This window comes from Spermophilus citellus (genome assembly GCF_964194105.1).
Source record: "Spermophilus citellus genome assembly, chromosome: 2".
In the NCBI taxonomy this organism is placed as follows: domain Eukaryota; kingdom Metazoa; phylum Chordata; class Mammalia; order Rodentia; family Sciuridae; genus Spermophilus; species Spermophilus citellus.
This window is the reverse complement of record NC_138183.1, coordinates 200112244-200256422: the sequence shown is the minus strand read 5'-3', so window position 1 is coordinate 200256422 and position 144179 is coordinate 200112244. Positions and strand designations below refer to the sequence as shown.

General features: G+C 37.6%; 4 protein-coding genes and 1 pseudogene across 5 annotated transcripts; 3 read left to right on the top strand and 2 right to left on the bottom strand.

Annotated features, from left to right (window-relative positions):
• The first annotated feature begins 22448 nt into the window (after nt 1–22448).
• On the top strand, nt 22449–23384 carry LOC308636917 (olfactory receptor 2D3-like; annotated as a pseudogene). The gene has a single exon. The product of its transcript is annotated as an olfactory receptor 2D3-like (transcript).
• A 19802-nt stretch (nt 23385–43186) lies between these two features.
• On the top strand, nt 43187–44122 carry LOC308636939 (olfactory receptor 2D3-like; the record flags this gene model as incomplete). Its single annotated transcript, XM_081272802.1, has 1 exon — nt 43187–44122. Exon 1 carries the CDS (start codon nt 43199–43201, stop codon nt 44120–44122), a length of 924 nt encoding a protein of 307 aa, XP_081128928.1. The 5' UTR covers nt 43187–43198.
• Nucleotides 44123–57068: 12946 nt separating this feature from the next.
• Nucleotides 57069–58019, bottom strand: LOC308636871 (olfactory receptor 2AG1-like; the record flags this gene model as incomplete). The annotated part of the gene is made up of 1 exon (XM_081272695.1): nt 57069–58019. One exon carries the CDS (start codon nt 58017–58019, stop codon nt 57069–57071), a length of 951 nt encoding a protein of 316 aa, XP_081128821.1.
• An 8619-nt stretch (nt 58020–66638) lies between these two features.
• Nucleotides 66639–114326, top strand: LOC308641752 (olfactory receptor 2AG2-like; the record flags this gene model as incomplete). Its single annotated transcript, XM_081280362.1, has 2 exons — nt 66639–66759; nt 113494–114326. 2 exons carry the CDS (start codon nt 66639–66641, stop codon nt 114324–114326), a joined length of 954 nt encoding a protein of 317 aa, XP_081136488.1.
• On the bottom strand, nt 73175–74098 carry LOC308636906 (olfactory receptor 2D3-like; the record flags this gene model as incomplete). The annotated part of the gene is made up of 1 exon (XM_081272775.1): nt 73175–74098. One exon carries the CDS (start codon nt 74096–74098, stop codon nt 73175–73177), a length of 924 nt encoding a protein of 307 aa, XP_081128901.1.
• Nucleotides 114327–144179: the final 29853 nt, after the last annotated feature.

Below are 144179 nucleotides of genomic sequence, written 5' to 3'. Positions count from 1 at the left end.
GCAGTTTTACAAGCTTTTGTGATGTTCAAAGATTCTGTATTTAATTTATTTTCTGATAGTCAATATATAGTTAATGCTATTATATCCCTTGAAGATGCTGGTAGGATTTCCCCTTCCTCTACTGTTTTCTCTTTGTTTTCCACTATACAAAGTCTAATCTGGGACAGAAAAGATCCATTCTTTATAGGACATATTAGGGCACATACAGGATTGCCTGGAGCCCTTAGTTTGGGCAATGATTTAGCAGATAAAACTACACATGACGTACATATTTTCTCTACACTAGAAGAAGCTGCAAATTTTCATAAAAGGTTTCATGTTAATAATAATACTTTACAAAAGCATTTTAAAATAACTAAGGAACAAGCCAGGCATATAATAAAACAATGTCAAAATTGTGTGACCTTTTTACCACAAGTTAATCTTGGAGTCAATCCTAGAGGACTGATACCTAACCATATTTGGCAGATGGACGTCACACACTTGCCAGAATTTGGAAAATTAAAATATTTACATGTTACAGTTGATACTTCTTCTGGATTTTTGATGGGCTCCCTTCATGCCGGAGAAAAAACTAAAGATGTTATAGCTCATTGTTTACAAAATTTTGCCACTGTGGGTGTTCCTAAACAGTTAAAAACTGATAACGGTCCTGGTTATACTTCTACCTCTTTTAAACAATTTTGCTCATCATTTGGTATTACTCATATAACAGGAATCCCATACAATCCACAGGGACAAGGCATAGTTGAAAGAGCTCATCAAACTATTAAAACGTACCTATTAAAGCAAAAAGAGGGAATTGGAAAGGGGTATATATCCCCCAAAGATAAACTTAAAATAACCCTTTTTACTCTAAACTTTCTAAATTTGGATTCATCAGGACTTAGTGCTGCAGAAAGACATATGTATCCGAAAAATGTACATAAGCCTAAGGTACTTTGGAAAGATATTCTAACAGGACAATGGAAAGGTCCTGATCCAGTTATTGTCTGGAGTCGGGGCTCTGTCTGTGCTTTTCCACAGGGAGAACAGCAGCCGATTTGGATTCCAGAGAGATTAACTAAAGCAATTTCTACAGAAAAAGAAGATGATTTGACTCAAATCCATAACAGCTGATATCCAGAGCTCCAGCTTGGCTATTCTTACATCTGCGACAGTGATTAACCAAGGTGTTTTTTTTTTTCAATATCTATTTTATTATTGCATTTTTCCCACATCATAAAGTTCTATTTTATTTTTGAGCTCATACAAACCTAGGTTAATGTTTTTCTGACCAGTTTTATTTTTTGACTGTGGAGTTTTTAAACATTGCAATGGAGATTTCACCTAGGTAAAACTACAAGGCCTTTATTGTCATATGTGTTGTATGTTATGTGTGCACTGTTTTGTGTTGTATGTCTGTATGTGTGTATGTCCATATTTCATATATGAGGAGTGCTCATGAAAAAATGGATCTGAATTTTTTTTTTATTCACGTGATTTAAATGATTTAATTTAATTTAGGTAAACAGCTGTTAAGGATTGTTTTTGAAGGTAGTTAACAGATCTGTTTGTTTACTAATTTAAATTAGGTAAACAGCTGTTAATGATTGTTTTTAAAGGTGGTTAACAGATCTGTTTGTTTACTAATTTAAATTAGGTAAACAGCTGTTAAGGATTGTTTTTAAAGGAGGTTAACAGATCTGTTTGTTTACTTTTACCTTTCCTTTTCATTATATTTAATAATTCTGTTCAGGATAATGTCTCTTTAGCATCATTGCCAGAATTCCCATCTCCATCCCAGTGCCGGTGAAGACTAAGATAAAACCAAACTACAGCTTCTATGATAGCCATCACAGTAAACTGTATAAAGTGATGCATCAATGAATATAACTCAACAAGTAATGCTCAATCAAGGACTTGATTTACTTTGGGAGGAAATGGACATATTGATAGACTCCTCCGATTTGAACTGCCTGCTTCAGAACTTGCCTGGACTATATATCAGTTGCATGCATTGTGAAATATTGTCTGGTGCAGCGAATTGTGGTACTGCTGGCATATCTTTGCTGATGGTGTCACCAGTGATGCAATTTTTCCATAGGAGCCGTCAATTGGCTTGGTGTCATGGCATTTCTGTATCCTCCTCGTTCTACTAGTGATGGTCTAAAATTTGGGGGGCAACAGAGGTGAGGCAAAGAACCTCACCCCCCACTGGCACCAAGGCTAAATTTGGGGGCCAACAGATGTGAGGCAAGAACCTCACCCCTCCACTGGTGCATAGGCCTATCCACAAGCATGGCTGAATGCTGGACCAGTAGTCAGTGACGGGTTGATCTGATTGCAGTGGTATCAACCTAAGTCAGGAAGCTGACGCCTAAAGGTCAATTCTCCCATGACGGGTAAGAACCATATGTTGAATTGGATAACCTACCAGGCACGGTCCTTAAGCCACATTGCTTGTTGTTTAATTAATCAGAAGGGGGGAGATGCTGAGGGCCATTGCCAAGTAGGAATGACACATCAAAATTTCCTTGCTAGCGTACCCCATGTTAAATGGATTTCGCTGTTGACATCGCATGTAAGGTGACCTTGCTCAAGGACCAAGGCGGATCCGGGTTTAGAGCTGATCAGGTTTGAGGAAGTATCCCGGTCCTTGGATTTAGGGTGTTCCCGGTTTAAGACAATAGGGGTTTTAGGGAAGTTGGAGGTTGAAGATTATTGCTGCCTGGATTAGGGTGTTCCTGCTGCTTGTTCCCGTTGAGTTCTCATGAGATTCAAATGGGATATTGGAAAAAAGCCTCGTGGAGTAGGTGAATTGGGCGGCAGCAGAACTGGGATTTCCCCAGAACGTGTGTAGAGGCTGGTGTGAGTTCGGGAATAAAGAATTGTTGTTTGAATCTACAAAGCTGTGGTGGCTCGTGATCTTGTGCCCAGCCAAGACATTGGCACTATCCCATCTACTGAAATTCATTTCTCTCCTTGTTTTTTTCCAATTCTTATCACAATCTCTTATATGTAGTTTTTTATAACAATGAGGGTCTCTTTCCATTTCCATGCAATTCCCCTTTTCTCTCCCTTTCCCTCCTACCTCGTGTCTCTGTTTAATGTCAATCTTTTCTTCCTGCTCTTCCTCCCTGCTCTATTCTTAGTTGCTCTCATTATATCAAAGAAGACATTTGGTATTTGTTTTTTAGGGATTGGCTAGCTTCACTAAGCATAATATGTTCTAGTGCCATCCATTTCCCTGCAAATTCCATAATTTTGTCATTTTTTAGTGCTGGGTAATACTCCATGGTGTATAAATGCCACATTTTTTAATCCATTCATCCATTGAAGGGCATCTGGGTTGGTTCCACAGTCTAGCTATTGTGAATTGTGCTGCTGTGAACATCGATGTGGCAGTATCCCTGTAGTACGCTCTTTTAAGGTCTTCAGGGAATAGTCTGAGAAGGGCAATAGCAGGGTCAAATGGTGGTTCCATTCCCAGCTTTCCCAGGAATCTCCAAACTGCTTTCCAAATTGGCCACACCAATTTGCAGTCCCACCAGCAATGTACAAGAGTACCCTTTTCCCCACATCCTCGCCAGCACTTGTTGTTGTTTGACTTCATAATGGCTGCCAATCTTACTGGTGTGAGATGGTATCTTAGGGTAGTTTTGATTTGCATTTCTCTGACTGCTAGAGATGGTGAGCATTTTTTCATGTGCTGTTGATTGATTGTATGTCCTCCTCTGAGAAGTGTCTGTTCAGGTCCTTGGCCCATTTGTTGATTGGGTTATTTGTTGTCTTATTGTCTAATTTTTTTGTGTTCTTTGTATACTCTGGATATTAGCGCTCTATCTGAAGTGTGAGGAGTAAAAATTTGTTCCCATGATGTAGGCTCCCTATTTACTTCTCTTATTGTTTCTCTTGCTGTGAAAAAACTTTTTAGTTTAAGTAAGTCCCATTTGTTGATTCTTGCTATTAACTCTTGTGCTATGGGTGTCCTATTAAGGAATTTGGAGCCCGACCCCACAATATGTAGATCGGAACCAACTTTTTCTTCTATCAGATGCAGAGTCTCTGATTTGACATCAAGGTCCTTGATCCATTTTGAGTTAACTTTTGTACATGGTGAGAGGAGGGGATTCAGTTTCATTTTGTTGCATATGGATTTCCAGTTTTCCCAACACCATTTGTTGAAGATGCTATCCTTCCTCCATTGCATGCTTTTAGCCCCTTTATCAAATATAAGATAGTTGTAACTTTGTGGATTAGTCTCTATATCCTCTATTCTGTACCATTGGTCCACCCGCCTGTTTTGGTACCAGTACCATGCTGTTTTGTTATTATTGCTCTGTAATATACTTTGAAATCTGGTATTGCTATACCCCCTGATTCACATTTCTTGCTTAGAATACAAAGGCACATCAAAAAAATTGTGCACCATGATCAAGTAGGATTCATCCCTTGGATGCAAGGATGGTTCAATATACGGAAATCAATAAATGTTATTCACCATATTAATAGACTTAAAGATAAGAACCATATGATCATCTTGATAGATGCGGAAAAAGCATTCGACAAAGTACAGCATCCCTTTATGTTCAAAACTCTCAAAAAATAGGGATAACAGGAACATACCTCAACATTGTAAAAGCAATCTATGCTAAGCCTCAGGCTAGCATCATTCTGAATGGAGAAAAATTGAAGGCATTCCCTCTAAAATCTGGAACAAGACAGGGATGCCCTCTCTCACCACTTCTATTCAATATAGTTCTCGAAACACTGGCCAGAGCAATTAGACAAATGAAAGAAATTAAAGGCATAAAAATAGGAAAAGAAGAACTTAAATTATCACTATTTGCAGATGATATGATTCTATACCTAGCAGACCCAAAAGGGTCTACAAAAAAACTACTAGAACTAATAAACAAATTCAGCAAAGTGGCAGGATATAAAATCAACACGCACAAATCAAAGGCATTTCTGTATATCAGCGACAAAACTTCTGAAACGGAAATAAGGAAAAACACTCCATTCACAATATCCTCAAAAAAAAAAATACTTTGGAATCAACCTAACAAAAGAGGTGAAAGATTTATACAATGAAAACTACAGAACCCTAAAAAGAGAAGTAGAAGAAGATCTTAGAAGATGGAAAAATATACCCTGTTCATGGATAGGCAGAACTAACATCATCAAAATGGCGATATTACCAAAAGTTCTATATAGGTTCAATGCAATGCCAATCAAAATCCAAATGGCATTGCTTGAAGAAATAGATAAAGCAATAATGAAATTCATATGGATTTTAAATTTTTTGACAAGGAAGATGGCAACCCCAGAAAGTCACACTAAAAAAACCTTATTGTAGTACCCAATATCAGATGAGACTTGGGCTTATAATTTTAATTTAAAAATGCTCCAGGGATCTCTTATTGTAAAAAGGTTAAGAAAGTTCACTGCACTGGTTGCTCCAGGGAATTCCCTGAGTGTAACAGCCCTCAGGACCTCAGGTTTGAAGACTTCCTTCAGGAAGATCGTCCAGGTTGGTTCCTTATGATTTGGGATTGTTTCCTATATTGAAATAGTACTCCTTGCCTTGGGACAGGGTAAGATGATGTCCCAACCTCAGCATATTTGGGAAACTGCAGTGAAGGTTGCCTATTAGGAGAAGAATTAGCAGGCTGCAGAATTTGCACCTTTCCTCATTTGCCAATCCTCTGCATCACTGCACTCACTTTCTGGGCTTACACCTGCCAGTGCTCCAGGTGAGAGTGGGTAGGATGATGGGTGGGGGTGGGGGGAGTTCATCCTTTTAAGCCATATGATTCTTGATTCTCTCCATGAAGAAGCAGGCTTTCTTTTCACTCTCCTTTCTTCCCTTCCTAGCTGGCTTCTGTAGATAATAGGTGTTCCTCATGAATCCTGTTCTGCAACTCCTGTGGGGATGGTTAAGGTCTTGCAGGGACAGAGCAAGCGCTGTGGACACCCACTGCCTCTCCTTTGTCACTAAACGTTAATCTGGAGGTTCTCCTCTGCCTCTGGCTGTTTCAGAGCACCCCCTTCAGGGCTTCTTTCTTCATTCTCTTTAGCCACTTGAGTTTGGGCATTGGGAACTGATAGGACCAGGCTAGAATCTGAGCCTTTACTCTTTACACAAGCAGGGACTTGTTGAGTTCAGACATCCCGAGATGTCCACAGCAGGCTGAGTGATGTTTTGAGCAGTATGTGAAAGCAGGCAGCCACCTTCCCTTCTCATAAAAGAAGTGAACTCACCCTCCTCCATGGAGACATGGCTGGTGTTGAGTTCCTAAGCTTGTTAAACTGGTGATGAATTCTGGTGGTTCCTAAGTCAAGATCTTTTTTTTTTTATTGGTTGTTCAAAACATTACATAGTTCTTGATATATCATATTTCACACTTTGATTCAAGTGGGTTATGAACTCCCATTTTTACCCCGTATACAGATTGCAGAATCACATCAATTACACTTCCACTGATTTACATATTGACATACTCATGTCTGTTGTATTCTGCTGCCTTTCCTATTCTCTACTATCCCCCCTCCCCTCCCCTCCCCTCCCCTCTTCTCTCTCTACCCCCTCTACTGTAATTCATTTCTCCCCCTTGTATTATTTTTCCCTTTCCCCTCACTTCCTATTGTATGTAATTTTGTATAACCCTGAGGTTCTCCTTCCATTTCCAAGCAATTTCCCTTCTCTCTCCCTTTCCCTCCCACCTCTCATCCCTGTTTAATGTTAGTCATCTTCTCATGCTCTTCTTCCCTACTCTGTTCTTAGTTACTCTCCTTATATCAAAGAAGACATTTGGCATTTGTTTTTTAGGGATTGGCTAACTTCACTTAGCATAATCTGCTCTAATGCCATCCATTTCCCTCCAAATTCTATGATTTTGTCATTTTTTAATGCAGAGTAATACTCCATTGTGTATAAATGCCACATTTTTTTTATCCATTCGTCTATTGAAGGGCATCTAGGTTGCTTCCATAGTCTTGCTATTGTGAATTGTGCTGCTACGAACATCGATGTAGCAGTGTCCCTTTAGCATGCTCTTTTTAGGTCTTTAGTGAATAGACCCAGAAGGGGAATAGCTGGGTCAAATGGTGGTTCCATTCCCAGCTTTCCAAGAAATACCCATACTGCTTTCCAAATTGGCTGCACCAATTTGCAGTCCCACCAACAATGTAAATGTGTACCCTTTTCCCCTCATCCTCTCCAGCACTTGTTGTTGTTTGCCTTCATAATGGCTGCCAATCTTACTGGAGTGAGATGGTATCTTAGGGTGGTTTTGATTTGCATTTCTCTGACTGCTAGAGATGGTGAGCATTTTTTCATGTACTTGTTGATTGATTGTATGTCCTCCTCTGAGAAGTGTCTGTTTAGGTCCTTGGCCCATTTGTTGATTGGGTTATTTGTTATCTTGTTGTCTAATTGTTTGAGTTCTTTATATACTCTGGATATTAGGACTCTATCTGAAGTGTGAGGAGTAAAGATTTGTTCCCATGATGTAGGCTCCCTATTTACTCTCTTATTGTTTATTTTGCTGAGAAAAACTTTTTAGTTTGAGTAAGTCCCATTTGTTGATTCTAGATATTAACTCTTGTGCTATGGGTGTCCTATTGAGGAATTTGGAGCCTGACCCCACAGTATGTAGGTCGTAGCCAACATTTTCTTCTATCAGATGCCTTGTCTCTGATTTGATATCAAGCTCCTTCATCCATTTTGAGTTAACTTTTGTGCATGGCGAGAGAAAGGGATTCAGTTTCATTCTGTTGCATATGGATTTCCAGTTTTCCCAACACCATTTGTTGAAGATGCTATCCTTCCTCCATTGCATGCTTTTAGCCCCTTTATCAAATATAAGAAAGTTGTAGTTTTGTGGGTTGTTTTCTGTTTCCTCTATTCTGTACCATTGGTCCACCCGCCTGTTTTGGTACCAATACCATGCTGTTTTTGTTACTATTGCTCTGTAGTATAGTTTGAAGTCTGGTATCGCTATACCACCTGATTCACACTTCCTGCTTAGCATTGTTTTTGCTATTCTGGGTCTTTTATTTTTCCATATGAATTTCATGATTGCTTTCTCTATTTCTACAAGAAATGCCATTGGGATTTTGATTGGCATTGCATTAAACCTATATAGAACTTTTGGTAATATCGCATTTTGATGATGTTAGTTCTGCCTATGCATGAACAGGGTATATTTTTCCATCTTCTAAGATCTTCTTCAATTTCTCTCTTTAGGGTTCTGTAGTATTCATTGTATAAGTCTTTTACCTCTTTTGTTAGGTTGATTCCCAAGTATTTTATTATTTTTGAGGATATTGTGAATGGAGTGGTTGTCCTCATTTCCATTTCAGAGGATTTGTCGCTGATATACAGGAATGCCTTTGATTTATGCGTGTTGATTTTATATCCTGCCACTTTGCTGAATTCATTTATTAGCTCTAATAGTTTCTTTGTAGACCCTTTTGGGTCTGCTAGGTATAGAATCATATCATCTGCAAATAGTGATAATTTAAGTTCTTCTTTTCCTATTTTTATGCCTTTAATTTCTTTCATCTGTCTAATTGCTCTGGCCAGTGTTTCGAGAACTATGTTGAACAGAAGTGGTGAGAGAGGGCATCCCTGTCTTGTTCCAGATTTTAGAGGGAATGCCTTCAATTTTTCTCCATTCAGAATGATGCTAGCCTGAGGCTTAGTGTAGATTGCTTTTACAATGTTGAGGTATGTTCCTGTTATCCCTATTTTTTCGAGAGTTTTGAACATAAAGGGATGCTGTACTTTGTCGAATGCTTTTTCCGCACCTATCGAGATGATCATATGTTTCTTATTTTTAAGTCTATTGATGTGGTGAATAACATTTATTGATTTCCGTATATTGAACCAGCCTTGCATCCCAGGGATGAATCCTACTTGATCATGGTGTACAATTTTTTTGATATGATTTTGTATCTGATTTGCCAGAATTTTATTGAGAATTTTTTCATCTAGGTTCATTAGAGATATAGGTCTATAGTTTTCTTTCTTTGAAGTGTCTTTGTCTGGTTCCTTTCTCTTGTAGCTTTTAAAATTCTCTCCTTATTCTGTATGTTCGGCATCTTCATTATAATGTGTCTAGGTGTGGAGCTCTTATGATTTTGCACATTCGGCGTCCTGTAGGCTTCTAGGATTTGCGATTCTGTCTCGTTCTTCAAGTCTGGGAAGTTTTCTCGAATTATTTCATTGAATAGATTGCTCATTCCTTTTGTTTGGACCCCTATACCTTCCTGTATCCCAATGACTCTTAAGTTTGGTCTCTTTATGTTATCCCATATTTCTTGGATGTTCTGCTCATGGTTTCTTAACAGTCTTGCTGAGCTGTCTATGTTCTTTTCAAGTTGAAATAGTTTGTCTTCATTGTCTGATGTTTTATCTTCTAAGTGTTCTACTCTGCTGGTAGTATTCTCAATTGAGTTTTTAAGTTGGTTTATTGCTTCCTGCATTTCTAGGATTTCTGTATGTTTGTTTTTTATAACTTCTATCTCCCTGTATAGTTGATCTTTTGCTTCCTGGATTTGTTTACGTAATTCATTGTTGAAGAGATCTTTCATTGTTTGATTTTGCTGTCTAATGTCTTCCTTGAGACTCCAGATTATCTGAAGCATGTATCTCCTGAATTCTTTATCTGACATTCCATCTGCTGCAGATATTACCTCTTCTAACGTTGAGTTGACCTGCATTGCTTGTGGTCCTTTCTTTCCTTGTCTCTTCATACCGTTCGCGTTTCTTTCTGCTTACTGAAACTGTTGTGTTATTGAATTTTCCCCCTATATATTTGTATTACTCTTGTATAGTTGCAAAGTCTCCCGCACAGGCGCGGGCAGGGGCTCTGCTCCTCCTCCAATTGGGGCAATGTGCCTACCACATCGGCAGGCTGCTGGGCCTGTTCTGCTGGTTGGTAGCAGGTGCGCCTACCTTGCAGGCGCAGGCGGCGGGTCTGCCCCTCTGTGGGCTGCTAGGCCTGTCCTGTCGGTGGTCGCAGTTCCGCCTCCTTTGCAGTCGCGGGCAGCGACTCTGCCCCTCTGAAGGCCACTGGTCCTTTTCTGCCGGTGGGTCACAGGTCCACCTACCTTGCAGGCGCGGCAGGCGGCTCTGCCCCTCTGCGGGTTGCTGGGCCTGTTCTGTCACTGGTCACAGTTCTGCCTACCTTGCAGGCACGGGAGGCGGCAGCTCTGCCCCTCTGCAGGCCGCTGGGCCTGTTCTGCTGGTGGGTCACAGGTCCGCCTACCTTGCAGGCACGGGAGGCGGCTCTGCCCTTCTGCAGGCCACTGGGACTCTTCTGTTGGTGGGTCGCAGGTCCGCCTACCTTGCAGGCAAGTGGGGTGGCTCTGCCCCTCTGTGGTTTCCTGGGCCTATTCTGCCGGTGGGTCGCAGGTCCACCTACCTTGCAGGTGTGGTTGGCAGCTCTGCCCCTCCGTGGGCCACTAGGCCTGTTCTGTTGATGGTCACAGTTCTGCCTACCTTGCTGGTGCGGGGGGAGGGGGCAGCTCTGCCCCTCAGCAGGCCGCTGGGCCTGCTCTGCTGGTGGGTCACAGATCCGCCTACCTTGCAGGCACCGGGGGAGGGCGCAGCTCTGCCCCTTAGCAGGCCGCTGGGCCTGATCTGCTGGTGGGTCGCAGGTCCGCCTACCTTGCAGGCGCGTGGGGTGGCTCTGTCCCTCCATGGGTTGCTGGGCCTACTCTGCTGGTGGGTCACAGGTCCACCTACTTTGCAGGCGTTGTTGACAGCTCTGCCCCTCCGTGGGCCACTAGGCCTGTTCTGTTGATGGTCACAGTTCCGCCTACCTTGCTGGCGCGGGGGGAGGGGGTAGCTCTGCCCCTCAGCAGGCCACTGGGCCTGGTCTGCTGGTGGGTCACAGGTCTGTCTGCCTTGCAGGCGTGGGTGGAGGGCATGGCTCTGCCCCTCAGCAGGACGCTGGGCCTAATCTGCTGGTGGGTCGCAGGTCCGCCTACCTTGCAGGCGCGTGGGGCGGCTCTGTCCCTCCGCAGGTTGCTGGGCCTACTCTGCTGGTGGGTCGCAGGTCCGCCTACTTTGCAGGCGTTGTTGGCAGCTCTGTCCCTCCGCAGGCCACTGAGCCTGTTCTGTTGGTGGTCACAGTTCCGCCTACCTTGCTGGCGCGGGGGGAGGGGGTAGCTCTGCCCCTCAGCAGGCCACTGGGCTGCTGGTGGGTCACAGGTCTGCCTACCTTGCAGGCGCAGGTGGAGGGCACGGCTCTTCCCCTCAGCAGGACGCTGGGCCTGATCTGCTGGTGGGCCGCAGGTCCGCCTACCTTTCAGGCGCGTGGGGCTACTCTGCCCCTCCGCGGGTTGCTGGGTCTATTCTGCTGGTGGGTCGCAGGTCTGCCTACTTTACAGGCGTGGTTGGCAGCTCTGCCCCTCCGCAGGCCACTGTGCCTGTTCTGTTGGTGGTCCTAGTTCCGCCTACCTTGCTGGCGCGGGGGGAGGGGGAAGCTCTGCCCCTCAGCAGGCCACTGGGCCTGGTCTGCTTGTGGGTCGCAGGTCTGTCTGCCTTGCAGGCGTGTGGGATGGCTCTGCCACTCCCCAGGTTGCTGGGCCTGACCTGCCGGTGGGTCGCAGGTCCGCCTACCATACAGGTGCGGGTGGAGGGCGCGGCTCTGCCCCTCAGCAGGCTGCTGGGCCTGATCTGCTGGTGGGTCGCAGGTCCGCCTACCTTGAAGGTGCGTGGGGCTACTCTGCCACTCCCAGGTTGCTGGGCCTGACCTGCCGGTGGGTTGCAGGTCCACCTACCTTGCAGGCACGGGGGGAGGGTGCACACCTATTTGCATTTAGACAGTTATGTGAAATGGAGGACGTAATGCTTGGGATGAAAGTTGGGGGGAAGGGGAAGGTAGGTGCTCTTGAAAAGAAAGAAGGACAGGGAGATAGATAGCATAGAGGAGAATGGAAAGAGCAGTAAACTTTGGAAGGGGAGAGAGAGAGGGAAAAGGGAGAGAAAAAAATAAAATGAAATAGGAAATAAAATTAGGTCTTAGAGATCCATTTTCTTCTCTTCCCGTAGGCAAAGCTGTGCCCTCCGGGCTGAGTTTTGCCCTCAATGTGTCAACAGCAATCCCTGTAAGGCGGTTCCTGGGAGTCTCTCAATCCTGTTGGTCCAGAGCCGTTTCACTTCTATGGCCCCTCCTCCCCTTCCTCCTGCCAGTCAGCCAGGTCCTGCTCACTGGAGGCAGTTCCCCAAGGATTTGGTTACACTTTCAGCCCCACCGAGTGCTCTATTTCCCTAACTACTGAGCACTCTCTCTGTCATTCATCTAAGCCCCAGTGCTGTGGAGCTGTGGTCTGGGAGTCAATTGTTTAATTTTTCCGGACCCCTTTGGTGGGCACACCTTCGGAATCTGGCAGCTAAGACCATTGGTGTCGCTGCTGGTGGTAATAGGAGTTTGGGGGTCAAGGATTCCCTCTACTTCCCTCAGCCCCTACTGTCACAACCACTCTGCTGGCAGTAGGAGGAGTTGGGGGTCTGGAGTGTCCTCTGTTTCCCTCCGCCCCTACTGTCACACCCTCTCAGTTCGCGGCTGGGGGAGTTGGGGGTGGGGAGTCTTCTCTGCTTCCCTCTGCCCCTACAGTCACGCCCACATCACTGGCAGTAGGGGGAGTTGGGGGTCGAGAGTCCTTTGGCCCTTACGGTCACGCCCACAGAGAGATTTTGAAGTTTCCCAGTTGTTTGTATCTGATGTGGGTGGGAGTCACACACCTGCTAAAGTAGATTCTGCTGGGAAGGAATCTCCTTGGCCGAACTTTGGTGACTTTCCCTCTCTGCTATGGTGGGCCCCTGGCTCCTTGCCAGAGTGTCCAAAGGGAGGGGTGGAACTGGCTTGTCTCTGGTCTGACACAATCTCTGGTTTTAGCTCCCAGTTCGCTATTTCGTAAAGGGTTGGTTAGATTCCCTTCACGCTGTCTCAGGGGGGGAGCCGTTTGCCGGGTGGGCGGGGCTATTAGTAGAGCCGGGAGGGCACGGGCTGTCTGCCAGCCAGGCGGGGACCCCTTTTGCTGAGCCAGGCCACCGGGGAGCGTCTGTAGAGCTGGGCAGCTTGCAGAAGCGACTGGTGGCTGCGGGATTGGACCTCTGCACCCGCCGGGGGGCCACCTGTAGAGCCGGGCAGCTGCGGCCGCGTGGCTAAGAGCCTGGCAGGCGGGGTGGCCGTTTGCAGAGTGAGAGCAGGGCCTCCCAGGAGAGCCGGGACAGCGGGATGGCGGGTGCCGTCTGCGGGTTCGGGCGGGCCGCGCTGCTCTGGGCCACCGGCCGCTTGCAGAAGCGGCTGGTGGCTGCGGGACTGGACCTCTGCGCCCGTGTGGCCGGCCAAGATCCACTTGTTTGGGACAAACTGACACTTCTAATAAACCTACCAATTCCCGGCAGGTCCCCTCTCAACGGAATTTTGCTAGAAGTTCCTCAGTAGGTAGACTGCAGCTGTTCCAATGGGTCTTTCTGATCCCGTTGATGTGGAGACATTGGAATCGCTGCTTCCTCGCCGGCGGCCATGTTGGATCTCCCTAAGTCAAGATCTTGCCATCCTGAAGTCAGAGCTCAAGGTTTCAGTGGCCCACACCCCCATCCCTTCTCTCTCATACTTCCCTTGAAGGAGTAAATGTGTTAGCTCTAGGGTGTCATCATGAGCCTATTTATTCATTCATTCACTCATCCAACCCGGTATGTGTGAAGTAATATTGAAATACTGATCATAGAGATAAATAATATATATTGTTTCTTGAAGGAACAACTCAGTCTGGAAATATATTAACAAAGAATTAGAAGAAAATGTTACAATGACAAGTATGTGGAAATCTTTTTTCTGGATATTGTGAAGATAAAGGTCAACTCTGGCTTGCCCAGTGAGTAAAGAACATTAAAAAGTGGTTCATTTTAAGATGCCTGTAGGTAATTAATGGGGAGTTAAAGTCAAAGAAACTAGAATAATTTTGTGAAAAAATTTTCAAGTTTAGGAGAACTATGGAATTGTTATTTATTTATTTTTAAAAAATTTTTTTGCTAAATCCCAGATTTAAAGCTGTGGGAAGAGGTGAAACATGTGCTGTATATTTTTAATATATGTCCTCATTTTTTATATACATCGACTCTCCAGGGTTTTAGTTATACTTGGGTAAATTATTGTGAGAAGAAATGTGAATGCAGTACAGGAAGATATTTAGAGAAACCATGTTCATGAAACTTTTATTACAATATATTGTTATGTTTTCTTTTTTGTTATTACTTTTTATTGTCTGTCTCTTCCTTTGCCTAGTTTATAAATTAAACTTTATCATAAGATTGTACATATATAGGAAAAAACAGTAAACATAGAATTCAGTGTTATCCACAGTTTCAGGCATTCACTAATATTTCTGGAAGGTATCCCTCAAAGTAAGGGAGGACAACTGCAATGGAATACTATTTGTCCTTAAGAAAGAAGGAAATTATGTTGTTTGCAAAACATATATAAACTTAAATGTGCCATAAACAAGGCACAGAAGATAAATTCCAAAAGACCTCACTTACATGTGATAAGCAGAGAAAACAAAAAATTAAATATTAGAAAAGGCAACTAGTGTTTGTGTTGGTATAGAGCAAATGAAAAGGGGCTTGATTTCACTTTTCCTCTGCTCTGCCACTAATTGTTATTTCAACTATCGGGTTTTGAAAAAAGAGGCAAAGACTCTTAGTAGAGTCTTGGATAAATTATTGTAAGAAGAAATGTGAGTACAGTACAGGAAGCTATTTAGAGATACCCTGTTCATGTAACTTTCATTATAATATATTGTAATAAAAGAATCTACTCATAGTAGAATTAAGAGTCTGGGGGCCCAAGATGGAGAAATCTTGGATCCATTTCAGTGGTAGAACAGTGAGAAACTTAATTTTATCACTGTCATGCTTAGTTTTATTATCTATAGAAAATGGACAAATATTACTACCAAAGGGAAAGATCATACTGAAGATTAAATGAGATAACACCAACTTAATTAATCTTAATGCTAGGCCTCTTAATTAACTTTAAAAAAGGATGTTTAAAAGAATGTTTAAAATGTTCCAGTATGGAAAGTCAGAGATAAGAAAGAAGGAAGAAATGTTAGGGAAGAAGTAGGCAGGGTCTGGAATTCCAAGAATTTGTTGCAAGGTATTATTTGTTTTCTGGTTACTAAACAATGTATTTTTGTTACAGAATATTTGAATAGTATAGAAACAAAAATAGATGAAAAGGAAAACCCACTCTAGCACCATCACTCAGAAAAATACAAACATGCACATCCTAGGGAGACAAATATTAAAACGAGAATTATATTGTGTAATATATTTTGTGAATTTTTTTCTTGTAGTACTTAGGATTGACCCCTGGGATGCTCTACCACTGAACTATATCCACAGCTCTTTTTTAGTTTTTATTTTGAGACAGGGTCTCACTAAGTTTCCAAGCTGGCCTCAAATAAATTTGCAATTCTCCTGCCTCAGCCTCTAGAGTAGGTGGGATTATAGGAATGCATCAATGTGCATATTTCACTTTTTTTCTAGTGTTTGTATAGCATCCATCATTTGAACATTCTGTGTTCATGTAAGGATACACTAGTACCTTCATATCCATAGGGGAGATGTTCCAAGACCCCTAGTGGATGTCTGAATCTGCAGACATTACCACACCTTATATATATCTGTCACCTGCAAATTTAATGTATATTTTATCTTAACTAAGCACTTAGCCTGCTCTGTAGCCATAACTTGCAGTTATACATTTAACAGCAAAACTAGCAACAATTTTTTTCTTCATAATTTTACAGACCAATTCATTAGTACCATAGATCTTATCAACCTTAGCATATGATTTTTTCCCTTCCTTATTTAGTTGGTAACTTTTGCCTTTCATTTAAAAGAAGCATTTTCCATCTTTTCTTTGGCCTATACAAATCACCAATATCATGATTCTTGCATTTGGAGGGGCATTATTAAATAAAATAAAGATTCCTTGGACACAAGGACTGTGATCCCTCCTTATCTATATGATAACTTAACTGGCTGTCAAGCAACTAATGGGTTGGTAGCACATACAGTAGGGATACACTGGACATCCTGGGTGAAAACACAGGGTGACAGCATGAACTATCACTCATAAAAAATGTACAATTTCAAACTTATGCATTGCTTTTTAAAAAATTTTCCACTTAATATTTTTCATCTAATATTTGCAATTGAGTACATTTGACAACAACTAACTGACACCACAGAAAACAAATCACAGAAAAGGGGAGGGGGCTACTATTCTACTATTTTTGTCTTTTTTAAAACATTTATTATATAGTTGATATTTAATAATTATCCTCAATGATTCACTTTGTACACATTATTTTAGACAAAAATTTTGGTATTTATGTATAGTAAAATAATATTATATTTAAACTTAGATATTTTTCATTTTAATTAATTTTAATTTAAGAGAAAAGTATTCAGTTTAATTTTCTTTTAAAAAATTTTCCTGAGATTGAAATTTATTATAATTTTCAATTCATAAAGTTTAATTTTCTTTTAAAAAATTTTCCTGAGATTGAAATTTATTATAATTTTTCAATTCATAATTATACTCTTTCTTTTATAGTATTTATCTTTTAGTTTCTTTTTAATTTATTGCTTTCTATAGTAAAGGTATTAACCATTGATCTGCTTTGTTTTTATATTTATTTTTCAGTATTATTGTTTACTTTCAAATTTTATTTTGGAAATGTGTATAGATTTAAAATATTTTTTGCAAATAAATGTTTCAATGGTTTTGTTTTATACTTTCTTTGTCCCTTGGTTGTCAAATATAGCAGAGTCTTCTATCTCATGAATCAATGTAAAATCACCTTATTGTCAAATGTTTAATGTTGCTTACATATGTGTGTCTGTATGAAATGCACAAACACATCCTGATTTCTTCTCGAATGTTTTCTCAATGATAAATTATGTGGACAAACATCATTTGTTTGTCAACTACTAAGCAATTGTCCTAGTATAAATTACAGAATTAGGTGCACTTTTCTGGAAGTGATAACTTTAGCATATGCTGTACTGATTCTGATTTCTACTCAGATTCATGATTTGTCGTCTATTTTTCCAGTACTCTAACATTGGTGTCATTGCTACTACTTAGATTTTCTGTACTCTATTAAAATTCATGTTTTATTTTAAATGATTTGTATTTTATTTTTTACTTAAAAACGTAGGTTAAATTGTAAAGTAAATGACACATATAAGCATAAAAACAACAAAGAGGAAGCCTCTCCTCAGCCATTAGTCCTATTCCCATTAGAATCCCACTTCCCAAGGGCCATCACTATTAACAGACTATTTTTCTGTGGATTGACTATCCATGCATACAAACTGTTCTGCTACGGCATGATAATAGTTTTCCTAAGAGTCTTCATGTATGGTTATTTTTATATTTTTAATTTTTTACATCTGGGGAAGATTAGGTTCCAATTTCAGATTTATATACAATGTTAATTTCTCTTGCAGAGTTTCAATAATAAAGGAGTTTTTAAATAGTTTTCAGTCATTTTGTTATTTATTTTTGTGGTACTGGGAATTGAACCCAGGGCCTCATGTGTGCTAGGCAAGCACTCTATCACTCAGCTTCATCCTTAGACACTGGTAGATTTTGTTATTATAAAGTCTAACAAAATAAATTATCAATTGATAAAAATTGATTGATAGTTTGGAATTTTATCAATAGATATTTGAAATTTTGTTGTGCAATCATCTATGAATTTACATGTTTGAAATCTTTCATAATAAAAAATCAGTTTTTAAAAATAGAGAGAATAACCTTATTAAATCAAACCTATGCTTGTTTTGGCCCTTCATTAAATATACCTGTATGTCTTTCAATCTCCCATACCACATTTGACCTTGAATTTGGATTTTGCTGGAAATAAAGTTGTAATCACAAAGGATGAGCAAAGAACAGAGCATGCAATGGGTAGAAATAATTAATGAGAATCATAATCTTCCTCAATCAAATACAGTAGTCATATGTTACAGCTTTGTCCTTTATAACTCTTGCAATAATAATAGGATGGAGATCATGATCTCATTTTACAGAGAGAGCTATATTATTGTGAGTTAGCCATATGTGTTGTCCTCATTTCTTCAAATTCTTTATGTTTTATTGAATGGTTACATAAAATCATTAGGTAGGTGCAATTTACATCACCTTTTTATAGCTAAGCAAAGCTAGGCACAGAAAACCTAAGTCATTTGCTGTTGGTCACACATCAACTAAACAAGCCAGGATTCAAACCCAGAAGCACAGCTTTAGAACCTAGTGCTAATCTGTTAGCTATGCTGCCTCCATATAACTGAGAGCCTTCCATGATAGTGAGAGATGCTGTAGAAATGGATACAGATTGAAAATGCATGCACGTATGCAAACACACTTCATCTAAAAAACACTAAGATGTACATCACAAAGGAAATCTGATGGCTGTTTTTCACTTAACCATCTATCATAGCTATCTTGCTGTATCATCAAACTTGGAAGCTATATCATTTTTAAATTTTACCTAAAAGGCAAAATATGATGTCTTATTTTTTCAATCTGCATTTTTTTCACATTTATTTTTCAGTTTTACCTATCTTTTGTGAATGTGGATTTATATTCTTCACATTATACTCTAATGGATTTTATACCTTTTTTAAAGAGAGAGAGAGAGAGAGAGAGAGAGAGAGAGAGAGAGAGAGAGAGAGAGAGAGCATTTTTTAATATTTATTTTTTAGTTATTGGCGGACACAACATCTTTGTTTGTATGTGGTGCTGAGGATCAAACCTAGGCCGCACACATGCCAGGCCAGCGCGCTACCGCTTGAGCCACATCCCCAGCCCAATTTCATACCTTTTATTACTGATTATAAGAGGTCTTCATATACTAAGAATCATAAAATAATTAGGAGGAATTTTTGTAAATATTTTCATAGATACATTTTGATTATATTTTTATTTTATTCATAATGCCAACCACTACACAGAAATCTGATATTTTTATTTGCCAAGGTCATTAGCATTTTCTTTTATTCTGTCTATATTTACTTGTTTATTTTACAGCAGTGGGGATTGAACCCAGGGCTTCATGCATGCTAGACAAGTGCTCTAACACTGAACTTCCTCCCTCAGCCTTTTTAAAATTTATTTTGAGACAGGGTCTCACCAAGTTATCTAGATTGGCCTTGAACTTAAGATTCTCCTGTCTGAGCCTCTGAGTAGTTGGGATTGTTTATGTGCACCAATGAGCCTGTCTAATTTTTAAAAATCTTTGATACATATTACGGAAAGCTTTACAATCCAAAGATTGGATAGATGGATGGATGACAGAATATACAGGCTATTTAATTTCACATGAAACCTTAATGATATATTGTTTGGATGTGAGATGTCCCCCAAAAGCTCACATGTGAGACAATGAAAGAAGGTTCAGAGGAGAAATGATTGGTTGTGAGAGTCTTAACCCAATCAGTGAATTAATTCCCTGATAGGTATTAACTGAGTGGTAGCTGAAGTGGTAGGGTGTGGCTGGAGAAGGTGAGAATTGGGGAGTGGTTTTGGAGCATATATATTTGAGTCTGGCAAGTGGAGACTTCTCTCTCTGCTTCTGATCATGATGTGAGCTGTTGCCCTCTGCCACACTCTTCCATCATGATGTTCAGCCTCACCTCCAGTCCTGAGGAATGGAGCCAGCCTTCTATCGACTAAGACTTCCTCCTCTACAATTGTGCTGGTCGGGTTTTTGAGTCACAGCAAGGAAAATAAATGCCTTAAATATTAAATTATTACTGCTTCCACAGAGACCTATATACATACTTTTCTAAAATGATTAAGCAATTCTTCCATAATTTTGTTAAGTAACTCAGTGATGTAAGATGGTATTTTCTCATACATTTCTATTTATACTAAGGTCTGTTGCAGTTTTAAAATGTACTTAGGTTTTATGCCTACTCAGTGTACACCATATAAAATAAAGGGAAATTGATAATATATTTTATATCTTCCAGGATATGTTTTCTGTGCTCCTTCATTTTAATAATTGTATTATTATTATTTTTTTAATTTTTATTTTTATTACTTTTCTTTTTGTTTTGTTTTTGGTACCAGTGATTGAACCCAGGGGCACTGAACCACTAAGCCAGATCTACAGCCCCTTTTTAGTTTTTATTTTGAGACAGTCTTAGGACCTGCTTAGGGCCTTGCTAGGTTGTTGAGACTGACTTTGAACTTGGGATCCTCCTGCCTCAGCCTCCCGGGATGCAAGAGTGTGCCACCACCCCTGGCCTACTGTATTTTATTTTATTTTTGTGGTGCTGGGATTGAAACCAGGACCTTGTGCACGAGAGGAGGATATACCTACTAACTGAAGTATATCCCAGCCCTTTATTTTACTTTTAATTAACATAATAAAATGACACATTTATGGGGTTCACTGTGATATTTTGTTAGACATAAGGGTAATAAGTTTATCTATCACCTCGAACATTTATCATTTCCTTATTTTGGGAACATTCAAACTCCATTCTTCTGGCTCTTTTGAAATATACATTAAACCATCATTAATGAGAATCACCCTACTGTGCTATAGAGCTCTAGAGCTTTATCTTCCTGTATAACTGTATTTTTTTGCCTGTTTACCAATTGTTGTCTATGCCTTTCTCTCCTCGCCCCTGATGACCATTACTCTACTCTCTACTTCAATGAGATCAACCTCTATAGCTTCTATAAGTGAATGATTTGTCTTTCTGCTCCTGGCTTATTTCTCTTAAAATGAAGTTATCCAGTTGCATTCATCTTGTGGCAAATGTTAATATTTCATTTGTTTATGACTGAAAAACATTCCAATGAATGTATGTACCACATTTTCCTTAATCATTTAATGGTTGAGGGAAATATTGTTTTTTTTTTTTTTTCTCATCTTGGCTATTGTGAATAGTACTGTTATAAGCATGTCATTTTTCCTATTGCAAAACATTTTCCCCCAATTTTACTTGATTATTTTGGTACATAAAACACAGGAATGTTTAATTATTAACCTTATATCATATAATATTTCTTCAGTGATTAAAGGCTTGATTCAAGTTTTTTTAAGTTTTTATGTACACCATCAAATTATCGGCAGATATTGGCTTTTTTTGGGGGGGGGGGTACTAGGCACTTGACAACTGAGCCACATCCCCAGCCCTATTTTGTATTTTATTTAGAGACAGGGTCTCACTGAATTTTTTAGCATGTTGCTGTTGCTGAGGCTGAAACAGCAGTCCTCCTGCCTCAGCCTCTGGAGCTGTTGGGATTACAGGCATGCACCACCATACCTGGGTGTTTTCCTTTTTCTTTTCTTTTTTTTAAATTCCTTGAATTCTTTCAATTGTCCTTTGAGGAAGGCCCCCAAAGTGTTGGAAAGAACTTTTAAAATATGCTGTTATCTTTCCAGGTACTTATATTGCTACCATTCATTTTAGATAATTAATTTAACATGGAAATATTTAATTTAAAATGGAAAATCTTGTGGGTTTATATTCAAGGAGTGGATGTGAAGGAGAATTTGGCCTTCCCTACAACCTGTTTTTGAAAAGGAAAGACTGGTGAGTGGCAATGAAATCCCTCTGCTTTTGCTTGTCTAAATATGACATTATTGCTTCTTCATTTCTGAAGGATTGGTATGGTAGGCCTAGTATTCTTGGCCTGCAATTGTTTGCTAGTTTTTGTTTTTTCTTTCAGTACTCTGAGTATATCACCCTATTATCTCATAGCCTGCAAGTTGTCTGCAGAGAAACTTCTCTAAGTTGAATGGGGATTCCTTTATATGTGTGACTTGAATTTTTTCTCTTGCTTTAAGGATTCTGTTTGACTTCTGACAACTTGTTTATAATAAATTTTGGAAAGGATCTTTTTGTATCAAGTCCATCTTGTATGAACTTTGTGGGTCTGGATGTTCATATCATTCCTAAGACTTGTGAAGTTTTCACTGATTATTTTATTAAATATGCTTTTTAATGCCTTTTCCATCTCCTCTTCTGTACTGTTTCCATCTGAAAGCATTTATTTGCTTAATGGTATGACATAGGTTTAATGATTTAAGAGATGGAAATATTTCTTCCCTGATTCAATAATATACATTGTATACCTGAATTACATGACCATACTATAACCCATAAAGATATAAAAATTTAAAAATTTAAATGGTAAATAAATAAAAGATTCAAGAGGAGAAAAATAGAAATGATTTTCATTTGTTAAAGCTGAAAAAAGAAACCTCAGTCTTTGGCATATGGAAACTAAGTATAAGAAGAGGAATCAAGAACCAAATTTGATGCTGATTAAAAAATATCTAAGTTATGCAGGTTTTCTGAAATAACTAATGCACTTCTTATCTTGATGCTATTCTATAAACAGGGACAGACACTCATGGGAGAGGAGAACCAAACCTCTGTGACAGAGTTTATCCTCCTGGGCCTCTCACAGGACCCACACATCCAAGTTCTGCTCTTCCTCCTTTTCCTTGTCATCTACCTGCTGACCTTGCTGGGGAACCTGCTGATGGTGGTGCTCATTCACATGGACTCCAGACTCCACACTCCCATGTACTTCTTCCTTAGAAACCTGTCCTTTGCTGATCTCTGTTTCTCTACTACCACTGTGCCCCAGGTGCTTGTCCATTTCCTGGTGAGGAGGAAAACCATTTCCTTTGCTGGGTGCTCAATGCAGATCATTGTTCTGCTTCTGACTGGGTGTACAGAGTGTGCTCTTCTGGCGGTGATGTCCTATGATCGGTATGTGGCTGTGTGCAAGCCCCTGCACTACTCCACCATCATGACCCACTGGGCATGCGTCAGGCTGGCTGTGGGGTCCTGGGCCAGTGGAGCATTTGTGTCCCTGGTGGACACCACATTCACCTTGCGTCTTCCCTACTGAGGAAACAATATCATTAACCACTTTTTCTGTGAGCCTCCTGCCCTCCTGAAGCTGGCCTCAGCAGACACTTACAGCACAGAAATGGCCATCTTTGCCATGGGCGTGGTGATCCTCCTGGCTCCTGTCTCCCTCATCCTGGTCTCCTACTGGAACATTATCTGCACTGTGATCCAGATGCATTCTGGAGAGGGGAGGCTCAAGGTCTTCTCTACCTGTGGCTCCCATCTCATGGTGGTGGGTCTCTTCTATGGCTCAGCAATATTTGCCTACATGAGGCCAAACTCCAAGCTAATGAATGAGAGGGATAAAATGATCTCTGTGTTCTATACAGTGGTGACTCCAATGTTGAACCCCATTATTTATAGCCTGAGAAACAAGGATGTCAAAGGGGCTCTCTGGAGAGTAACTGAAAAATAATGTTTTTGGAGATGGAGCTCTTGGATTATGATGACCAGCTCAGTGACTTGAAGAGAAGAGATTTACCTTGAAAAGTTTTCTGCTTTCTTCCCATTCTTTCACTTTTTTCTTCTCTTTTCCAATTTCTTCTCAGATCAATTCAATACATTTCAAAGTAAAATACCTTGGTAGACAGAAAAGAAGTTAAACTAAATCACAGGAAATGAACAAAAGTAAAAGAGAAAAGAAGAAAACAGGGAGGTAGGGAAGGGCAAAGAAGAAAAGAAAGAAGGAAGAAAATAATTACTCTCTTTTAGGTCATATAAGCAAATTGGGAAATTAAAACAAGCAGGCACATAAATGTATGTCAAAAAACAAAGACAACAAATCATCACTAATAAGAGTATGTTTCTGGCAATGGAGTAATTTCCTTCATTCTTGCATGATTTTTAACCTGGCTTATATATTCTAGGCACATTGATGGAACTTATGATATAGACACAAAAATTGTATTATATTCTATTTGGCCTTCAATCCTAAGTTTAACAATTTCTAAAAATGAAAAGAGTATATTTAGGGAATAATGAGTGGTAGGATTTTTTTTAATAGTATGTGTAAGGAAAATGCATATAAGGCTGAAAATAAAACAAAAAGTCTAGTTCAATAAATACCTTGAATTTCATACTAAAGAAACTGCCCATCAGGTAATCATAAAAAAAGCTGAAGATTGGAGGATTTAGGAGAACAGAAATAGAAAATTAGAATAAAGTAAGAAAAGGAGGTCTGTCTATCTTATATGTTGGTAGGACTGTTGAACTTAATAGTGTAGCTCGGAGTTTGGATGCAAGACTAAGTTGATTCCTGAGTTGCTTGTTAAAAATAGTATTTCTCAGTATAGAATGAGGAGGAGAAGTTGACCTGAGGAATTTCCATTTAAATCAATTCTCAGGTAATTCTTAGTAATAAAAACAGTGCCCTTTAGAGCAATAAGATGCCTTTGAACACAAAGGAGATGTGCAATTATGAGCTTAAGTCTGAATCCTCTATTAGACTGTGAACATCATGGCAGTAAAGCCTGTGACTGTTTTATTGATGTCTGTGTTACCACTGCAGTAAGTGCCTAGTCACTGCTGTTGCTCCAGAAATAAACTTCTCTATTTCTAGAGTAACTAATAAAGCTGGCATTTAAAATGAAAAATGAGGAGGGGAAGTGAATTTAGATATAAACTTAAATATATGCAAAGAGTGTTTAATGAATATAAGAAAGTGTGCCAAAAGTTGAAAATAGAGAACCAGGTGTCTGGATGGTTTATGATATGCTTTATAGCATATCATAGGAGTAGTGAAGTATATATAGAAAGACATAAGGATAAGGACATATTCCATATACATCATATACTCCATCTGCTCACACACACACACACATACACACACACACACACACATATACACACACACTCACACAACATATTATAAAAAATGTAATTGTGCAGTATAATCCCAGATAAGACTTGATGTTTCTGAAAGGCAGAGGGAAAGAATCCAGGACAGAACCTTGAAGTTACCAACAAGTCAAGGAGAAGGAAGAGTTGCCACTCAATTCTGACATAGTAAGAGTCAGACACTCAGAATAGGGACCCAAATAAAGATGTGTCAAAAGCAGCAAGAAAAGAGGCCTTTCTAGGAAGATTCTCAAATGCCTCAGACTTTTATGGGTTAACAAAAAGTTATTGAATTTGTCAATGAAGTCATTATTGAACTTGGCAAAAACTACTACAACTGAATAATGGAATCACATAGTAGTTATAGATTCACAAATGCTACAGAATGCATTACTGAGAAGGTGCTGTTTTGTTTTTGTTTTTGGTACTGAAGATTGAACTCAGAGGTGCTTAACCACTCCATCCCCTTTTAAAAATTTTAAGACAGGGTCTCTCTAAGTTGCTTAGGGCCTCATTATATTGCTGAGACTGGCTTTGAACTTTTGATCTTCTTGCCTCAGCCTCCCAAGCCAAGGAATTACAGACATGTGCTACCATGCTTGGCTCCTTTCTACGTTTAAACTGGTCAAGATCAAATTTTAAAATGCCACTAGAAATTTATGGTTATTATATTGAATTTGTAGATTATTCATAAAGTTAACATTTAAGTAATAGAATTAATTATGTTTCATCTAGGAATGGGTATATTCCACTATTTCTCAGGTGAAGAGATGAAGATACATACACACAATTACAAAATTCCTAATGTAGATATTATGCTGAAGTTATTCTCAGATTTTATGTAGAGGCAACAATGATACCTGTAATGGTTAATTTGAATTGTCAACTTGATGGATTAAGAAATGTTAAAAATTGAGAGGCCTCTGGGTGTGTCAATGAGGGTGTCTAGGAATGATTGGCATGTGGGGTAGTGAACTGAAGTGGAGACCTGCCCTAAGCATGGGGAGCATCATCTATTAGGCTGGAAGCTTGGATGGAATAAGTCAGAAGAACAAATTAGTAGCAGCAGTTGCAAGCTTGATTATTAGAACAGGTTCTTGATTGCTATTGCAACTGCCTGAGGATATCAGACTCTCCATCCTTTACTCTTCCAAAGTGGACTCTGCCAGGGATTCTTCAGGGAGTTTCCAGAAGCCCTCAGTCTCAGACTGAGGCAGCATCATTGATCCTTCTTGTTTTGAGGTGTCAGCATCGTGGACTGTGTAGCTATTGGTTCCTCTGGCTCTCCAGCCTGCAGATGGCCATGTGGGCTATCCAGCTTCTGGTTGTGTAAGCCCATCTAATAAATCTCCTTTTATACTCCCTGTTGATTCTGTTCATCTAGAGAACTCTGACTAATACAGCACCCATACCATAGCCATACTCTTAAGGTAGAATCAGAGAGTAATGAAATAAAACAATGCATAAAAACTAAGTTTTGAATAAAAATAAATATGATGATGAAAATAAAACAAGATGCTTGGTAATGTCCTTTGGTTTGGGTGCATGTTGCTTAGAATTAGTAAAGATTGTGGACAAGGTATTTGAATTGTATTTCAAATCCCAGGGGAGAGGAGTACTATTTGAGTTACATGTAAAGAAAAACAAAAGCCTACAATGTTATTCTGAAAATTTATTTCTTTAATTTATTCTGGCTTGTATCAGAATGGTATCTATGGAGAGTGAGAAAAGTAGTCAGAACTGGGAAAAATATTTTAGAAGTACAGCTAACAGGATTACTGTTGTAATAGAAAACAAGTCAGAGAAGTTCAGATAATTCTTGCATTAAGCACTGGGAAATGGGAAATGGAGTAAATGGTAGTCTTATTTACTGAGATAAGAATCTTGGAAAAAATTGAAAATAATATTTTGAATATGTTCATGTTCAGGTAGAGATTGCTGATAGACATATATGGCTACATCTGGCTTTAGACTGCACACACTACTACTTCTTTTGGGAAACTTGCCTCCTGAGCTTTCTATTTTCCTTCTCTTGTCATCTGAATAACCTTAATTGGCCCTTAGGTTTTGATTAGATTGTTTTTTCCACCTAGAAACCTTGTCTGAACCTCTCTAGACTTGGTTATTCTGTATTTTTTGCATTCTATGGCACCTTTTTCATGACTTTTCCCTTGGGATTTATTATTTATTATTTATTATTTATTATTTCCTTTCACTTTTGTATTTCACCAAAAAGTTAAACTTATTATTTTTCTTTCCATTTATCCAGTCTGCCATATTCTATAAGCTGATTGTTGATATTAATATTCCTCTTGTTATCTAGAGCTCAACTTCTCAAATCATTCATGATAAAAGTTAGTTTTTGCTACTTTTAAAATTCAATGTGAATGAACACGTTGTTCTGCTGTACATGACTAGCAGGTAGCTCACATCACCCCACAAGCTAGGCAGCCACAGAATGGATCCATTTTCTCATCAACAAGCCCACTAATTATGTACTTCAAAAGCACAGCAGTGCCAATTTGCCATAAATATTTATAAATATTCACTCCAGATTTCTGAACTTTCTTGTCTGAACTGGTAACCAACCTGTTCTCAGATCTACAGCAGTTTACCCATCACATTTTGACACTAATCCAAAACATGCCAGACTCCATTCTCCTTGGAATTATCTTTATATCATTAAATTTTATAATTCTCATTTCTGCCTTTTTCTGCACTTTCCTGCTAGCAGGCCTGAATTCAGTCAGTAATCTCCTTTTGGCTGTTCTATCAGAGACATTTTCCAATTAGTTTTTTTTTTTCCCATTGTGGCAGACAGTGTGCTGCTGAAATAAGCAGAGCATCCTCCCATATTCTATTATCTTCAAGTTTCACAAGGGATGATTGACTATTATTTCTGACCAATAAAGTCTCAGTAAACAGGACTTGTATCATTTCCAGTCAAAAATGATTGGGAGCAACCTCAAGGTCTCTGCATTCTCTAGTCCCTTTGGTGGCAACTGTGGAAGCTGCATGCTGAGAGCAGAGAATCAGAGTGACATGAGGAAAAGTTCTTTTTTCAAATTGTTCTTATTAGCACATTATAGTTATACATAGCAGTGGGGTTCATTTTGACATACTCATACATGCACGGAGCATAATTTGCTGCATTTCAGTCCCCTGTTCTTTTTCTTTTCCTCTCCTCCTCCCTCCCCTGTTCTTCTTCTGGTCTTCCTACAAGATAGAAGTTTTTGAATCTCCCAGTCACTATGTGGAAAATGCTCCCCTGAACAGTCACCTGAGAATTCAACTTTGTTGAATTAAATTAGAAAAAAAATGTAGGCAATTTGTTATGCAGAATAGTTTAATTTATTCCAACACAATATCATTATCCTAATAGGCATCAAAATGATTTTTTAAAAAATATGTTTCATTCCACCATTTTCATATATAATTTTTAATGCCTTGTTACTATTTAAATGATGAAGTAAAAATAATCTTTACACATTACATGTTCTGAATGTAGCCTATCTTTATGGTTTTGTTTTATGTAATTTTCTTTCAAGAAAACATTTATTCTAGCTATACTAAAGGACAGGGCCCTCATTCATTCTACATGTGCTGCCTCCACCTGTCAGAGACATACTTTTCTCCCCCAGTCAGTCCTGTCTAACCGGGGTGTTTATTATTCAATAAGATTCCTCTTTAATGTTGGTATCATCAACTTCTCACAATTGACAGTTCAATCAGCACCCAATTCCTTCTTTGTTCTGCCACAATTGCTAATTCAATTGTGAAAACATTATTCACACTTTCTTGTGATTGGAATTTTTCAGTACCTACTATGCTACCAGACACATACTTTATAATCTCTTAGTTTAAGTATTTAAATATTCAGAACAAAGAGAATTATAACTTATTATAATTTTTAAATAGGGGCAATTGCAATACTAAGAATAACAGTAACAAGCCTCCAAGTACTGTCATTTGCCACATAATGGTATTCCAGCCTATGATGAACTGTAATACATGATGATGATGTAGCTCACATCACCCCACAAACTAGGCAACCATTATGTCATTATGCTGTCATTATGCTGTTCCTGATTATTTGAATACAGGTAGCTCAGGAAGTGTTTGCTAATTGAGAAAATAAGAAAGGGGACTAGAATGTTAGAAAGATACTGAAATGATAAGATTCCTCTTCAGCAAAAATGAAAGTATTAGGTTAAAATTCTCTTCATATAGTGAACATCACAGACTGGTTGGCATTTATCAGAATATCAAGCACACAAATTCTTTGAAGAATTTTTTACTCTGTGAACATAAAAAATGACAATTAATTTTCCATTCAATTATACACTTTCTAAAATTAAGCTCCTAATGTAAAATTCTGATCAACATCTCTCAAGTCTGCCTGTAGGGTGAATTGGTTACTCTGGAGCATCAGGACCTCTGTGATGAAACTCCTTAGTCTTGTGAGAAGTCCTTGTGTCTTTGTTCATTTATGCTGCTACAACCAAGTATTATAGACTGATTAATTTATAAGGAGAATAAATTCATTTCTTCCAGTTTCAGAGCCTAAGAGTTAAGGTCAAGGAGCCAGCAGGATCAGAGTTTCGTAAAGGCTGTTCCAAGCTGGCAACTTGTGGCTGCATCCTGAAGAAGGAATGACAACTGTCCTCACATGGCAGAGGGTGAAAGGAAAAGTGAGCTGTACACTGTGGATCCAGCTTATAAGGGCCTCAATGCTGTTAGTGTGGGGAGAACCTCATTATTAGTTCTTTATGAGATGCACTTCTTAATATTATTATGTTGTCATTAAATTTCAACCTGGATTTTGGAGGGGGCATAGTCAAAACATAGCATTCCACCCCATTCCCCCCAATTTATGTCCTCACATGAAAAATACATTCATTGTACCCCAATGCTCCCAAAAGTTTGAAGTTTAGAGTCATTTATAAAACTTAAGACTGAGACACATTGCTCTCCAGCTATTAACCTGTGAGATCAAACAAGTTATGTACTTTAAAAATTCAGTGATGGGATAGCCGGGTCAAATGGTGGTTCCATTGCCAGTTTTCTGAGGAATCTCCATACTGCTTTCCATAATAGCTGCACAAATTTGCAGTCCCACCAGAAATGTATGAGTGTGCCTTTCCCTCCACATCCTCGCCAACACTTATTGTTGCTTGTATTCTTGATAATTGCCATTCTGACTGGAGTGAGTTGGAATCTCAGTGTAGTTTTCATTTGCATTTCTCTAAATGCTAGAGATGTTGAACATTCTTTTTATATAGTTGTTGATCTATTGTATTTCTTCTTCTATGACGTATCTGTTTAGTTCCTTAGCCTATTTATTGATTGGGTAATTTTTTTGGTGATAAGTTTTTTTGAGTTCTATATATACCCTAGAGATTAATGCTCTATCACATGTGCATGTGGTAAAGATTTTCTCCCTTTCTGTAGGGTCTGTCTTCATGTTATTGATTCTTTCTTTTGTGAGAAGTTTTTTTTTTTAATCCACTATCCCACTCCTCGGTTTATTACCCAAAGGACTTAAAATCAACATATTACAGTGATGCAGCCACATCAATGTTTATAGTAGCTTAATTCACAATAGCCTAATTCTGGAACCAACCTAGATGCCCTTCAATAGATGAATGGATTAAGAAAATGTGGCATGTATGTGTGTGTGTATATGTGTGTGTGTGTGTGTGTGTGTATACACACACACACACACACACACACATATACACACACACATATATACATACACACAATGAAATATTACTCAGCCTTAAAGAAGAAGAATGAAATTATGGCATTTTTAGGTAAATAGATGGAGTTGGAGAATATTATGATAAGTAAAATAAGCCAATCTTAACAAACCAAAGACCAAATATTTTCTTTGATACACAGATGCTAATTTACAATAAGGTGGGGGTACGCTAGGGAAAAATAGAGGTACTTTGGATTAGGCAGAAGGGAGTGAAGGGAGGGGAGGGGGCGTGGGAGGAGGAAGGATATTAGAATGAATCAGACATTATTACCCTATGAAGATATATAAGACTGGTGAGATTCTACACCATGTACAACCAGAAGAATGAGAAGTTATACTCCATTTATATATGATATGTTAAAATGCATACTGCTGTCATGCATGACTAATTAGAACAAATAAAAAATTCAAGAATGGTAAAAGCAGACACTAGATATCCCCTGTTGAAAAGGGAGCATTGGGATAGAAAGGAGGAGTAACAGGTCACAAGTAAGTCTGAAACCCAACCAGGGAAGTGACACTAAAATGTGAGTCTTGAGAATAATCTTTGACTCCATATCATACTTCTGGTCACATTGGGACAAGATTTGGACCCCAATACTTCTGGAAATTCTCTTCTGTGTCTCTGCTGGCTGTGGCCCATGCTGCAGCTCTAGAGGATTGGGTTGGTGTGCCTTCAGGTCTCCCAAGCTGGTATTGTACACTGGTGGCCTACAGTACTGAAGTCTCAGGGTCAGCCCCACCCTCAACATTTTCTATGGAAAGCTCACTTTTGGAGAAAAGTTTAGTTGGCCTCCAAGACTGTCTGAAGCATCATTTGAAATTTAGGTGGAGGTAGCTGTGACTTCACAGCTCAAGCACTCTTTGTGCCTGCAAAATTAGTACCATGTGGCTACTAATAAGGCTCACCACTTATACCCATGTGAGTACTGGTCCAAACTGTGCCTACATATGCCTGATCCACAGGTAGGATACCTAAGGAACACTGCACCAGAATGGGGGGAAGCAGAGACTTGAGGAAAACATAGGATGGCCTGTTGTGAGATTTCTCAGCTGACAGAGGTTGTATGTTTTGCATTTAGTAATGCATAATATTGATTTCAATTGCACAGTGTAAGTTCATTTATTCAGTGAATATGTAACTCATATATTCACTAAATATTTATCATATACTTTCCAGATGTTGAATACATAGTATTGAATGATGTTCACAATTCCTATCTCCATAGAACTTGAATCTCAGAAAAGAGTGGTAAAGCATAAAAATCAACACATATATGTCTGACATCAAGGAGTGTTATAAAAAGAAATAAACCCAGGGAAGGAAGGTTGCAATTTTAAATGAGTGATCAGGGAAGGCTATATTACAGTTAAAGAACTTTTCACATCTCTCAGAATTTAGCACTTGTACTGTGGCCAAAATGTTGAGAAGAAAGCAACAACCAAGGAGAGACTTGGGAGAAGAAGGTCCAGACAGAGAAACAGGGAAGCTATTGGCTTGAACAGGAACAGGAATATGATGATTGAGACTCAGACTTAGAAGATGTGTTTGGAGACTAATGAGTGAACAGAGAGTGATAATGAAGGATATCATAGAAAGAGGTAGAATCACATCAATAGGGTGTTTGTATTGATTTCCTGGGGCCTGTCTCAACAAATTATCATAAAATTTGTGACTTAAAAAAACTAAACAACAACAACAAAAACAAAATAAAACAAACAAACAAAAAAAAAACAAATAAACCAAATAAACCACCACCAACAACAAAACAGAAAAATATTCTCTATTAGTTCTGGAGGCCAGAAGTCCCAAATCAAAGTGTCAGTAGACCAAGCTTCCTTTCAAGGTTCTAGATGAGGGGACTTCCTTCTTCTTCTAGCTTCTGGTGGCTTCTAGCCTTTCCTGTCTTTTTGTAGCATAAATCCAGTCTCTACTGCTGCCTTCACATGACTTTCCCTCCATGTCTGTCTTCCTGTCTTTTTTTTTCTTTAATATTTCTTTTTTAGTTTAGGTGGACACATTATCTTTATTTTATTATTATGTGGTGTTGAAGATTAAACCCAGTGCCTCATACATGCCGGGCAAGCACTCTACTACTGAGCCACAACATCAGCCCTGTCTTTCTCTCTTTTAATAAGGGCACTTCATTATATTTGGGTTCCACTTTACTCCAGAATGACCTCATTTCTATCTGCAAAAACTATCTGCAAAGTTGTTGTTGTTTTAATAACACATTCAGAGCTTTCACATGGATATACCTTGTTGGATGACAAAATTCAACCCTTTAACAGTTTTGAAATCATGAAAATGTGACTGAGTTTATTTTACTTTCAATAGAAAACCATCATGATATTGTGTTTTGAAAATCACTTTGAGAATTATATGGAGAATGAATGGTAATAGAACAGCACAGAAGTAAGAAAGTCGATCCATGAGTAAGAGTTCTAGCCCAGATAAGAGATGAGGGTCTGAGCTACTGTTGTACCAATAGTGAGGCCAAAGAGATGGCAAGACGGCTGGATAGGTAGTACATATCGTTGATAAAAGAGAAGTCTGAAATCTTTGCTGATCTTCGGCATGAGAATTCAGGGGATGGTGGGGAGACTCAAAAGTAGGAAGTTGGGAAGGGAAATCAAGAATTCTACTGTTGGACTTTGTGATATTGTCCTGTGTTGTGTGCTCACTTTACCCATACTACTCTTCTGTACTTCAATAGCTATAGGAAAGCCTTAATTTATACAATATGGACATCTGTACCTCTAGTAGTAGTAGTAGTTGTTGTTGTTGTTGTTGTTGTGTGTGTGGTTTTATTTTTCTTTAGCAGAAGAAAATTTGAACATTTTGAGTAGAAATGTGAAGGTTCTGAACTACCCTGACAATTCTTAGTTTGGGAAGTGTCATCCAGATGATGTATGATATGTTTATGCCAGCTGCCTTTCACTTTATCATTAAGAACTCTATTTTACCAGGACCTCAGGGTACATACCTGTAATCCCAGCAGATTTCAAGGCTGAGGCAACTTGAGGAGGACCTCAAGTTCAAAGCCAGCCTCGGCAATTTAGCAAGGCCCTAACCAATTCAATAAGACACTACCTCTAGATAAAATACAAAAAGAGCTAGGATCTGGTTCAGTGATTAAGTCCCCCTGGCTTCAATCCCCAGTGCCTGCTCCCCCCAAAAAGATCTCTATTTTAAAATTTTGACAAGAAATATGGCAACCCCAGAAAGCCACAGAGTGGGTATAAAAATCTCATTGTAGTATCCAATAGCAGATGAGACTTGAGCTTGTGATTCTAATTTTAAAATGCTCCAGGGATCTCTTATTGTAGAAAGGTTAAGAAAGTTCACTGCACTGGTTGCTCCAGGGAATTCCCTGAGTATAAAAGCTCTCAGGACCTCAGGTTTGAAGACTTCCTTCAGAAAGATCCTCCAGGCTGGTTCCTTATGATTTGAGATTGTGTCCTATATTGAAATAGTACTCCTTGCCTTGGGACAGGGTAAGATGATGTCCCAACCTCAGCATATTTGGGAAACTGCAGTGGAGGTTGCCTATTAGGAGAAGAATTAGCAGGCTGCAGAATCTGCACCTTTCTTCATTTGCCAATCCTCTCCATCACTGCACCCACTTCCTGGGCTTATACCTGCCAGTGCTCCAGGTGAGAGTGGGTAAGATGATGGGGGGTGGGGAGGTAGTCTGAACCTTGATTCTCTCTCCTTTTTTTTTCCCTTCCTAGCTGGCTTCTATAGACAATAGGTGTTCCTCATGAATCCTGTTCTGCAACTCCTCTGGGGATGGTTAAGGTCTTGCAGGACCAGAGCAAGGGCTGTGGACACCCACTGCCTCTCCTTTGGCACTAAAGGCTAACTAATCTGGAGGTTCTCCTCTGCCTCTGGCTGTCTCAGAGCACCCCCTTTAGGGCTTCCTCCCTCATTCTCTTTAGCCACTTGAGTTTGGGCATTGGGAACTGATAGGACTAGGCTAGAATCTGAGCCTCCAGTCTTAGAGACACAAGCAGGGACTTGTTGAGTTCAGACCTCCCTGGATGTCCACACAGGTTGAGTGATGTTTTGAGCAGTATGTGAAAGCAGGCAGCCACCTTCTCTTCCCATAAAAGAAGTGAACTCACCCTCTTCCATGGAGACATGGCTGGTGTTGAGTTCCTGAGCTTGTTAACCTGGTGATGAATTCTGGTGGTTCCTAAGTCAAGATCTTGCCATCCTGAAGCCAGAGCTCAAGGTCTCAGTGGCCCCCACAGCCCCCTCTTCTCTCTCATACTTCCCTTGAAGGAGTGAATGTGTTCATGTGAGAGTGTTGGCATTAGCCTATTCATTCAATCATTCATTTAACCTGGTATGTGTGAAGTAATATTGAAATACTGATGATAGAAATAAATACTACAAGGACATTTTTGAAGTAGCAACACACTCTGGTAACATGCTAACGAGTAATTAGAAGACAATGTAACAATGACAAGTATGTGGAAATGTTTTTCTGGATATTGTGAATATAAAGGTCAACTCTTGTCTCATCCAGTGAGTAAAGAACTTTAGAGAGTGGTTCTATTAAAGGCGACTGTAGGTAATTAATGGGGAGTTCAAGTCAAAGGAACCAGAATAACTTTGTGAAAGACTTTCAGGTTTAGAACTGTTTTTTACTAAATCCCAAATAATAAGGTATGGGAAGAGGTGAAATATGGCTGCACAGTCATCCTCACTTGTATGTAAGTTCACTCTCCAGGGTTTCAGTTACCTTGGTAAATTACTGTGAGAAGAATGTTGAGTATAGAACAGGAAGATATTTAGAGAGAAAAACAACATTCGAGTAACTTTTATTACAATATATTGTGAAGGGTTGTATTTTGTAATTTGTTATTGCTGTCAGTCTCTCCCTGTGTCTAATTTATAAATTAAATTTTATCTTAAGATTCTACATTCGGAAAAAGCCTTATATAGAGGCTTTAGTGTTATCTACAGTGTCCTGTATCTGCTGATGATTCTGGAAGGTATCTCCTGAGGGAGGCAGGACAACTATAATTGAACATTGTTTGTCCTTAAGAAAGTAATAATGTTGCTGCAAAACATGGATAAATTTAGAGGTCATTATGTCGAGTGGCATAAAGGAGGCACAGAAAGACAAATTCTAAAAGATTCTCATATGTGAAAAGCAGAGACAACAAAAAATTAAATATCAGAAAGGCAGCTAGTATCTGAGTTAGTGTAGAACAAATGAAAGGGGGCTTGATTTCACTCTTCCTCTGCTCTACCACTAATTGTTATTTCAACTACCATGTTTTGAAAAAAGAGGTAAAAACTCTTTTGTAATGATTAAGAGTCTGCAGCCAGGATGGAGAGATCTTGGATCCAGTCTCAGCTGTGGAACAGTGAGAAATTAATTTCAATCACCGTGAGACTCAGTTTCATTATCTATATAAAATCATCAGATAATACTACCAAAGCAAAATGTCTTACTGAAGATTAAATGAGATAATTCCTACAAAGAGCTTAATGCTGGGCCTCTTAATGAACTTTAAAAAAGGATGTCTAAAATGTTCCAGTATGTAAATTAAGAGATGCGAAAGAAGAAATAAATAATAGAGAAGACGTAGGTATTATTTGTTTTCTGGTTGCTAACCAATGTAGTTTAATTACAGAATATTTAGATACCACAGAAAAACAGATGAAAAAAGAAAAACCTACTCTAGCACCATTACTCAGAAAAACACAAACATGTCCACTTTGGGGAGAAAAATATTAAAATGAGAATTATAATGTAAAGTGTATTTTATAAATTTTTTTTCTTGCAGTATTTGGGATTGAGCCCTGGAATGCTTTACCACTGAACTGTATCCCCAGCCCGTTTTAAGTTTTTATTTTGAGACAGGGGCTGACTGAGTTTGCCAAGCTGGTCTCAAATGAACTTGTGATCCTCCTGCCTCAGCCTCCTGAGGAGCTGGGATTATAGGAATGAATCATTGTGCCCAGTCTTGCAAACATTTTTGATGTCATAAAATATTTTGCTTTTTCTCTAGTGTCCGCATATCTCATTGTGTCCTGCACAATGAGGAAGCAGTTAACCCAATGGAGGCTGTGATCCAGCTGAGAAAATAAAGGTCTGAAGTAACAATAAGAAATAAAGAGAAAAGACATGAAAAATCATTTAAAAACAGGGCGGGTGGTTACACCTGATGGGTCTGATCCCTAACAAAGAGAAAAAGGCCACAAAATTTTAATATATAGCTAAACACATCAAAGGGATTTATTGTAAGATAAGATTGTTCAAGATAAACAAGAAGGCAGTGAGCTCTGTAAATAAAATACAAAATAGGGCTAGTGAAGTGGCTCAGTGGTTGAATACTCCTGAATTCAATCCAAAGTACCAACAACAACAACAACAAAAGATAAAGAAGAAGGAAGAGGTTGTGAGAAATTGGCCTGATTGGAGCCCACAGCAATTCTTCCTCTAGGCGTCTGAGACCTTGAGGCTATGAGAGCCACCTAGATCTTGTCCAACCCCAGGGAGTTTGAATCCAGGGCTTTTTGAACCAACAAATTCCATGGAATCTCAGAATTTTCTTTGAGCAGGACAAGAGAGCTCTCTCAAATTGGTGAGATAAACACCAAGAGTTCTCCAAAGGGCATCACCTCTGCCTAGACATAGCTCAGATACGCCCACAGTTCATTTGTGGCCACTGACATGCATAGTATTTCATTATTTGGGCATTCCACCTTTGTGTGTGGATGCACTAGTATCCACAGGGGATATGTTCTAAGACACCTGGTAGATATCTGAAACTACACATAGTACCAAATTCTATATATGACTTTTACTGCAAATTTAATGCATTTTCATCTTAACTAAGCACTTAGCCTGCACTGTAGCCGTAACTTGTACTTTTAGGTGTCAAAGCAAAACTAGCACAAACTTCTTACCTTCACAGTTTCAAACAGCCACGTTATATCTATAGATCTTAGCAACCTTAGCATATTTTTTCCCCTTACCTTATTAAGTTGAGAACTTTTACCTTTTCAGAAACATTTTCTATCTTCTCTTTGGGATATATAAACTGTCAATATCACTATTCTTGTACTTAGGAGCATTATTAAGTAAAATAAGGTATCAAAAGGACTTTGATAACTCCAGTCTATATGATATTCTAAATGGCTATTAAGCAACTTATGTGGAGGTAGCTTATACAGTGTAGATACACTGGACAAAGGGATGATTCACATCCTGAGTGAGACACAGTGGGACAACATGCAATTGCATTCTGAATATTTTACAGTTTTACACCTGTGAATTGTTTATTCCTGGAATTTTCCACCTTATACTTTCAGATTATAGTTGACCACAAGTAACTGACAGCACAGAAAACAAAATCACAGGTAAGGTAGCACTAGTGTTTGTCTTTTTTTTAAAAAAAAAAACTTTATTATAGTTAATATTTAACAAGTATTCTTACTGATTCACTTTGTCCAAATTATTTTGATATAGTTTTGTTCCTTATTTATTATAAAATAATATTATATTTATATTCATGTATTTTTATTTTAACTAATTTAAATTTATTTGATAAGCATCTGATTCAGTTTGTCTTTTTAAAATTTCCAGGGATAAAAATTTATTACGAATTGACAATTCACACTTATACTTTTTTATTGGAGTATTTATCATTTATTACCTTATTAATTTATTACATTGTCTGCCTATGCTAAGGATATTAATTATTGATCTGCTTTGTATGTTATGGTCATTTTCCTAATTTTTACTTTCAATTTTTATTTTGTAAATGTGCATAGATTTAAGGTATTTTTGAAAATAAATGTTTCAATGGTTTTTCTTTATACTTTATCCCTTGGTTGCCAGGGTCTACCTCCCAAGATCAATGTAAAGTCTCCTTATTGTTAAATGTTTAAGGTTACTTATATATGTTTGTCTGTATGAATTGCACAAACATACAACCTGAATTCTTCTCAATTCAGGTTATGACAAATTATGTGGACATGATAACATCATTTGCTTGTCATCTAGTATGTCACTTGCCCTAGCATAAGTTTAGAATGAGGTGCACGTTTCTGGCTTATTGAAAGTGGAAACTTTATTATATGCTTAATTTTTAGGCATCCTCTACTGATTCTGATTTCTATTCACACCCATAATTTCTCTTTCTGTTCTTCCACTACTTTATCATGGCTTTCCCTGCTACTACTTAGATTGCCTATTTTTCTATTAAAATCCATGTTTTATTTAAAATAATTTGAATTTTATTTTTTTTACTTAGAAAATGCAAGTTAATTTGTAAAATAAACAAAAGATACACAAAGGCATAAAAACAACAAAGAAGAAGGTTTTCCTCAGCCATTGGTCTTATTCCCAATAGAACCCCACTTCCCAAGGGCCATCCCTATTAGTAGACTTTTTTCCTGTGGGTTGACTATTCATGAGTACAAGCTATTCTGATATGGCATGATAGTCATTTCCCTAAGAGTCTTCATGTATGGTTATTTTGATATTTAAAATGTTGAACAGTTGAGGAAGATTGATTTCTAATTTCAGACTTATATGACAATGTTAAATTTATTTCGCAGAGTTTCATTAATAGAGAAGTTTTAACCAAATTTTAAGTATTTTGTTATTTATTTTTGTGATACTGGGAATTGAACCAGGGTCTCCTGCATGCTATGTAAGTGCTGGAACACTGAACTCCCTCCCTCAGATTTTTTTTTTTTTTTTTTTTTTTAGTTCTCAGCTCCGGGTCTCCCAGAACAGGGTGGGAGACAAATTGTGCATTCCTATAGTGGGAGTGATGCAAAGTTCTAAATTGAAAGCTCCAATAGTTAGGTTTTAGTCTTGGCTGGACTTTGTTCCTATTGCTCGGGTGATGCCAGGCTCTGCAGGACATCTGGATCTCTAGGGACTTTGGTAAAATCCACTTTTAAGGAATAGGAACTAAACCTCCACAGTTTTCACCTTTACCCCTATGAATATAAATTCCCTGGTGTCTGCCCTAGAGTACACATGCTCCTGTGCGGCTCCTAAAGTTGTGTCTTCTCAATAGCCCTTAGGGGGCGCCAGCCAAAAGAGCTTTCTCCCTTGGTATCTAGAGCCTGTCTGGTACAGGGGCAGTTTTCTTTGTGCCTATTTCAGTCACTCCGGATGCACGCACACTCTGGGAACCATAACATGCAACTCTGGCAACTTCCTTTATGAGTTCTCCATAAATCTCCTGTCTCTGCTCGCTGCTGTGCAGAACCTGCAGATGTTTCCCGTACCATGCTGTTTCTGAGCCCTGAAGCATTTTTCTGTGCTTGCTGGATGCTTTCCATGCCAGCGATCCTGGTTCCCACCAAACTATCAGCCCCTACTTGGGGTTGGCTTTCACTAAGCTGCTTTCCCCACCAACTCTGTGTCCATTAAATTCAGCTGTCCTGGCTAATCCAAGTTTCCCCATGCTGTTTATTTTTTCATTTATTTTTGCCACTCCCGGCAGTCTTCTCACTTTCTGCCTGTCTCTCCCAGCCCCCTCAGCTGCTATGACTTTGGGAATAGGAAATTAGTTCCTATTCCCAAAGTCATAGCTGCTGTTGGCCAAGCTGTCGCATCTCTAAAATATTATTTTCTTGTATTATACTCAAAGTTTGGACTTTCCATGTCTGTGTGGTTTCTTTCACAGTCCAGTGTTAAGTTTCTGTGAATTCCCTTGGTTACCTAACTCACTGAGGAGCAGTCTTCCTGCTTTGTAAGTCAGGTGCTAAGGAAATGCTGAGAAATGCCTCTTTCCTCTAATTTCCCATCTTCTCTCTCCTCCCTCAGCCCTTTTAATTTTTTTTTTTTGACAGAGTCTCACCAAAATGTCTATGTTGGCCTTGAACTTATGTCCCTCCTACCTCAGCCTCCAAGTAACTGGGATTAGAGTATGCACCACTGTACCAGACTATTTTTTTTCAAAGTAAATATTTTTGGTTGTAGATGGACACAATACCTTTATTTTGTTTATTTAGTTTTTTTATGTGGTGCTGGGGATCGAACCCAATGCCTTACGAGTGCTAAGCAAATGCTCTACCACTGAGCTACAACCCCAGCCTCCTTATTTTTTGATATGTATTTAGGAAAGCTTTTATGAACTCCCATTTTTACCCCGTATACAGATTGCAGAATCACATCAGTTACACATCCACATTTTTACATAATGCCATATTAGTAACTGTTGTATTCTGCTACCTTTAGGAAAGCTTTTATAACCCAAAGATTGGATAGATGGATGGATGGATGGATGGATGGCAGACAAATGTATAGACTATGTAATTTCACATGAAACTTAAATGACTTAAATATTAAATTATTACTGCTGCTACAGAGACCTGTATACATAATTTTCTAAAGAAAATAAGCAATTCTCTCATACTTTTGTTAAGTAACACACATATGTAAGATGGTACTTTCATCATAAATTTTCATCTATACTAAGGTTTTTGTGGTTCTAAAACATATATATTGGTTGGATGCTTTATATCTACTCAGTATACACTATATTAAATAAGAGAAATATATAGTATAATTTATAATTTGCACAAGGTTTCCTGAACTCCCTCATTTTAAAATTTTATTTATTTTTACTTTAATTAACACATAATAATCATATATGTCTATGGGATTCACTGTGATATTTTGTTACACATAAAGCTAATAAATTTATCACCTCAAACATTATACCTTTTGGGGGGGAATATTCCAAATCCTCTCTTCTCTTTTGAAATATACAATAAATCATCATTAACGATAGGCACCCTACTCTGCTATGGAGCACTAGAACTTTATCTTCTTGTCTAACTGTATTTTTATACCTGTAAGCCAACTGTTCTTTATGGCTGTCCCAACCTCTGGTGACCACCATTTTACTCTCTACTTCTATGAGAGCAAATCTGTAGCTTCCACAATTGAATGTGAATATGATTGTTTTTCTGCTCCTGGCTTATTTCTCCTAATATAAAGTTGTCCAGTTACATTCATCTTGTTGCAAATGAAAATATTTCATTACCTTTTAAAAAATATTACAATGAGTATATATGTCACATTTTCTTTAACTATTTATCAGCTGAAGAATATCTTGTTTATCTCCCATATCTTGGCTATTATGAATAGTGCTGCAACAAACATGACATTTTCCCTTTCTATACAGCATTTTCTATCTTAAATCTATTTTTCAAGATAAAATTTAGAATAAAATTAATAATTTCCTTACCACAATCTTCTGTGAACCTGGTTAGAAAATCTATGAATTTATAGAGTAATTCAGAGAAATTAACATGTTCATAAAATTGAAGATAATGTATTTCATAATTTTCTTCAATACATTTTAAAAGCTTCTGAAATGTTCACATGTTCAGCATTGTTCTTATTGCAAATGATATCTTCCCCCCAACCCAATTTTACTTGGTTATTTTGGTGTGTAATAACACTGTAATGTTCAGTTATTCATCTATGTCCCGCCACACTTCTTTAGCTGTTAAAGGCTTGCATCAGGTCTTTAAATTTATCTTTATATATGCCATCAGATTATCTCAAAATATTAATTTTCATTAGTCCTTGAATTCTTTTAGTTGTCCTTTGAGCAAGACCCCAAAATTTTGAAAATAATTTTTTAAGCATGCTGTTTGTACTTTCAAGGTACTTATACTGATACCATTAATTTTACAAAATTAGTTCTAATACCTTTAAAATGGAAAATCTTGGGGACTTAAATTCAAGGAATAGATGTGAAGGATAGTTGGGCCTTCTCTACAACAAGTGTTTGAGAAAGAAAGATTGGTTTAGTGGCAATGAATTCCCTCTTGTTTTGCTTGTCTGGAAATGACATTATTTCTTCTTCATTTCTGAAGGATAATTATGGTAGGCATAGTCTTCTTAGTTTTTGTTTTTTACTTTAGTATTCTTAGTATATCACCTTATTATCTCATAGCATGCAAGTTTTCTGCAGAGAAATCTGCTCTAGATCAAATGGAGTTTCCATTATATGTGTGATTTGATGTTTTCTCACTGTTTTTAAGTATTCTATGTTTGGATTTTGACAACTTCTTTCTAATGAACTTTGGAAGGATCTCTTCAGGTTGAGTCCATCTGGGGTTCTGTGAGCTTTATGGCTTTAAATGTTCATATCATCTCCAAGACTTGGGGAAATTTTGACCTGTCTTCTCATTAAATATGCTTCCTAGGGCTTTTCCATCTCCTCTCTCTCCTCTATTGTTCCCATCTGCAAATATTTGTTTGATTAATGGTATACCATAGTTTTAAATGATTAAAGAGATCAAAATATTTATTTCCTGATTCAGTAATACACCATATATATATGAACAACATTACCATAATATAACAATAAAAATGTACAAGTTTAAAATTTTAAATTATATGAATAAAAGATTCAGGTTGAGAAAAATAGAAATGACTTTTCATTTGTTAAAGTTAAATAAAAAAAGAATACTTAGTCTTTTGCATATGGGAACTATGTATATGATAGAAATCAAAAACCTACCTTTGGATGTTGATTTAAAAATATCTAAGTTATGCAGATTTTCTGAAATAACTAATGCACTTCTTATCTTGATGCTATTCTATAAACAGGGACAGGCACTCATGGGAGAGGAGAACCAAACCTCTGTGACAGAGTTTGTCTTCCTGGGCCTCTCACAGGACCCACACACCCAAGTCCTGCTCTTCCTCCTTTTCCTCATCATCTACCTGCTGACCTTGCTGGGGAACCTGCTGATGGTGGTGCTCATTCACATGGACTCCAGACTCCACACTCCCATGTACTTCTTCCTTAGAAACCTGTCCTTTGCTGATCTCTGTTTCTCTACTACCACTGTGCCCCAGGTGCTCGTCCACTTCCTGGTGAGGAGGAAAACCATTTCCTTTGTTGGGTGCTCAGTGCAGATCATTGTTCTGCTTCTGACTGGGTGTACAGAGTGTGCTCTTCTGGCGGTGATGTCCTATGATCGGTATGTGGCTGTGTGCAAGCCCCTGCACTACTCCACCATCATGACCTACTGGGCATGCGTCAGGCTGGCTGTGGGGTCCTGGGCCAGTGGAGCATTTGTGTCCCTGGTGGACACCACATTCACCTTGCGTCTTCCCTACCGAGGAAACAATATCATTAACCACTTTTTCTGTGAGCCTCCTGCCCTCCTGAAGCTGGCCTCAGCAGACACTTACAGCACAGAAATGGCCATCTTTGCCATGGGCGTGGTGATCCTCCTGGCTCCTGTCTCCCTCATCCTGGTCTCCTACTGGAACATTATCTGCACTGTGATCCAGATGCATTCTGGAGAGGGGAGGCTCAAGGTCTTCTCTACCTGTGGCTCCCATCTCATGGTTGTTATTCTCTTCTATGGTTCAGCAATATTTGCCTACATGAGGCCAAACTCCAAGCTAATGAATGAGAGGGATAAAATGATCTCTGTGTTCTATTCAGCAGTAACACCTATGTTGAACCCCATTATTTATAGCCTGAGAAACAAAGATGTCAAAGGGGCTCTCCGCAGAGTAACTGCAAAATAATCGTTTTGGAGGTGGAGATCTTGCATTATGATGACCAATGTAGGGATGCGGAGAGAAAGAATTTTCTTAAAAAGTTTTCCAACTTTCATCCCATTCTTTCACTTTTTTCCCTTCTATTTTCCTATATCTCTTCTCAGATAAATTTAACAAATTGTCTATTTAAAATACATGAGTATTATTTGTTAACTAAAAATAAAAAAAAATATAAAACAAAGCAGGGGATCTTGACAACCATGGGAACGAATTTAAAAGGAAAGTAAAATAAAGTGCAATAGAGAGGAAAATAGGGAGGGAGAAAGATAGAGATAGAGAGAGACATAAGATAACTATGGAAGCAAACAGATTAACTACTTTTGAGTCCACACAATCTAAAAAGGATATTGAAAGGAGATGTTTACCTATATATCAAAAGTTAAACAAACAACCCTATAAAATAATTACACAAATATGAAAATATGTGAGGGTAAATGGATTCATTTCCTTTATTCCTACATGTAATTACTAAATATTTCTTGAATGTGTTCAAGATGTCCCAGGGACCATTCTAGGAGTTAAAGATATAGACAAAAAATGTAAAGTCTTTATGGCGCTATATTTCTAACATGGCCTTTCATTCTAAATTTAACAGTTTCTGATACTGAAAAGTGAGAATGTTTAAGTAATAACAAATTTTAAATTTTATAAAGTTACATATATAGGAACATAGTGAAATGGAAGGTTTGAGAAGATAAAAAGTCTATATTGAAAAGTGCCTTGAATTCAATACTAAAGAATCTGACCAACATGTATTTTTGGGGAAAAAATTGCTGAAGATTGGAGGAATTATGGTGAAAGTAGTAGAAACTGAGAATGAGGTAAGAAAAGGAGGTCTAGGAAACTGATTGTCTATTACCACTGCTATTGCTGTTGCTCAAGGAATACTCTCTTGCAGTATTGAATAAAGAAGAAGTTTAGGAAAGAGTTACTTCCTAGGAAAATATTTAAATGGGCTGGGCATGGTGATGCACATATGTAATTCCAGGGGCTCAGAGGGTAAGGCAGGAGGATCTCCATTTCAAAGCCAGCCTTAGCAAAGATGAGGCACTAAGTAACCCAGTGAGATTCTACCTTTAAATAAAATGCAAAATAAGGCTGGGGATCTGGCTCAGTGGTCGAGTGCCCCTGAGTTCAATCCCCAGTAATTACCCATAAAAAATTTAGATGGTAGCTTCAAATAAATAAATGCATGAGTTTGAAATACCTAAGGATATATGCCTAAAGTATTAACCAGGAAACCAAGTGATAAGGTGGTTTTGTTAAAATACAGGTAGTAGGGTCTACACTGGATCATGTGAGTGGTGAAGATGGAAGAGATATATATTGTACATTGCGTCAAAAACCCAAAGTAATTCTTTAGTGCAATCCTGGATGAGACTTGAGGTTGTCAAAAGTAGTGGATAAAAATTCAGGACAGAATCACAGAGTTATCAACAATTCAAGAGGGACCAAGTGTAGTCAGTCAAGTCTGACACAAGAATCCACAGACTTAGAAGCAGGATCCGAATGTGTAGAAAAAGTTTCTATATCAGAGTTTTGCTATATAAATTTGTCAGTTACAACATTATTAATCTTGGCAAATGCAAGAATAGAAACACATAGTTACAGATTTTGAGGAAAGGAACAGAAAGAATTTCTGAAAAGGTACTTTAAGTTGAGAATTGAAATATGAAAGAGTTAATCAGGCAAAAGTTGCGATGGAAGTGAGAAACAGGGTATAACAGTATGGAGGAACATCTAGATTTTATTTTTTAAAAGGCACTATCCTTACCCCTAATGTATTGAAATTTTTCTCCTATGTTATCATTGAATTCTAGTTTAAACTTTTTATTTTAAACTAAGGTAGTTGTACTTGCTGAAATAGAGGATCAGTAACCTTTTACTATGAAGGCCAGATAGTGAATATTTTAATCTGGTGGGTCACACATCTCCATACCAAATACTCAAATCTACTGTGATAGAAGAAGAGCATTCATGGACAAAACAATCAAAAATGTGTTTCAAGAAAACTTGCTTTGCAAAAGCAGGGAGGTTGGATCTGGCCTCAGTGCCATAGTTGGCTACCCAGCAGTCACATCACTCAGACCAATAAACCTTAATCTCAATGGTTGAACAGGTAAAAGTTATTTTCACATACATAAATGCTAGGTGAGGGATCAATTAGCTGGTTTGTGGACCCAAAGTGACAAATCAGCCCTTCAGAAGATTCAAGAGTTTCCTGCTTGTTAATATTCAGAAACTGAAATTAAAATGGTTGTTCACAGGTAGGTTTTGTGTCTTCCAAGGAGAACAAATCCTACATGGGCATATTGTATTCATTGGAACGCAATCACATGGTCCCAAGTAAATGCAGACAGGTTCTGGGAAACATGAAGAGTGTGACTCTGATGTTGACAGGCTGACATAGAACATTTATTATAATCATTTGGTCTTTAAAGTATCTGGAATTCATTTTAGGAGAATTTATACTTGTTAGTTAGTATGGTAGTTTTTCTCTAGTTATTTTGTAGTGGTTCATCTACTACCATCCTACCATGGCTAGTCATTCCTTATCATTAATTTCAAATTCTACCATAATATATGCTTGATTTTTCATGTATGCTAGTGTATATGTCAATTATTTCACTTATCTCATTACATTTTGTTTCTTTAGATACATTTTTATTTCTTAATTTTTTTATTATTTTTATTCTTTCTACTTTTCAGAATTTCCTCATCCACATTTGAAAGTGCCATGTGAATATTGATGGTTGTTACATTGAATTTATAGATTCTTTAACAACAAAAACAACATCAAAAAATAAAAATAAAAAATAGATAATTAACATTGTTAAGTAAGAGGTGTTAATTGTTTTTCCTCTAGAAACTTGGCATATTTCTCTACTATTTCAGTGAATATATATGTACATACACATATTTTTCATATTCATTTGTAGATATTGTACTACACGTGTTCTTGGAATTTATGGGAAAGCAGTCATACACATACAGCATAGTTCATGCTTCTAGATCTTATCCTGGAGGGTATAGTCAAAGAATAATGGAGTTAAATTAGGAATATTAAGGGAAGTTTTGAAGAATGAACAAGGAGGTTGGGGTTGTGGCTTAGTGGTAGAGCATTTGCCTGGCATGTGTAAAGCACTGGGTTCAATCCTCAGCCCCACATAAAAATAAATAAACAAAATAAAGGTTCACGCACAACTAAAAATTTAAAAATGAAAAATAAAAAAAGAAAAGAATACAAGAAGCATGGTTACATTTTGGTTGGGGTGCATATTAGAAAGATTGGTAAAGTTAACGTTTAAAGTGAGATTAAATCATGAGAATTTGTAAAACCGGAAGATTTGAAGATCACAGGATATGAGAATAGTTAACTGGTCCTAAAGCCGGAACAATTACAGACTGTGCGATGGGCAGGAAAGAGGTCAATGCAGTGAGGTTCGGGTGAGGGCAGGGGATAGATTTTCTGACATAGGTTAAAAGTAAGTGGAAACAAGATCATACGCACTCATGTTAAAAGTAACATGATCTGATTAATGGTATTGGTACCAAAACAGGCTTGAAGACCAATGGAATAGAAACAGAGATGAACCCACCTAAATACACTTATCTCCTATTAGAAAAGGTGCCAAAAACACATGTTGGATAAAAGACAGCCTCTTCAACAAATGGTGCTGGGAAAACTGGAAGTCCATATGTAGTCCATATGTAATCAACTCATCCTGCACAAAACTCAATTCAAAGTGGACCAAAGTCCTAGGAATTAGACCAGAAATCCTGCACCTACTAGAAGGAAATGTAGGCCCAACTATCTATCATGTCAACTTAGGAAGTGACTTCCTCAACAAGACTCCTAAAGCACAAGAAGTAAAATAAAAAATCAATAAATTGGATGTCATCAAACTGAAAAGCTTTTTCACAGCAAAGGAAAGAATCAAGAAAGTGAAGAGGCAGCCTATAGAATTGGAGAAACTCTTTGCCACTCACACCTCAGATAAATGCATTAATTTCCAGTATATATAAAAAACTAAAAAAGCTTAGCACCATAAACCCCCACAAATAATACCATCAATAAATGGGCAAAGGAACAGTCAACAAATATATGAAAAAAGTTCAACATCTCTTGCGATTAGCAAAATGAAAATTAAAATTACACTGAGATTTCATCTCCAGTCAGAATGGCAATTATCAAGAATACAAGCCACACTAAATATTGGTGAGGATGTGGGGAAAGGATACACTCATATATTATCGGTGGGACTGCAAATGGGTACAACATTGGAAAGCATATGGAAATTCCTTATCATGGAGTGCTTGCAGATCTTAATGACAATAAAATCTCAATATGTTAAAAAAAAACTAGGGCTAGAACCACCATTTAACACAGTTATCCTATTTCTAAGTACATATTCAAATGATTTAAAATCAGCATACTAGGGCTGGGGTAGAGCACTTGCCTAGCATGTGCAAGGTGCTGGGTTTGATCCTCAGCACCACATAAAAATAAATAAATAAAAGAAAGGTATGGTGTCCAACTACAACTAAAAAATAAATATTAAAAAAACAGCATACTATAGTGAAGAGATCACATCAATGTTTATAGTTGCACAATCACAACAGCTAAACCATAGAGCCAAACTAGATGACCATCAATAGATGAAGGATAAAGAAATTATGGTGTGTATATACACAATGGATTATTACTAGGCCATAAAGACGAATGACTTTATGACTTTGGCTGGTAAATGGATGGATCTGGAGAAGATCATAAGTGAAATAACTCAATTCCTCCAAAAACCTAAAGGGCAATTTTTTTTTTCTGTGATGTGGAAACTAAACCACAATAAGGTGTGGGGGGAATAGAAGTTCAGTGGATTAGACAAGGGGAAATGAAGGGAGACAGAAGGGATAGGATTAGGAGAGACAGTGAAATGAATCTGACATAACTTCCCAACACACATATATGAATATTCCACAGTGAATTCCACCATGTGTACATCTAAAAGATGGGGCCCTAATTAGAATAAGATATATTCCATGCATTTGTAATATTATCAAAATAGGATCTACTTTAATGTATAACTAACAGGAATATATATATATATATACACACACACATATATTTATGTGTGTATATATATATATATATATATATATATATATATATATATATATAAATAATATATTTTTAAAAGATACTTTTTAGTTGTCAATGGACCTTTATTTTCTTTATTTATATGTGGTGCTGAGTATTGAATCAAGTGCCTCACACATGCTAGGCAAGCGCTCTACCACTGGGCCACAACCCCAGCCCCTATAAATAATATTTTAAAAATTAACATGATCTGATTTATATTTATAAAGGTGAATCTCTACATTGGAGAAAACTAATTATAGCAGGGCAAGCCAGGGAAGACAGAGACCCAATTAGGAAGGTACTGTTGAGCAACAGATAATGGATCATGATGACCAGCTTAGGTACAAGTGTAGGGGAGAACAAGAGGAGCACACATATGTAGCATTTATTGTACAGATGAAGCTGACAGGATTTACTTTAAGAGGAAGTAAGGCAAAGGAGGAAACAAGGTTAATACTTTAGATTTTAGTTTGATCAGTTTCAAGGATGGTGATGTTACTGGTGGAAAAATTTTAGTAATGGAAAAACGAGGGAAGAACAGCAGGAAGATGAATCAAAAGTGTATTTTGGGTTATATTTGAAATCCCTATTAGACATGGAAAGTCATCAATCAGTTATACAATTCTGTGGTGTATGCAAGTGTTCAGGTCTTTGGGTGTCAAGAGCAAGCAGATGACATTTAAACCTATGCAGTCAGATAAAATTACTCAGGAGGAGTTCTTGAGAGAGGGAAAAAGGGAGGTTAAGATGAGTACCATGGGAAGCCGGGCATAGTGGCACACACCTGTAATACCAGAGGCTCAGGAGGCTAAGGTAGTAGGATTGCAAGTTCAAATCCAGCCTCAACAAATAGGCTCTAAGCAACTCACTGAGACCCTGCCTCTAAATAAAATATTAAAGAGGACTGGGGATGTGATTCACTGCTAAAGTGTTCCTAGGATCAACACTGTTACACCCCCGGTGCCCAAAAAATATTAGTGGGGGACTTCCACATTCATAAAGATAAAGGGATCCAGGAGCTGGGGTTGTGGCTCAGTGGTAGAGCACTTGCCTAGCTTGTGTGAATCACTGGGTTCAATTCTTAGCACTGCATGTAAATAAATGAACAAAATAAAGGCCCAATAACATCCAAAAATACATTTTAAAAAAGATAAAGGGATCCAAAAAAGTAAAAGAGAGTGGAAAGAAGAAGAAGCCAAACCAGGAGTGTGTGGTGTCTGGAAGCCAAGAGGAAAAAAAAATTGTTCAAGAGGAAGAGAGTGGTCACCTGCATCAGTGTCATTGAGAAGTTGAAGGAGGAGGATCAAAAGTGACCCTTCTATTGAGTACATCAATGATGACTCTGTCAAAGAACAGATCCATGTAAAGAGAACAGAGCTTGTTTGGGAATGAGATAAAATGTGAATACAGAATCAATAGAAGATAAGGTGGACATAGAAACTCCTTTAATATATTTCTTTATATTATTATTTTATTTTTTATTTGTTTTAATTAGTTACACATGACAGTACAATGACCTTGACATATCATACATTTGAATCAGATGGAATATAATATCTCATTTTTCTGAGTATACAGGCTGCAGAATCACATTGGTCATGCATTCACATATATATACACAGTAATAATAATGTCTGTTTCATTCTATTTTAATATTTTTTTATTGTTGTTGTTTGTTTTTCTGTAAGATAAACTAAAAAAATGTGATATTAATGGAAAGAAATTGATGGTGGAAAGGGTCCTTAATAATGGAGTTATCAGAATGTATTTGTAATTTTTTTTTTGTATTTGTAGATGGACAGGATGCCTTTATTTTATTTTTAAATTTCTATGTGGTACTGAGGATCCAACCCAGTGCCTCACACATGCAAGGCAAGCACTTTGCCACTGAGCTACAGCCCCGGCCCTGTATTTGTAATTTTATGGTTAAGATTCAAGATAACAGAAAGAAGAGTGGCAGTAGAAATAGATTCTGTAGAAGCAAAATGAGGGGGAGGTCAGTGAGGTTCAGACCCAGGGTGCCAGTTAAGCATTTGTCAGACAACTGTAGTGAGGGGAAAGAGTGTAAGTGCATATACCTGTGGGTGGGTGGTAGACCACAATAGGGAAGTCCAAGGAGTTTTGGTTGAATGCTCTGTCCTAAATGATGTCTGGAATAAGGTCATTGGATGATGTGAGGTGTGAAATAATCATTTCAGAAAAGGGAAGAATACTGGTTTGGGAAAGGGAGTAGTATATCAGGTTTTGAAAGGTGAGGTTGAGTATTGTAAAAATGTTCAAATTACAAATCAATCTGAATGTGTAATATACTCACAATCATATTGCCAGTGGACTTTTAAGATGTAGAGAATGGAATGAAATATCTTCAGAAAAAATGAAGAAGAGAAAAATACTAGAATTGAGGAGATATTCAAAGTATATCTTCATATAACCCAAACAGTGGTGGAGGAAGCAGAGCAAATTAATGGGGAATGGAAAGATTATATAAAAATATTCCATAGGTTAGGGATATAGCTCAGTTGGTAGAGTGATTGCCTTGCATGCACAAGGCCCTGGGTTTAATCCCCAGCACCAAACCAAACAAAACAAAACAAAACTCAGGATAATGTCCACTTTAAAGACTCACCATATTTTATATGTCAACATAAATTATGAATTTATTTTAAAGCTTAACATAAATTAAATTAAATGTAAATTACAAAAGAATGAGAAAAAGTTACAAAATATCCAAGGCTTACTTCAAGAGAGAAAGGAAAATTATATCCTAGCAGTAAAATCATCAGAAGGAAACCTGGATATCTTGACATGTGTAAGTCTTTTAAATTTGAAATTCCCTTTTATAAAGATATTAATCAAGTAACAAGTAACAAATTAGAAGTTAGTACCATAAATAAACTATGTGTAATTGATGTTGAAGTTGTAAAGAATTTGCGGATGACATGATAATATACTTAACAGACCCAAAAGAGTCTACAAAGAAGCTGCTAGAGTTAATAAATGAATTCAGCAAAGTGGCAGGTTATAAAATCAACACGCATAAATCAAAGGCATTCCTGTATATCAGCAACAAAACCTCTGAAATGGAAATAAGGAAAACCACTCCATTCACAATATCCTCAAAGAAAATAAGATACTTGGGAATCAACCTAACAAAAGAGGTGAAAGATTTATACAATGAAAACTACAGAACCCTAAAGAGAGAGATAGAAGAAGATCTCAGAAGATGGAAAAATGTACCCTGTTCATGGATAGGCAGAACTAACATCATCAAAATGGCGATATTACCCAAAGTTCTCTACAGGTTTAGTGCGATGCCAATCAAAATCCCAACGGCATTTCTTGTAGAAATAGACAAAGCAATTATGAAATTCATATGGAAAAACAAAAGACCCAGAATAGCAAAAGCAATTCTAAGCAGGAAGTGTGAATCTGGAGGTATAGCGATACCAGAGGTCAAACTGTACTACAAAGCAATAGTAACAAAAACAGCATTGTACTTGTACCAAAACAGGCAGGTGGACCAATGGTACAGAATAGGAGACACAGAGACTAATCCACAAAGTTACAACTATCTTATATTTGATAAAGGGGCTAAAAGCATGCAATGGAGGAAGGATAGCATCTTCAACAAATGGTGCTGGGAAAATTGGAAATCCATATGCAACAAAATGAAATTGAATCCCTTTCTCTCGCCATCCACAAAAATTAACTCCAAATGGATCAGGGAGCTAGATATCAAGTCAGAGACACTGCGTCTGATAGAAGACAAAGTTGGCTACAATCTACATATTGTGGGGTCGGGCTCCAAATTCCTTAATAGGACACCCATAGCCCAAGAGTTAACAACAAGAATAAACAAATGGGACTTACTTAAACTAAAAAGTTTTTTCTCAGCAAGAGAAACAATAAAAGAGGTAAATAGAGAGCCTACATCCTGGGAACAAATTTTTACCCCCCACACCTCCGATAGAGCCCTAATATCCAGAATGTACAAAGAACTCAAAAAATTAAACAATAAGATAACAAATAACCCAATTAACAAATGGGCCAAGGACCTGAACAGACACTTCTCAGAGGAGGACATACAATCAATCAACAAGTACATGAAAAAATGCTCACCATCTCTAGCAATCAGAGAAATGCAAATCAAAACCACCCTAAGATACCATCTCACTCCAGTAAGATTGGCAGCCATTATGAAGTCAAACAACAATAAGTGTTGGCGGGGATGTGGGGAAAAGGGTACACTTGTACACTGCTGGTGGGGCTGCAAAATGGTGAGGCCAATTTGGAAAGCAGTATGGAGATTCCTGGGAAAGCTGGGAATGGATCCACCATTTGACCCAGCTACCGCACTTCTCGGACTATTCCCTGAGGACCTTAAAAAAGCGCTCTATAGGGATACGGCTGCATCAATGATTATAGCGGCACAATTCACAATAGCTAGACTGTGGAACCAATCTAGATGCCCCTCAATAGATGAATGGATAAAAAAAATGTGGCATCTATACACAATGGAGTATTATGCAGCACTAAGAAATGACAAAATCATAGAATTTTCAGGGAAATGGATGGCATTAGAGCAGATTATGCTAAGCGAAGCTAGCCAAGCCCTAAAAAACAAATGCCAAATGTCTGCTTTGATATAAAGAGAACAACTAAGAACAGAACAGGAAGGAAGAGCATGAGGAAAAGACTACAGTAAACAAAGACGAATGGGGGGAGAGAAACGGAGAGAGAAGGGAAAGCACATGGAAATAGTAGGAGACCTTCAATGATACATAAAATTATAAGAGGTTATGAGGGGCAAGGGGGAGGGAAAAAAAGGGAGAGAATTGAACAACAGCAGGGGAGGTAGAGAGGGAAGATGGGAGGGGAGGGGAGGGGAGGGGGGATAGTAGGGGATAGGAAAGGTAGCAGAATACAACAGTCACTAATATGGCATTATGTAAAAATGTGAATATGTAACAGATGTGATTCTGCAATCTGTATTTGGGGTGAAAATGGGAGTTCAAAACACAATTTGAGTCAAATGTATGAAAGATGATATATCATGAGCTATGTAATGCTTTAAATAATCAATAAAAAAATAAAAAATAAAAAAAATAAAAAAATTAAATTATGTAAAATAATTTGATAGATCTAAATATTATACCTAATAAATCAGTAAAAATTCTATAAACAATGCAAAATTTTGAAATCATTAAAAATTCAATTTTTCATTTAATATGAAGAACTTTAAAGAGTCAAAATATACTCTACAATCATACATATCTCAAAAGAGCTAATAAAAATTTTAAAAAGAATTTTAAATTGGTTTTAACCTTAATTTAAGTAATTTCACTTGTAAGAAATTTTATAAAGAAAAAATTCACATACCCAAGAGATTGACATCATTGATTTTATACACACAGATGCACACAAAACATTAAATATTTAACATGATGAAATTGTTACATAACAAAACACCCATATGATGTAATATTTTACCACTACTTAGCATTTTCATGACAATTTAATCATGTATTACTTAAGATTCATGAGGCAATCATTCTATGCCAGCTGCTTCACTAAATGTCTTACATTTATATTTACTAACTTAATCATTACAAGAACATTATGAAATAGGTCTTCTATTACTGTCAATTTACAGTTTACATAACTGCAGAATTAGGTTCAAAAAGGCTAAGTAGTGTGTTCAAAGTTTTACAACTAAGTGGAGAGTATTTATTCTAAACTCTACACTCTTCACACTGCCAATCAACATAGAGAAAACATCACTATTTGCTAATAGGTAAAAATTGTTCTCCATAGAACATATCAACTCAGTTTAATTGCATTATAAATGACAGGAAATTCACCTAAATATGTATAGAGTTTATCTCTGGGTTAAAGAAATTTTACATGAGTTTTTCCTATTTATAGTATACTTATTTTTTTCTTTCTTTATTTTTAATTTATGTGGTGTTGAGAATTGAACCCCGTGCCTCATGCCTGTGAGGCAAGCACTCAACCATTGAGCTTATAGTATACTTATTTTATTAATTTTTAAAACAACTTCTTCTTCATACAGTTTAAGTGATTTATAAAACACAAAAAGCTGTATATTTTGGTGGGGTTCCATGTTATGATTTCATACATGTATACATTGCATAATATTTAAGTTAGGTTAAGCATGCTTGAACCTTTAACATTTACCATTTCTTTCTGTTGAAAACTTTCAAAATCCTTTTGTCTAGTTCCTTGAATACTACTGTATCATTATCTGTAGTCATCCTACTGTGAAACACCACACCAGAACTTCTTGCTCATATCTAACAGTAACTTAGTATTAATCCCTTCCCTCCACTCAACCTTTCTCTGGCCTTAGGTAACAACTGTTCTATTTTCAACTTCTATGAGATCAATTTTAAAAGATTTTCTTTCAAGGCTATAAATAAAGCGGTTATAGTGTGCTTGTTTGTGAAAAAACAAACAAGAAAAGAATAGCCAATTTCTACAAATAGCAGAACCATCCAAAATAGTGTCACAAAGGATTTATTATTTTTAAGCTTCAAAATTCAACTCAAAGCTTTTGTTTATAGCCTGTGTTCTAAATATTTCCAGACTTATAAACAAACTAATAGCAGTGTAGAATATTTAAATCAGCAAGAAAATGAATTACGTTGTCTCTTCCTTGTTTTCTTAAAATTTGAAATTATTTTAATTAATATATAAGAACAGAAAAAATGTACCTATTTATAGAGGTATATGTGAAATTTTGATACACATATAATGTCGAACACAGGTACACATGTCTCACATATGGGAATAATGTTCAAATAGTTGAAATATTTTAAGACAGGATTAGAAAAATAGAAAGGAAAAGTTTTGCTCTGTTTGCTTTTATTATTTACAAAACAGAAATACAGATGTTAACCATGGCCTTTGCTCATGGAAAGCCCTCACTTTGCAATTTATTCATTTCTTTAATATTTGAACTTTAAGCACTGCTAAATATACTCATGTCAAATGCAAACAAATACGCAGTACATACACACAACAACACGCAAAGACACTTATGGGAACATCCATATTGGCCAATGCTTGGAAAGAGGAAAAGATTGAACATGATGCAAGTACATGCAAACTACTACCAACAGGGACATTAGACCGAACTATAACTGTATGATCTTTAATCAAGATCAGTTGGTTTTAAATTTGTGCAAACCTCAAGACTCCTACCCCATTCTTATCTGAACCTTGTTTAGAGCACACACTAGAAACCATTTTCTCTGACTCTAAGTTGATCCAATATGGGCTAAATAGCTCAGGGGTCATGTCCAAATTCATTCCCTACAGAATCTCTTAAAATATATATATATATATATATATATATATATATATTTTTTTTTTTTTTTTCTTCATGGACACACATGTTTTTATTTATTTTTATGTGGTGCTGAGGATCGAACCCAGTGCTTCACACATGCAAGGCAAGTGCTTTACCACTGAGTTACAGTCCCAGCCCATTACAGAATCTCTTAATTAAGTAGCTACTTGGGGAAAGAGTAAATTTTAAAGAAAGTCATTAGCAATTTTAAAGGGTATGGCTGAAAATACCTCATGGGGAGATTTAGGGAGAATTTGAAAGTACTGTATGTACATACGTCAACTTCTCTGTCATAAGATATATTCTTCACTATATTGGCTTTTCCACAAACATGTGATTCTTAATGGAAACCCTATGACTTTGAGGAGGAATGAATTTTAGAAACCAGCCACCAGACCAACCTAAAAGGCTGAGTGTGTTGGCAACAGGTGTTTTCCAAGGACCCTCCTCAAGGCCCCCATGACCTCCTTATTCCTCAGGCTATAGATGAGAGGATTCAGGGCGGGAGTGACAATTGTGTAGAAAACAGAGATGATGTTGTCTTGTTTGGGACTGTGGAAGGAACTGGGCAGGACATACATGAATGTGGCAGCCCCATAGAACATCCCAACCACAGTCAGATGGGAAGAGCAGGTGACGAGGGCTTTCTTCTTTCCCTCATTGGAGGGCATGTGGAGCACAGTGAACAGAATTAGTGTGTAGGAAGCCAAGATGGCAGCAAGAGCGGGGATTAGGAAGGTTACGCCCATCACATAAACCATAAGCTCATATCTGGAGGTATCTGTACAGGTCAACTTCAGCAAGGGTGGAATTTCACAGAGCAGATGCTTGATCTGGGCTTTGCAGTAGGGATAGTGCATGGTATACACAGTATATCCTAGGGCACTTAGGGAGGCCAGGATCCAGGATGTGGCCACCATGAGCCAGCAGACCCTTGGCTTCATGAAGATCATATAGTTCAGAGGATGACAAATGGCCACATACCTGTCATAAGCCATGAAGGCCAGGAGGAGGTCCTCTGCACCACCCAGGGTCAGTGCTAGGAACATCTGAAGGGCACAGCCTCCAAAGGAGATGCTGTTTTCTCTGCGAAGATAATCCAGGAGGGTTTTGGGAGTGACAACCGATGTGAACAGGAGGTCCATGAGAGAGAGCTGCCTGAGCAGGAGGTACATGGGCACATGGAGCCGGACGTCCATTGTGATGACCAGAAGCAGCAGTCCATTGCTTGCGAGGGCCAAAATGTACAGGAAAGTGATCATGGCACAGAGCAATTCAGGAGCCCCGCTGTCATTCAGAATCCCTACCAAGATGAAGCTGCTTCCCCAGGTGGAGGAGTTCCAGAGCTCCATTATGCGTGATTGCTTTAGTTACTTAGAACCAGATGTATTCTCAGTGAGGTTTTGCCAAGATGAACCCTAGACTTGTAGTGTCTCAAGCCCCTTAGAATACTGGGAGAACTAGAAATACAACAGCTGAAGCCCTCCCCTGGAAGATGAGGGTTGAATATTGTAATTAGGCCCACTAATTCTCTGCCCTCTGCTGCTATATCAATCCTAACTAGTTCTCTATTCATGTTCAGGAAATCAAAAATGCAGAGATTGAGATGGGCAATGAAGCACAAAGCATGAGGGAATCTGGCAGACTGAGTAGTTTACATTCTTAGGGTTTGCTTTCAACTCTCTTTTTTTGACTCAATGAATTTAGAAACTATATACACATATATCTCTGAAAGTGAGAAAAAGTCTTTACCTCCAGCTGTGAGAAACCTCCCTGCCAAACCTCCCAAACGCCTCTGGGATTGTTTAAAGGGTGATAAGATGCCAGTAGAAATGGGGAGGTAGGATGTGACTTTCTTCAGCAGTGTTTGTTGGTTGAAGTTTTGCTGTGTTGTTTAAGTATCTTTGATATCTATTCCAGATCAGGTGTCAGGATGCTTCTGTCCCTTCTTCTCATCTGCAGATCTTTGAAAATGACAGTGGATACAGTGGCAGCTAACACAGTCTTTGAGTAGTTTCCTGTGGCTTTCCTGCTTTCACACTTGAAAAGAATTAGTAGAAACTCCTCCTGTCATACAGGTTTCTGAGAAGGGAGGCCCTCTACCTGGTGGTAATGGTCAAACTGAGTTCTTGGGTCCAGATAGTCAGACCCTCCTTTCTTCCTCTTGGCATCTGGGAGTGAAGATGGAAGCTGTGGGGCTGTGGAGGAGCAGATAATGGAAGAGCTGCCCAAAGGAGACCTTGCCATGCCAATTTCACTGTCCCTTGGGCCAGCAGTGAGCCAGGGCCATGTTCTAGAAGAGGCTGATTTTATTTTCCTCCCTTTACTCTGTCTTACATCTATCTTCAGAGGGGACTTAACCTGTCAGCTGAAATGACCTCCCCTGAAAATGCTGATCCTGGAAATAGGCTGTTAATGAATCCTCTTGGGTATATTTCTTGAACTGGTATTCTGCATTCTTCCCTCATTAAATGAGCTCTGAGGCCCTAAGTTTCTACTCAACCCTAAGGGAGACACTGAGGATCCACTTCTAAATTTCTTCCTGATTAAACCAGGAAGCAAAGACTCCTTGTGTGGCCAGAGCTTTGCCTCAGAGAGTAAGGCATTTTCCTGCCTCTGTGGGATGCTGGTTCCCTTCCTTATGTCCCTCTTCACCTGGACTGCTTCCCTTCCCATATGACTGCTCTGTGTGGAGAGTGTAGACATGAAATCTTCTCTTCATTGACCTCTCCAACCCCATGGATCTTACCTGTGTCCACATGTCTTGGTGTTACAGTTACTTGTCTGTCACCAATGATGTGAGAAGAGAGTGCTCAATTTTCCAATATTGAACATAAAATAAAGAGAAGTCCATAGAGTACTGAAGTTGTAGAGGTCAATATTTCTTAAAGTCTTTTAAATGCTCTCAAAGATAAAAGACTACCCATTAATCAAACATACTTAGATGACAGTAAACTATGAATGGTGTTAATAGGATAAGAGAGAAATACAATTTAAAATGCTGAGGAAATATAACTTTACAGGTAGAATTCCATATGAAATGGAACCATCATCAATGAATGAGGATGAATTAAAAACAACAACAAAAATAATTTTCTTTCTAGGATCCCCCCAAAATAATTTTGTCAGTTGGCATAGTAACATCAAAGGAATATATGCAATGCAGGAAGCAATGGTGAGCTCAAAAAATGATCTAGTATTGAGTTAGGAATTCTTGAACAATGATAAATACATTTGTGACTTTTCAAAAGATAAAATGAAAATTTTTTCCACAAGAACAATAACATGGGAGTGGGATTTTTTCCCCATGTTTGTTCAATAAAGGCTAAAGAGGCATAATATTAACAGCCATAAATTCATTCATTTTAAATTATCATTATTATTTTTTATTTTTAAATAAGGTACAATTTAAATACAGTAAGATTGATCTTTTTTTAAATTTTTTTGTTTAGTTCATGACAATTATACATAATAGTGGATTTGATTTCGACATAGTCATGCATACATGGAGTATGATTTGCTCTATTTCAACCTGGATATTAAACCCCTATTGGAGGAGTAGCTAACAGATTTTCTCCCATTCTGTAGTCTCTCTCCTAATGCTTTTGTTTCCTTTGCTGAGAAGAAGCTTTTTAATTTGATGCCATTCCCACTTATTCATTCTTGACTTTATTTCTTGAGTTTTAGAAGTCTTGTTAAGGAAGTTGGTGTCTGTGCCAATATGTTGGAGTATTCAGCTTTTGTTATCTTTTAGCAGTTGCAAAATTTGTGTCAAATTTCTAGTACTTTGTTCTACTTTGATTTGTTTTGTGCAGGATGAGAGACAGAGATCTAGTTTTATTCTTCTATAAATGAATATCCAGGTTTCCCATTTGTGAAAAAGGATATTTTTCAACCTATATATTGGCACCATTGAACAGCAAGTACCAACTATATCATCCATCATATTGGTCACCAAAAAAAAAAAATGGTGAGGGATGAGAGTATATAAACTAAATAGTTCTAATGGGCAGTAAAATTATAGTTCCTTAAGTGAAGAGAAAATAGGGAATTGCAAGAGAAACTTGAAATATTTAAAAAGTGAACAGAGGGGAAGCGGGAGAGAATAGTTGATGGCTATAAAGATGATTAAAAAATAACTAAAAGTAATAAATTGAGGAAGAGGGAAAAAGGTAATTTGGGTTGTTAGAGGAGGTTAAAAAGTGAATAAGAAGTAAAAAGAGTAACAAAAACAAAGGTAAGAACAATTAAATGAATAAAATTTCAAATTAAAACAATCCCTGAAATTTCTAACCCCAACCCTCAAAGTCAAAACTAGGGGGGGAAAAACTAGGCTAAATACATGGGTGAAGAAAAATTGATTACAAAGAGAAAAATTACACACAACCATGCACACACATACAAATTCATGAACCTAACAGTGCAGCAAGAAGATAGAAAGAGACTAGAGACAAAAATAATTAAAAAATTTTAAAAAGGTATAATAAGCACATCAAATAGAGCACTAATTTCTAAGATATATAAAGCACTCAAAAACATTAACACCAAAAAAACACAAATAACCTAATCAATAAATGGGCCAAAGACCTGAACAGACACTTCTCAGAAGAGGATATACAATTAATCAATAAATATATGAAAAAATGTTCAACATTTCTAGCAAGTAGAGAAATGCAAATCAAAACTACTCTAAGATTTCATCTCACTCCAGTCAGAATGGCAGCTATCAAGAATATAAACAACAATAAGTGTTGGTAAGGATTTGGGGAAAAAGTTACACTCATACATCACTGTCAGGACTGCAAATTGGTGTAACCAATCTGGAAAGCAGTATGGAGAATCCTTGGAAAACTGGGAATGGAACCACCATTTGACCCAGCTATCCCACTCCTTGTTCTATACCCAAAGGACATTAAAACAGCATACTACAGAAACACAGCCACATCAATGTTTATAGCAGCACAATTCACAATAGCTGAATTGTGGAACCAATTCAGATGCCCTTCAGTAGATGAATGGGTAGGGAAACTTTGGTATATATACACAATGGAACAGTACTCAACAGTAAAAGCGAATAAAATCATCACATTTTCAGGTAAATGGATGGAGTTGGGGAATATAATGCTATCTAAAGCAAGCCAATCCCAAAAAACCAAAGGCCAAATGTTTTCTTTGATATGAGGATGTAGACTCACAATGGCGATGAGTGGCGGGGAAGCATGGGAGGAATGGAGGAACTTTAGATAGGACAAAGGGGAAGGAGGGGAAGGAAGGACCAAGTGGGTAGGAATGATGGTGAAATGAGTTGGACATCATTACTCTAAGTACATATATGAAGACACGAATGGTGTGAAAATACTTTGTGTACAATCAGTGACTTAAAATATTGTGCTTTATATGTATAATATGAAATGAATTGCATTCTGCCATCATGTGTAACAAATTGGAATAAATAAATAATTTAATTAAAAATATACTTAAATAAAAGTAAAAAAAAATGTGTTTAAAAAAGACAGGGATTTAGGCCTTCTGGTTCCCTTGCTTTGATTTCTGTATGCTACCTCTTAGTGTTAATAGTGACCTATTCCTCTGTTGGTGGGCGGAAGTGTTGTTTCCATTTTTGTTCTATAATGAAAAGTCTTGCTCTATTTTACCTGTGAAAAACTTCCTGCAATAGTTTTGATATAAAATGTTCCCCTAATTCCATGTGTTAAGTGTTTGGTCCCTCAGTCCTACCCTTAAGATGTAGGCCCTACTGGGTGTACCTTAGGTCACTGTTAGTGTGCTCTTGAGGGGGATTTTGGCATCTTTCTCACTATTCTTTACTTCCTGGCCATAACATGAGCAGTTTTTCCCTGCTGCACACACCCCTCTATTGCTATTCAGCACACCCAACAGAGCCCCAAAGCAAGAATCAGCCCAGACCTGGACTGGAACTCCAAAATAAAACTTTTCTCTTTGTAACTTATTTTTTTTTTAGTTATTTCATCATTGGGATGAGATGCTAACTAATATGTCTCCTTGTGAGTGTGTTACTTTTATACTGGTGAAAATAAATACATGCTATATTTCTTTTGTTGTGCAATAGTTTTCTAGGGTTTATTCTTTTCATGCTGAAAAAATAAATATTTGATTTTAACTTTCTTGAAATTGAAAGTAAAAGGAGTGAAAACTCTAGCAGTCTTTCCCAATATTACTAGTGAAATGAGTGATTAAGGAATGAAAACTGAGGAGGATGAAGCAAAGGTTTGGGTGAGAGATGAGAAATGCCTGAACCAAAACCATGATGGAGGAACCCAGTGCTGTGTTCTCATCCCTCTGAGCAGCTGAGCCCACTGGGCAGAGAACACATAGGCACATGCTCGTGTGCACATGCATGAGAGAGGGTAGAAATGAGAAAGAAATAGAAAAGCATATGAAGATCCAATAAATCACTGTAGGATGCTAACTAAGGTCAGTAAAGGAAGATCTGATGTTAGTATTGTTAACTCCCTCCAGCTGGTAATAGCCCAGACAAGAGCTTCATAGAGGGAGATGGAGAGTGGTAGCCCTTCCAGAAGGCAGGAGATATACTCTATGATTTGGACAGAAGAAAGAATAAGGGTTACTTGCTTCTTGGACCAGTTCTGGACACCATCTACTCAGTCAGGCACAGCCTCAGCAAGACCTCATGGGGAAGAACAAGTCCTCGGCTTAAGAGCTCATAATCAGTGAAATGTTGGGCCAAGAGACATGCCCAAGAGGATTCATTAAAATCCAGTTTCCTGGAGTGGCATTTTCAGGGGAGGACATGTCACTTGAGAGGAAGAGACTCTAATATGTCCCCCAGGACAGGCCAGAGCTCACAATTGCCCAAGGAAGAGTGGGGCTAGCCAATAGTGGGTCTCTTTTGAGTAGCTCCTCCCATATCTCCCCACTCCCCCAGCTCCTCTGGTGCTTAACATTTTCATGAATCCCAACAAGAGAGGAACATATGAAGATATGAGGACAGGGACTCAAGAATTCAGCCCAAATCACTCCATGACTGTGAAGCACTTTCTCAAGGAGAGTGGATGGGAGCCTTCCTAAGGGATTCAGTTCCTCACTTCCCCAGGATCCTGCCCAAGGTTCTCAGCTGCCCGTCTGCATCTGTCTCTTTATCCAGGAAAGAGAGTCAATGACAGTGACCAGAAGAGCTTTTGACCCCTGGTCCCAGTCACGTTCATACACATACCTATATCCCACCCTGCCAGAAGAACCACCTCCTCTTTCTTCAGTATCTGGACCTTCTGGAACCCACAAGTGAATCCCAGGATACTTGCTGAGGTCTAGCAGTGGTATTTTTCCCCAACTGAGGTAAGGACTCTCCCTCTGTTTCTAGGCAGCAGACCCTCTAAGTCTTGAGAAACAGAATCAAGATGGTACATACTCTGCAGCTCAGATTCTCTAGTGCCTTAGGCTTTACAGCTCATTCACTCCTTTCTGTACAAGGTGACTGTAGGCACTTTGAATATGTGGGAACTTTTGCAATCATTTAGTGTCACTGGCCAGTACAGAGCCTCTAGAATTCCTGATGCTGGCTTCCCAATAATATTCTCAGTACTTCCCCTTGGTGCACCTGATTTTCCTGGACTCTAGTAGTCTGATGAGGTCCCCCAAAGGAAAGCACCTTCAAAGAGGAATACCTAATATCAGCTGAAGTTTCTCTTGAACATGCCACAGAAATCCAACTAAAGTCAGTAAAAATGTTTAAATATACTGATCAATGACAGAGAAAAAAACTCATAAAAATAAGCTTCTAAGATTTAGCATTATCTGAATGGACTGACCATCTACAATGGTCCTCTATTCATCTCAACCTCTGCTGACTGACTGCTCTTGGTTTGAGGTACCCATACATTTCCAGCAATTTTCCAGAGAGGAGTCCTTCCTTTGTTGGTCCATTTGGTGCTCCCTGGCCTTTCTCCTTAGAGATCTATAAAAATGAGAAACCAGTGAATGGAAAAGGAGAGAAAGCAAGAGTCCTGAAACAGAGAGAGGTGGCATGTAGGTAGGAATCTGGAGGCCTGGCGACACCTCCTTAACAAAACCCTGCTTTTTTTCCTCCTCTTTGAAATCTCTCCCTGTATTGGCCCAGAGATCTGGAGAAATGTGCCCAATTATTTCTTTCCCTTTATTTCTCTATCCTTTCATCATTTTATCCAAGAAAATTAAGAGCATTTCAAGTCTCATATTTACTAGCAACCGTGCCCATAATTGTCCTTAAATATCTTTTTTTTTTTTTTGGTTGCTGTTCATAGGCAGTATTCCAATCAATGTTTTCCAGGTAGTCATGTAGTTTTGGTTTCATGAAGCAGCAGGAATATCATACACCCCAATGGAGGGTGAGGCTTCACTTTAAGGAGTGTGTTTCTCTGAAGGTCTTCTTGCTTAGAGATCCTTATGGCAAAATTGCAGGAAGAAGATCACTGTACTGTATGTCAGTGTCCTGACTTTTACAGCACTATCTGCTCTCTTTTCGTTATGTCCTGTTTTTGACCTTGCCAGTTTCTATTCATTCTCAACCTGTAGCTTGTACCCATTTTATTGGGGAATCCTTTTGTGAAACCTCCCTTATTTGTTGTGAAGTATGTCATATTTCCCTTCACATATTGGTCATTGCCATTGGGTGAGGTAGGTGTTTTTGTGATTAGTTTTCACATCTATGCTACCACCCTAGAATCAAGTGTGGTATGGATACATCAGAGTTCCTTAGCAAATATCCACTTGTGTAAATGAAAGGGACTGGATCATATGGGTCTCCTGATATCAAGTTTTTATGATCCCAACTCTGAGATACTGAGAGTGGTGAAGTAAAGAAAGATAGGAGCTGGTAGAGATATTATAAGGGAGAGATGATGAACTTTTTGTTAAAATTTTCTCTTCTCTTCCAGAGTATCTTCTATATACTGCACCTAACTGTGAAAGATCTGCATTCATAAAGTGCATGCTGAGTGGATACCATCAGCCCCATTCAAAACATTCCTCCTCAGTCCCTTCCATTGGTAGTATCATATGGATTCAGGACTCAGCAAGGCCAGCATCCTTCCATATGCTCCTAAGATTTGTGAAGCAGAGGAAGGTATTTTTTATGGTCAGAATGTTGCTTTGACTCCCAGGTAAAAGAACAGTTTTGGTCATTTTCTATAAGGCTTCCTCTTTTGTAACTCACTCCTTTTATCATATACCATAAATACCAACAACTTCTATGTCTCTGTGGATCCCATAATTTTATTTTTCTTGTCTCCTTCTGAGTAAATAGCTCATCACTTCCTTCGAATAGGCAAGTGTTCTTTTTCCACTGTTCCTACTAATTTGCGTCAAAAACCTACATCAGGCTGACCATTCAATTAAGCCCAGAACTGTTTCTCTCTGAAGCAGAGTCACTGTATCCCCCCCAAGGAGGTGAGCATGGCTTAAGAGTATAAGAATCATGTGACCCAAGATCCCTGAAATCCTGCTAGTGAGGAAGGTGTCAAAAACAATGAGGGCAGAACATAAAGGCAGACGTCAGGTTAAGGCAAGAAGATGGTAAACAGGTTTTATGAATAAAATTTTAAAAGTAGAATTGTGTCTCAAAGTCAACTTTAAGTAGAAAAACAGACAGCTTTTAAACACTACCCAGTGTCTTGGTTTGTTATGAAGAGAGAGATGTTTTCATCTATGTAGAAAGATCTTTGGGCTTATTCTTTCCCATATCTTATGTAAAGATAATTCTTAATAATTAGCATTATCTGACATGCCTATTTTACAGTTACATGGATGGGCAAATCAAAATTCAATAGAAGTTTTTAGAAATTCAGAATCCAGAGGGGAAATTTAGCTGAGAGAAGGAAAGGACATTTCATGGGATTTTTATTGACCACTGCATACTGTCCTGGGATGGACCAAAAAGGTAGGTTAATGCCTCTGAATATCTATCTTGTTTTAGGCAACTGAAAGAACTAAACAGAATGGAGCTCTGGAACTCCTCCACCTGGGGAAGCAGCTTCATCTTGGTGGGGATTCTGAATGACAGCGGGGCTCCTGATCTGCTCTGTGCCATGATCACTTTCCTGTACATGTTGGCCCTCGCAAGCAATGGACTGCTGCTTCTGGTCATCACAACAGATGTCCGGCTCCAGGTGCCCATGTACTTCTTGCTCGGGCAGCTCTCTCTCGTGGACCTCCTGTTCACATCGGTTGTCTCTCCCAAAACCCTCCTGGATTATCTTCGAAGAGAAAACAGCATCTCCTTTGGAGGCTGTGCCCTTCAGATGTTCCTAGCTCTGATGCTGGGTAGTGCAGAGGACCTCCTCCTGGCCTTCATGGCTTATGACAGGTATGTGGCCATTTGTCATCCTCTGAACTACATGATCTTCATGAGGCCAAGGGTCTGCTGGCTCACAGTGGCCACATCCTGGATCCTGGCATGCTTGACTGCTTTAGGACACACCATGTATACAATGCATTTCCCTTTCTGCATGTCCTTGGAAATCAGACATTTGCTCTGTGAGATCCCACCTTTGCTGAAGTTGGCCTGTGCAGATACCTCCAGATATTTGCTCCTGGTTTATGTGACAGGTGTGACTTTCCTCTTGCTGCCCCTCTCTGCTATTGTTGCCTCCTACACCCTAATTCTGTTCACTGTGCTCCACATGCCCTCCAATGAGGGAAAGAAGAAAGCCCTTGTCACCTGCTCTTCCCATCTGACTGTGGTTGGGATGTTCTATGGGGCTGCCACATTCATGTATGTCCTGCCCAGTTCCTTCCACAGTCCCAAACAAGACAACATCATCTCTGTTTTCTACACAATTGTCACTCCCGCCCTGAACCCTCTCATCTATAGCCTGAGGAATAAGGAGGTCATGGGGGCCTTGAGGAGGGTTCTGGGAAAATATGTGTTGCCAGTACAGCCCACCCATTAAGGAGGTCTCTTGACTTGCCTCTTATTATTCCTTTTCAAAGTGAAATTGCTATGTTCCTTCATTCTTTAATATTATCCTCTGACTGAGATGATACTTATACTTTTGAAAATTCCACTTTATTTTCTTCTATGTAGCTCTAATGTAAACAGACTTTAATGTAAACTCACTTGGCACGTATCAGCGACCTGTGAAGCCCACATAAAAAAGGGACTAGGACAAGAAAAAGCTTTGAATGGATGTCTTTGACTCACTCTGGTGAGGCATCATCCTGACACATACCAAGTAAACATGGTAGGAGACTAACTGTCTATTTCAACATTGTGTAGCAGTAGGGACTTGGGATTGCTTTGGGACTGAGCAAACTCCAATGGCCTGTTAGCAATGAAGGACTGTTCCTTTGAACTGGCTTCTTAAATCTTTGGTAAATACAAAAGTCCACAGAAGATATATTAGACTTGCTGTTTATTAAGATGTTAGCAACTGGTAGGGAAGAGTAATAGAGATGTGACTGCATTTGCATTCCAGCCCTGAGGAGTCAGTCATGCTGACTTCATAAATAAAGGCATAAACCTGAGTTGGTGTAGTGATTGGGGCTAAGAAAAAAGGATCCTGGCATTTCAATTTGAAAATTGTCAGAGTCTTTTTGATGTTGGGGGTATTTTTATAGTGCCTAAGATTAAAATTAAAGAAATAGAATTGAAAGCGCCCAAGTTTAAACAGAAAAGTGTACAATAACAGTGAGATAAGTCTATGGTATATATTTTCTTTGAATTTTGTTAAATGCAGATACACATATGTGTTTTGGAGCATTGAAATAGCCACAAGGAGATGAAATCCTTGAGGTGAATGTATGTGATGTCTCTGTCCACTGGACAGGAGGCATAAATATATATAACTCACTCTCTAGCTAACCTAAACATGCTTTCTTTTATCATATTTACTGTCATGGCAAGATTTATAAGAAAATGTAGGAACTTGAATTTGTTGCATGCAGAAACTCTAAAATACCTCACCTATGTAAAGATTGTTATGGTTGGGAACAGTGTTTGTGAGAGCTTGGAAGTTTCTGTTTTCTTTCTAAAAATAATTTTAAATTATTTAATCTATTTAGATAAGCCATAATATAACACTTAAAACTGATTGATCTGAGTTCTTTATAATGAAAAAATTCAGAAATTTAGCAGAAGCAAAAATCACCTGTATAATTGTTCTGTTGTGTTTTTATTATGCATACTGTATTTGACTGAATTTATATGTAACTGACAATTCCTTTTGTCATTTAAAGCTTAGTGAATTTTCTTCCTTTGTATGAGGGTTTATTTTAGAGTAATGACAGAGAGGAAGGGGAACAGAGCACCTCAGTTTGAATCCCTGGCTCCCTTTTTATCCTCAGTGCACAATAGGAAACTGAATTAAACCCTTTGTATCTCCATGTACTCAACTTAAAAGTGGTGATAAATACAGGCCTGCTGTCTTGATGTTATCGGGTAAATGGAATAAGGTAATAAGTGCCAGGCATTTAGACCTTAGCCTGGTTAAATCGTGCTTAAACTGTGTTGGCTATTATGGATGAATAAACAGTCTCCAAAAAATTTAATCTTACTTTATTGTATTTTTTAAAAAGTGAACACTTGCACATTTTATTTATTTTTATTTTTAATCAGCAAAAGTTTTATCTATTTTTGGTGTCCAATATAGTGTCTTGATATTTGAATACATTGTGAAATTGCTAAATCAAGCTAATATGTGTTTTACCTCATATATTTGCACTATTGTGATAAGAACAGTTAAAATATACTTCCTCAGCAATTTTCAACTACACATATATTACTGTTGTCGCTACTATAATCACCATGATGTGCAACAGATTTCATGAATTTCCCCTTGTGTCTAACTTGAAGTTTGTATTCTGTGATCAGCATCTCCCTGGTAACCACCATTTTGCCTTCTCCTTTTGTGTTTGACTATGTTAAATTTCACTTGAAAGTGAGTTCACACAGTGTTGTTTTTTATCTTACTTAATGTCTTCCAAGTTCATCCAGGTGGTGGTAAAGGACAAAATTTCATTCTTTCCTAAGGTTGTCATTGTTTATTTACACCAGATTTTCTTGATTTAATCATCCATTGATGAACATTTATGTTGTTTTCATATCTGGGCTACTGTAAATAATGCTGTAATCAATCTGGGAGTGTGGGATTTCTCTTTGCAATACTGATTTCATATCCTCTGGATATGTGTCCATCAAGAAATTGCCAGATCATATGGGAATTCTATTTTCAATTTTCTGAGGAGCTTCCATGCTGCTTTCTACAGTGGCTGTACTAATTTACATTTCCATCAGCAATGTGCAAAATTTCCTTTCCCTATATTCTTGCCAGCACTTGTTATTTTTCATATTTTTGAAATACCCATGCTAAAAGGTGGGAGGTGATACCTCATTGAGTTATTTGTATTTTCTTGGTGATTACTGATGTTAAACATTTTTTTTATAGACCTGTTAGCCATTTGAATATCATCTTTGTATAAATGTCTCCTCAGGTTCTTTGAGCATGTTTTACTTGGGTTGTTTACTTGTTACTGAGTTCTTAGGATATTTTGGATATTAGCTCTTTTTAGATATATGGTTGGCAAATACTTTTATCTAGTCTGTATATAAGTTCATGTTATCTGCAGAGACAAGTTTACTTATTCCTTTCTGATTTGGGTGCATTTCATTTCTTTCTTTTGCATGGTACTGTGGCTATGACTTCCAGTATTAGGTTGAATAGAAATCTCAAAACAAGGCATCCCCATCTTGTTTCTCATTGTAAAATAATTTCTTTGAACTTTCCTCATGGATAATGATGTTAATTAAATGCTTATCTCATTTAGCCTTTATTATGTTAAGGTATGTTCTTTCTAGACCTAATTCACTAGACTATTTATCAGGAAGATATATTGAATATTTTTCAATGATTCTTACATTTCTATTGAGACCATCAGCTAGTTTTTGTCTTTCATTCTTTAAATTTTGCTTATCACACTTACTAATTTGTATGTGTAGAACCATCATTGCATTTTTGAGATAAATGCTGCTTAATAATGGTGAACGACCTTTTTCATGGTTTGCTCAATTTGATTTGCTATTATTTTTTGAGAATTTTGGCATCTATGTTTATCATATTGGCCTGTAATTCTGTTTTCTTGCAGTGTGCTCGTATGACTCAGAAACTTCTTCTGTAGTGACTGGCCTGTGTTTACAGGCTATGGGATTCAGCCTGACTCTGAGCCTTATCATGGAGAGACTAATCTCAGACTCCTAGGCAGTAACTGGTACCCACATCCCTTTCTTCCCCAAGTGAAAATTCTGTCTATATTATTCTTCCAAAGGTTGGGGGAGATATGAAATGGACAGTCCCATGGCAACTAATTCCACAATGCTGGGTCATACCTGGAGCTCATAGATTGCCAAATTCAGTCCAGCATCAAAGCAAGATCAAGGTCCATGCCTGCCTGCTGCTACAGAACACCCAAGGCCTGAGACCTCTGCAATCAGCATGAGGTGAACCCTGTCTTAATTCCCTTTCTATCTCCCAAGCAGGACACATCTCTCTACATAGTGTTGTTGTAGTTGAAGGGAGATCTCTTTTCTGTATCTTTTCTTATTATTATGTTAAAATGAGGTACTGTGCTGTAGTGAAAGTAGTTTGGTGCGTGAACAGCTGTGCAAATTGATGTTTCTGTGGAGAAAAAACCCCTGGAGAATCATACCAGGGTCTTGCTCTTCCTCCACAATCTTTTCATGCACATTTGTAAAGTGGATTCCTAGGATCAGAACTGCTTAATCAAATTATACGATATTGAAAAAAGTAACATGCTTGTGTTTTATTTATTTAAATTAACAAATAAAAATCATAGACATTCATCATGTATACTATGATGTTTTAAAATATGTGCACATTATGCAATGGTTAAATCAAGTTAAGTGATACATACCTTTCCTCACAGTGTTGTAATTTTTGTTTATTGGTCTTTGCTCAAGAAAGCTTCTTGTGCTATGCTAAAGAATTTTTTTTCTTCCGTGCCTCATTTACCCAACACATTTTCTCCACCTGTCTGAGGTATGCTTTTCTCTCCCAGTCCTATCTACCTAGTCTATTATTTGACCTGATTCTTCTTACTGGTGTCACTATCAGCCCCTCACAATGACAAATTAGAAGAATTAATCCATTTTTGGTGTGTTCTGACACTTTTCCTAATATATCTGTTCATGCTTTTTTTTTTTTTTTTGGTATTATCAGGGATTGAACTCAGTGGCATTCGACCACTGAGCCACATCCCCAGCCCTATTTGTTATTTTGTTTAGAGATAGGGTCTCACTGAGTTGCTTAGTGCCTTGCCATTGCTGAGGCTGGCTTTGAACTTGTGATCCTCCTGTCTCAGCCTCCCAAGCCGCTGGTATGACAGGTCTGCATCACTGTGCCTGGCCAGAAAATTCTACTCTTTAAGACTGAGCTATTCATGCTTAATTGACATCACAATTTTCTAGTGCCTATCATACTGTCAGATAGCTATTAAAATATCTTTCAATTTAAATGTTTCCACAAAGTTACAAATTATCAGAATGCACAAGTAGTAATTAAATACAAACAATAATGAAATACTACCAACTTCCTAGGCATTTCAGTACAGGAAGCTCAGTAAATATGTGTTGGTTGAGAGAATTACTGATTAAAGCAGAATATGATTGTATATTTTGAACAATAAGATTCCCTTCATAATTGAAATTAAAAGAAAGACAAGATAAAAATTATTTTAGATATTAAATATCATAGACTCATAACCTCTGAGATAATATCTAGACCATAAATCCTTTGACTAACTTTGGTACTGTGATCACACAAACTGCCAAGCATAATATTCCACTCTGTTACTGTCTTTCAGAATGAAGCTCCTAAGCAAAGGCATAACCAGGTCATTTCTATAGGGCAAGACTTCCTATAGGGCAAACTGGTTCATCATGTGCATAAACCCCTCTACAGAATAATATAAAGCTAGCTAATCCTGTGACAATATCATTACTAAGCTTTATTTCTTGACATATTCCTGATTTTAATGTGCCCTCTCTGGCCATCTTTGTTTTTGTTCATGATATAGTGTCTCTTAGGTATCTTTTCTGACCATTGATACTTGTTGAAATTGTGTATCCTACTAATAAATCAATTATCATTTCAGTAGAGACATCTACATAAAGTATTTCTGATCTTCAAATAAGCTATTGCCTTCACTTTGGGTCTACACAGTGTTTTTTTTAACCTTATCTAAAAATAGTCCCTCTCATTGAAATTTTAAAATGGTTATCTCTATGTTTATGATCTCTTGTTAGTGGATTGCCACATCTTTTGAGGAAAGCACTGAGTTTTACTCATCTCGTGGATGTAGGCACAGTGCTTGCATAGAGAAGTCATTTAATAAATATAGACACAAATAAGCTGAGAAATGAGGCAAGGGAAGGAAAGGATGAGGATGTCAGAACCATGTTGTCAATCAAAATGTTCAAATATTTTTTGCAGATTTCAAAACTCACTGCCTCTGAGGCATACTATCTTCCAGCCAGCTTCCTGAGAGCCCCCTTAACGTCCTTGTTCCTAAGGCTGTAAATGATGGGGTTCAACATGGAAGTCATGACTGAATAGAACACAGAGATGACCTTATCCTTTTCATTCATCATCTTGGAATTCGGTCTCATGTAGGCAAATATTCCAGAGCCGTAGTAGAGAACCACAACGGTGAGGTGGGAGCCACAGGTGGAGAAGACCTTGAGCCTCCCCTCCCCAGACTGCATCCGGATCACAGTGGAGATGATATGCCAGTAGGAGATGAGGATGAGGGAGACAGGAGCTAGGAGGATAATCACCCCCATTGAAAAGAGAGCTATCTCAGCATTGTAGGTGTCCCCAGATGCCAGCTTTAGGAGAGCAGGTGGTTCACAGAAGTAGTGATTAATGACATTCCGTCCCTGGTAGGGGAGATACAGTGTAAACGCACTGTCCACTGAGCATACAACTGCCCCACTTATCCAGGACACTGTGGCCAGCTGGACACAAGCCCTCTGGGTCATAATGGTGGGATAGTTCAGGGGCTTGCAGACAGCCACATACCGGTCATAGGACATCACTGCCAGCAGTGCACACTCTGTACACCCTGCAAGGAGGAAGACCACTATCTGTATTGAGCATCCAGTAAAGGAAATGGTTTTCTTTTTCACAAGGAAGTGAACCAACATCTGGGGTACGATGCTTGTAGAGAAACAGAGGTCAGCAAAAGATAAGTTTTTGAGAAAAAAGTACATGGGTGTGTGAAGCTGAGAGTCAACTTGGATGAGGAGTATTATCAGCAGGTTTCCAAATATGGAAAGAAGATAGATGACCAGGAAAACACAGAACAACAAGATTTGGATCTGTGGATCCTGTGACAGTCCCAACAAGACAAATTCAAACACAGAAGTTTGGTTTCCTTCTCCCATTGATTCTTATTCTTATGTACCTGTCATCAGAAAGAGAACAGAGGGTGCTCGCTTCGGCTACACATATACTAAAATTGGAACGATACAGAGAAGATTAGCATGGCCCCTGCACAAGGATGACACACAAATTCGTGAAGCATTCCATATTTTTTCAGGAGTTAGTGGATTTGGTATTTATGAAAGCTTCGAGTACTACTTTATAGTATAGTTTAAAAACTGTAACTTAATAACACTGGAATTCATCGGAGTTGTTAACAGATTCTTTGGTGCTTTTCACTTGTTTTGTTAAGTAAGGATTTTTCTGTTACTGATAAACAATATTTCCCCTAACCTGTGAGAAACAATAAAATGCTTTATAAGTATTGTAAAAAGAGAGAGAGAGAGAGAGAGAGAGAGAGAGAGAGAGAGAACAGAGGCATTCTGAATGTTATGTTTCGTTGCTTTATAAATATGTATAATGCTAACAAGTACAATTTTTGACTATCAGATTTCATCTGCCTCCTACAAGGGGTCAGTTAGCCTTAAGGTTCATATTTCTGTTTCTTGCAATGCATATAGATTTCGAACACATTTTCCTTTGCTTGATAAACTTGCAAGTATGAGTATCACACACTGGCATCTTCACTTATCCAGATGTGTATATACTTAGGTATTAATAAATTACTATGTAGATATTAAGAGAATTATTTTGATTAAATTTCATTTTTATTTTTTGAAAACTTCTTTCAAAACACTAAAATTAGATGTAAGAAAATTCAGTGAACTGATTTAAATAATAAAATGTTTTTACTTTTAGTTTTCAAAATATCTATTAGCTCATAAATCACAGATTATCAATGGAAAAATTTGTTCACAGTATAGTAGGAAGTCAAAATATGGTTTGGAGATCAAACAGATAAGTTGCATATATTAGTTTTTGCTCTTCTCCATAGTTATTTAGAATAAAACCACTCTTAAATAGTAGTCAAAATCCAGGTAGGACAGCTAGACTGATTTAAGGAGGTTATCAGGTCCATGCCAGGTCTGCTAGAAGAGCCAGCACAGAGCCAAAAAGTGAGTTTAAATCTGGTATTTTGGTGTCTACCTATTTTTTGTAAATTTTTTTTTTAAGAGAGAGTGAGAGACAGAGAGACAGAGAGAGAGAGAGAGAGAGAGAGAGAGAGAGAGAGAGAGAGAGAGAGAGAATTTTTTTAATCTTTATTTTTTAGTTTTTCGGCGGGCACAACATCTTTGTTTGTATGTGGTGCTGAGGATCGAACCCGGGCCGCACGCATGCCAGGCGAGCGCGCTACCACTTGAGCCACATCCCCAGCCCTGTAAATTTATTTTTAACACTGAGATTTATGGATTTCATTCACAATGCAGAAGATATGGGAGACACAGGAGCTGACCCTCATGTCTAGCACTTTGTGTCCTAGGCAGCAGAACATAGAACTGTTAACACTAGTAATAATACTCACTGTCATCATTATAACAACAACTAAAAAACTCACTTTACTTAGCACGGAGGTATCTCAGGAACCCTTAAAATAAGAATTTCAAGATTTGAACCCTACTGACCACCTCACTTTATAGATAAAGATTCTGAGGCCTCCTGATGATTTAAAAGAACTTTCAAAGCCACAGAGTTGCAAATTATTAAATCAGTATTTAGTCCCAACAGGCTGGTCCCTGATTTTAGACATGATATTTTTGCACTAAAAAAAAGAATATAGATGCTATTTCTAAAGATGCACTCTGGTATTGGGCTTTGTCTGAATGCATAGAAAGAGTCATAAATAGAATTTACCTTCAAATTAGGATTTGAGTCAGGGTAAGGCAGAAGTTAATGGTATACACTGAAAAGAAAAACACCTGCTATCTTTCAATGGTTTGAATGCAGATGGAAAAGAAATTAGGCAGTATTAGTGTAAATATCTGCACCAATCAGGGAAAATTCTATAGCACCCTCTAAATATGCCTTCTGCCCATCCTTCTTTTCCTCTGTGTTATTCTTTGGAAATCTCACTTAAATCTGTTGCCTCAAATATTACACAACAGAATGTCTCAAATACTATCTGATGGATGACCACTAACCTAAATTTAAAGAGTTAATGCTACCATTTAACCTAAGAAGGACTTTTTAGACTTGGCAGTGAGAAAGAGTAAGTGCCTTGCTTCCCTTATTAACCTATTTTATTTAATATTTTGGTAACTATGACTTTCAGTACTCCACTTAGAACACAATTTTGTTGTTATTAGAATGTGTCATTTGTAGGAAAAAGAAAAGGCTACTCAAAGTGTTCAGTTTTAAAGTGTGAATTTATAGATCTGAATTACCTAAAATCCAAAGTAGGACTGGCTTAATGTTATGTTCCATCCAAATATTCAACATGTTCCTTTATATCCTCCCAGGTAGTCTTCATCATTGTCAACGTCATCTCCGTAGGTACGAGGGCTACATGCTTTCTTTCTCACATCTAGACATAAAAATAAAGTTTCTTGCAATGGCATCTACAGCACTAGATAAAGTCCATTGTTGTATAAGAACCAATTCTCTGAAAAAAAATGAGTCCCCAAAAGACATATCCAAAAAATTTAAGCAAAAAAAAAAGTCTATTCAAAAGATAATGGACCCGTATCGTATTTAGCTATGTTATTCCAAGTTAGTTCATTTTAGTTTATAATATATACCAGACTCTAATGTGAAAACCTAACACAAAGCACACACAATGATACAAGTTTCACATTTGATTAACAATGCAAATATTATAGATGATACACTAGCAAATATATATATATATATATATATATATATATATATATATATATAATATACATATTGACAAATATCTGATGACTAAGTAGGATTTTGCCAAGGAATGTAAATATTGTTGAACATTAGGGTAAGAGTCACATGATAACATCAGAACAGACATACCAATACACATAAGCAGATTCCCATTTCTAATAATTGTGGGATCTATGGTTTTCAACCAACCTTTCCACTGAAAACAGCTATGAAGCCTGTAAAGCCTCAAAGTACAAAGACCATGGAGAAAGAAGCAGCACAGTGTAGTGAGACTGGCAGCAGCATTCCCTGTCCCCAGAGGAAGGTTGTGGATTCTAAAGAAGCAACTGAGAATCTGATAAGCTTAACAACAGAAAGTGGGGCATGACACTTGGAAAAGTTGAGGAAAATTTCCAGCAGTCTTAAAATAGTAGGAGATAAAAATTGGACTTTAAGGCTTACCAATATACGTGATATTGACAAATACTCTAGGCTTTGTTTGGGATATCTGTGGAATAAAGAATGAAATGAAAATATAGAAATTATTCATGTTAAATCAAGACAATCTCTATTTTTTCATAAGACATATGATCTTTTCTTAAGTCCCTGCCCAAACCTAAATAAATCCTCTATTTAGAGCCTCAAACAGGTTTTATAGTATTGCATGCACAATGCCCTACATTCAACAAAATGAAATTACAAGGCACACCATAAAATAGGAACAAGAACAACAGAGAGGGAGAGGTAGATAGAGAGGGAGAGGGAGAACAGGAAACAAATGAAAGCAGGCCATCTCAATTTGAGTGTTATGAGACACAGCCTTTAAAATACTGTGAAATAAAATACATACATGATGTTAGACAAGAGGTTAGAGAATTTAATCAGAGAACACAAGTTCAAGGAGAGCCTCAACAACTTAGAAAGGCCATAAGTAACTTAGAGAGAACCTGCCTCAAAATTAAAATAAAAAGAGGTGGGCTTGTGGCTCAGTGGTTAAATGCCCCTGGGTTCAATCCTCAGTACCAAAACAAACAAGCAAACAAACAAACAAAAAACTGAGTGCATAAAAGAAACTAGTTGAAAGAGCTTAAGATCACTAGAAAGACAAAATCCTCCTAATATATGGAAACACTGGAAAAGAATCTGAGTTATATGGATGAATATATAGTTACCTTCAATTAGTCATTTAAATTATGTCTTGGTTTCTATTTTTATAAAATGAGAATATTAGTATCTAAATTTTTCAATTTTTTGCAAAAATTGATAATTTATATAAGCCTTAAGTTAGTATTTGGCACATAAGTTTTAGTTAGAATATTAATAAACATGTATTCTTTATTGTACATGGGTGGATGAGTATTATGTGCATTTTCACATTTAACATTTAGCATCAAATTGAAAATAATCAAACTTGAGGCTATGATATTTTCTCTACAATTTGTATTATTCAAAAATTCTCCTGGTGAGATATAGATGAAATAGATGTAAGTAGAAGTCATTTTTTCTTCCTTTATTTTTCCACCTACTAAAGAATTTAACCAGTTATGAGATTCAACTCAGATTTCAAATCTCTCTCCTTTTCTCTCTTCCTGGAATTATTTTCCAACCCAGTAGCTTCTGTTTATCTCTGTTATCTCTCTGCCTCTTATATTGTTCCATTCAACCTATTTAAATATAATAAAACAATCTTTTGAGAATGCTAATTTTATCATTTTTCCATTCCCCAATTTGATGACTCTCAATTGTGTATAGGCTTAAATCTGAACAAATATTCTGGGTCTAGAGCATCTCTGACTGGCTGCAGATGTCTGCAAACCAATCTCTCCCTACTTCCTTACTCTTAAGCAATGTTCTGCCATGCTCAAAGGCACATGAGCCTGTGCCTTTGCTCATACTGTCCCCTCTGTGGAAGTTCACTTCTTGCTTTATCTACTAGGTAAATTCCTGGTCATCCTCCAGTGATTATCTCTGCTGTCACATTTTTGCCCCAACTTTCACCGCCTCCATTAAGTGAAGTTAATTTTTTTAAACATCTTCTTGCTTCTCTGGGTTTTATTCTTATACTAATACATCTTTATATGATACTATATATATTTAACATCAAGGTACTTTCCCCCCTATATTTTATGAATCCTCCAAAGTAGAGATTGCTAGAGATTTTACCCTCATCATTTGATGCAGTTAAATTTGAAAATAATTATCTGTTGAGCAATTCACAAAACATCTATCCCATGCACAAATCACCACACATAGAAACTTAGACCTATTTTCACTCATATACTCAAATCAAAATAATTATACAACAAAAAGGGAAAGAAGTATAAAGGACACAGTAGCCATTGGGCCACTGGAATGTCCCCAGAAATGACCAGCAGCACAATTGAATCATGGTCACCTGGACATCTACCAAGATTTGATAAAGGAAATAATAAATTGCACAAATCATTATCTTCCATCTGAAACTAGGACGAAGCACTTACACTGTGGCAGAGGTGATAGAACAAGGTAGTGATTCTGACAGTAACAAAGTCTTTCAGATAGCCATCACATCCAAGATTGTGACCACACATCACTTTCTAGATCCAGGGATTTTCAAGATCAAAAGACTAGAATTCCCTGTAGTCTACTGTCCACCTGAAATGGAAAAGACAACAGAGGAAAGGAACACTTCAACAGAGGGCTGTGGAGGGTCTGGTAGGGTTACAGCTGTTGGGAAATGAGGTCCATGTGGGAGGCTATTAACCTAGATATTTTGGGAATCTTTTGTGTAGGATCTGATCCCTGCAGATGTCCTGGAGAAGGATTTCTGTACTGAGTCCTCTAGGAGGAAGAGGAAAAGTGGCAAAGAAGGAAGGAAGGAAGGAAGGAAGGAAGGAAGGAAGGAAGGAAGGAAGGAAGGAAGGAAGGAAGGAAGGAGATGCTGGAGAGGAGAGGAAGGGCCCATTCTTCACAAACCCCACAGAATCTCCTGAAGAGATGCAGCCACACCATAGTCCTGCCCTCACCTGGTGGACCAAGCTGAGCTGAGCTAAGCTCACAGCACTGGGGGTCACAGGTGAAAAGGCTGAGGGAGAGGGCAGGTGTTGAGACCTATGGGCTGAACACCAAAGTCCCACTAGGCTGTGTCACCGCATTTTTATTCGTGGGTACTCCAGAGTGTTTTTCCATCTTGAACCTTTGTCAGCCACTTTTCTCAAGGTCACAAGCCTAAATTCTCCTAGGACTTGAACAGTGCATTTTCCTAAGAGGGACTTATTAAAAATGAGGACCTGAGAACTGAAGTAAATAACGCAGTCCCATGAGTTCGCAATTCATAAGATACCCTGCAGCCTTTCTACTATGCTTGTTAACACTACAGCAATTTCTGAATCTCCCCTGATTTGGAGATTTGGAGATCATTAAAAAGAGAGAAAAATTTAAATTGTCAATTTTTCTACATGATGAGATCAGATTCTCTCTTACTCTGATTAACTTTGTTAATCTTATAAACAAAGAAAGGTATATCCTACTCAGGGTTTATTAAGGAAATCTAGATTATTATATTGGTTGCCTCTTAGTCATGCTGATTAATATGATTAGATTGTAAAGAAAAAACATGTAAAAGCATTTCTAAAATCTAAATTAACTGCAAACTTTGGCTACTAAAAACCTTTGTGGCCCCTTAACTGAATTAGCAACAAATTTAGATATTGTTTCCATAATCAAGTGGTGCTGAGGTTGCCAGAACAACAACAACAACTACTACTACTACTACTACTACTACTACTACTACTACTACTTTTAAATAAGCTTTTGCTTATTTTTATTTGGATTTTTAAAATTTATTGTATTTTTTTTTTAGATATACGTGACAGTAGGGTGCATTTCTACATACATGGGCTGCAATCGATTACAGTTTTGATCCCATTCTTGTTGTTGAACATAATTTGGAGTTACACTGGTCATATATTCATAGATGAGCATAGAAAAGTTATATCATATTCATTCTACTGTCTTTCCTATTCTCATTTCCCCTCCCTTGCCTTCATTTCCCTTTGTCTAATCCAGTGAACTTCTATAATTCCTTTCCCTACCCTCCTTTGTTATTTGTTAACATCCACATATCAGAGAAAAGGTTTGGCCTTTGGATTTTGGGGATTAGCTTATTTCGCTTAGATTATGCCATTTCTCCAGCTCCATTCATTTACTGGCAACTGCCATCATTTTATTCTTCTTTATGGCTGAGTTATATTCCATTGTGTAAATATACTATATTTTCTTTATTTATCTATTGAAGGGCGCCTAGGTTGGTTTCATAGATTGACTATTGAGAATTGAGTTGCTATAAGCATTGGTGTGGCTGTGTCACTATAGTATTCTGATTTGAATTCCTCTGGGTATAAGTCCAGGAGTGGGATATAACTGGGTGAAATGATGGTTCCATTCCAAGTTTTCTAAGGAATCTCCATGCTGCTTTCCAGAGTGGATGCACCAATTGCAGTCCTGCCAACAATGTATAAGGGGCCCTTTTTCTCCACATCCTCACCAACATTTACTGTTACTTGTATTCTTAATAATTGACATTCTGACTGGAGTGAAATAGAATCTCAGTGTAGTTTTAAGTTGCATTTCTCTAATTATTAATATGTTGAACACTTTTTTCATATATTTTTTGACCATTTTAAATTCTTCGTGAGGTGTTTGTTCAGCTGAGTTATTTGTTTTCTTGGTGTGAAGTTTTTTGAGTTCTTTGTATATCCTGGAGATTAGTACTCTTTCTGAGGTGCAGGTGGTAAAGATTTTCTCCCACTCTCTAGGCTCACTATTCATGTTTTTGATTGTTTCCTTTACTATGAAGAAGCTTTTAGTTTGATGCCTTTCCATTTATTAATTTTTGCTTTTAATTCTTGTGCTTTAGGAGTCTTGTTAAGGTATTCAGTTCCTAAGCTGACATGATGTAGATTTTGGGCCTACTTTTTATTCTGTGAGGCTCAGGATCTCTGAAATATAAATGACCCAAACTAATTAGAAGACACAGATTGTCAGATTGGATAGGAAATCAATACCAAACTATATATTGGCCACAAAAATTCATTTTAAATGTAAAGATATAGTTAGATTAAAAGGAAACTGATGTAAAGATGCAACATGAAGATATCATTATAAGAAATCTAGAAAGATTATATTAACATCAAAGTTGAATTGAAAACAGGAAATAGTACCAAGGATAAAGAGACACCTTATAGGAGCTGGGGCTGTGGCTCAGTGGTAGTGCACTTGCCTGGCATGTGTGAGGCACTGGGTTCCATTCTCAGCACCATGTATAAATAAATAAAAAAATAAAGATCTATCAACAACTAAAAAAAAATTAAAACAAAGAGACACCTTACAAAAAGGTAAAGAGTCATATCACCTAAAAGCCATAGTAATCCCAAATGTGTATGCACAAAATAACAGAGCATCCAAGTACCTGGAGAAAAGTTGATGAAACAGATAACAAACTAAACCAAGGGCAGCAACACATACATGTAATCCCAGCCACTTGTGAGGCAGAGGTAGGAGGCTCACTAGTTCAAACCAGCCTCAGGAAAAAAGAATCAGATTTTCTCCTGGAGCCTCCATAATGAATTAATCCTCTGACATGTGGACTGTGATGAAACTGATTTTGAACTTCTGTCCATCAGAACTGTAAGAGACTAAGTACTCATTGCTTTAAGCCATCAAGATTGTGGTAAAGTTTTAGAGCAGCCATAGGAACTACAACATATGTACATGCTACCATTTCTTATGACCTTTGTAGTATTCTGTTTCCCTACACACATAACAGCATTTGACATGTGAAAGAGTTTCAGTATCCATTTATTAAATTAATAGATGAATGGATGGATTTTTTCATAATTAATAAAATGTCAAATACACAGCAATGAAAAAGCAGTGTAAGATAATTGGGTTTTAAGACCATTTCAAAGACTGAAATAAAATGATTGGGCTTGGGCTGGGGATGTGGCTCAAGTGGTAGCATGCTCGCCTGGCATGCGTGAAGCACTGGGTTCGATTCTCAGCACCACATAAAAATAAAATAAAGATATTGTGTCTACTTAAAACTAAAAAATAAATATTAAAAAAATGATTGGGCTTGTACTTCTAAAATATTTGACTGCTACTGAATAGTCAAAGATAGACCTCCATCTACTGAGGCTAGGGCATGAAACAAGGTACAGAGTTGGTGACCCAGGTCAGACTGGTAGCAGTGAAAGTAGGGAGAGGTGGTTGGATTTTGAATATATTTTTAAGAGAAGCCTGATCAGATTTGCTGATGAATTTGGCACATAGTGAACAAGAAAATGAGTCAAGTATGACACTGAACATTTTTTCCTTCCCAAATTTCATAAGCATCCTTTCTTATACCCTTTCCCATGCCTGTAGCCTGGTGGGTGGAGGCAAGAGAAGAGAGAAAAAACAGTCTCATTTGGAAAGGGCATCAGAAGGTCATCTCTCAAATCAGGTAAGGATTTCAGTTTAGGGAAGATGGGGATGTTATATGGGTAAACACTGAAGCAGGAAGGGAAATTTGTTTCTCTACAGACAGTACCAGAAGAAATTGGTTTTCCCATGAATCTGGGATGATATATTCGTTGCCACTTTTCTTCAACACTTTCCCTTTCTCAAGATTAGTTAAGCTGCTCATTCTATTGCCTAATACATTCTCTGGTTATCCCTGCCCTTGCACAGGACACCTGACAGCCAACAGCATTTGTAGGAAGCAAAGTGAGTTAGGAAATTCAAGTCTATAGATACATTTGAGGTGGAGTCCTGTGCAGCACAGACACTTCCCAGTCCTGTGAACTTGGGTTACTTTTTGTGAACTTGGAAATTATTTTTTCTTGGGTGCTGTTTTATTTTCTTGAAAAATATCCACCCTATATAATGACAACAAACTCATGTGCCTGCACTTTTCTCCAGAGTAGATATATAACAAATGGTATCTACATTATTCTTCTTCTGCCTCTCTATTTAACTATCTTTTCAATTTTAACAATTTCTATATGCTAAATCTGATATTGGACCTTTCTTCTGATTGAACCAAGGGCCATCATTTTCCTCCCAACTCTGCTCCCTAACCATTTTCTTGAATTCACCCATATATCCTGGAAAGGGAGACATTTTTATCTACAAACACTGTTTGTTTTATTCTTTATCAATATTCTCCCCCAATTTTTACTGAAGTATTGATTAAATTTGTACAGAAATATAGGGAAAGTAGTTCACATTATTGGAAGGGTTAACAATAACAATACAATAACAAAATTCTATCAAATGTGCTTCTGTAGCATATGCAAAGTAATTCACTTGTAAACTTGAATGAATTTTAGACATGATTTCTATCATTAACTTTTCAGAAATTGCTGGCAATTATTTTCCTATTTTGCTCTAGAACCACTTAAGTTAGTATCTCCTAGCCATAAACCAACCCTTTCCACACTCAGCAGCATTCAAAGCTACCTCTGAAAAGCCCTTCCATCCCCTCTTCAGATCACTTTCCTGCTCTAATTGCCTAAATTCCAAAAATCAGAATTATCTCAGCTCTGAACACAACACTGAAGTAAGTCTGGTCAGGGTACAAGCATTCTATTCTATAATCTGGCACATTGCCAATAGTACTGAAGTCGGGTTGGGATCAAACCCATCAGACTTTGGCTCACATGGAGCTGTTTCTGGAGTGAAGTCTTGGGGTCTTTTAAACTTTTTATTATAAACTAGTGCTAAATCTCTTCTTTCTAATACCATACCTGTTAAACTTATTTATAAATTTTCAAGCTTAGTTACATTTAGCCTTTCTAGAGTGAGGGCTTGTGTTCCATGCTGGTGCTCTCACAAGACCACAGGTACAGTCTGGTCTCAACCTCCAGGCCTTCATGTTGGCTTGCCCTTCTATCCCTTATTTCAATTTTGGCAATAAACGGAGGGAGAAATGGAACAAAAGGGACCTCCAAAGGCCAGAAAATAAGGAACAGTAGGAGAGAAGATGAGCTGAGACGATGAAGAGGCAATAAAGACCCGGTAAAGGGGTTTCTGGGATAACACAATAATACTCAGGGGAAAAAATGTTAAAGATTTTCTCTGTGAAATGAGCCTATATTGTAAGCAAAAGAGAAAAATTCTCACAGACCCATCTGAGGACACCATCTAATTGTTCATGTTGGGTTTACTGGAACCTCTGAAGTCCTGATTCCAGAACTGAACCTTGCAGGAGCAATGTCAATGCTGCAAGTTCTGAAGATGCAGAATTTTTCAGTGAAGAGTTGTGCAATGAGGCAGTTAGGAACTGAGTCCACTCCATCCATCTGAGTGTTTGTCAGAATGCTTGGGCATCAAGGCTATGAGATGTGCTCACCCTGATAATTAGAATCTAGAGCCCCCTGGCTACTTGAGAATTCAGAGAGGGTTTGCTGTCTCTCATTCACAAACAGCCAAAGGGACTGTTTTTTTCTTTGCATTCTTTACGCATCCCCCAAGAGAAGTAAAAGTCAAGAGCTTTGCTTTTCCTCAGCCTAAGCTCAGTCTGATGGAGTGGACCCAGTTCCTAACTGCCTATTGCAGTCAAATGCATATAACTGTAAAAAACTAACTGAAGAACTGAAGGAAGTACCTTTGAACAGAAGGAGGATGCACAGATGATTGGTGGAATGTAGATGGAATGGTAAGACATGGAATTCCAAGGACTGTAGTGTCAAATTATGAAAGGTCTCATATTAACAACTTTACTTTGGAGATAATAGAAAACAATTGGAAGAGTTTTAAGCAGGGAACCCTTACAGTTTTGAGAGATCTCTCTGATAAATAAAGGTGGAGTTTCTATGAATTATAGGACAGTGTGATTTAGGAGTGGGCAGTTCCACTCAGGGATGCATGAGTGAAACATTTCTTATTTTTTCTATATTCTATATAAGTTCTGAATTCAAGCCTTAAGTCTGATGAACTGGAAAACAAATTTAACTTTGGTGCACACTAGTTGCCACTGTTGATTAATTTTATACAATGCTAAGGTAAAGTATGACTCCACTATCAGTCCCATGGTTTTCCAAAGAGAAATGTCCAGGATTCCAGGGATATTCATTTCTGTTATACTTTCATAATATGTTTGAATGATGGAAAAATTCCTTAGTAAGACTATTTTTGCTCCCTGAATACTGAATAGAGGAATACAAAAGGCTGCAGAACACAGAAGGAAGGAGAGGAGTCCTGCAGGCCAGGACAGCAGTTGAGTCTGTCAGTGTCCAAGGAGATGAGGCCCTCTTTGCTGGGCAGGCAAAAGCAGCAGCTGCTGGGACAAGGTCCTTTCAGAGCTGGTTGGTGGGACAGTGTGTCACCAATCATTACTGGTCAAAACCCTTAGATTTTACATTTCTAGTGATCATCTTTGTTAGTTAATATACACAGTTAATGATTAGGGTTGTTGGCCTTGGTCTCTTTCTGGTGTCTGCTGCCTAAGGGATCCATGACTACCCAAGGGATGACACAGTCTTTTCTTTTATGCCTCAGATAAATGATGGGAAAAATTTTTTCTTTTAATTTTCAAAACCACAGTGACATTATTCCTCTGAATATAATAGGTGCTGCTCTCCTGATAAAACCATTATTCAAAAGGCTACAATGAACAATTTAACACAATTGGGAATCCCTTCAGTGAAAAATAATCACTAACTGTATTAGGTACTCATTAAGAAACAATCACTATGTTAAATGATTTATATAATAATTTTACTTATAATAAGAGCAACTATGAACAGAGCAGGGAGGAAGAGTAGGAAGAAAAGATTAACATTAAACAGAGACATGAGATGGGAGGGAAAGGGTGAGAAAAGGGAAATTGCATGGAAATGAAGGGAGACCCTCATTGCTATACAAAATTACATACAAGAGGTTGTGAGGGAATGGGAAAATAAACAAGGAGAGAAATGAATTACAGTAGATGGGGTAGAGAGAGAAGCTGGGAGGGGAGGGGAGGGGGGATAGTAGGGGATAGGAAAGGTAGCAGAATACAACAATTACCAATAGGACATTATGTAAAAATGTGGAGGTGTAACCGATGTGACTCTGCAAGCTGCATTTGGGGTAAAATTGGGGGTTCATAACCCACTTCAGTCCAATGTATGAAGTGGGTTATGTCAAGAGCTTTGTAATGTTGTGAACAACCAATAAAAAAAAAAAAAAAGAAAACAGTTTTCAAATGGAAATGAAAAAAAAAAAAATTTTACTTAATTTTCAAAGCAACCCTAAAAGTTCAGCACTGTTATTCTCATTTCAAAATGAGAAGACAGAGAATTTGATAGTTGAGTAATCTAATACAGGTAGCAACTGATCACACTGGAACTTAAATATGAATTCGTGTGAGTCCAGTCCCTGCTCTTACCCACCAGCTAGATGGGGAAGATATTAAATTCCAACATTGGACTTGAATTAATAGGTAATGAGGTGCAACTGACAACATTTTAAAGCAAGGATTATATAAAACCTCTATGTCCTACCTTCTTATAGGTAGATTGTAAATAACTTTGGGCTGGTAGCATCTGTGAGCTGGTTTTACCCATCTTTCATTTTTCAGTTACATTTATAAAAATTTAGATTTTTGTTTTTAAATCAATTTACAGAAAAACAAATACATTTCTAGTGTCAAGAACAACTTTCCTGGGGCTGGGGATGTGGCTCAAGTGGCAGTAGGCTCGCCTGGCATGCGTGCGGCCCGGGTTCGATCCTCAGCACCACATACAAACAAAGATGTTGTGTCCGCCAAAAGCTAAAATAAATATTTAAAAAATTCTCTCTCTTTCTCTAAAGAAAAAAAAAAAGAACAACTTTCCCTCCCCTAGTGTGACTGAACTAGAAGAAGACCCAGGATTTATTTGGGTGAGTATCCCTTTCCCTCAGGGCCCACAGTGAGGTTAGAACCCCTTCTTCTCCAGAGGTAGAAGGGAATCTGTGTGCCTGAGAGAGGTCTGGGGCCCAAGGCTTCTTTTTCTTCTATAGTATGCAAGAAGGTCTTCTTGTTCCTGGTCTCTGCTTTTCTCTTCTGATTCTGTCTCTTGCCCCTTCCCCTTTTCTCTGTATCCCCCCATCATTCTCCATTGCTCTGTTATTCCCTCTCTCTCTCTCTCTGCCTTTCTAGCTCTGTCTTCTTTGGTTTTCAATTCAATAAGATTTTCTTTTAAACACAAAATTTTGAGTTATTTGTTCAAATTTGGAAGCTTTTGGAGAATCCTCATCAAGACCACCAAGGCAGAACTGTCTGTCCCTGGTGATATGAATGGTGTGGGGAGGACAGAAAGACCAAAGTGCAATTGCAGCCAGAACTTAATGGGGAATAGACAATGTGAGGTAGAGGGGGTCTCTGGATGGGCTCAGAGACTAGGCCTGAATCCTGGTTCAGTCACTAGTATGTGTAAAACAGGCTGATCCCAGCCTGCTCCCAGATTTCTAGTCTCTAAAATGTGGGTGGACTATGCCATTTGTAATCTAATTTTCCATCTTTTTAGAATATTCTAAAAACTGCAAAAGTGTATTTGCTCACAAACTTGCTTGAGCCTGTGCCCATTTTGGCTACCACTGTTAACAGAGTGAGGCAAAATGCTACTGCTCTAAGTGTGTTATTCTGTGTCCTTACTAAATCCATCTTCATCTTAAAATACTTGCATGAGTTAGGTTCTGTGTCCATGTCTTCCAACAGACACTGAGCACTTTCTTAGCCTTTGGATCGCCAACATATAGTACCTGACACATGTAAAATAAAACAAAATTTGCAAGTGAGGTTAAAATAAAAATCAAAGATAGTTTTATTTTTAAGACATATTTGCAAACTGGGATATATGAGTTCAAGTTCAAAACACTAGCCAGACATGGGCAGGATTGACAGAATGATAGCTCTTTCTAGATTCCATGGGTAGTGATTCATGGATGTTCTTGGTGGAACAATATGTCTCACTCATTCTGGCAGCAATCAAGACTCTGATGTATTAACTTGTCATGCAATTCCTGAGCAGGTGGTGTCTCCAACATCTTAGAAGGAAGTGGCATTGAGCCATCCAAGATAAAGCAAAAACAGGTCTCTGATGCCTGTATAGTTCTATTTTGTTAGTTTGGAAATATGGCCATGATTAAGAGGAGTGACAAGGACCATTCTCATTGCTCTACCAGAGGTGAAATTGTTAGATCAGTACCAGAACAATCAGAGTGACAGCACTCAGCAAATATTTTTGTTAATCAGGAACAAAAGTTGGAGGTTTCAAGATGACCAGACATGCCCTGGTTTCAACAGTAAACTATGCTTGATAATTTTACTTCATATATTTTCAGTTTTGTTGTCTTCAAATGTTTCATTTGTTGTCTTTCTAACTTCTGTAAACATGTGAATAAAACATATGTCAATATTATGCTTGTCCAAGGATTTACATTGAGTGCTTATGATTTTTCAGAACATGTTGAAGCTAAATTGCTGTTTTTGAACTTAGGCCATTTTGTGTTTCTGTTACAATGCATGAAACTGCTTAAACCAAAAGCCAAACCTCTGGATCAAGCTTGTTCCCATTGGCTGTGTCTCTTTCTTGCTCCAGTTCAGCCCTATGTCTCTCAAAGACCTTTCTCTGCATGCCTCTTAGGATCACTGGGTATTTCCCTCCACGTTGGGACATGGCTTCCTGGGAATGAACCATTCCAGCACCTTGGGATTTCCCTTGAGCAGTGGGGAACACTAACTCCTGACCTACATTCATGAGTATGTTCTTCACTAAAGCTATTAGATGAAAAGGAGGAAAGGATAGAATAAATAATTTCCCACTGATATAAAAATACTACTAAATTTTCCCTTGATCATCTACCAATGAGGTAGAGAAAACTACTGAAAATATATAGAGAGCAAAAATATGTCTTGGATCCTCAAGAAACAGCAGGTCCCCTAGACATAGGCTCCAGTGATCCCTTCTGTGTCTCATTCTCTGACTCCTCTTCCCTAGATGTTTCTGTTTAGTCTCCTTTACTTTCCTCTAAATGTTGTTATGCAACTCACTGCTGGGTTCTATTTTCCTTCTCCAGTCAGACTTTCTTCCCTAGAAATGTTACCAGTTACCTACTTTCAAATGCTGCCTTCAAATACTGATGACTCTAAAAAAATACCTCCAAACGGGACCCATCCTTAAAAGGTATGTCCCGGGTAAGCCTAATTACCATCTTTACCTGTCTTCATAATGGGTATTTCAAATTCAATAAGACCCCAATCTGCTCATGTAACAAACCACGACTATCTCAAAGCATGGCACCATCATCAATCTGTTTGCTTGGGTCAACATCCAAAAAATTTTCTGTATTCATTTTCATTCATGGTATAATAAGTTTCCAAACAACATAGTGACTTAAAATACTACTTTATTTTTTTGCAATTTCCATGGTTCAGGAGTCTGTGTTTGGATTACCTTGGCCCTCTAATTAAGCTTTTTTTTTTTTAAGTCTACATCAAAGTGGTGGTCCTACTACAGTTCTCATTTGTAGGTTACAGAATTCAGTTTCTTGTACCTATAAGACTGAAAGTGATTTGCAGTGATATCTGGTCATATTTACAGGTTCGCTCATACTAAAGAGAAAAGGATTATACAGAATGTGTATGCTCCAGGTTTAGAATCTGACATGAATATTATAAGGAAGAGAAAATAAAACCAAAATGACTCACAAGATGCAAAAATTATAAATAATACATTAGTAAATTAAATACAACTATGCATAAAATGGAAATGACAAGAACTTATTCTCAAGTTCATTCTCAAGTTCATGATCCAGAGGTAAGTGGCAACAGATTGTGAGAGTAAGTGACATGGAAGTTATGAAGTGGAAGAATTAGTCAAAGTAGAGAGAATATAACTGGTTAGTCATGAAAGAATTATTACTGGGAGGCTGCTTTTGAACAGACCTTGGAGAGATGAGATGGGCAGTTAGCAGTTCTTTTCTCAGTATATACTATTACATGGGGTACATTCCTCAACTCTGTACATGCCATTTTTGAAATTCATTATTTACTTGCATATCAATTTCCTCACCTCTACCCTAGAAAATGTGGTTAGTGTGAGCTATAGTCAATTTATTTGTCATATATTTCCTGTGACTTCAGCACAGAACATCACACTTAGTAGATGCCAAGTGAAGGTCTGATGAAGTCTTTAGAAATGAGAGCTATTTACGCTAACCACCCCCTCTCTGTGTGGAAGTGTACTTTGAAGAGAAAACAGAAAGCAAAGAAACAAGAGGATGCTGGAACAAGGGGGATTGGAATACCCAAGTTATCTCAGCATTTAAGGCCTGGAGGCAGAGACAAAATGGTCCTGAGATGGGATGAATGTCCAGGAAGTGATAAGAGAAAAACAGAAGGAATAACTTTAGGGGAAGTGAAAGTTGACTTTAACAAATCTGATCTTCACCTCTGCCTCTAGAGAACATGGCTATAGCATTCCCTTCTCCTTTCTTGTCCAGATGACTAGTCTGAGAAGCTGGGGGAAATACATGGAGGGAGACTGGAAATACCTGTCCTGAGGAGAGGCAATCTGGTCACTGAACTCTAAGACTTGGTGGTTTTTCATTTCTAAACTGCACCCCAAAGTCATCATCACCAATAACATAACAAGTTGCACAGAAAAAAATCCAAAGCTCTTTCAAGCACAGGTAAGCTATAGCTCAATGTTGCCTATATAAAGAGCCAATCTAGACATGAAGTAGACATAAAAGGAAAATCTTGAGCAGCAATAATGCAAATGCAAGTGAGTCAATGTTGAATTTTTTATGGTATAGACAGAAGGAAAATATTGGAGAGATATGGGGTGGCAAAGGTTTTAGATGTCTGAACCTGAATGATGTAGCTTACTGTGTGTCAAAAACACTGTCTTTTATCTATCAGGAAATAATTGTCTCAGGCAATGGCTGACACTAGCAGTTGCTAAGTGTCACAAATAACCTTGTTCATGTTTCTTGGGTGCATGTTATACCTGATAATTTTTTTTTTCTCAAGTTTATTTTTGCAAACAGCAAACAGGAGGACACCAGCTCCATGAAGAAGGCAGCCCAGTGGTCACACCAGTCCTTTGTCCTCACATTTGCAGACAGACGCCTTTATTGTAGAGCCTTCTGAGAACCTCAGCACCACTGGGAACCTGAGCCAGAGGTTAAGGTGAAGCTGGAGCTGAATTTGGAGCGGCAGCCTTGGCCTGGGTTTTGCTTGGGCCTTGGCCTTTCGCTAGCAGAGCCTAAGACCCTTGGCAATGCTGGCATGAGCAAGCTTCCCGGCTTAGGGTGGGCAGGTAGGTCAAATGATCTTTCGGGTGATACTTTTTGGGATCTTGGACTTTATCTTGGTCAGATCTTCTGAGATCATGGAAAGTGCACCCTAAAGAATCCACACATGGAGTTCTTATTTATAAGCATAAGCCAGGGATCCTGGAATGCTACATGTGGCAGAACAGCAGGAACCCCTCACATTGTGCTAATTCTTGTGGGACACGATGACCTTGTCTAAAGAGAAAAATAAGGCTCCAACTGCACCACCTGCAACATACTTTAGGTGTATATTTCCTGGAATGTTATGAGAACATGTCCTGTTTTGTCACTAGGGAAAATGTTTTTCATGGTACAAAAAAGCAATTCAATAGCTTCAATATGTTAACTCACAGTAACTAAACTATGAAACCAACCTAGGTGTCCTTCAACAGATGAATGTATAACAAAAAAGTGGCATATGTATGTGTATATATATATTTAGCCTTAAAGAAGAGTGAAATGCTGGCATTTGCAGGTAAATGAATGAAGCTGCAGAATATTATGCTAGGCAAAATAAGCAAATCCCAAAATACCAAAGGTGGAATATTTTCTCTGATATGTGGATGTTAATTCACAATTACGGTGGGGGGCTAGCTAGGGAAGAATAGAGTTACTTTGAATCAGGCTGAGAGGAGTTAAGGGAGGGGTGGGGGGGTGAGGGGAGGGAAGATAGTAGAATTAATTGGACATTATTACCCTATGGACATGTATGACTGCCTGACTAATGTGATTCTACATCATGTACAACCAGAAAAATGAAAATTTATATACCATTTAAGTATGATATGTCAAAGTGCATTGTATTGTTATGGATAACTAGTTAGAACAAGTAAAAGAAAAAAAGATTTAACCTCGCACTGCCCTATAAAAGATGTGCTGTGCAAGATCAAAGCAGTCTGCAGCTTTGCAGGCTCCCCAGCTTCCCACAACAAACGAATGTCATCTTAAGACTAAAAGTCTTTGTGCATAACTGCAGCACCAAGTGCTCAGCAGTAGCTCATTTGAGGCAGGACTTAATCTCCATGAACTTTACCAGAGCCTTTATAACACATGCACTTATGGCCTTGACATTGTGTGTCTTCTTTTTCTCAGACCCTTTTTGTGCTTCTTGACAAAACACATGTTCCACAAGAACTTGTGGCCTACTGCTATTAAGAGGTTCATATCTTTGTAATTGGGATCTCTTGATGCCATTTCTCTATTGCATGGTTTCTGAAGATCACCTGGGACTGGGAGAGGTGGCCCTGACCACCAGTCATCTTCACTATCTTTCACACATTCCCATGTGTAGCCTAAGGGGCAGGCTAGACAGCCCAAACTAACTTAAAGATATCTTTTGTCCTTGAAATTCTCTTATCCTTTTGAATGTTCATAAATCTTGTGAATAGAAGTGATTATGAACTTTATGTTTGCCAGCCCTCTCAGATTTATTTCTGGAACAGACTCAAGGTGCTGACACTAAAGCCTGTGCTCTTTCTAGTTTATTGCATTGACTCTGAGTTGGGAAGAAAGAAGGACACTTAATTAAGCACTATAATGTGGAAATCTAATTTCATATTAATTTTTAGATTTGACTGCTAATAAGTTTTTTTCGCCTCTCTTTCCCTTGTCCCTCACATCCAGGCAAACTTATGAGAAATACCTGCTGCTTCCTCCCTTGAAAATAACAGGAAATTCAAACCACACAATCTTCTACTCTTTGACATGAACTTCCACCAGCCCCACTCCTAACTATACTGAAAACCCAGCCTTGTCTCCTTTCTTGACCTCTTTAGACATTTCAGACCTTTTTAAGAAGCAAGGTCCCATGGAAGATTAAAGTTTACCTTAAAGTAAATATGGATATTTGTCTATAGAGAGGGGTGGCTCTAATATCTCTGGCAGCTCTGCTCTGATTTTTTAGTAACACATATAAATTGTAAATATTGATGATGTTCAGAGTGGTATTTCCAAACATGCACACAGAGTGCACTGATCAAACCCAATCTCTCTCTTTCAATCCTCCCTATCAATGAATCCCTAATAATCACTATTTTACCTTCAGGAGAACTTTGGTTAGTTTCCACATATGAGAGAGAAAATGAAGTACTTAGTTTTGTGTGTCTGGCTTATTTTTCTTAACATGATGCCCTCCAGTTCCATCAATTTTCCTGCAAATGACAGGATTTCATTCTTCTTTATTCCTGAATAATATTGTATTGTGAATATTATACCATACCTCTTTAATATTACTCAGCACTAAAAAACAATAAGATCATGGCATTTGCAGGGAAATGGATGGCATTAGTGAAGTTAGCCAATCAAAAAAAAAAAAAAAACAACCAAATACCGAATGTTTTCTCTGATATAAGGGGAGTAACTCAAGGTAGGTTAGGGAGGGAGAGCATGGGAGGAAAATTACCACTAGATAGGGAATAGGAGTGGGAGGGAAAAGGAGGGAGAAGGGGAATAGCTAGGATGGTGGAAGGAGAGGGTCATCATTATACAAAATACATGTATGAAGATGTGAATTTGGTGTCAACATACCTTATATACAAACAAAGATATTATAAATGGTGATATTAAGAATTGTATGCAAAAAAATAAGAGAGCTCATGTATAATGGCATAATTTGGTGTGAATATACTTTATATACAGAGTTACAAAAAATTGTACTGTGAATGGATAATTATGAATGTAATGCACTCCACTATTGTCATGTATGTAAGAAATAAATAAATTAAAAATAAATAAATTTAAAAAGAAAGAAAAAATGAATAGAGCCACAATAAAATTGGTCATATTGGTATCTTCTATGCTGACTTTATCTCCTCTACACCCAGAAATGGGATGGCTGGGTCATATGGTAATTCTATTTCACTAATTGTGGGGCATTTATTATTTATATTTATTTATTTATTTACTGGTACTGGGGATTGAACCCAGAGACATTATATCACTGAGCTATATCCTTGGTTTATTTTATTTTTTACTTTGAGACAGGTTCTCATTATGTTGCTTAAGTCCTTACCAAGCTGCTGAAGCTGTCCTCAAACTTGCAATCCCCCTGCCTCAGCCTCCTGAGTTGCTGGGATTACAGGCATCTGCCCCTGTACCTGGATATTTTTAGTTTATAAGGAACCTCCATATTGTTCTGCATAATGGCTGTGCTAATTTACATTCCCACCAGCAATGTATGAGAATTTCTCCTTCTTTACATCCTCTCTTACATCTTATTATTGTTTGCTTATTTATTTTTTATATTAACAATGTTAATTGGAGTGAGAGTGTAACTCATTGTGTTTTTTTCCTGTATTCATCACATTCATTATTGATGTATAGAAAAGCTATTCATATTTGTATGTTCATTTTGTATCTCACTGCTGAGTTTATAAGTTCTTATGGTTTTTGGGTGCAGTCTTTCAGTTTTTCTATGTATAGAATCACATCGTGTGCAAATGAGGATAATTTGAATTTCTCCCTTCCTATTCATATGCTTTGTTTCTTTCTTTTGCTTAATTGTTCTGGCTAAAACTTTGAGTACTGTACTGAATAAGAACAATAAGAGTAAACATTCATTTTTTCTGATCCTAAAGGAAATTTTAAGTTTTCTCCCATTCATTATGAGGTTGGCTATGGATTTGTCAAACATAGACTTCCTTATGTTAGGTATATATTAGGTATATACCAAATTTGTTCAGGGATTATTGTCATACAAATTATCAGATGCATTTTCTGCTACTATTGAGATGGTCCTATGATTTTTGTTGTTCATTTTATTGATGTGATGTTGTGTTTATTGGTTTGCCTACGTTCAACCACTATCACATGGCTGGGATGAAACCAACTTGATCTTGGTGAATGATCTTTGAGATATGCAGTTGAATTCTATTTGCTAGTTTTTAGTTAAGATTTTTTTCACAGCTGTGTTCATCAGGTATATTGGTCTATGGGATTCTTATTTTGTTGTCTTTTTCCAGTTTGGGTTTCAGGGTAATGATTGCCTCACAGAATGAATTTAGAACAGTTTCCTATTAATAATTGACTAAAATAAAATTAATTATCAGAGAAAAAACAGAAAAGGAAAGCAATAGAAAAATTAGAAAATACCAATAGGAAAAAGAAAGAAAGCAGGTACAGGTAGAAAAGGAAAGCCACATTTAAAAAAAAGAAAAAGAAGAAAAAGTAATGACTCTTACAAGAGAAGAGTAACAAAAACAAAAACAAAAACAAAACCTTAGGTGTGTGTGCATGTGTGTATAAATATATATGGCACTCCCTGCCACTAGGGCCAAGCCAAGCCTCAAGACATATGTTTATGTGTATAGATTCGTGTGTGTGTGTGTGTGTGTGTGTACACACACACCAAACAACAAATGCAAAGGTGTTCAGCCCTGCAGACAAGTGTGGATGTTTGTTCCCAATGAGGATTGGCTTTTCCTTCCTTGTTTTGTGCAATCCTTGGAGATAGCACAGGATGAGGGTTATTCACCTCTTTCTCTTAACTTTTGTGTTACTTTCCAGATAATTGACAAGATTGGATTGGGGTTGTAGCCAGTTGGAATAGCTTTCAACTGCCCTGTTGAACAGTAGGAGCTAGCTGTGGACTGTGATGTTCTCTGGGCAGAAATCTTCAATGGAATGATTAGTTCAATGCACATCAGGGATTGGTCTGATGCTCAGCACTGTGGTCTGTTTGGGTCACTGGTTTCCTGTGGGAAGACCAATGGGTTGGTATGGGAACAATCTGCAAAGTGGGGTCAGTAGGTCTCACACAATCCACACCCAGGGCTTGGCCTTCCAAGCCCAGGTTCCTGGTATATTCATGCCTGTGTCTGCTCAGACTCCTGAGCCTCATCAGCTGGCTACCTCAACAGCTTACAGTCTTAAAGGGGAAACAAGTTCTGCTGTGTCCCATGTCACTAACTGGTTTCCCACTGGAAGAAGATTTTAGTGAATTTTTTTCAGCAGTACTCCATTCCTCTGGGGCCAAGTCAAGCCTCAAGTTGTGTACCCATTGAGGAGGCATTTTCCCCCCACAGAAGCAATAAGCTGAGATTTAGCTATCTGAAGATGGCTTCTCATTACAATCCTCATAGTGTACAAGAGAAGTTGAGAGAACCTGTCCAGTGCCAAACTGCTCTGCAGATTCCAGATCATCTGGGTTTGGAATGCTTTTCTGCAATACTTCAATTTCTGTTCTGGTTCCAGCACTGTGTGTCTCCCTTCCTCTCTGTTACTTCTGCCCTAGAGTTGCTGCTGCTTCCTCCATACTGATGTGTGCTTCCTGCAGGGCACATTTTCTCACTCTGTTCCACTCTCCTCTCTAGGGTGCCTGGGCTTCTCCAAGTCTGTCCACTGCTGAGCCTCAGCATCATCTCAGTCACCCACCTTGATGAGGAGCTCTCTTTCTGTTCTCATTCCAAATCTCAGAGAAGCAGGTGAGTGTTCGCTGCCTTGAATCCCTTGTTCCTGCATTTCAAAATAAAAACCAATTATCAAAGTAAGAAGAATATTTTCTGTTTTGCCTTATTGGCTGTTAAGATGAAATTGGCTTTGATTTGAATGTTTGGTCAACTTATTACCACATTATTACCACAGATTATAAAACATACTAATATTTAGAAAATTACAGGATTTTCTTCCCTTGACTTGGTGGTAGAAGATTGCTTGCGTTACATCTTCTGTTTTTCATAATCAAGTTCAATATCCCCATGCAGTGCTGAGATTGAGTTGATAGTGAAGGATCCTCTTCTCTGAACGGAAAGGAGAAATGAAAGGAATTTTTGAGCCCCCCCCCCAAAATTGTGAAACTGGAATCATCTAATTTGATCAACATAACTGACAGGAAACCTAAATAAAACCTCTCTAAATAAACCCTCTATTTTCAGTTGCTTTTATCAATTAAACAGGTGATAAAATGTTACCAATTTTTCAAGGTCACACAGCAAAAAAAAAAAAAAAAAAGCAAGAGAGAGAGAAAGAAAAAAAAAATTCCCACTAGCTTTTAGGAGCTAGACAGTTTGATGTCCCTCACTAGTAACTGTTGGATCCTGGGCTCAAACCTCCACTAATACTAAAACTCCTGCTCATTATTAAATGACTATGCTCCTAACTCAAAGGGAAAAGGTCAGTCTAAATGGTAAGACACTGGGCCATATACCCGCTGTGTTCTTCGTGACAATTCATTGGAATAGTCATTATCATCCCTAAAGACAAATAAGAAACCAGGTCGGATACCCTAGTTTCCTTATCAGTCATCACACATTGATTGAACATCAGAACACTTCATGTTCTTTGTTTGGAACTAAAGAAATAAACATGAATAAAATAGAACTTCCCATAATAGGAAAGAGAACTGTAAGGTACCCTGCTCTGATGTTGAGTCCCACTTCTCGTTAAAGAAACCAGAATTGACTAGAGCTGTGATTCCTCTGCTCCCACACTTTGTGAAGGAAGCTGCTCTCTGTGGTGCACTTTTCTCTGGAGCAACCTGAAGACACGCTCTTGGCCATATGGACACAAACAAGTGAATAAGAAGTTAAGAGACAGAGTGGACAGAGAGATGTAACAACAGACCATGACGGTTCTAAAATCCAGATGGGAAACTGCAGTTGGAGTTTCTTGATTAGGTTTCTAGATTCAAGGGCAATAATAGTGTCTGCTTCTACTCCCTGGGCTCTTGGTTCTGCCCTCTGAGTCATTCTTCCTTTTTCATGAATTCAATAGATGTTCAGACTTGAGCAGTTTGTCAGCTTGCTTCCTGCCAGTAGAATTTGGGTGTGGGGTGAGGAGATATAACAACCTCCTTTTACTTTGTACTCACTGTTTCTCTTTCAATTCCAGCTGGCAGGCTCTCTGCTGTACTAATGTGTTGGAGATCAAACAGGTCTTTATTCTTTGGTGTTGAAGATCAAACACCTCAAAATGTGAGGCAAGTGTAGAAAGCAAGTTTTACTTAAGAAAGTGATAGAGATAGACTTCCAAGAGAAGTGGCCCCAGAGCTGGGTTTCTGCGGGGCGGAGGCGGGGGAGGGCGCATCTTGTTCTTGTATGGACCTCAGAACCTCTCTTTTAATCATTCCCTTTTCTTTCTTCTCCAGGTAAGTGGCTTGGGGCGGGGAAGTGGGGGTTAGTTGTTAGCAACCCAGAGTGCCCAGGAGCATGATAGCAGGTTAACTACCCATTGTCTTCTGTTTAATAATCAGTTATCATCATCCGTGGACCCCCCATCATTTCTTACCTACACTGAGTGCCTGACCTTTGGCCTCTGCCTTGGTTTGCTGAGGAATGTGACATATCCTGTCCACTCAGGCCAGGTGAAGCTGCAGGCAGTTTGCTTTATGGTTAAGAAAGCATGTGTGGGGTAGGTTAGCACCATGGGACCAGTTTATAGAATTATATTCTTAACCCGGTATTCCCTCCATTCTCATCTATCTGTCCCATTACACTAATATTCTCAAGAACTTCTGATATATTTCACAGGAGCCCCACTCCATGAGACACAAGCCATACCCGTAGGTGATTTTCACATAAATTCTCCTATATGTTAGCCTTGTGCTAGTTTTTGTAAAGGATGGTGTCCTAAAGCTTCCTCTGGGACTTCTGGTTGGATTGATAGCACTGTGCCAAACTCTTAGCTTCTTGAAAGAATTCACTGTGTACCAGATTACTCCAATGTTTTGGTATTTTTGAGGTTTTAGCAAAAGATTGTCTTAATATACCTGTTGTTACAAAAATCTCAGTGCTTGTCCCTAATGCCAATTCAACCATGAAGTTATACTTTTGAGACAAGGATAAATAATTTTTTTGCCTTCTTTCTATTTTCAGTGTTGTTAGATTTCTTCCCTGCAATTTATATTAACAGAGACCAGAAATAGTTAATACTTATAAATATTCACAGATTGGATTGTAGGGATACAAATAATATTTATTGTTATTATTCTTGACATATTTCTAGTCAAACAAATCTCTCTGTAAACATAAAGAAAAGAAAATATTTTTATCTTTCAAATAATCCATTTCTACAGAATTTTCTTTAAGTCTTACATTTTTAACTGAACATTACAATTTTACTATGCAGCATAAAAAAAGGAGGCCTTATGAATAGCTACAGTTTATTAGGAAAAAAGTGAAGAAAACACATGAGTAAAATTTTTCCATAATGATAATGGAATTACTATCCATGAAATATTTTCTATGTAGCTCAGAGAGAAAGTTGGTTTTTAGCAGGGGTCAATTGATTCGCTAGGAAGAAATATTCCTCCAGAGCTGAAGACTAACTTTAGGGAAGATCCAAGGAAACCTCCAGAAGGAAGAGAACAATCATCACATCTGCCATCTCACATTCCCTCTCTGCTCCACAATTCCAAACGCCACTTAGTCCAAGATGGGGAGGGCTTCCTGGATCATTGGTTTTTGTTTTTCTCTCAGAATAAAAGGTGTAGACAAATTCCCTCAGTTTATTCAGAATACAGCTAGAATTCTTCCAAAGGAATTTCAACTAGAAAACGGAGAAAGAAACCCTAGAAGCCTGGATGTTGCGACACACGACTAAACTGGAGAGTGTCACTCCAAGTGAATGTGGAGACTTAAATAAAGACACAGACACAGAAAGTACCTTTTCCTTGTGTTCAGTGACTGCTCCTCAGTTGCAGCTCCTACAAGGGGGACAAGGCAGGCAAGAAAGAGGAGGAGCACTCCTCGAACCCGAGTCTTTTTGGGGAGAAGTCATTCAAATGAGGCAAGGGGTAGAGTTTCAGGGGATTGAGTCTAACTTTGTGATGTCTTGCTGTCAGCAAATTGACTGACATCTTGGAAGAGCACACCCATCTCATGTGCTTCGTGGGGATCATAGGCAGAGTGAGCAAAAAGGACACATACATCCCAAGCCCAAACAGAGAGGCAACATCAGTCCATTCCGCTTTAAGTGCTTAATGCTCATAATTCACACATACAGAGCCCATAGCTGTCTTACCACACCTGGAGACAGAAAAGTTTGCTGAGCACATTCCTTAATTCTTCATTCTTTGCCAGAAAATGTTTCCTGTCCTCAAAACTGAAAGCTGAGTAAGACATAGTCTCTACTCCCTGGGATCACACTCAGTGGTCTAAGGGAAGCAGACAAGACTGTGAAGGTTCCAATCAATGGTGTGTAGTAAATGTTTAACTCTCAGGAAAAGAAAACTCCTGATTTGGAATGTTGTCATTACTGGGGATCAAACCCATGGCCTCATGTGTGCTAGGTAAGTACTCTTCCACTGAGCTACGTTACTAGCCCATATGTCCTGTTATGGCATTTTCCCATTTTCATTACATAAATACATTTTTTAAGCCCAAATGAAAGTTACCTATTCCAACTGGAAGTTGGGAAGAGATGCATAGTAACAGCATTATTTAGTACATCCTCTGTACATATATGATGGACAAACGTGAAACCAGAGCATAAATAATAGTACAATATAATGCAATATCTTAGACTGTTCAGTTTTTCAGTTGTGCTACCTTTGGTTTTAATATACTTTATTTAATTGTAAATGTGCATGGTTTCTTTTTTTTATTAAGATGAATTTCACATAATATGAAATCAACAATTTTAAATTCTGTTGTCCACTAGCATTTAGTATATTCTCAATGTTACAGAACAAGCATCTCTATCAAGTTTCAAACTTTCATTATCACAAAATACATCCCCATTAAGCATTTGCCCCGCACCTTCTCACCTCCCATAGATCTTGGTAACTACCAATCTACCAATTTGCCTTCAGATCTGCAGATTTATGTATTTTGAATATTCTTATAAAGGGAATGACACAATATTTCACTTTTTCTGTATGTTTTTTTTCACTTAGCATGATGTTTTTTTGTTTTGTTTTGGTTTGGTTTTTTTAATTTTTTATTGATTATTTAAAGCATTACATAGCTCATGATATATCATCTTTCATACATTTGACTCAAATTGTGTTTTGAACTCCCATTTTCACCCCAAATACAGATTGCAGAATCACATCTGTTACATATTCACATTTTTACATAATGTCATATTAGTGACTGTTGTATTCTGCTACCTTTCCTATCCCCTACTATCCCCCCTCCCCTCCCCTCCCCTCCCATCTTCCCTCTCTACCTCCTTTTTTTTATTGGTTGTTCACAACATTACAAAGCTCTTGACATATCATATTTCATACATTAGAATCAAGTGGGTTATGAACTCCCATTTTTACCCCAAATACAGATTGCAGAATCACATCAGTTACACATCCACATTTTTACATACTGCCATATTAGTGACTGTTGTATTCTGCTACCTTTCCTATCCTCTACTATCCCCCGTCCCCTCCCCTCCCATCTTCTCTCTCTACCCCATCTACTGTAATTCATTTCCCTCCATGTTTGTTATCCCATTCCCCTCATTACCTCTTATATGTAATTTTGTATAACAATGAGGGTCTCCCTCCATTTCCATGTGATTTCCCTTTTTTTCTCCCTTTCCCTCCCACCTCATGTCACTGTTTAATGTTAATCTTTTCTTCCTGCTCTTCCTCCCTGTTCTGTTCTTAGTTGCTCTCATTATATCAAAGAAGACATTTGGTATTTGTTTTTTAGGGATTGGCTAGCTTCACTAAGCATAATCTGCTCTAGTGCCATCCATTTCCCTGCAAATTCCATGATTTGTCATTTAATAGTGCTGCGTAATAGTCCATGGTGTATAAATGCCACATTTTTTTTATCCATTCATCTATTGAAGGGCATCTGGGTTGATTCCACAGTCTGGCAATTGTGAATTGTGCTGCTATGAACATCGATGTGGCAGTATCCCTGTAGTGTGCTCTTTTAAGGTCTTCAGGAAATAGTCCGAGAAGGGCAATAGCTGGGTCAAATTGTGGTTCCATTCCCAGCTTTCCCAGGAATCTCCATAGTGCTTTCCAAATTGGCCGCACCAATTTTCAGTCCAACCAGCAGTGTACAAGAGTACCCTTTTCCCCACATCCTCGCCAGCACTCATTGTTGTTTGACTTCATCATGGCTGCCAATCTTACTGGGGTGAGGTTGTATCTTACGGTGGTTTTGATTTGCATTTCCTTGACTGCTAGAGATGGTGAGCATTTTTTCATGTACTTGTTGATTGATTGTATGTCCTCCTCTGTGAAGTGTTTGTTCAGGTCCTTGGTCCATTTGTTGATTGGGTTATTTGTTTTCTTATTGTCTAATTTTTTGAGTTCTTTGTATACTCTGGATATTAGGGCTCTATCTGAAGTGTGAGGAGTAAAAATTTGTTCCCAGGATGTAGGCTCCCTATTTACCTCTCTTATTGTTTCTTTTGCTGAGAAAAAACTTTTCAGTTTAAGAAAGTCCCACTTGTTGATTCTTGTTATTAACTCTTGTGCTATGGGTGTCCTATTAAGGAATTTGGAGCCCGACCCCACAATATGTAGATCGGAGCCAACTTTTTCTTCTATCAGACGGAGAGTCTCTGATTTGATATCTAGCTCCTTGATCCACTTTGTGTTGACTTTTGTGCATGGCGAAAGGAGGGGATTCAGTTTCATTTTGTTGCATATGGATTTCCAGTTTTCCCAGCACCATTTATTTAAGATGCTATCCTTTCTCCATTGCATGTTTTTAGCTCCTTATCAAATATAAGGTAGTTGTAGCTTTGTGGATTAGTCTCTGTGTCCTCTATTCTGTACCATTGGTCCACCTGCCTGTTCTGGTACCAGTACCATGCTGTTTTTATTACTAATGCTCTGTAATATAGTTTGAAATCTGGTATCGCTATACCACCTGATTCACACTTCCTGCTTAGAATTGTTTTTGCTATTCTGGGCCTTTTATTTTTCCATATGAATTTCACGATTGCTTTATCTATTTCTACAAGAAATGCCATTGGGATTTTGATTGGCATTGCATTAAACCTATAGAGAACTTTTGGTAATATCGCCATTTTGATGATGTTAGTTCTGCCTATCCATGAACAAGGTATATTTTTCCATCTTCTAAGATCCTCTTCTATTTCTCTCTTTAGGGTTCTGTAGTTTTCATTGTATAGGTCTTTCACCTCTTTTGTTAGGTTGATTCCCAAGTATTTTATTTTTTTGAGGATATTGTGAATGGAGTATTTTTCCTCATTTCCGTTTCAGAAGTGTTGTCGCTGATATACAGAAATGCCTTTGATTTATATGTGTTGATTTTATATGCTGCCACTTTGCTGAATTCATTTACTAGTTCTAGTAGTTTTTTTGTAGACCCTTTTGGGTCTTCTAGGTATATAATCATGTCATCCGCAAATAGTGATAATTTAAGTTCTTCTTTTCCTATTTTTATGCCTTTAATTTCTTTCATCTGTCTAATTGCTCTGGCCAGTGTTTCGAGAACTATATTGAATAGAAGTGGTGATAGGGGGCATCCCTGTCTTGTTCCAGATTTTAGAAGGAATGCCTTCAATTTTTCTCCATTCAGAATGATGCTAGCCTGAGGCTTAGCATAGATAGCTTTTACAATGTCGAGGTAAGTTCCTGTTATCCCTAGTTTTTCTAATGTTTTGAACATAAAGGCATGCTGTACTTTGTCAAATGCTTTTTCTGCATCTATTGAGATGATCATATGGTTCTTATCTTTAAGTCTATTGATGTGGTGAATAACATTTATTGATTTCCGTATATTGAACCATCCTTGCATCCCAGGGATGAATCCTACTTGATCATGGTGCACAATTTTTTTGATGTGCCTTTGTATCTGATTCGCCAGAATTTTATTGAGGATTTTTGCATCTAGGTTCATCAGAGATATTGGTCTGTAGTTTTCTTTCTTTGAGGTGTCTTTGTCTGGTTTCGGAATCAGGGTGATGTTGGCCTCATAGAATGAATTTGGCAGAGCTCCCTCTTTTTCTATTTCCTGAAATATCTTTAAAAGTATTGGTATTAATTCTTCTTTAAAGGTTTTGTAATACTCCGCTGTATACCCATCCGGTCCTGGGCTTTTTTTGGTTGGAAGTCTTTTGATTGCTTCTTCTATTTCATCTATTGATATTGGTCTGTTTAAGTTGTGAGTTTCCTCCTGACTCAGTCTGGGCAAATCATATGACTTAAGGAATTTATTGATGTCTTCACTATCTTCTATTTTATTGGAATATAGGTTTTCAAAATAATTTCTAATTGTCTTCTGTATTTCTGTAGCGTCTGTTGTAATATTGACTTTTTCATCCCATATGTTAGTAATTTGAATTCTCTCTCCTCTTCGTTAGTATGGCTAGGGGTCTGTCGATCTTATTTATTTTTTCAAAGAACCAACTTTTTGTTTTGTTAATTTTTTCAATAGTTTCTTTTGTTTCAATTTCATTGATTTCTGCTCTGATTTTAATTAATTCTTGCCTTCTGCTACATTTGCTGTTGTTTTGCTCTTCCTTTTCTAGGGCTTTGAGATGAAGTGTGAGCTCATTTATTTGTTGGTTTTTCCTTTTTTTGAGGAATGACCTCCAGGGGATGAATTTCCCTCTTAAAACTGCTTTCATTGTGTCCCATAGATTCCGATATGTTGTGTCTGTATTTTCGTTTATCTCTAAGAATTTTTTGATTTCCTCCTTTATGTCTTCTGTAACCCATTGATCATTCAGTAACATATTGTTCATTGTCCATATGATGTAGGATTTTTCCTTCCTTCTTTTATCATTGATTTCCAGTTTCATTCCATTATGATCTGATAAAGTGCATGGTATTATCTCCACCCCTTTATATTTACTGAGGGTTGCCCTATGGCATAATATATGGTCTATTTTTGAGAAGGATCCATGTGCTGCTGAGAAAAAAGTATATCCATTTGATGATGGTTGATATATTCTATATATGTCAGTTAAGTCTAGGTTATTGATTGTGATATTGAGGTCAATAGTTTCTTTATTCAACTTTTGTTTGGAGGATCTGTCCAATGGTGAGAGAGGTGTGTTGAAGTCACCCATGATTATTGTGTTGTGGTCTATTTGATTCTTGAACTTGAGGAGAGTTTGTTTTATGAATGCCGCAGCGCCATTATTTGACGCATAAATATTGATAATTGTTATGTCTTGTTGGTGAATGGTTCCTTTTAACAGTATATAATGTCCTTCCTTATCCCTTTTGATTAACTTAGTCTTGAAGTCGATTTTATTCGATATGAGAATGGCCACCCCTGCTTGCTTACAAGGACCGTGTGCGTGGTATATTTTTTCCCAACCTTTTACCTTGAGCCTGTGTATGTCTTTTCCAATCAGATGTGTCTCCTGGAGGCAGCATATTGTTGGATTTGTTTTTTTAATCCATGTTACCAGCCTATGTCGCTTTATTGGAGAGTTTAAGCCATTAAAGTTTAGAGTTACTATTAATATATGGTTTGTACTTCCTGCCATGTTTGATTATTTATCTCTTTTTTTTCTTATTTAGTTTGTTTCTCCATGATTAGCTTTCCTTCTGTCCTCTGTCTTTACCGAGGCACTTCCCACTGATGGTTTTGGTTATTGTTTTTCATTTCTTCCTCGTGTAGAGTTTTGCTCAAGACGCTTTGCAATGCTGTTTTTCTGGCTACAAATTCTTTTAGCTTTTGTTTATCATGAAAGATTTTTATTTCGTTGTCGTATCTGAAGCTTAATTTTGCTGGATACAGAATTCTTGGTTGGCATCCATTGTCTTTCAATGTTTGAAATACGTTGTTCCAGGATCTTCTCGCTTTCAGCGTCTGTGATGAAAAATCCGTTGTTACCTTATTGGTTTACCCCTAAATGTAATCTGCGTCTTTTCTCTTGTAGCTTTTAATATTTTCTCTTTGTTCTGTATATTGGATAGCTTCATAACAATGTGTCTTGTCGTTGGTCTACTGTGATTTTGTGTGCTCGGTGTCCTGTATGCATCTACAATTTGTATATCTGTTTCCTTTTTTATTTCTGGAAAGTTTTCTGTAATTATTTCATTCAGCAAATTACTCATTCCCTTGGCATGAATCTCTGTGCCTTCCTCTATCCTGATGACTCGTAAGTTTGGTTTTTTTAAGTTATCTCAAATCTCTTGGATGTTTTTCTCGTGATTTTTTACCAGCCTATCTGAGTTGGCTAGAATCTTTTCAAGATGATATATTTTGTCTTCATTATCTGACGTTCTGGCTTCTACTTGCTCCACTCTGTTAGTGATACTCTCGATTGAGTTTTTAATTTGGTTTATCGTTTCCTTCATTTCTAGAATTATTGTTTGATTTTTTTTATAATCTCTATCTCCTGATAAAGATGCTTAACTTCTTCTTTTATCTGTTTATGTAATTCATTTTCAATGTGATCTTTAAGGTTCCTTTCCATCTGTCTAAAGTGTTCCTTGAGTTCTTTATATGGCCATTTTTCTGATGACTCCAGGTCCTCCTGAATATTTAGGCTGTCCTTCATTGTTTGTACTCCTTTTCTTCCTTGCTTTTTTATGCTCATGATACTTCTTGTTCTGTTTGACTGCTGAGTTACTGTTTACTCTTATAAATTTATTTGATGCTTGGGAGGAGAGGTATTAGAAGGGAAGGGAAGAAGTCACTAAAGAGAGTGAGTGTAGGCAGGTAGAATTCAAGAAAGGGGGAATAAGGAAATTGAAAAGAAATGAAAAGACAAAAGAAAAAAAGTGAAAAGAAAGAAAGAAAAAACAAAAAAATAAAAATTTAAAACAAAAAAAACTTATAATGATAATAAACAGATGGAAATTAAAGTTTAAAAAATAATAGTAATAATAATAGAATAAAAAGAATTAAAAAAATTGAAACCATTAATAAGAAAGTTGAAGAACAACAACAACAAACTTAGGGTCTGAGGGAGGCCAACAGAAAGGGTGTGCCCAGGCATCCATGGAAACAGGGCTCCCAGGAGCAGCAGACCTGGCGTGTAGCCAGTATTGTGGTGAGCGTCACAGGTGAGTGGGGCCTGGCTTGAGGAACCACAATAGAAAGCCCTAGGCACTCAGGATTGGAGACCCGCACAGTCTGGGAAGAAGAGCTGAGGCACAGTAATTGGTTCCCACCCATCAAGAAGAGAAGCCTGGCCCAGTTCCCACCTACTGGAAGAGAAGTTAATTGAGCTCTATGACTGCATTTATTATTATTTATTTATTTATTTATTTTAATGATTATTATTGGTATTTTTTTTTTAATTTTATTTTCACTTTTTGTTGTTGATGTTGTTTTTGTTCTTCAACTAGCATGATGTTTTTAATGTTCATCCACACTGTGGCTGCATTAGAACATCCTTTTATGTTTGATTATGTTCCATTGTATCAATGTACCACATATTATTTATGCATAAATTAATGGGCATTTGGGTTATATTCATCCTTTTGGCTACTATGAATACTACCTCTATGGACACTTGTGGATACATATTTTAACACTTATTTTCAATTTGGGGTGGTATACACATCTTGTTAGACTTCCTAGGCCATATTATAATCCACTATTAATCTTTTTTAAATTTTTATTATTAGTTGTTCAAAACATTACATAGCTCTTGACATATCATATTTCACACTTTGATTCAAGTGGGTTATGAACTCCCATTTTTACCCCGTATACAGATTGCAGAATCACATCGGTTACACATCCACGTTTTTACATACTGCCATACTAGTGTCTGTTGTATTCTGCTGCCTTTCCTATCCTCTACTATCCCCCTCCTCTCCCCTCCCCTCCCATCTTCTCTCTCTACCCCATCCACTGTAATTCATTTCTCTCCCTTGTTTTTTTCCTTTTCCCTCACTTTCTCTTATATGTAATTTTGTATAACAATGAGGGTCTCCTTCCATTTTCATGCAATTTCCCTTCTCTCTCCTTTTCCCTCCCACCTCTCATCCCTGTTTAATGTTAATCTTCTTCTAATGCTCTTCCTCCCCACTATTAATCTTTTTAAAAACTGCTAGACTGCTTTATATGATAGCTGCACCATTTCACATTCCTTCCAACAATGTATGGATTCTTACATGACACCAATAGCCAAAGGTTGGTTGGGAGGAGGAGAGAGAGAGAGAGATGAGATAGAGGACTTACCAAAATTAACCTTGTGCTTCAAAGCATATGATCAAGGAAATGAAAAGTCAATCCAAAGGATGGAAGAATATATTGATCTGATATATATCTAATATTGATTAAATGCACAGAATAAAAAATGAACTCTTACAACTCATTACCATAAAGACAAGCAACCCAGTTTAAAATGACCTAAAGAGATGAATGAAACAGTGAACGGAAAGACAATGGAGAAAACTGACACAAACAAAATTTAGCTTTATATAAAGCAACTGGACATCCACATCCAAAAGAATGAAATCAGAGCCCCATGTCACATGATTTATAAAAAATTACTTCAAATGGATTAATGACATAAATGTAACAGGTAAATTCCTTTCAAGGAAACATGGGCACCTGCTCATGTGCACATGCATGAGAGAGGGTGAAAATGAGAAAGAAATAGAAAAGCATATGAAGATCCAATAAATCACTGTAGGATGCTAACTAAGGTCAGTGAAGGAAGATCTGATGTTAGTATTGTTAACTCCCTCCAGCTGGTAATAGCCCAGACAAGGGCGTCATAGAGGGAGATGGAGAGTGGTAGCCCTTCCAGAAGCCAGGAGATACACTCTATGATTTGGACAGAAGAAAGAATAGGGGTTACTTGCTTCTTGGACCAGTTCTGGACACCATCTACTTAATCAGGACAGTCTCAGCAAGACCTCATGGGGAAGATCAAGTCCTCAGGCTTCAGAGCCCATAATCAGTGAAATGTTGGGCCTAGAGACATGCCCAAGAGGATTCATTAAAATCTAGTTTCCTGGAGTGGCATTTTCAGGGGAGGGCATGCCACCTGAGAGGAAGAGACTGCAATATGTCCCCCAGGACAAGGCCAGAGCTCACAATTGCCCCAGGGAGAATGGGGCTAGCCACTAGTGGGTCTCCTTTGAGTTACTCCTCCCGCATCTTTTACCCCAGTTCCTATGGTGCTTAACATTTTCATGAATCCCAACAAGAGAGGAATATATGAAGATATGAGTACAGGGACTCAAGATATGAGTACAGTCACTCCATGACTGTGAAGCACTTTCTCACAAGGAGAGTAGAGGGGAGCCATTCTGAGCGATATAGTTCCTCTCCTAGGATCCTGCCCAATATTCTCAGCTTCCTGTCTGCATCTGTCTCTTTCCCCAGGAAGTAGTGTCAATGATAGTGACCAGAAGAGTCCAGGTCCCAATCACGATCATACACATACCTATATCCCACCCTGCCAGAAGAACCACCTCCTCTTTCTTCATCGTCTTGACCTTTTGGAATCCACAAGTGAATCCCAGGATCCTAGCTGACGTCTAGCAGTGGTATTTTTCCCCAATTGAGGTAAGGGCTCTCTCTCTGTTTCTAGGCAGCAGACCCTCTAAGTCTTGAGAAACAGAATCAAGATGGTACATACTCTGCAGCTCAGATTCTCTAGTGCCTTAGGCTTTACAGCTCATTCACTCCTTTCTGTACAAGGTGACTGTAGGCACTTTGAATATGGGAACTTTTGCAATCATTTAGTGCCACTGGCCAGTACAGAGCCTCTAGAATTCCTGATTCTGGCTTCCCAATAATATTCTCAGTACTTACCATTGGTGCACCTGATTTCCTGGACTCTAGTAGTCTGATGAGGTCGCCCAAAGGAAAGCACCTTCAAAGAGGAATACCTAATATCAGTTGAAATTTTTCTTGAACATGCCACAGAAAACCAACTAAAGTTAGTAAAAAAGTTTAAATATACTGATCAATGACAGAGAAAAACTTATAAAAATATGCTTCTAAGCTTTAGCATTATCTGAATGGACTGACCATCTACAATGGTCCTCTATTCATCTCAGCCTCTGCTGACTGCTCTTGGTTTGAGGTACCTATACACCTCCAGCAATTTTCCAGAGAGAAAGTACTTCCTTTGTTGGTCCAGTTGGTGCTCCCTGGCCTTTCTCAAGTGAGAAACCAGTGAATGGAAAAGGAGAGAAAGCAAGAGTCCTGTAACACAGAGAGCTAGCATGTAGGTAGGAATCTGGAGGCCTGGTGACACCTCCATAACAAAACCCTGCTTTTTTTTTCTCCTCTTTGACATCTCTCCAAATACTGGCCCAGAGATTTGGAGAAACGTGCTCAATTATTTCTTTCCCTTTATTTCTCTATCCATTCATCATTTTATTCACCAAAATCAAGAGCATTTCAGGGGCTGGGGATGTGGCTCAAGCGGTAGCGCGCTCGCCTGGCATGCGTGCGGCCCGGGTTCGATCCTCAGCACCACATACCAACAAAGATGTTGTGTCTGCCGAGAACTAAAAAATAAATATTAAAAATTCTCTCTCTCTCTCTCTCTCTCTCTCTCTCTCTCTCTCTCTCTCACCCTGTCTCCTCTCTCACTCTCTCTTTAAAAAAAAAAAAAAAGAGCATTTCAATTCTCATAATTGCCAGGAACAGTGCCCAGAATTGTTCTTGAACATATTAATTTTTCCCCATATGTGGTATTCCAATCAACATTCCTCAGTTAGTCATGTACTTTTGGTTTCCTGAAGCAGCAGGAATATCATACACCACAATAAAGGGTGAGGCTTCACTTTAAGGAGTATTTCTCTGGAGGCCTCCTTGCCTAGCGTTTTTTTATGGCAAAAGTGCAGGAAGGACATCACTGTACCCGTACATCAGTGTCCTGACTTTTACAGCACTATCTGCTCTCTTTTTGTTATGCCCTAACTGTTTTTGACCTTGCCAATTTCTATTCATTCTCAACCTATAGTTTATATCCAACTTTGTTGGGGAAACCTTTTGTGAAATCTCCTTTATTTGTTTTGAAGTAAGTCATATTTTCCTTTATTGCCATTGGATGAGGCAGTTGTTTTTGTGATTAGTTTCACATCTATGCAATTATCCTAGCATCAAGTGTGGTACTGGATACATCAAAGGTCCTTAGCAAATACCCCTGCTGAGTGAATTAAAGGAGCTGGATTTTATGGTGTCTTGATGTCAAGTTTTTATGATCCCAATTCTGAGATAACAAGGGTGTTGACATAAAGAAAGATAGGAACCAGTGCACATATTACAAAGGAGAGGTGATAGATTTGTTGGAGAAATTTTCTCTTCTCTTCCAGTGTGTCTTTTATGTTCTCCACCTAACTGTTAAAGATCTGCATTCGTAAAGTGCATGCTGAGTGGATACCATCACCCCTCGCCAAAACATTCCTCCTCAGTCCCTTCCATTAGTAGTATCATATGGTTTCCAGATTCAGCAAGGCCAGCATCCTTCTATATGCTCCTATTATTTGTGAAGCAGAGAAATGTATTTTTTATGCTCAGAGTGCTTCTCTGAGTCCCAAGTAAAAGCAGAGCTTTGGGCCTTTCCTACAGGGCTTCCTCTTTAGTAACTCATTACTTTTATGATATCCCACAAAAACAAACAACTTCTATGTCTCTGTGAATCCTATAATTTTATTTTTTGTTTCCTCCTGAGTGAATATATAATCACTGACTTCAAATAGGTAGATGTCTTTTCCACTGTTCCTACTCATTTTCCTCCAAAATCTGCATCACTCTGACCATTCAACTAAGCCCAGAATTGTTATTCTCTAAAGCAGAGTCACTGTATCCCTATCAAGGAGGAGTGGATGGCTCAATTGAATAAGAATCAGGTGGCCCAAGAGCCCTGAAATCCTCCTAGTGGGGAAGGTGTCAAAAACCAGTGGGACCATAACATAAAGACAGACATCAGGTCAAGGGGAGAAGAAGGCAAACAGTTTTTATGAATAAAATTTTAAAAGTAGAATTGTATCCCCAAGTAGATTTTAAGCAAAAAAAAAAAACCCAGCTAGCTTTAAAGCACTTCCCAATGTTTTTGTTTATTATGAAGAGAGAGATGTTTTCATCTGTGTACAAAAATCTTTGTGCTTATTCTCTCACATATCTGTTTGGAGATAATTCTTAATAATTATCATCTTCTGACATGCATATTTTACATTTAGATGGAGGCATATCAAAATTCAATAAAAGTATTTAGAAATTCAGAATCCAGTGGGGGAAAATTTAGCTGAGAGAAGGAAAAGATGTTTCATAGAATTTCTATTGACCTCTGTCTAGTACATTGGTGTGGTCCAAAGGTAGGCTAACTTCCTCTGAGATTCCATCTTCTTCTTAGCAATTAATAGAGCCATGCAGAATGGAGCTCTGGAATTCCTCCTCCACCTGGGGAAGCAGCTTCATCTTGGTGGGGATTCTGAATGACAGCGGGGCTTCTGAATTGCTCTGTGCCATGATCACAATCCTGTACATGCTGGCTATAGCAAGCAATGGACTTCTGCTCTTGGTTATCACAATGGATGTCCGGCTCCATGCACCCATGTACCTCCTGCTCAGGCAGCTCTCTCTCGTGGACCTCCTGTTCACATCGGTTGTCACTCCCAAAACCCTCCTGGATTATCTTCGCAGAGAAAACAGCATCTCCTTTGGAGGCTGTGCCCTTCAGATGTTCCTGGCATTGACTCTGGGTGGTGCAGAGGACCTCTTACTGGCCTTCATGGCTTATGACAGGTATGTGGCCATTTGTCATCCTCTGAACTACATGATCTTCATGAAGCCAAGGGTCTGCTGGCTCATGGTGGCCACATCCTGGATCCTGGCATCCCTGAGTGCTTTAGGACACACCATGTATACAATGCATTTCCCTTTCTGCATGTCCTTGGAAATCAGACATTTGCTCTGTGAGATCCCACCTTTGCTGAAGTTGGCCTGTGCAGATACCTCCAGATATTTGCTCCTGGTTTATGTGACAGGTGTGACTTTCCTCTTGCTGCCCCTTTCTGCTATTGTTGCCTCCTACACACTAATTCTGTTCACTGTGCTCCACATGCCCTCCAATGAGGGAAGGAAGAAAGCCCTTGTCACCTGCTCTTCCCATCTGACTGTGGTTGGGATGTTCTATGGGGCTGCCACATTCATGTATGTCCTGCCCAGTTCCTTCCACAGTCCCAAACAAGACAACGTCATCTCTGTTTTCTACACAATTGTCACTCCAGCCCTGAACCCTCTCATCTATAGCCTGAGGAATAAGGAGGTCATGGGGGCCTTGAGGAGGGTTCTGGGAAAATATGTGCTGCCAGTACAGCGCACCCAGTAGAGAGGGCTCTTGGCTCTTGACTTGTCTCTTATTATTTTGTCTCCAAATGAAATTGCTATGTTCCTTCATTCTTGACTATCATACTCTGTCTGAGATGATACATACACATTTGAAAAATTTCCCTTTTTTTCTACTATGTAACTCTTGTGTATATGGAACTCAATCTGAATGCATTAGGCACTTATCACCCTGATTTTGAAACTTCATATGAAAAATAGACTAGGAAAAGGAAAAGCTTTGAATGGATGTCTTTGACACTTAGTAAGTCATCTTGGTAGTACCATGGCTACTTTGGTAGGTGTCATCTTGATACCTACCAAAGTAGCCATGGTAGGAGACTAACTTTCCATTTCAACATTGTGTAGCAGTAGGGACTTGGAATTGCTTTGGGACTGAGCAAACTCCAATGGCCTCTTAGCATTAAAAGACTGTTCCCTTTGAACTGGATTCTTAGATCATTAATACATAGAAGGTCCACAGAAGATATATTAGACATGCTGTTTATTAAGATGTTAGCAACTGGTAGAAAAGAGTAATAGAGATGTGACTGCATTTGCATTCCAGCCCTGAGGAGTCAGTCATGCTGACTTCATAAATAAAGGCATAAACCTAAGTTGGTGTAGTGGACGGGGCTAAGAAAAAAAGATCTTGGCATTTTAAGTTGAAAACTTTCAGACTCTCTTTGACTTTGGGAATATTTTTACAGTGCCTAAAATTGAAATTAAAGAAATTAATAAAATAGAATTGAAAGTAACCATTTTAACAGAAAGTTAGGGATATAATAACAGTAAGCAAATTCTGTTGTATATATTTCGTTTGAATTCTGTTAAATGCAAGTACACGTATGTGCTTTGGAGCATTGAAATGACTGCAAGGAGCTGATATCCTTAAAGTCAATGTATGTGATGTCTCTGTCCACAGGAAAGGAATTATAAAATATATAACTCACTTTCTAGCTTCCATAAATGCGCTTTCTTTTATCATACATTTTAGTAGTGTGGGAAGATTTATAAGAAAATGTAGAAACTTGAACTCGTTTTTTGTAAAAGCTCCAAAATACCATACCTATGTAAAGGTTATCAGGGTTAGGAACAGTGTTTATGAGAACTCAGAAGTTCTTGTTTTCTTTCCAAAAATAATCTTAAATTGTTTTATCTATTAAGCTAAACCATAAAATAAAGCCTAATGCTAATTAAGCCATAATATAAAACATAAAGGTAATTAAGCTAATTTTATGAAAAAATGCAGAAATTTAGAAAGAAACAAAAATCACCTCTAAAATTGTTTTGTTGTGTTTTTATTATGTGTACATGTATTTTACTGAATTTATATGTAAATGATAACTCCTTTCGTCATTTAAAATTTGGTAAATCTTCTTCCTTGATATGAGGGTATTTTTAATAGTAATGAGAGATAGAGAGGGGACCAGAGCACCTCAGTTTGAATCCCTGGCTCCTTTTTATCCTCAGTGGGCCATAGGATATTAAATTAAACCCTTTGTACCTCAGTGTGCTCAACTTAATAGTGGTTTTATTTAAGGGCCTGCTCTCTGATGTCTTTGGGTAGATGGAATAAGATAATAAATGTCAGGCATTGAGACCAAAGCCTGGTTAAATTTTGCTTAAAATGTGTTTGCTGTTCTATGGAAGAATAAAGTCTTCAAAACATTTAATCTTTAGTGTGTTATTTTTAAAGTAAACACTTGCACATTTTGTTCATTTTATTTTATCTGCAAATGTTTTATACATTTGTGGTGTTCAATATGATATCTTGATATTTGTATACATTGTGAAATTGCTAAATCAAGCTAATATATGTTTTACCTCACATACTTACATTTTTTGTGATAAGAACAGTTAAAATATACTTTCTCAGCAATTTTATTTTTTAATTTTTTTTTCTTAGCTTAAAATTTTGAATGGGTGATACAATCACATAGTGAAAGAACTAAACAGCATAAAATGTATATAGTGAAAAATCTCACCTGCATCCTATCCCGTATTGGCCTTTCCTTCCCCACCCCTTGGTAACCAGTTATTAGTTTTTTTTGTATCCTTCCAGGATTCATGCAAATACAAATAAATATAAAATTTCATTTTATCTATTATTATATACAGAAGTTAGCATATTATATGTATTGTTACACATCTTTCTGTTTTAACTAATGACTAAATACATTGGACATGTTTTCACATCAGTAAATTAATGAGCTGATTTGATTTTTTTTGGGGGAGAGTCATATTTTTTTTTATTGTTGGTCGTTCAAAACATTACATAGTTCTTAATATATCATATTTCACAGTTTGATTCAAGTGGGTTATGAACTCCCATTTTTACCCCGTATACAGATAGCTGTATCACATCAGTTACACTTCCATTGATTTACATATTGCCATTCTAGTGACTGATGTATTCTGCTGTCTATCCTATTCTCTACTATCCCCCTTCCCCTCCCCTACCCTCCCCTCCCCTTTTCTCTCTCTACCCCCTCTACTGTAAATCATTTCTTCCACTTGTATTATTTTTCTCTTACCCCTCCTTTCCTATTATATGTAATTTTGTGTAACCCTGAGGATCACCTTCCATTTCCATGCGATTTCCCTTCTCACTCCCTTTCCCTCCCACCTCTCATCCCTGTCTCAGCAATTTTAAACTACACAATATATTACTGTTGTTGCTACTACAATCACCATGATGTGCAATAGATTTCTTGAATTTCTCCCTCTTAACTTTAAGCTTTTATTCTTCGTCCAGCATCTCCCTGTTCCTTCACACACTAAATACTCCAAATTCCAGTAACTACCATTTTTTCCTTCCCTTTCTATGTCTGACTGTGTTATATTTTATATGTAAGTGAGTTCACATAGTACTTTTTTTTCGTGCCTAACATCTTACTTAACATTATGACCTCCAAGTTTATCTAGGTTGTTGGAAAGGACAAAATTTTCTTCTTTCCTAGGGTTGAATAATTCTCATTGTTTATTTACACCTGTTTTCCCTGATTTATCCATCCACTGATGAACATATTGTTTCCATATCTGGGTTTTTCAAATAATGTTGTAATGAACATAGGAGTGTGGATATCTCTTTGGAATACTGATTTTATGTCCTTTGGACATAAAATTTCATATCTCCAGTATGAAATTGCCAGATCATATAGGAATTCTATTTTTTTAATTTTCGGAGGAGCCTCCACACTGCTTTCCACAGTAGCTGCACCAATTTATATTTCCATCAGTAATGTGCAAAATTTCCCTTTCTCTACATTCTCACCACCAGTTATTATCTTTCATCTTTTTGAAATAGCTATGCTAAGATTGGTGGGAGGTTGTTATGGTTTGGATGTGAGGCATCTCCCAAAAGCTCATTTATGAGACAAGGCAAAGAAGGTACAGAGGAGAAATGATTGGGTTGTAAGAGTCTTCACCCAATCAGTGAAGATAGATAGGGATTAACGGAGGGGTAACTGAAGTGGTAAGATGTGGCTGAAGGAAGTGGGAATTGGGGCATGACTTTGGGGTGTATGTTTGGATCTGCCAAGTAGACACCTCTCTCTCTCTGCTTCCTGATAATCATGTGAACCCCTTTCCTCTGCCACACTCTTCCACCACGATCTTCAGCCTCATCTTGTGTCCCTAGAAATGGAACCAGCTGTTTGTGGACTGAGACCTCTGAAACCATGAGCCCTTAAATAAACTTTTTCTCCTGTACAATTGTGTTGGTCAGGTCCTTTCATTACAGTAGCAAAAAAATTGACTGAGACAGAGATGATATCTCATTGGGTTATTTGTATTTTTCAGTGATTTTAATGTTCAACATTTTTTTCATGGATCTATTAGCCATTGTATGTCTTATTTTAATAAATGTCTCCTCAGTTCCTTTGTTCATGTTTTACTTGGGTTGTTCACTTGATACTGAGTCCTTAGGATATTTTGGATATTAGCTCTTTTTAGATATATGGTTGGCAAATACTTTTATCCAGTCTGTATATAAGTTCATGTTGTTGGCAGAGACAATTTTACTTATTCCTTTTTGATTTGGGTGCATTTTATTTCTTTCTCTTGCCCTGTACTGTGGATAGGACTTCCAGTATTACATTGAATAGAAATCTCAAAACAGGGTATCCCTGTCTTATTCTTCAATGAAAAGGAAACACTGATTTTTCCTCATAGAGAATGATATTAAATAAAGGCTTATCTCATATGGCCTTTATCATTTTCCTTCTGTGTCCAATTCACTGAGAATATTTGTGAGGAAAATACATTGAATTTTGAAAATCTTTTAAAATGTTAGTTTCTAAGTGACAGCAGAACATATTACAATTTATATTACACATATAGAGCATAATTTTCATATCTCTGGTTGTATATAAAGTATATTCACACCAATTTGTGTCTTCATACATGCACTTTGGATAATGATATCTATCACAATCCACCATCATTAATAACCTCTAACCCCTCCCTGACCCTCCCACTCATCTGCCCCATCTAGAGGTTTTCTATTCCTCCCATGCTCCCCCTTCCTACCTGACTATAAATCAGTCTCCTTATATCAGAGAAAACATTTGGCATTTGTTTCTTTTAGGATTGGCTAACTTCACTAGCATTACCTTCTCCAACTCCATTCATTTATCTGAAAATTCCATGATTTTATGTGGGGAGCCATTCTAACACGTGATTGGGTGGCTCCCGTTAAGGGCCTGAGGCGCTTTGGCTGTGTCGAACCTTTCCCGACCCTTTCCTGATGAGAGAGCCCATCCGTGTGGGGGTGTGCCTGACCACTGACCCCGGGGACCCAATCACTGACCCTGACCTTGGAGTGCAGCCCCCCCTCAACCTTCATTGGATGGAATTCTCCCCTGAATCTCTTGTTCCCCAATAAAGGGCTACTCCCAGGCGTGTTCACTCTCTCTCTCTCCTGCTAGCCCTGAGTAATCCTCGCTGCCCTGCTGGGCGGTTAGAGGAGGGAACCAGAGAGGGGAGCCGTCTCGGACCTAGCAATATAAATAAGGTAACTGAGTCTGTGTGTTTTATTTCGATCTCTTCTAACTAACTTTATGCCTAGAACCTCATTAATGAAACCATTACGCAGGCGGCGTGGTAGAATTTTATTCTATTTTATTGTTGAGTAATATTTCATTGTGTATAAGTGCCACATTTTTTTTTTTTAAGAATTAAGAGACAGAGCTAAGAGCTAGGAAATAGTTTTATTTTATTTTTTTAAGAGTGAGAGAGGAGAGAGAGAGAGAGAGAGAGAGAATTTTTAATACTTATTTTTTTTTTAGTTCTCGGCGGACACAACATCTTTGTTGGTATGTGGTGCTGAGGATCGAACCCGGGCCGCACGCATGCCAGGCGAGCGCGCTACCGCTTGAGCCACATCCCCAGCCCAAGTGCCACATTTTTAATCCATTCATCTATTGAAGGGCATCTAGTTTGTTTCCAGAGTTTAGCTATTGTGAATTGTGCTGCTATAAACATTGATGTGGCTGTCTCTGTAGTATGCTGTTTTTAAGGTCTTTGGGTATATACCGAGGAGAAGGAGAGCTGGGTCAAATGGTGGTTCCATTCTCAGTTTTCCAAGGAATCTCCATTCTGCCTTCCATATTGGCTGCACCCACCATCAATGTATGAGTGTATATTTTTCCCCACATTTTCGCCAACATTTATTGTTGTTTGTCTTCATAATAGCTGCCATTCTGACAGGAGTGAGATGAAATCTTAGAGTAGTTTTGATTTTCATTTCTCTAATTGCTAGATATGATGATCATTTTTTTCATATATTTGTTGATTGATTCTATATCCTCTTCTGAGAAGTGTCTCTTCAATTCCTTGGCCCATTTAGTGATTGGGTTATTTGTTTTTATGGTGCTTAGCTTTTTGAGTTCTTTATATACTCTAGAGATTAGTGCTATATCTTATGTGTGAGGGGTAGGTAAATGTAGGCTCTCTATTCACCCCACAGATTGTTTCTTTTGCTGAGAAGAAACTTCTTAGTTTGAATCCATTCCATTTATTGAGTCTTGATTTTAATTCTTGTACCACAGGAATCTTATTAAGAAAGTTGGGTCCTAATCCCACATGATGGACATTAGGGCCTACTTTTTCTTCTGTTAGATGCAGGGTCTCTTATTTTATTCTTAGGTCCTTGATCTACTTTGAGTTGAGTTTTGTGCATGGTGAGAGATAAAGGTTTAATTTCATTTTGTTGCATATGGATTTCCAGTTTTCCCAGCATCATTTTTTGAAGAGACTATCTTTTCTCCAGTGCATGTTTTTGGCACCTTTGTCTAATATAAGATAATTGTAATTTTGTGGATTAGTCTCTGTGTCCTCTATTCTGTACCTTTGGTCTACCAGTCTGTTTTGGTGCCAATACCATGCTGTTTTTGTTACTATTGTTCTGTAGTATAGTTTAAGGTCTGTTATAGCGATGCCACCTGCTTCACTCTTCCTGCTAAGGATTACTTTAGCTATTATGGTTCTCTTATTTTTCCAGATGAATTTCATGATTGCTTTTTCTATTTCTATGAGGAATGCCATTGGGATTTTGATTGGAATTGCATTAAATCTGTATAGTGCTTTTGGCAGTATGATCATTTTGATAATATTAATTCTGCTTATCCAAGAGCAAGGTAGATCTTTCCATCTTCTAAGGTCTTTTTTGATTTCTTTCTTTAAGGTTGTGTAGTTTTCTTTGTATAGATCCTTTACCTCTTTCATTAAGTTAATTCCTAAGTATTTTTTTTGAGGCTATTGAAAAATAGTTTTCCTCATTTCTCTTTTAGAGGATTTGTCACTGATATATAGAAATACCTTTGATTTATGGGTGTTGATTTTATATCCTGCTACTTTGCTGAATTCATTTACTAGTTCTAGAAGTTTTCTAGTGGAAATTTTTGGGTCTTCTAGGTATAGATTCATATTGTCAGCAAACAGTGCTAATTTAAGTTTTTTTTTTCTCCTATACGTATCCCTTTAATTTATTTCATCTGTCTAATTGCTGTGGCCTGTGTTTCAAGAACTAGTTAAATAAAAGTGGTAAAAGAGGGCATCCCTGTCTTGTTCTAGTTTTTAGAGGGAATGCCTTCAATTTTTCTTCATTTAGAATGATGTTGGTCTTGAGCTTAGCATAGATAGACTTTATGATGTTGAGATATGTTCCTGCTATCCCTAATTTTTCTAATGTTTTGAACATGAAGGGTGCTGCATTTTGTTACATGCTTTTTTTGCATTTATTGAGATAGTCATATGACTCTTATCCTTGAATCTATTGAGGTGATGAATTATATTTATTGATTTCTGTATGTTGAACCAACCTTGCATCCCTGGGACAAATCCCATTTGATCATGGTGCATGATCTTCTTGATATGTTTTTGCATTTATTTTGCCAGAATTTTATTGTGAATTTTTGCATTTATGTTCATTAGAGATATTAGTCTGAACTTTTCTTACTTTGATGTGTCTTTGTCTGGTTTTGGAATCAGGATGATTTTGGCCTTATAGAATGAGTTTCAAAGTGCTCTTTCTTTTTCTATATCCTGAAATAAATAGAAAAGTATTGGTATTTGTTCTTCTTTAAAGGTCTTGTAGAACTTGGCTGTGTGTTCATCTTGGGCTTTTCTTTGTTGGTAGGCCTCTGATGGCATCTTCTGTTTTATCACTTGATATTGGTCTGTTTAAATTGTATATATCATACTGATTCAACATGGACAAATTATGTGACTTAAGACATTTGTTGATGCTTTCAATATCTTCTGTTTTATTGGAGTAAAAGTTTTCAAAATAATTTCTAATTATCCTCTGTATTTCTGTAGTGTCTATTGTGATATTACCTTTTTCATCACATATGTTAGTAATTTGAGTTTTCTCTCTTCTCTTTGCTAATGTAGATAAGGGTCTGTCAATTTTATTTATTTTTTTCTAAGAACCAACTTTTTGCTTTGTCAATTTTTTCAATTGTTTCTTTTGTTTCAATTTCATTGATTTCAGCTCAAATTTTAATTATTTCCTATCTTCTACTGCTTTTGGTGTTTGTTTGTTCTTCTTTTTCTAGGGCTTTGAGATGTAATGTGAGGTCATTTATTTGTTGACTTTTTCTTCTTTTAAGGAATGAACTCCATGCAAGGTACTTTCCTCTTAGTACTGCTTTCATAGTATCCCAGAGATTTCAATATGTTGTGTCTATGTTCTCATTTACCTCTAAGAATTTTTAAATCTCCTCTTTGATGTCTTTTGTAACCCATTGTTCATTCAGTAACATATTGTTTTGTCTCCAGGTGTTGGAGTAGATTTTATTTCTTATTTTGTCATTGATTTCTAATTTCATTCCATTATGATGTGACAACATGCAGAATAGTATCTGTACTTTTTTGTATTTGCTAAGAGTTGCTTTGTGGCATATCATATGCTCTATTTTAGAGAAGGATCCATGTGCTGCTGAGAAAAAAGTATATTCAATTGATGAAGGATGAAATATCTATATATGTCAGTTAAGTTAGAACTATTGATCATATTATTGAGATCTACAGATTCTTTGTTCAACTTTTGTTTGGAGGATCTATCCTGTGGTGAGAGAGGTGTGTTAGAATGGCCCAAGATTATTGTGTTGTGGTCAATTTAACTCTTGAACTTGAGAAGAGTTTGTTTGATGAACATAGATACTCCATTGTTTGGGACATATATATTTATAATCTATGTCTTGTTGGTGTATGGTTCCCATGAGCAGTATGTAATGTCCTTCTTTATTCCTTTTGATTAATTTTGTCTTGAAGTCTACTTTATTTGATATGAATATGGAAACCCCTGCTTGTTCCCGCAGTCCATGCGAGTGGTATGATTTCTCCCAAACTTTCACCTTCAGTCTGTGTATGTCTTTACCTATCAGATGAGTCTCCTGGAGGCAGCATATTGTTGGGACTTTTTTTTCTAAATCCAATCTGCTAGTCTAGGACTTTTGATTGGTGAGTTTAAGCCATTAACATTCAGCGTCATTATTGAGACATGGTTTGTATTCCCAAACATATTTGTTTATTTTGTTATTTAACTTGACTTGATTTACTTCTTTGATTAGTTTTTCCTTTAGGGTACTACCACCCTCTGCTGATTTTCATTATTTTTTTTTCATTTGCTATTCATGGAATATTTTTCCAAGGATGTTTTGTAGTGTTGGTTTTCTAGCTGTAAATTCTTTTAACTTTTGTTTGTCATGGAAGGTTTTTATTTCATTATCAAATCTAAAGCTTAATTTTGCTGGATACAAGATTCTTGGTTGGCATCCATTTTCTTTCAGAGCTTCATATATGTTGATCCAGGATCTTCTAGTTCTCAGGATCTGTGTTGAAAAATCTGCTGTTATCCTAATTGTTTTCCCCTTATATGTAATCTATTTCCTTTCTCTCATGGCTTTTAAAATTCTCTTTTACTCTGTATATTGGGCATTTTCATTATAATGTGCCTTGGTGTGATCTATTGTGATTTTGTATATTCAGCGTCCTGTAGGCTTCTTGAATTTTGTTTTCCAATGCATTCTTTTTGTTTGGAAAGTTTTCTGATATTATTTCATTAAATAGATTGTTCATTCCTTTGGTTTGGAACTGTATGTCTGCCTCTACCCTAATTACTCTTAAATTTGGTCTTTTTATGCTATCCATATTTTTGGAATGTTCTGCTCATGATTTCTTACCATTTTCACTGTGTGGTCTATGGTCTTCTCAAGATTATATGTTTTGTATTCATTGTCTAATGTCCTGTCTTCCAAGTGGTCTACTCTGTTGGTGATGCTTTCAATTGAGCTTTTATTTTGGTTTAGTGTTTCTTTCACTTCAAGGATTTCTGGGTTTTTAAAATTTAGAACTCTGTTGAGGTGATCTTTTGCTTCCTGTATTTGTTTACATACTCCTTGTCAAAATGATATTTTGCTGCCTGTATTTGCTCTTTTATATCTTCTTTCAGTTCACAGAAAATTTTAATCATGTATATCCTGAACTCCTTATCTGTGATTTCTTCCTCTGTGGATGCCATGGATTCTAATAATGTGGTAACTTGATTTGTTTAGGGCACTTTCTTCCCTTGTCTTTTCATGTTGCTTGTATGTCTTCCCTTCTAGTTCTGTGGGTCTGGGGTGTTATTGTTTTTACCTTATAGATTTGTAGTGTTTCTGTAGGGTTCCAAAACCTCTCCTTTGTGGGCAAGGACAATGTTAACAGATCCCAATATAAAAAATACACCACCTATGAACAATTTGTTGCTATTAAGATGTTTATAGTTTGGTCACAATGTAAAGAAATGTTGGATTCGATTATTATCTATAATATAATCAGTAGTTTTCTAAAAGAGATTACAGTTTCTGATGGTGGACAATGAGCTGGGGGTGGGGTGTAGGATAATATACAGAGGAGGTAGGATGTGAGGATATAGAGTTAATATATCTTAGGAAGTGTGAAAGAGAAATCTAATGAGTAGCAGGAGAATAGACACGAAGTAATGATGGGTAGACAAGTATGTGGGAAGACAGTAGAGTAAATAAAACTAACACATATATGTAGAGTAAATAAAACTAACACATATATGTATTTAGAAAAATAAAGGATGTTAAAAATAGTAAAAAATTGGGGGGGAACTAAAGAAGAAAAAATAAAAAATAAATAAAAGGCATATAGAACACCACTATATTACATTATTCAAATGTCCCAGTCCTCAAAAATCCTAATTCATGAAAAGTTCTTGGTTTCACATATGTTGGGGATGTGAGGGGGAGGATAGAGGGGGAGAAGAAAAAGAGGAAAAAAAAATTCTTGAAGGAAGAAATCATGATTGTTGCTAGTTTTAGAGATCCTTATCTTTCCCGCTTCTCTTCTCATCCAATAGGTGCCATTGTCTGTCGTTAGCTGGTATCTCTGTGCTCAGGACGGTGAAGGTAACCAGGGTGGGAAGGCTGTTCCTGGTGCAGGGTACTTGGAAGCAAGGAGTGGCACCCACCCAACATTTTATTATTTAAATCAGTTCACTGAATTGTCTTACATCTAACTTTAGTGTTTTGAAAGAAGTTTTCAAAAAATAAAAATGAAATTTAATCAAAATAATTCTCTTAATATCTACATAGTAATTTATTAATACCTAAATATATACATATCTGGATTAGTGAAGAAGCCAGTGTGTGATACTCACTTTCAAGTTTATCAAGCAAAGATAAATGGGTTGGAAAGCTATATGCATTGCAGGAAACAGAAATATGAACCTTAAGGCTAACTGGCCACTTGTAGGAGGCAGATAAAACCTGATAGACAACAATTGTACTTGTTAGCATTATACATATTTATAAAGCAGTGAAAGATAACATTCAGAATGCTTCTGTTCTCTTTCTGATGACAGGTAAATAAGAATATGAGTCAATGGGAAAAAGAAACCAAACTTCTGTGTTTGAATTTACCTTGTTGGGACTGTCACAGGATCTACAGATCCAAATCTTGTTGTTCTGTGTTTTCCTGGTCATCTCTCTTCTTTCGATATTTGGAAACCTGCTGATAATACTCCTTTTTTTGGGTTTCATACTTACACTAATACATCTTTATATGATACTATATATTTAATTTCAAGACACTTTTTTTCTATTTTATCAATCTTCCAAAGATAGGGAATGTTAAAGATCTAATTGCCATCATTCGATGTAGTTAAGTTTTAAAATAAATATCAGTGGAGCAATTCACTAAACATATATCTCAGACACACATTATGACACAGAAGTGCAGATCTCTTTTCACTCATATACTCAAATCCAAACACTTATACAACAAAAAGGGAAAGAAGTATAAAAGACATAGTAGCCATTAGACCACTGGAATGCTTCAGGAATGATCTGCAGGACAATTGAAGCATGCTCACCTGGGCATGCTCATCTATCAAGGATTTATGAAAGATTGCATAAATTTGTAAAAAAAATTGCACAAATCATTCATTACCTTGTATCTGAAACCAGAGTCAAGCACTTACACTGTGGCAGAGGCGATAGAACAAGGTAGTGATTCTGACAGTAACAAAATCCCTCAGATAGCCATCACATCCAAGACTGTAACCACACATCACTTTCCAGATTCAGGGATTTTCAAGATCAAAAGACCAGATTTCCCTGTTCCCTTATTATCTGCCAGAGATGGAAAAGACAGAAGAGGATGGGAACACTTCAACAAAAGGCTGTGGAGTGTCTGGTAGGGTTTCAGTTGTTGGGAAAAGAGGTCCATGTCTGAGGCTATTAACCTAGAGATTTTGGGAATCTTTGGTGTAGACTGTGATCCCTGCAGACACCCTGGAGAAGGATTTCTGTACTGAGTTCTCTAGGAGGAGGTGGAAAAGTGGCAAAGGAGGAAGGTAGGAAGGTGATCCTGGAGAGGAGAGGAAGGGCCGATTCTTCACAAACCCTGTGGAATCTCCTGAAGTAATGAAGCCACTTCAACACAGTCAGTCCTGCTTTCACCTGGTGGTCACCGGTGGACTGAGCTGAGCTAAGCTCAGAACAGTGGGCTCACAGGTGAAAAGGTTGAGGGAGAGGGCAGAAACCTATGGGCTGAACACCAAAGTCCCACTAGGCTGTGTCACTGCATTTGTATGTATTCCTGAGCACTCGGAGTTTCTCCATCTTGAACCTTTGTCAACCACTTTTCTCAAGGTCACAAGCTTACATTCTCCTAGGACCTGAAGAGTGCATTTTCCTAAGAGGGACTTATTAAAAATGAGGTCCTGAGAACTGATGTAAGTAATGCAGTCCTATGAGTTCTCAATCAAAAGATACCCCGTAGCTTTCTAATGTGCTTGTAAATACTATGGGAATTTCTGAATCTCCTCTGATTTGGAACTCCATTTAAAAGCATTTTTAAAATATAAATTAACTGCAGACTTTGATTATTCAAAACATGCATTGAATCTTAACTGAATTAGCAGCAAATTTAGATACTGTTCCCATAACTAAGGGGTGCTGAGGTTGCCAGACCTTCCTTTTTTCTTTTTTTTAAGCTTTTGCTTATTTTTATTTGCATGTTTTTCTATTTTTTTTCTATTATTATTTTTGTTATTTTAGTTATATATAACAGTATGTTGTATTTTGATATATTCTGCATACATGGAGTGCAACTCATTATAATTTTGATCCCATTCTTGTGGATGAACATGATTAGGACTTACACCGGTAATATATTCCTAAGTGAGCATAGGAAAGTTATATCTGATTCATTCTACTATCTTTCCTTTTCCTATCCCACCTCCCTTCCTTTCATTTCCCTTTGTCTAATCCAATAAACTTCTATACTTCATCTCCCTACCCTCCCTTGTTATTAGCATCCACATATTGGAGAAAACATTTGGCCTTTGGTTTGTTTGGATTGGATTATTTTGCTTGTGATATTCTCCAGCTCCATCAACTTACTGGCAGATGCCATAATTTCATTATTTTTATTGGCAGAGTAATATTCCATTGTGTATATATACCACATTTTCTTCGTCCATTCATCTGTTGAAGGACACCTAGCTTGGCTGTTGTGAACCGAGCTGCTACAAACGTTGAAATGGCTGAGTCACTGTAGTATGAGGACTTTAAATCTTTTGGGTATAAACCGAAGACTGGGATAACTGGGTCAAATGGTGGTTCTTTTCCAGGTTTTTTAAGGAATCTCTATACTGCTCTCCAGAGTGATTGCACCAATTCGAAGTCCCACCAACAATGTATGATTCTACCATTTTTTCTACACCCTCACTAACATTTCTTGTTTCTTGTATTCTTGATAATTGCCATTCTGACTAGAGTGAGATGGAATATAAGTGTAGTTTTAATTTTCATTTCTCTAATTGCTATAAATGTTGAACATTTTTTTCATATATTTTCTGACCATTTGTAATTCTTCTGTGAGGTGCTTGTATAGTTCCTTTGACCATTTATTGATTGAGTTGTTTGGGTTTTTTGGGAAGGGGGTGTTATTTTTTTAAGTTCTTTGTATATTCTAGAGATTAATGTTCTCTCTGAGGTGCAGGTGGTAAAGATTTTCTCCCATCCTCCAGGCTCTCTGTTTATGTTCTTGATTATTTCCTTTGCTCTGAAGAAGCTTTTCAGTTTGACTCCATCCCATTTATTGATTTTGATTTAACTTTTTGTGCTTTAGGTATCTTATTGAGGAAGTCTGATAGTAAAAGGATGATAATAAAAATGTTGATGGCTTGGGAAAGATTTTAATCACACAAAGGATTATCTTTAATTAGTGGAATTAAACAAGAAATCAACATCAGAAAGATATCTGTAAAAATCCTCATTGTTTGTAAAGTAAGCAATCTAATTATAAGTACCCATAGTATATACAGAGGAGCAAAAGATAAATCAAAAGTGAAATAAAAATATTAAAGTGAAATAAAAATCAATACACAATATATGGTGGTTAAGTGCTCCTGGGTTCAATCCCTGGTGCAAAAAAACCAAACTAACAAAACAAACAAACAAAGCAAAACACACATATAAAATTTTGTAGAATGTCTTTATAGGAAAGTTTAGAATTAAGTTTATAGCACCAAATGCCTAGAATATTAGAACACAGGTATGGCCTCAAACCAATAATCTTAGTTTTCAACATTAAAAAAACAAAGCAGAATAAGAACAAATTAAACAGAAAGTAAGTATAAAAATACAAATAATAAAGACCTATTATAAATATCTATCCAGAGAAGTCAGGAAAAAATAGAGAACTCATCAATTGCCATTATCAGAAACAAGGGAGTATCAATTCAGATTCTGTAAACATGAAGTCTAATATGAAAATGTTATGAAAACATTATTCCAATAATTTTAATATTACATGATGTGGACAAATTAATAAAAGACCCAAAATATGAGCACTCTAACAAGAAAAAATAGGCAACTTTAATACTTTTGTATTGGCTGGCTTTGAAGATGGAAGAAGTTCTATATTGGTTGGCAAAGGTTCTAGATAGCTTCTGGAAGCTGAAAAAAAAGAATCAGATTTCCTCCTGGAGCCTCCATAAGGAATTAGTCCTCTGACAAGTGGACTTTGATGAAACTGATTTTGAACTTCTGCCCATCAGAACTGTAAGAGACTAAGTACTCATTGCTTTAAATCATCAAGATTGTGATAAAGTTTTAGAGCAGCCATAGGAACTACAACATATGTACATGCTACCATTTCTTATGACCTTTGTAGTATTATTTCCCTACACACATGTGAAAGAGTTTCACTACCCATTTATTAAATTAATAGATGAATTGATGTATTTTTTCATAATTAATAAAATGTCAAATACACATCAATGAAAAAGTAGTGAAATATTATTGAGTTCTAAGACCATTTCAGAGTAAAATAAAATGATTATGCTTGTAGTTTTAAAATATTTGACTGTCTACTGAATAGTCAAAGATATATGTCTGTCTACTAAGGCTAGGGCATGAAACAAGGTACAGAGTTGGTGACCCAGGTCAGACTGGTAGCAGTGGAAGAAGGGAGAGGTGGTTGGATTTTGGATATATTTTTAAGAGAAGCCTGATCAGATTTGCTGATGAATTTGGCACATAGTGAACAAGAAAATGAGTCAAGTATGACACTGAACATTTTTTCCTTCCCAAATTTCATAAGCATCCTTTCTTATACCCTTTCCCATGCCTGTAGCCTGGTGGGTGGAGGCAAGAAAAGAGAGAAAAACAGTCTCATTTGGAAAGGGCAACAGAAGGTCATCTCTCAAGTCAGGTAAGGATTTCAGTTTAGGGAAGATGGGGATGTTGCATGGGTAAACACTGAAGCAGGAAGGGAAATTTGAATCTCTACGAACAGTACCAGAAGAAATTCATTTTTTCTCATGAATCTTGGATGGTATACTCGTTGCCACTTTTCTTCAACACATTCCCATTCTCAAGATTAGTTAGGTTGCTCATTCTATTGCCAAATACATTTCTTGTTATCCCTGCCCTTGCATAGGACACCTGACAGCCAATGCTATTTGTAGTAAGCACAGTGAGTCAGGAAATTCAGGTCTGTAGAAACATTTGAGATGGAATCCTGTGCAGCACAGACACTTCCCAGTCCTGTGAACTTGGGTTATTTTTATGAACTTGGAAATTATTTTTATTGGGTGCTGTTTTATTTCCTTAAATATTTTATTTCCCTGTATAATGACAACAAACTCATGTGCCTGCACTTTTCTTCAGAGTAGATACACAACAAATGGTATTGACATTATTCTTCTTCTGCCTCTCTATTCAACTATCGTTTCAATTTTAACAATTTCTATATGCTAAATCTGATATTGGACCTTTCTCCTGATTCAACCAAGGGCCACCATTTTCCTCCCAACTCTTCTCCCTAATCATTTTCTTGAATTCACTTACATGTCCTGGAAAGGGCAAGATTTTTATCTACAAACACTGTTTGCTTTTTTCTTTAACAAAATTCTCCCCATTTTTTGCTGAAATATTGATTAAATTTGTACAAAAATATAGAGGAAAGTAGTTCACCTTGTTGGAAGGGTTAACAATAGCAATACAACAACAAAATCCTATCAAATGTGCTCCTGCAGCATATGCAAAGTAATTCACCTGTAAATTTGAATAAATTTTAGACATGATTTCCATGATTAACTTTTCAGAAATTGCTGGTAATTATTTTCTCATTTTGTTCTAGAACCAATGAAGTTAGTATCGCCCAGCAATAAACCAATCCTTTCCACACTCAGCAGCATTCAAAGCCACCTTTGAAAAGCCCTTCCATCTCCTTTTCAGAACAGTTTCCTGCTCTAATTGGCCAAATTCCCAAAGTCAGAATTATCTTAGCTCTAAACACAACACCTGAGGTAAGTCTGGTCAGGGCACAAGCATTTCTATTCTATAATCTGGCACATTGCCAATAGTACTGAAGTCGGGTTGGGATCAAACCCATCAGACTTTGGCTCACATGGAGCTGTTTCTGGAGTGAAGTCTTGGGGTCTTTTTAAATTTCTTATTATAAACTAGTGTTAAATCTCTTCTCTCTAATACCATGCCTGTGAAACATTTCTAATTTTTCAAGCTTAGTTACATTTAGCCTTTCTAGAGTGAGGGCTTGTGTTCCATGCTGGTGCTCTCACAAGACCCATGGTGGAGTCTGGTCTCAGTATCCAGGCCTCCTTCATGCTGGCATGCCCTTCTATCTTCATGCCTTTCAATTTGGGGATTAAAAGGAGGGGAAAGCAACAAAAGGGAGCTGCAAAGGCCAGAAAATAAGGAGCAGTAGGAGAGAAGATGAACTGACAAGATGAAGAGGCAATAATGACAGGGTAAAGGGGTTTCTCTGATAACACAATAATGCTCATGGGAAAAATATTCAAGATTTTCTCTGTGAAATGAGCCTATATTGTGAGCAAAAAAGAAAAATTCTCACAGACTTATCTGAGGTCATCAACAATCTAATCGTTCATGTTGGGTTTACTGGAACCTCCGAAGTCCTGATTGCAGAACTGAGCCTTGAAGGAACAATGCTGATGCAGCAAGTTCTGAAGATGCAGAATATTTCAGTGAAGAGTTGTGCAATGATTCAGTTAGGATCTGGGTCTACTCCATCAGGCTAAGCCCAGGCTGAACAAAAGCAAAGCTCTTGACTTCTACTTCTCTTGGGGGGTGGATAAAGAATGCAAAGAGAAAAGAGTTTACTTGGCTGTTTGTGAATGAGAAAGAGCAAACCTTCTCTGAATTCTCAAGTTGCCAGAAGGCTCTAAATTGTAATTATCAGAGGGAGCATATCCCAAGAATTTAGGCAAGCTTAAAAAAACTTTCCATGGGAAATCCTAATGGTAAGGAACAGCTGCATGAACACAGGTCAAATTGTGATTGTGCAAACATACATGTACAACATACACCACAGGTTCTGGGAAAGGTTTGAAAGAAGTGGAATTGAGGTTGGGGAGTTTGAAGGAAGTCTGCAGGCATACAGCACTTTCATCTAGAACTATATCTTCTGTTGTCTTTGCTCATGTATAAAACCCTTACCTTGGAGTTGTGGCTCAGTGGTAGATCACTTGCCTACCATCAGCAACTAAGAAAACAAACAAGCAAACAAAGACAAAAAACAATAAAACCCTTATTTTCATGTCTGACATAAAGAAGCTTGAAGCAGGGAAAGAAGTCACTAAAATAAAGGAGAAACTCCTTTATGCCTTTCAGAATTAACAAAGGTTCAAACATAGCTGAGGGAGATATTCAATCTGAACAAAATATCACCTTAGTCTCTTCAAAGAAGTCTGTGCTAATGCAGCCATCAAGGTGCTGTATCCCAGGGACAAAATTCTCAAAATTGTGACCACTTGGATTTACCAAATATTCAGGTTCAAGGAACAATATTGATTCTTCGAGACTTGTTGGAAAGAAACCACTTTATTTACTCTTTACTTTAAAACATACCTGCTTACACTCACAATTGATAAAATAAAATGCCTTAAAGTATCAGCCATGATATTGTTATTACTTACTACACAGTTAACCAACTGATCCTAAAACTACAATTACTGTGTCTTCTGAACAATTTTAAAGATGCTAAGACCAATAAATTGTAATATAGATCTCAGTGGCTCTGGAAGCTCACACAAGAAGACTAAAGATTCGAAGCTCCTTTCAGCAATTTATCAAGGAAGGCCGTAGGCATCTTAATGAGACCATGGCTCAAAATAAAAGGTAAATAGGCTGGGGATGTGGCTCAATGGTTAAGTGCTTCTGGGTTCAATCCCTGGTGGTGGTGGTAGTGGTGGTAGTACTAGTAGTAGTAATAAACAAATGAATTGTAGAATGGTAAGCTTTTCTCAATTTTCTCTGAGTGCTAGAAAATTTAGTGATTGAGAACTTGAGATCAGAAGCCAGACTTGAAGGTAGGCATATCACTTAACCTTTCTATGCCTTACCTTCCTCATCCCAAAGTGATGATATTAATAGTATCTACCTCTTGAGGGTGTGTGAGGATTAAATACCTATATGATTTCCTTAGGATAGCCTCTATATCCAAAGTTATTAGTAAATGATAGCTAATATTATCTTAATTATTTTCACAATTTGAACGGAGTTGGTGTACCATACAGAATCATTATTCCATATATTTTTGCCCCTTCCCATGATTCATGACCCCAAGAAATAAATTTATGCTATGTGTAGTCTCATCTCACATTGTATTAGAATTGGCCTGGCATCAAAAATAGAACTGCTGGAATATGACAATGTAGAACTTATAGGGATAGATCATAAGAGGCCTGTAGCTCACACCCTGGTATTTTTTGGAACATTCTATCTTGAACCTGAGAGGCATGTAAAAGTTCAACCATCCAGAGGTTATTATGCTAAGCAGGTGGCCACACAAGCCATGTTGAGGAGTTTCATGGAAGGAAAGAAGGATGCCCTAATTTGAATTTTGACAGCTATTCCAGTCATCTTATTTGAAGCCCTAAACATAATGGCATTATCCTTAACTTACGTACTTATCAAACAAATAAATGGTTGTCATTTGAGATTTGTTTGGTATGTAGCAATAAATAATTGAAGTATCACTTTCCCTGTGTCTGGGTTTATTTATGTCTTGTATATTTTGTTCTATTCTTTTTACTTTATTTATAATTGATGAGATGTTGTATAAAAAGTTCTATTTTAAGTTATCTCAAATTCTCCTGGGAGAAAGCATAACATTTATCAAAATACCCCAAAAAATAGATATATAAATGGGTATTAGGAGTAGGTCTTGGATCTCCATTGCTTTCATACTCCACACTGTCTGATTTTATAGTTAAGGAAACAATCCTGAAATTGTGTCTTCTTAAGCGCCTGGTATCTCTTCTTTGATAGGAAATTGAGAACTGAAGCCTGCATCTTCAGAAATCCAGTAAGGATTAGAGGCAGATGCTTTAGGATTTGTTTCTTCTGAATAGGAGCCAAATTAGGCTTGGGAAAATGAGAAACCTGGGCAGGAAGAGTTTCCTAATGGAAGTCTCCATAGGAGGTGTTCCATGGACCCTGGTAAGCCTCATTCACAAAAGTAAGAACAGGGAGTGTAAGCTAAAATGGATTCTCTCAAATTCAGAATGAAGCAGTATAAGATGATGATGAGGATGATGAGGATGATGATGATGATTTGATTATATTGTATAACTTTTGGTGACTTTTCCTTATTCATTATATTATGGAAATCTTGGTTATATTTCCTTGTATTTTATTACAGTAAATGGGAATTGCTGTGGAGAATAATCAGAATAAGAATTCCTCTGTCTCTTCAAATCCACTCTGCATGAATATAATTATTAGAATAAGCATTCTGTTGATCTCTACTACATGTTGACATGTATACCACATTACCAGCCTTCAGTCAAGAATAGATTTCATCCCATAGTTAATATATTTTTTAAATATTTTTTTTTAGTTGTGGATGGACCTTTATTTTATTTATTTGTATGTGGTGCTGAGAATCGAACCCAGTGCCTCATACATGCCAGGCAAGTACGCTACCACTGAGCCACAACCCCAGCCCTCATTCCATAGTTAATATTCATAGCCCAATGCAATTATAGTATTTATCTATGTATTTTTCTGATTAATACTTCTCTTTGCATTTCTCGGTTCAGGTCTGCATTAGGTTTGTTATCTGAAATGGGAAAGTACCCAAGGAAAGGTTGACTTTCCAGTCCATTTTGTGAGGTTTTTTACCTCTCCAATCTCAGCCTACATAACATCAATCTTTCTGTGTAGTCCTTTTGCAAAGCTTATCAACAATTTTCTTCAAAGTATCCTCTTCTCACTTTCAACTTTTGACCATTTCATACCTTTGGTGTAAATAAGGGGTTATGGGCTCATTAACAATCACAGGACCATTTGGCTTTTTGTTTCCACCTTCTTTGTATGACTTATAAGGTGATTGTGCCCCTCAAACATGACACTTATTGCTTGAGGCATCAGTCAAAATAGACAAAATATTTTAAATATAATTCTATAATGATTCAATCAACACATACATATTGCCTGTTAAAAGTAAGCTATTTATATGCTAGAAATACTATGATGAATAGGATAATGTGCTTATCCTTGAAGAAACTGTAATCTAGTGATTTCTAAAAAAGACACTTAAATGAGCAATCACTGTGCAATGTGACAAGCTCTTTGTTAGACACACTCTGTGTGCTTTGGCAGATCCCAGAAGTACCCAACGCAGTCAGAATGGAGTCGGGGAGTGCAACCAAGAGAGGTGTTGTTTGGCTGAGTTCTAAGTGAATTTTCCATGTGAAGAAAGGGAAAAGAACAATTTAGAAAAGAGAAAGTCAAATATATAAAGCTGTAAAACACAAACTAAACAACTGCGGGAAGTACCTTTGAACTGAGGGAGGATGCACTGATGACTGGTGGAAGTTCAGGAACTATCGTAGTCAGATCATGAAAGATCTTGTATTAACTACTTTGGAGATATTGGAAAACAGAGATTGGAAAACAGAGATATTGTTAAGCAGGGAAACTTTCATTTTTGAAAGATCTTTCCGATAAATAGACGTGGACTTTCTATGGGTTACACAACAGTTTGATACAGGAATGGGCAGTTCCACTCAGGGAGGCGTGAGTCAAACATTTCTTACTTTTTAAATATTCTACATAAGTTCTGAATTCAAGCCTTAAGTCTGGTGAACTGGAAGAACAAATTTAACTTTGGTGCACACTAGTTGCCACTGTTGCTAAATTTTATACAATGCTAATGCTTTAGAGGAAAGGCAAAGTGTGACTCCACTATCAGTCCCACAGTTCCCCAAAGAGAAATATCCAGGATTCCAGAGATATTCATCTCTGTTATACTTTCATAATATGTTTGGATGATAGAAAGATTCTTAGTAAGATGATTTTTGGTCCCTGAATACTGAATAGAGAAATACAAAAGGCTGCAGAACACAGCAGGAAGGAGGAGTCCTGCAGGCCAGGGCAGCAGTTGAGTCTCTCACTCTTCAAGGAGACGGAATTCTCCTCAGGACAGTGAGGCCCTCTTTGCTGGGCAGGCAAAAGCAGCAGCTGCTGGGACAAGGCCCTTTCAGAGCTGGTGGGTGGGACAGTGTCACCACTCCTTTCTGGTCAGAACCTTAGATTTTACACTTCTAGTGGTCATCTTTATTAGTTAATGTATGCAGTTACTGCTTAGGGTTGTTGGCCTTGGTCTGCTTCTGGTGTCTGCTGCCTCAGGGAAACAGATCCATGACTACCCAAGGGATGACACAGTCTTTTCTTTTAAGCTTCAGGTAAAAGATAGGAAAGATTTTCTTTTAAATTCTCAAAACCACAGTGACATTTTTCCTCTGAATATAATGGGTGCTGCTCATTATTCAAAGATTAGATCGAACAATACCAAGGAATCTTCTAACATCTCTCTCCCTAAAGAAGACATTAAAAAAACAAAACAAAATAAAACAACAAACAAACAAACAAACAAAACTTAAGTTTAACACAATGGGGAATCCCTTCAGTGAAAAATAATCACTAACTGTATTAGGTACTCATTAAGAGACAATCACTATGTTAAATGGTTTATATAATAATTTTACTTAATTTTCAAAGCAACCCTAAACGTTCAGCACTGTTATTCTCATTTCAAAATGAGAAGACAGAGAAGTTGATAGTTGAATAATTCAGTACAGGCAGCAACTGATCACGTTGGACTTTCAATATGAATTAGTGTGAATCAGTCCATGTTCTTACCACTAGCTAGATGGGGAAGATATTAATTCCAACATTGGACTTGAATCAATAAGTAATGAGGTGGAATTGACAACATTTTAAAGCAGGGATTAGATAAAACCTCTAACTGTGTCCTACCTTCTTGTCAGTAGATTATAAGAAAGTTTGGGCTGGTAGCATCTGTGAGCTGGTATCACCCCATCATTCATTTTTCAGTTTCACTTATAAAAATTTAGCTTTTTAAAATAACCAATTTACAGGAAAACAGGTAAATTTTTAGTGTAAAGGACAACCTTCCCTCCCCTGGTGTGACTGAACTGGAAGAAGTTTCAGGATTTATTCTAGTGATTTTCCCATTCCCCCAGGGGGTCACAGTGAGGTTAGAGTTCCCTTTTCTCCAGAGGTAAAAGGGAAGCTGTGTGCCTGAGAGAGGTCTGGGGCTCAAAGCTTCTTCTATAGTATGCAGGAAGGCCTTCTTATTTCTGGGCACTGATTTTTTTTTTTCTCTGAGTCTCTGTCTTAGATGTTCTTGGTGAACAATATGTCTCACTAATTCTGGCAGCAATCAAGACTCTGGTATATTAACTAGTTATGCAATTCCTGAGCAGGTGATGTCTCCAACATCTTAGAAGGAAGTGTCATTATTAAGCCACCCAAGATGAAGCAATAACAGGTCTCTGATGCCCTTTTAGTTCTATTTTATTATTTTTAAACTATGGCCATGATTAAGAGGATTGACAGGGACTATTTTCATTGCTTTACCAGAGGTAAAATTGTTGGATCATCTTTAGAACAACCAGAGTGACCTTACCAAGTATTTCTGTTAATCAAAGTTGGAGGTTTCAAGATGATCAGATGCCCTGGTTTCAACAGTAAACTATGATTGATAATTTTACTTCCTATATTTTAAGTTTTGTTGTCTTCAAATGTTGCATTTGTTGTCTTTCTAACTTCTATAAATGTGTGAACAAAACCTCTGTCAATATGCTTGCCCAAGGATTTACCTTGAGTGCTTATGACATTTCAGAACATATTGAAGTTGAGTTGCTGAAGTTGAGTTGCTGTTTTTGAACTTAGGTCATTTTGTGTTTCTGATACAATGCTCAGAACTATTTAAACCAAAAGGCATACCTCTGGATCAAGCTTGTTCCCAGCAGCTTGTGTCTCCTTCTTGCTGCAGTTCAGCCCTATGTCTCTCAAAAACCTTTTGCTGCATGCCTCTTAGGATCACTGGATATTTCCCTCTATGCTGGGACATGGCTTCCTGGGAATGAACCCTTCCAGCCCATTTGACAGGATCTTCCTTGAGCAGTGGAGAGCACTGACTCCTGACCCACATTCATGAGTATGGTCTTCACTAAAGCTATTGGATGAAAAGGAGAAAATGACAGAATAAATAATCATCCACCTGCATCATAATACTACTAAACTTTCTCTTGATCATCTAACCAATGAGGAAGAGAAAACTACTGAAACTATATAGAGAGCAAAAATATGTCTTGTATCCTCAAGGAAGAGAAGTCCCCAAGACACAGGCTCCAGTGATCCCTTCTGTGTCTCATTCTCTGACTCCTCTTCCCTAGATGCTTCTGTTTAATCTCCTTTACTTTCCTCTAAACGTTGTTATGCAACTCACTGCTGGGTTCTATTTTCATTCTCCAGTCAGACTTTCTTCCCTAGTAATGTTACCAGTTACCTACTTTCAAATGCTGCCTTCAAATACTGATGACTCTCTAAAAAAATACCTCCAAATGGGACCCATCTCTTAAAAGATCTGTCCCATGTAAGCCTAATTACTATCTCTACCTGTCTTCATATGGGTATTTCAAATTCTATAAGACCCCAATCTGCTCATGTAACAAACCACAACTATCTCAAAGCATGGCACCATCATCAATCTGTTTGCTTGGGTCAACATCCTAGAAATTACCTGTATTTGTTTTTATTCACTGCATAATAAATTTCCAAACAATATAGTGGCTTAAAATACTAATTTATGTTTTGCAATTTCCATGGGTCAGGTGTCTGTGTTTGGATTAACTTGGTCCTCTAATTAAGCTTTTAAAGTGCATTAAAGTGCTGTTCACATCACAGTTCACATCAGGAGCTCATAGATTTCAGTTTCTTGCACCTATAGGACTGAGATACCCACTTTCTTGATGGCTGTTAGCTTGAGATCACTCTCAACCCCTAGAGGCTATTGTGGTTCCTTAACATGTGGCCCATGAAAGCAGTTTATAACATGCTCTCTTCCAGATGAAGAGGAGTCCTCCTGCTGCTGCTTCTTATCTCTTTTAACAGGTAAACTTATTAAATAAAGTGACCCAATGCATACAACTTGCCTTTTGTCATACAAGGTAACACAATCACAGCAGTGATATCTGATCATATTTAAAGATTCATTCATACTAAAGAAAAAAAGGATTATACTGAATATGTACACCCCAGGGTTAGAATCTTGGGGAATACCTTAGACTCTTGCCTGCCAATGTCTTGGCTTGGCACAGAATCACGAGCCACCACACAGCTTTGTAGATTCAAACAGCAATTCTTTATTCCCGAACTCACACCGGCCTCCACACACGCTCTGGGGCAATCCCAGTTCTCCTCCGCCCAATTCACCTACTCCACGAGGCTTTTTTCCAATCTCCCATTTGAATCTCATGAGAACTCAACGGGAACAAGCAGCAGGAACACCCTAATCCCGGCAGCAATAATCTTCAACCTCCAACTTCCCTAAAACCCCTATTGTCTTAAACCGGGAATGCCTTAAAACCAAATTATCTTAAACCCGGATACTTCCTAAAACCTGGATCCACCCTGGTCATTGAGCAGGGTCACCTTTCTCAAACACACATGCAAGGTCACAGCAAATTTCCAAGGCAAGTCCATTTAACATGGGGTACGCTGGCAAGGAAATATCGATGCGTCATTCCTACTTGGCAATGGCCCTTAGCACTTGCCTACTACATTCTCTTTGAATTTCCACTTTTCTTTATAGCATATAATCAAACCACCAATTATTTCAGTGGGTATATGTATTAAAAAAATCTGTATATAACCATTCCTCATTATTGTCCTTGATAATGTCACCATCTTCATTTAATCACTGAAACAGCCTCTTCATAGCTGCCACTGCCTCTTCCTTGGTAACCACTCTTCTTCATCTCCATCCAGCAGACAGAAGGATCTTTACAAAGCTCAACAAAATAATGTCCTTCTGATTTTTAAAATATTCTAGCTGCTTCCCAGTACACATAGAACAAAGAACCAACTCCTTACCAGATCTAAAGGCAATACTATATGAATCACAACTTTTTGACTTCCATTTTCCCGCTCCTGATTTCAGTTTTGCTCCAGTCACACTGGCCTTTATCATAGCACTCAAAACACAAAACTGGAATTTGTTTCAGGCATTTGCATTGTCTCTTCCCTATTCGTGGAAGATTCTTTAAGACAGACATGTTTATACAGGATGAGGCAGTGATATCAAAAGTTAACCTTTGGTTCAGAATGACTAAGGGATGGTCAATCAAGTGACCTCACAGTAAAAAACAAACAAACAAACAAAAAAACCCCACATATTTGAAATATACCTAAAGACAACAACATTCCTAAATCTTAATCACCTCACCACCACACCACTTGTAAACAACCTTTCACATCAATAAAACTAACTCCCTCCCTTTGTTCCAGGAGCCAGCCTGACACTGTCCCATCTTCTCCGTCTCCCTTCTCAAAGAGAAACCCTAACAGAAAACTTTGCCTGTTCTCTCCTCTGACTTGTTTTTATTTCTACCATCACCAAGTCAAACTTCCAGCATCATTAGGAAAAGAAATCATATTTATTTTAACTTTGAGAATATTCAAGGATGGGGTCAAAGACCTGGGAAAGCAATGGTATTACTGATATAAAAGATGGCTGCAATAATAACAGCATTAGTCTCAAGTAATTGCTGACTTAGAAAAGTTGTCTTACAACATAGGACGAAGTAGAGGCAAATGAGAGTAGGGAGCAGAGGAAACAGTTGAGGATCCTATAGTTACAAAGAAATCAGAAAATCAATTTTCCTATCATATTTCCTCAATTTCATGTGCAAATAGAATCTTCTAAAACACCTGCATACCCACCCAACACACAGTAATACAAACACAAATGTCTTAATTTTTCTGTTTCACTATAACTGCTACTAATTCACTTACTTCCCCTCTCTTTTTGGGAAACAAATGTCCCTCCTTCTTTTTACTATATTCCCACAAGGTTATTTAATTACTAAATTCTCTGTTTTATTGGCACACTGTCTTGAGAAGGGAGTTACTTGGATCCAATTAAAAGAACTGATATTAATCATGTTAGTTATATAGTGACAATGTATCACTATGAAGACAAAAGTTATAGCAATATTACAAATATTTGTTTTTATGATATGACCACCAGAGAATGACTGATTAAACTAACCAACATATAGGGACCAAAAAAAAAGTGGAGAATTTCACCTTTTGTTTTACTTTGTACAAGGATGAGTGAAGATATCTGAGAAGTAAAAGTCAAGAATTATCTTTGTCATTTCCAAAATCAAAACAAGAGTCACAGACTTGGTCCCATTTGTTTATGGAAAGAATCATCTAGAAATTGAGTTAGCTTGTATTCACAAAGTTACCAGAAAACATGCTGAATTTGAGTGGAGATTTGTGTTACACCAGGCTCTCTGGGAGGTTTCAGGGCCAAGACCCAATTGGGTTCTTTGTAACCTTAGAGGTTTCTTGTGCTAATGACACTGGAAATACTGGTTAGGTGCCACCATACTAACTGGAGCTTTTGGCAGAAGGCCATGACTGCCATCCAGAGCATTTCTCCACTTGAAAGGACTATTAGTCTTTTACTTCTTAACTTCTTCTATTGTGATCATGAAATATCCTGACATCTGAAATATATATATGTTCTGGGTTATGACAGATCATAATTCCAACAAGGCAGAAAATGCATGGAAGAATCCTGTCACTAACTGGTATTTGTATATTCAAGAATAAACAATGACAGAAACTAACAGGGATCCCCATTGCACACATGAACAGGTGGCTTCCATGGCTTTGGTCCCTGTATTTTATTTTTTTTAGGACTTCCTAACCGCCCCCAAAATAGACTACTATATTTGATTAATGTTCAGAGGAAAAGTTTAAATTCCAAGCATAGTTTACAGTTGCTAGATAAATGGTGGCGAGCCAGATATTCAGCCAGAAGTGTAGTCCAAGTAGGAAAGTTGTACATTGCACTTTGGCTGGAGAAGGAAGAAAAAAAAAACACACACACACAATAAACAGAATGAAGAATGATGCTCCTATGGTACATGGGCTCTCTCTTGTCCAATGAGGAGGTCCATGGAGCAGGGTAGAGGAGAGTGTGGCTGCAGAGTCGTTAATCAAGACCAAGCAGGAAGCAGGTCTGACTTTATTGTGCAGTTACCATGTATATATACTCAGGCAGTAGCTAAGCAGATTATAGGCAGCCACCAATACAATTTCTGGCCAACTGTCCTTGCAGCGACCAATCAAGGAGTGTAGCCCTGGAGCAAGCACAGGGACTGCAACACAGGGCCTCATGCCCAGGGCTGTGCCTATGGGGTAAGCAGTTTGCCCCTCACAGGCCTAGCACAGGGAAGTGGTTTGCCACTCAGACACCCTCAACATATGTCATGTGTGCAGTACTCCATGCACTTGTCCCCACACTATGGGGTCAGAGGAATGAAATTATAATACTAGTTTGTTATAAATGTGCATTAATGTTTTTTTAACCAATTCTTTTGAATGAGTCAATAGAGAAATAAGACAGATTTTAAATTTATATGGAAGAAAAAAGGACTGAGAATATCTGTTCGTTAATTTATTAAAAACATTTAGGATTTCAATTTGCATTGCATTCAATATATAATAAAATCTACATTTTATAAAATATTGAATCTTCCAATCCACAAACAAGTTATATTTTTTTTCATTTACTTAAATCTTTCACATCTGCTTGCCAATTTTCACTGTAAATTAGAGTTCAGAAATAGACCGATACTTTTATAGTAAATTTGTGACAAAAATTGCCCACTGATTTAGCTAGGAAAAAGATAATGCTTTCAAGAAATGCTATTAGATAGCTGGTTATCTTTATAGGTGGTGTGAGTCTCAACTCTTTTCTCATACCAAAAGTAAACATTAACAAAAAATGGTTCATAGACCTAAATATAATACCTAAATTTATTAAATTTTGAGACAAATATATCACAAAATCTCTATGACATTAAAGCAATAGTTTATTAAACAGAATATAAAACACAAAATATAAAAGAAAAGTATTATAGAATAAAATTTATTAAAATGAAAATGTATACTGTTAGAAAATTTTAGTTAAGGAAAGAAATGGCAATCCATAGAGCAAGAGAAAAATTTTCCAAAACGTGTATCTGACCAAAGACAATACCTAGAATACATTAAAAAAAAACGTAAAATTAGAAAAAAAAAGAAAACATGCAGATTTGGACAGATAATTCAAAAAGAAGATATACAAATAGTCAAAAAGTGCATAAAAAATATTCAACTACAATGTAAATTAAAACTACAATGAGAAATTATTGTGCACCCAAACAATTAACAATACCAACGTTGACCAGTATGTGGAGCAATTGAAATTCAATTACATTGCCAGTCAATGCAAAATGGAACAGTCACTTTAATATTTTTATTTTATTTTATTTTATTTTTTTTTTTAGTTCTGGGCGGACACAACATCTTTGTTTGTATGTGGTGCTGAGGATCGAACCCGGGCCGCACGCATGCCAGGCGAGCGCGCTACCGCTTGAGCCACATCCCCAGCCCCGAACAGTCACTTTAGAAAACAGGATGGCAGTATTTTAGAAAGGTAAATCTACATTTACAATATGACATAGTCATTATATTCTGGGTATTTACCTGAAAGAAATTAAAACATATCTGTCTACATAATGATGTGCACTCAAATGTGCTTATCAACATCATATGTAATAACCCCCAAAGGGAACAACTTGGATGGCCACCAACACATGGGTGGTTAAAGAAATTGCGCTATACTGTACTAATTTAAGGCTTTGTAATACAGTAATAGCTCACTGGAATAGAATATGTTTTCCAGATTT